General features: G+C 40.8%; 5 protein-coding genes and 1 gene segment (V, D, J or C); 5 read left to right on the top strand and 1 right to left on the bottom strand.

The window, feature by feature from the left end:
- The window catches only part of vegfaa (vascular endothelial growth factor Aa), a 10,368-nt gene extending 5,623 nt beyond the window's left edge, over window positions 1-4,745 (top strand). The window contains exons 6-7 of one of the 3 annotated variants that reach the window (XM_030784795.1): window positions 2,816-2,947; window positions 4,627-4,745. In XM_030784795.1, the coding sequence (XP_030640655.1) occupies window positions 2,816-2,947; window positions 4,627-4,648 (154 nt within the window). In that variant the 3' untranslated portion in view covers window positions 4,649-4,745. Of the gene's footprint in view, window positions 1-1,091; window positions 1,339-2,815; window positions 2,948-4,626 lie in introns of those variants that run through there. The other 2 variants (XM_030784796.1, XM_030784794.1) reach the window with 2 other exon arrangements.
- A 52,414-nt stretch (window positions 4,746-57,159) lies between these two features.
- On the bottom strand, window positions 57,160-60,324 carry LOC115821166 (alpha-N-acetylgalactosaminidase-like). Its single transcript, XM_030784929.1, has 8 exons — window positions 60,212-60,324; window positions 59,895-60,035; window positions 58,893-59,104; window positions 58,612-58,706; window positions 58,278-58,439; window positions 57,885-58,082; window positions 57,467-57,607; window positions 57,160-57,282 (listed from the first exon to the last, which is right to left on the bottom strand). The coding sequence occupies exons 1-8, from the start codon at window positions 60,295-60,297 to the stop codon at window positions 57,160-57,162; spliced, it is 1,158 nt and encodes a 385-aa protein (XP_030640789.1). The 5' UTR covers window positions 60,298-60,324.
- A 2,393-nt stretch (window positions 60,325-62,717) lies between these two features.
- LOC115821507 (immunoglobulin lambda-1 light chain-like) lies at window positions 62,718-73,555 on the top strand. The gene is made up of 3 exons (XM_030785327.1): window positions 62,718-62,883; window positions 64,979-65,140; window positions 73,224-73,555. The coding sequence occupies exons 1-3, from the start codon at window positions 62,718-62,720 to the stop codon at window positions 73,553-73,555; spliced, it is 660 nt and encodes a 219-aa protein (XP_030641187.1).
- Window positions 73,556-82,816: 9,261 nt separating this feature from the next.
- On the top strand, window positions 82,817-89,686 carry LOC115821506 (Ig lambda chain C region-like). The segment is given in 2 exon segments: window positions 82,817-82,919; window positions 89,352-89,686. Coding segments are annotated over 2 exon segments (438 nt in total).
- Window positions 89,687-107,559: 17,873 nt separating this feature from the next.
- On the top strand, window positions 107,560-110,808 carry rrp15 (ribosomal RNA processing 15 homolog). The gene is made up of 5 exons (XM_030784548.1): window positions 107,560-107,617; window positions 108,594-108,907; window positions 109,000-109,097; window positions 109,987-110,176; window positions 110,691-110,808. The coding sequence occupies exons 1-5, from the start codon at window positions 107,569-107,571 to the stop codon at window positions 110,796-110,798; spliced, it is 759 nt and encodes a 252-aa protein (XP_030640408.1). The 5' UTR covers window positions 107,560-107,568; the 3' UTR covers window positions 110,799-110,808.
- Window positions 110,809-114,571: 3,763 nt separating this feature from the next.
- tgfb2 (transforming growth factor, beta 2) lies at window positions 114,572-135,611 on the top strand. The gene is made up of 7 exons (XM_030784564.1): window positions 114,572-114,917; window positions 129,109-129,272; window positions 131,313-131,445; window positions 132,532-132,642; window positions 132,929-133,094; window positions 133,198-133,351; window positions 135,453-135,611. The coding sequence occupies exons 1-7, from the start codon at window positions 114,572-114,574 to the stop codon at window positions 135,609-135,611; spliced, it is 1,233 nt and encodes a 410-aa protein (XP_030640424.1).
- Window positions 135,612-144,179: the final 8,568 nt, after the last annotated feature.

The following is a 144,179-nucleotide window of genomic DNA, read 5'->3' as shown; positions in this document are numbered from 1 at the left end:
ACCCTGCTTGCAGGAAAACGACCGGGCACTTGCATTTATCTTTACTATACTGCTGATAACACCACTCTTTATAGGATCTGTTTTCAGTTTTTTTTTTTTTTCCATAGAAGGGGGCTTTGTTCTTTTATGGCTGACAGTTTAGCGCTTTACTGCAGCGGCAACAGGAGAGCTGAGGGAGACTTGGACCACCCGCTGTCTCCCGCACTCCAGTTGCTCAAGAACGACCCTCAGCCCTCTGCTACTTCCAGATTCTAATCATAGCAACAGGTGTCATGCATTTAACCCATTTTTATATTTAGAATTGTAAATACTAGATTGGCCAGAGACAGCACGACTGGGTGCCTCGGGTTTAGTGCTTGTACGGATTCTTTTATTGTTTTATGGTGGAATCGTGTGTGCGTGCGCGTGTGAGCGTATGAGTGTGTGTGTGTGTGCGTGCGTGCGTGCACGGATGTCTTAGTGCGTGCCAGCATGTTTGTGCGTGCGTGCACGTGTGTGTGTGTGTGCGTGCGTGCGTGTGCGGCCGGGCTGGTTATACTCGGTGTGGGTAGGTCATAGAACGTACTTTGTTTAATTGGATGAGTGGCGGACGTGTGTGCAAGTCGGCGGCTTTCTGGGTTAATACGCCCAGGGATGGGCCCGGGGAGAGTTGGATCAGGTTAGCTGAGAGGGCTAAATCAAATCCGTTTGTCATGGACTTGAGCACACTCTCCTTTCCCATCTCTGCTCCCCTGCCTGTCTCACAGCACGTAGGCAAACCCCCCCCCCCCCCCCCCCCGTCCTAGGGGCAGGCCAGGCTAGCTACTCAGATCATTCACAAGCTCATGTTCAGTTCTCGCTCCTTTCACACAGTACTTCCTTCTAAGCCCCTGTATACAAGCAAACACAGTCACACAATTCAATACGTTTTGCCCATGACGAGGTACGGGAAAGGATTATCATAGCTACGTTTTTCTTCTCTTTGGTTTAGTTCTTACTGATTGATGTCTCTGCATGAGTGTTTCTACTTTTTATTTAGACATGCTTTTTGTTTTTGTTTTTTTTTTTTTGTTTTTTTTTTTTTTCTTTTGCGTTGTTTGTCTATTTTCCAGAAAATCCATGAAGGGCAGAGGCAAAGGCCCTAAGCGAAAGAGACAGAGACAGAGACACACAGAGGCTGTTGTCAGCGCCTCGTCACACCTGTGCTTGAGCAGTGTTTGTCTCCTGTTCGCTGCTCATTTGATTTCGGGGGAGCTTATTCGCTATTTGTAAAACTCAACTCTTCTTCGTAGCTGGTTTAAAAGTTCCAGTTTTTTTGTTGTTTTTTTTTTGTTGTTTTTCTGTTTTGTTTTTTTTTTTTTTTTACATTTAGTCTCAATAACAAAACGGACGTTTGATCCGAGACTAGGACTAGGCCGCAGAGGTGGTTTTGAAAATAATCAGAAAGGTAATAGAGGATCTTTAAACATGCATGGCTATGTGCACTAATTTGTTGTAGCTGGGATGTTACCATGTTTAGTCTCTGTCGCTGCTGGGATCTTCAGCTCTGTTTTTTTTTTTTTTTTTTTTTCCCCTCTGTTACCTCAACTTTCTCTGTGAGCATTTGTTTCATCATACAAGTTAATGTTACTGGTGTCGTTAAAAAGTCTGGCCGGGGTTTTTTTTTTTTTTGTTTTCATTTGTAAAATATCTATAAATATTTATGTATTTGGCTTGGTAAAATAGCCGAGCTTTTTTTTTTTGCGTGGCTTTTTGGGTGAAGGAGATAGAACAGAAAGTAAAGACATTCCTCGGCACACGCCACAGAGTTTTGGCTTTTCAGATGGAACTGGGGGGAAAACAGTCGTTCGAGGCAACAGCGCTCGTCTGTGTGCTCCTGCAATGCAGCAAATGTATGTCTTTTACCGCCCTCTTAAATGTGCTACACATTCACTGACAAAAAAAAACAAAAAACAACAACAACAAAAAAAAGCAAAGATACTGCATCTTTCAGCACTAGAATTGGTGTGTAAATGTCATTTGTTTTGCAGTACTTTCAGTTGACTGGATACCAGAGCAATTTACGGCTGTGCCCGGTCTTTGATCTTTAAAACTGTACTTAAGAATAGATGTCATTTTGAAGTATTACTTATGCTCTTTGGTGCATGTTTGCAAGTGTGCCTTGTGGGAATATCTTATTGTGACATAAAGATGTTTAAGATGATGTAACTTGAGATTGACATTTCATAATGTCATTTATTAAGAAAGATACATAAGTGTTTCAAATTGTACGTTTTGTCATGTGTACTTGTGTGTGAGTTATTTGTGTGTGTGTGTGTGTGTGTGTTTAGGTCGCATGCAAATCATGTGTAGATACATGTTTGTCTGTGTTGCTTCTAATGACCATATCACACATGAGCCCATCACGAATGTGTGTGTGTGTGTGTGTGAGGGTGTGTGAGGGTGTGTGTGCGCACGCGTGTATGACATAGGAACATGTGTGTATTAGTGTCATATGTTATGTCCTCACACGTGTCCTCTGCTCTCCAAACACTACCCCGACCATATTCCACACAAGCTCTTAGGCATTTATTTCTGTACTGCTGTGTACAGAGCAGAGTTGACTCCAGCACAGAGGATATGTGTGAGGTGCAGGTGCAGGAGCCCATTTGCACAGTGTAAATGTGAGCTTTGTGAACAATGTGGGCTTGTGGAGGAGAGATGTAATAGGCTACGTGTCTGGGATGGTGCATGAGTGTCTTTGTTCCACCTTTCTTGGCCCAAAACGCTCTAGCTTAGATTTCTCTCTCTCTCTCTCTCCCTCTCTCTCTCTCTCCCTTTTTTGCTTTCATTGCAGCCACTGTGAGCCTTGCTCAGAGAGAAGAAAGCGCTTGTATGTTCAGGACCCTGACACCTGTAAATGTTCCTGCAAATTCACACAATTACATTGCAAGTCCAGACAACTTGAGTTAAACGAAAGAACTTGCAGGTTTGTCTCTGAACCGTTATGATAAACAACATGCTTTTGGTCAGCTCTCTCTTTGTCTGGTCTTATGACGTGCTTAATTATTTTCCTCTCCTGATGAATTGCATGCGTCTCACTCCCTTGTAGAAATCTGTCCGTCCGTGTGCATGTGCGTGTGCTCGTGCGTGTTTATGTGTGCGGGTGTTTGTTAGAGTAATAGATTACATATTGTATGTAGTTCTGTATGTTTCTGTGGCTTGTACTACTCGAATATTCTTTGGCATCTTTGCTTGATGTCAGAATCACAGCCTCTCTGCCATGTAAAGTATACTGCTACTTAAACACTCTATATTATATACATTACCGCCTTTAATACAAGGGGTGTGTGTATACACATACACACAAATACACACACACCCTGGATTCTGACATTAGGCAATACTGTTGAGAGAGGTAATGTATGCGTGAGTGTACGTGTGAGGTGTGAGTGTGCATGTGCACACACGCATGTGTATGAGGAGGTGGGGGTGATTGGGATGGGTTGGATTTAGAGGAATGTATAGCCAGTGTGTGTGTGTGTGTGTGTGTGTGTGTGTGTGTGTGTGTGTGTGTGTTTACAGCAGTATGTGAGCATTACGGTGGGAATTTGGGATGGGACTGATGTAATGCTGTTGTTTGCATACTTTTTGTGTCAATGCTCACAAGCCCTGCTCTAATTCCTACACTGCTTCCCATCATCCATACGTGCATTAAACATGCAGCATGGGAAAAAAAAAAAAGTCTCATCATTTTTGACCGATTTTAACATCTGTTAGGTCTATACACATTTTTCCCCTCTAATACGACAAAAAGAGGAATGTGAGATGTTGATGCATTGGTAATCAGTAAAGCAAAACTTGGTATTACTAACTTTATCACATACGGACAGAAATCCCATAAGTATATTTTTTTGTTTCGGTTTAATTCAGTTTTAGGCATTTTATCACTATCACAAATTACTGGAGCATCCCCATCCTATTCGCTTAATGGAGCACCAGAGGAATGACTCGCCTTTGCTGTCTGTTGGCATCACTTGCAGATTTTTTCCCTCACAATAATCAGCCAATGGTTGCTTCATTTATATATAATTCATAATAGCTGCAGTACATCCTTAAGCAATCACTGGTTAAATTGGTTTAACAGTCCAATCCCTACTAATATCATATATCATGCTTATTTCACACTTATGATTAGCAGCTGTTTTGTTCAAATGAAAAGTGTCCATGCTGCTTGCTTCTCATAGTTCTGTTAATTTAGCATTTGATCACTCTAATGATTAAATGATCATTTTGTTTGGTGTTTTGTGATTTAAAACTACCGAGAACGTTGGAAACATAAAATTGCAACCGTTTTTTTTTTTTTTTCTGGCGGGTTGGGGAATCCTACCATTATCTGATCTGGTGACCACACCACCGACCGAAAGCCGACCTCATCTTTGCCCCTAACCTTTGAACTCTAGGGCTCTCCATGAGTGTGCTACATTTAGAAAACAAGACAAACATGGAGAGCAGGTGATATGTTTCTGATTGGTTGTAGCAAAAGAAAGGCGGGAGGGGGGCGGATCACCTGATTAGAGGTGGGATTTCTCCTGGATCTGGGAGATGTAACAGGCTCAGTGCTTATGCCAATCAGTCTAACCTATTCTTTGAAATGTTTTCTTGCAGATGTGACAAACCTAGAAGATGATAAGAGGAGAAGTGGAATGGACACTGAATGAAGGAAAATTTTCTAGGCACAGCACTTTTAACTCCCCGAGGATGCATTCCCTTGACAGACTGAAAAAAACTACAATGAGAAAACAGTAAAAAAAAAAAAAAGTTAATTAAAGAGTTATGGAGAGATATCACCCCAACATATATTTTTAAGATATTAATATATGAATACATACATATATATATATATATATTATATATTATTAAAAGGTAATGACAATGTGTATCGCTGCTATAAATGGAAACACTACATACAAGTGAACGAATGCGCCATCGGCGCGTGAATCTTTCAGTGCCAGTGAATGGGAATCACCTGAACATGGACAGGACTAAGGTCTTTTCTTCAAAACCGTTTGATTTTCTTCGTAACGCTTCACTGGACATGGCTGCTGTGGATTTATATTTAAAACAAAACAAAACGAAACAAAATGATAAAAAAAAGCAAACAAAAAGAAAGAAAAGAAACTCTGAACTGTGACCACGACTTCACCAAAAGGCGAGCAGAACTCCCTACCGACCGCTACACGGATGATTGTGGTGTGATCGAGAGGATGAAGGAAAGGAATGTTTAGCAGATTCAAACACTTTCTGGTTGGACAGAATGGCAGGTCCAGGACTCAAAGAGAGCAGAGAGAGAGAATGCGGAACTAATCTAATTTCTGTGATGTCATCCTTTTTGAGGGGTGAAGTCTTAGCCCACAAGACAACTGTACTGACTAACATTCAATAGGACTTGGTGTGAAAATACTTTGAAAGGGATATTAAATGTACGTATATATGGAGGCAAGAGTTGGGGGGGGGGAAAATTTTGCCAAGAAAACAGTGGCATTCAGCTTACCACTGTAATTATGGATAACTCCATTTGCTTATTTAACATTCGTCTGTTTTCCAAAGAGATAATTGCACACGCCTTTAGGAACAGTCCATCACAAGACAATAACTACCTGTATATACCTACCTAATATCCCTTTTTGTAGAACACTACATCTAATTTATAATGCTAGAATATGTTCAGTATTCAGTGTATTTGATTGAATCTATTTATATACAGTGTTATGATTGTTGTTGTTGTTTTTTTTGCTTTGTTTCCTGTCAACATTGTCACCAATCTGCCTGGCCATGAAAACTGTAGACGGCTTTTTTTTTTTTTTTAAGGAAAAAAAAAAGTACAGAGAGAAAAAAATACTTCAACATTCCTGAAAGCGCCTTTTTTTTTTTTTTTTTTTTAATTTTTATTTTGGGTGAGTGGTGTTTAGCATATTGCTAGACTCAGTAGCATCTGTGTTTGTTAAGTAGCCAAAAGACACAGTGGCTGTTTATGTTTTTGTTTTTGTTTTTGTTTTTCTCCGGGGACGAGAGCATGGACTATTTTCTGCTTTACCAGGACAGACACGGAGTGATGCGCTGGATGGGACTGAGTGGGTCCTAATTGAGCCGCAGATTATGTAACTGATGGTTTTGGAAGCACCTCAAGATGGGCTCAGTCGGGGGACCCAACCCATGGAATTTGCAGAAGCTGGGATTAACAGGTTTTAAGATACAAATGCGTTTCTGTTAACTTGACAGAAATGCTCTTGTTTGTCATGTACAGCAACATTTTTAGTATATTTTCACAGTAATATATTTATTGGTGCTGTAAATTTTAAATATTAACATTTTTGTTGTTTTTAGTTTAAGTATTAAACGTATTTATTTTCAAATAATATTGTTTTTTATTAAATGAAAAATATGGATTTCTGTTTGGATGCCTGTCATTTAAAAGTGTCATGAAATTTCTGTCTGCTTGTACAAAGTCTGATTACTGCTACAGTGATAATGGCTAAATTGAATACACACTATTTTTTATATTAGACTTAATGTGTCACATATTGAGAAATCACAGTAGCAGTACCCATATTAGTATGTTGAATACAAGCAATCTCTTCCTCTTTCACAGAGGTCTTATGTTTTATGTAGTGGGCAGCAAAGAATAAAGGACCTTTCTCAAACTCAGTTACACTGAGGTCTGTAAAGGTTATAAAGTTTTGAACAACTTTTAGGAATCTTTTCATACTTGTATGATAGTGAAGTACAGGTGTCATGGAAATGGCTGAACAAGCAAAGAACAACCCCCCCCCCCAAAAAAACAAAGAGACAAACAAACAAACAAAAATATATATTTAAATATGAGACTCCGCCATTATGGGTGAGCATCAGAATAGCATCCGTGAGGCTAGTAATACCACAGAGTGTAAGGACCATCTGACTGTCATGTTGATTTTAATACTCCTTTTTAAAAGCCAACATCACCACGTTTTCCCGTAAATAAATTATAGCACACTAACCTCCACATAATGACAATCTACAAAATAAGGATATGAATTATGGTGAGTTCTACCCTTCAGACTAACCCATGCTCAGAAGAGCATGCAGTGCAGAGATGTTTAGCACGTGAAACCTCACAAAGCTGTTAGATGAAGCCCAATTTGCTACAACGGAAATATGAACAAGAAAACGCTGATACAGGGCCCATGATGTCACCAGGCCTCTGTTGGGATGTTTCTGCAAACCTGTTGAAAAGATGTGAACCCTAGCTCATGTGGGCTACAGTAATAGGCCCTCCTATCCAGAAAGACAGGAAGTGTGGTGGTGACGGGCTTCCCAGTATGAGATTTTGCCAGTGACACCAAAAACGAATCAATGAATCATGTATTAATCCCGTGAAGGACGGGAAAGGCTTTAATTGGAGAGGCATGATACACTCCCTTCATAAAACATATAATGGTTCTTTGGTCCAAAGAACCCATGTGTACATGCTGAGATTGCATCAAAATACATCTAAATGCTAGAGAGGCTGTACCATAATCCATCAACTCCTGTGAGAATGACAGCTACCCAGAACGGAATATTGAAAAGACACTGCTTTTCCGCATTCCTCAAACACGCAGCAAGTACTGTTCTAGAAGTATCTCGTTGGTGGGTCTCTGACATTGCAAAAAGCTGCTATGACGTTATGGGGAAACCCAGAGGCGCCAAACTGAACCTCTCACAGGCCAGGATCCAAGTGCCAGGTGTTCCATATGCTGAGGAAAAATCATGAATCTGGGACAGTAGGGTGATGTGTACACACCCCAGTGTAGTTAAGTAATCTTTGGTGTCCAATGTTTCTCTAGCCAAAGGTGGGTAAGAAGATGCCTCTGCCATACTTGGGCAGAAAAGGCAAAAGTAGGAAAAAGAATCAGGACAATTAGGGGACCAGCTGGCTGTGGCTGAACAGTGGCTGAAATTCACACAACCCCTCACATATCAGAGCATTGATTCCTATGGATGTGTCCTGGTCATTCATAGGACAGAGTGCCAAAACCTGGATCTGGTTCTCATTCACCAATTCTGGATGGGATTGCATAGTGGCTTCCCTGGCTAGGATCCTACACTTGGTCAGAAACATCAGTTACTTCCAATGGCACGGTACCAGAACAGTCTACCAATACCACAACTTGCAAATGATTATGATGGATGTGGTCAAAGGAAGCTTCCCGCTATTAAAAGCTCACATATATACTGAGACACATAAGTTCACATAACTTCATGTGACAATAACCAAAAAACCCCATTCTCACTACAAAACTTGGCCAGAGAAGCCTAGAGGGCTTTTATCCCTTAAGCCTGTATAAGACTGCATTAAAGAACGTTTTTGAAAAAGAGGGTAGGGTTAAGAAAACCACAAAGTGTTTACGAAATGCCAGAATATCCAGACACTGCATGAGCATTCTGCACTTGATTCCCTGCAACAGCCCTCTGAACTTGCATTTTCCAAGTTGTCTGTTCAGAGCAGATAAATCCAATGCTGGCCACATCCTGCTTCCCTTTTTTGGAGCTAATAAATGCCTTGAGGAGAAACCTGAGAGGCTCTCCATGGGAGGTACTACTCCTATCAGCCTTCTATCCATTAGCAGTAAGGAAATTTGCCCCCTGAAGAATATGATCCACATCTCCCTGAGCATGCTAGTACCTTGAATTGAGATGGGGTGATAACAAACCTGAGTCTGTAGCCCTTATCTATCGCTCATCGTAGAATCCAACTGGACACATTCCTTGCCTGCCAACGTTATAGGGTACACCTTTCCACAAATGGCAGCATGATCCAGTACTGTAAAGGTGTGTGGCACCTGGGGACACTCTGTGCATGGATGGACAACTGGTGTGCAATTTTAAGTACTTATGTCTCTTGTCACTCAAAACAAGAGTAGTTCTCAGAGATCGAGTTATGGTGGGAATGCACAGTATTTTTCCTCATTACCTTCTCTCTCTCTAAATTGCACACTGTTTTTTAATGTTGTACGTGCTCCATGTGAGACTGTCCTTGGACACAAGGATACAAGTAGGGCCCCAACGCAATATTGACCTGAAGACCTGTTTCTTCATTTCTTTATAAGTCAGTGGTCCATGAGCACCAACTTAAGCCCTGCATGCAAAATAGGAGCTGAATATATTACACAGAAGCATAATCCAATGTTTCAGTGGTCTGGTCTTCTTAATAAGGAAACATTTTCAGGGGCCTCATCCTCTTTTCCTCTCCTTGTGTCACTGTTGCGTGGTTGTCACAGAGTGAGGAAGGAGACTGTTTGGATAAATGTAATTATCCAGGAGTTGTATTTCCTCCTTGCAGGACAAGCTGAGCAGGTTATCTCAGTGTATATATGTGGCACCCATAACTCGCTCTGCTCTCCAGACAGCACATGTGTAACAGCAGTAACAACACAAATTTGTTCCCATAGGCTAGAATGTCCTCTTCCCGCTCTGTAAATTATGTCCTTAAGTCAGAGGTCCTGTGAGCCCTCACACACATGGCAACTTAACTGTAGCACTTTTTGAAGCTGTCAGCCTTCTGGGTTGAGATGGATGTGGTTGAAACCATGAATGCCTTCTGGCTGGCATTCAGGTGGGACACCATCAGCAGCTTGATAGGAAGTGCATGAAACAGTTTGCTTTCCTCCTTACCAACACAGTCCAATGCCAACCGTCCCCAGACAGGGTTTTTGGCAGTTTGCTCCAGCAGTGGCTGATCTCCTGGCACTCCAAGAAGACAGTTAGAAGATGTCTGGCTTGGCCTCTTTCCTGCCAAGTCAGAGCTAGTGGCCTCCATAAGCATACTGGTTGGCTCAGATAAATGCTGAACTCCACAGTATAGATCCTCACTGTGCTCAATTACACAAGTCTTGCTGGCAGCATTGGTTGAGGGCATAAAGGAATCATCACCATCCTCTTTTTCCCTAGGGAGCCCCTCTGTCACACATATCCTCTGTCGCCAGTCTGCGATGGCAGCTCTTCAGCAAGAGATGGACAGTTTTTATAAAAACCAGGTGAAGCTAGCACTTCTGTAAAGCTAGATACACCCATACTTAACATTTTGTTACTGCAGGAAGACATCAATAAGGGATACTCCAAGTAGGTCAGCACCCAGCTACTCTGTTATTACTGGAATATGTGGAGTCCTTACAGAAACATTAATATAATGGATAAAATGGCTTATTTTTTCAGTTGGTGATGTAAATCTTGTGTGGAAATGGAGAAATCATGGTGCAAATGCTGGATTTAAAAAAGGATCGGTAATCATGTCAGTTGCTGTTTTGAAACTTGCCTTTAGACTCATGAAACATACTATAATATAAACACTGGGTTAATTTGTTTAAAAGTCCCAAAGGTCTTCTTAAGAACAATGTTGAACTGATCATCACAACTTCCCAGACTAGTTTTCAAATTAAAGATGGACTGACCACTATGCAAGACCTTGTATGGGACTCATCTAGGGAGCACAACTGTTTTTTTTTTTGTCTGTTTGTTTGTTTTTTGCCTAGTTATTCTTGGTTTCCTTTTTATGAACTCTTTCCACAGCTAAAAATATTTAATCAATCAAGATCTTCCATTAAATAACCATCTCCTTAGTTCTTTAAAATCTATGTGCACGCTGTTCAAACAAAACATAATGCCTGTTAATTTGCAGAGTAAAACTGGAATATCCATTTGATACAGGCTATTATCTGTGCTTTGCTTGGTCGCCCATTTTGTGTGCAAGCAATGCTTCAGTCACCTCCACTGACCAGTCAACAGAGGTTAAGTAAGACAATAATGAACTCCTTCATACCCTTCCACTGTTTTTATCCTCCAGTAGTTACGGAGATGAGAAAATAAGTACTATATACAATGGCATGTTGTTAGAATTAAACATGGACTCTGTGTCACATTTGAAATTATTCACCCAAACTGTTCTCAAAGCTCTTAATGGTTTTGGGTTTCTTGGCAGGAAAACACTGTGATTTGAAAACAGGACCTCTCTAATTAAGAGTCCAAAAGTACCTAATGGTTATGTACTTATGTAATTTCATGCATTCCACCTCCAGCCACAGAGCATGGGGAGATTAGCTACATGTCTCTCAGGATACAATCCAGAATTGAAGAATGCTATTGTTAGCATTGGCACTGCACCTCACCCTATCCTTTCTCTCGTTTTATTATTTATTTCAGCGTAACAGAACTTTACCATCCGGTTTAATAAATGTGTTCTACCTGAAGATATCTGCCGTGTTAACATGATACTTTAGCTCTAATATGTAAACTGTGACAGTGACTGACAGCTACTGCATGGCCCTGTTAAAGCCCCAGTTCTGTGTTCCAAATATTAGGAGAAAAAAAAAAGAATTCCTTGAAAATTGAAGTGATAAAATTGAGGCATCTTGATAAGCACACTTCACAGACCTGGATCTAGGTTTCCATGTATTTTTTTTTTTATTATTATTATCCTAACATTACGAGTGAACTGTGTACTCTTACATGCAATGCTTGTAAAAATTAGTTTTATGTCTTAAAAAGTGTCAGCCAGGGAAACAAATGTATACTCCTCTTTGAGAACACAGGTTGTTAATACGAGCTCCTTCAACCATGCTCACATGCCTTAAGACATCCCATGACTGAGCATGTAGCTCTGTGTTCAAATGAATCTCTGGACTTTCATTCTGTCCAGGAACATCAAGGTACTAGGGTTAAATGGTTTCTAACATTGTTGCTCTCAGACTCCAACATGGACAACAAAAATGTTTTGTTCTTTCTGAATGCGGTAAATTACACGAACAGTTAAATTAAAAGAGCGGTACTTTCGTGTACCTTTTAACAATCTTTAATACTTTTTGTGCACTTTTAAAACTGTTTTACAATGAAATTTTGGCCGAGTTCTTACTAGAACTTTTTAATTGACTCAAGTGAGTCAGTGCTGTGGTAGCAAATAACATTGCGTAACTTTGCTCCTGATAGGAGCTAAGTTTGTCTTCGGTCTTATATTAATAGATGATTACAGGAATGTCCCACCTATACAAGTACATGTTCCTGTTAAACTTTCCCTCATAAAACATTACGTTAGAGGCATCACTGGATCACTTAAACTTTCCGTGTTTGTTCTGAGAGAAGTGCACTTGGTCTTAAAGGTGACCACATTACATAGGATTATGGTCTGCTCTTAATGTCACACAAAAGGGGTTAAATCACTTCAACATGGCAGGTTTATGCCACACATAAACATAAACATAATCATAATCTTCCACAAAAACCTGGCCCCTTGTGACGCTTAATCCGCTAAAGAATGCCGCGAACGATTTGATCTCTGATTAGAGGGGAATTTGAAGAATCAACCAACTTTCATTCTGTGAAAATGGTCAGAACCGGTGTTGCACTGGACTTTAAACCACAGATTTAGCAACAACAGCCAGCTGTGGCTTTTAAATGTTTTCCTTGTAAGTTAACACATAACCCCTGATGTCTAACAAGGAGTCTCACCATCTCTTCATGCTGCTGTCCATCATGCTTTCTCTCTCTCTCTCTCTCTCTCTCTCTCTCTCTCTCTCTCTCTCTCTCTCTCTCTTTCTCTGCATGGTGCACTAAATGTGGCAACTGACTCAGCATATTACACAGTGAAACCCAGAGGAATTGCTCCCAACAAACAGCCTGAGCCTTGCTCTTTTGTCAAAGTAGTTGGAGAGACTACTACCCCGTACTGTGACTGAATTAATCTCTCCCTAGGCTCCTCTGTAGCCTTCTCTCCTTGTGTTAACCTGATCTGTTACGACCAAGAGCTGTCGGCTACTTCTAATTCCTAGACAAGGGCTAGTTACTAATGACAATCTATCCAGTAAAGTGCCTTTCAGACGAACACTTGAGAAAACATGTATTTTGTCATTGCAATAAAGGGAAACAAAAAGATGTATTAATATCGCATAGTCTCTAAATGTATGAAAAGAAAACAGACAGTAAAGAATAAGAAAACCAACTATGAGACCAAAGAACAAGATGCAGTCAGGGAGAACAGAAAAGAGATGGATAAAAAGTACTGTAGCTTTAAGAATCTCGGAGTGTTCGTGCAGTGTCACCACGGCGACGTGCCTTCGATCAGGTAATCTGCAGTGGAAACTGCCCTCGCGACCAGATTCAGACAACGTCATCGAGTCACCTGGCACTGTGCAAACCAGGCCCATACTCAAGTGCTAGCTTAGCATTCCACAATGAGACTGTGTGACTGTGTGCAAAGGGTAAAGGGGGGAGGGGCTCTGTGTGTGTGTGTGTGTGTGTGTGTGTCTGTGTGTGTGTGTGTGCGTGTGTGTGTATGTGTGTGTGTGTGTGTGTGTGTGCGTGTGTGTGCGTGTGTGTGTGTGTGTACTTCAGAGAGAGAGTAAGAAAGAGAGAGAGAGAGGGAGAGAGAGAGAGATCTGCAGTCCACGCAGGTTGGCAAAGGAGACTGACCTATATTTACCCCAAATCACTATCACCAGTATATTACCAGTATCACCAGTATAGTATCACTATGACAAACGTATTGGGCAGTCAGAGCCCAAGATTGAGAGACAGTGAGATAAAAGAATTAAGGACACTACCACAATAGTTTTTTGCTGGTTTGCGTATACAGGGTAATATGAAGACACCTTAGAGATAAGTAACATCAGTAACACAATCATCTGTGGCCAACTGTATCATTGTGATTGTCATTTTGAATGAGTGTTGTTGGAGTAGTACACTCCCTCCTGCCTACATCTTGTAGCCTACATCTTATCGTTTATCATTTGGATAATTAAACAACTGTAGGAGTGAATGTGAATGACAGGCCTTTGTATGATAGAAGCTGAATGGGCAACACGTGTGTATGTCCATGTGTGTGTGTGTGTGTGTGTGTGTTTGTGTGCGTGTGTGTGTGTGTGTGTGCGTGTGTGTGAGAGAGAGAGAGAGAGAGAGAGAGAGAGAGAAAGGGGGGTAGAGAGAGGATTTGTGTGTGTGTGTGTGTGTGTGTGTCTGAGAGAGAGAGAGAGAGAGGAAAGAGAGGATTGCGTGACATTTTAAGTGTCTACCACAGCTTGGTCTGGTTTGTGAAACTCTAGCACTTGATATGTATGCTTGAGTAATTATCTAAGTGGAAAGTCAGTGCTTAAGCAAACATGCACGGTGTTGCGTTTTCCTGTCTGGAGCAGTTTAGTCCAGTGCTGTGTGGGAACTGACACACCCCCTCCAAATTACTCAGTATAACGTGGTATGGCAACTTTGTGTATAGTCACACATGAAAATTTTCCTCTGCAAAGTAGGCCTTCCTTCCTTAATAGCTAACCCTGTGATCTCAAACCAACTTCTCTCAGACGACATGTTTTTACCTTTGAATTCAAAAATCCTCTTTATCTCGACAGAAAGTGAACACGCGTTTTCAGAGACCTCAGCTTGTAACAGCCCTGTGTTCACTTCAGGAGGTTACACAACTAGGTTACAAGGACATCATTTCAAAGACTCTGGACATGCTCTAATCTTTTTTTTTTTTTTTTTTCTGACTGAAAACACAAGGCACAACAAACGTTGAGTATGATATGGCATGACTGAAAAAGCTATTGTTAAAGTGTGAGGGTACAATAAGCGAACAGGGTAGCGGGAACGATGTGATGCTTTGCTGTTCGTTTGAAGTGCCGACGTGTTCCCTTGTGATAAACAACTGTCAATTTGTGCTCCAGAAAGATAACAGAAAGCTAATACAAACCAGGATACCAATGTGAACATGTGTGCATGGGAGACGCGGACACACCCACGCGCACACATCAGACATGGCCAACATACATAGGGCCTGCCTCCATGTGTGAGATTTTGTTTATTCAATGAATTTGTTGAGATGATGGCAAAGGGAATTCATTTGAACCATTAATCTTTCATCTGGCACCAAAACAGCGAACACGTATCAAGGGGAATGAAAAGGAATTGGGAGATGTGGGAGGAATGTGGTGCAGTTAATAGGATCCTGGGCTAAACCTGTCTGTGTCCCAGCAGATAAGGCTAACTCATCAAGAACTCACTCTCTCTCTGTCTCTTTCTCTCTATCTCTCTCTCAGTCTCTGTCTCTTTCTCTCTCTCTCTGTCTCTCTCAGTCTCTGTCTCTGTCTCTCTCAGTCTCTGTCTCTGTCTCTGTCTCTCTCTCTCTGTCTCTCTCTCTCTCTCTCTTTCTGTCTCTCTCTCTCTCTCTCTCTCTCTCTCTCTCTCTCTGGCTGTCCTGCCCCCACTCCTCTATCTTTCTCACACGCACACATACAACAGTCATGTCCCAAGATTTGCTCTCTGTCAAACCTCCTCCTGACAGTTATTTTCTTACAACACACACACACACACACACACACACACACATATTACAGCGTTATAGGTCAAGGGGTTCACAATTTCTGGCTTTTGTTTTCCTTTAACTTTTTGCTGTCCCTCTCCCTCTACCTTTCCTGAGTGTTTTGTGAAAAGTTGAAAGTGGCCCCCATGCTGAGATGGAGAGCTGAGAATTATAGACCCCTCAGCCACTTCATCTCCTTTCCCAGCATGCCCTTGAGGCCCTTAGAAAAATGTCCAGTAGTAGGAGCAATAAAAGCGGCTGTGCTACAGTAGAGTGACTTCATCCCACAGTAAAGCACACTATGATATATGGCCCGGGGTGAGAGCAGCAGGACTCCGTGGGAGAGTTGGGGCACCGGCAATCCTGTTTTTCCCTCCGCCATATCCATCAGTGTCCGCTTCTCCATCACGCACAGCGCAGGCAAAAACCGACACCCTGACGTATTCACGAACGCATGCGAGCGTACTTTAGCTGGCGAGCGTGGTAAAATAAAACCGAGATGGATAATTAGAGCTACCTGTGTATTCCCGCTGGGGTCATTGCTCAAACACTGTGCGAGGGAGAGATAACAGGAATGGGGACCCCCCCCCCCAGCAGCCACTGACATGAATGCAGAGGCTTTTTCATGTGAACGGCCTCAAGACTCTGTATTTGATCTAGGTATTATACACCCCCCCCCCCCCCCCCAACACCCTTAGATATTACTCTCACACGCCTACAGCTGAGTGCCTTCAAATAACAAACATTCGAGCAAATGAAGGATACAAGGTATACTGAACACAGGAGCACTGATTCAGGCATGGTTCCTGAGATAATTAAGCGATTAACCTCACATTATGCCTTGGGTAGCATAAAAATTCGGAGTAGGCATCATTCCTCCCTTTATTCTGTCTACCGTGACGAGGGGAGGAAATATCAGTGACTTTGAAAGAGGAGAAGGTGATTGTTGGGGCACGTTTGACGAGAGCTTAATGAGGACGGCTGAACTTGCTGATGTTTAAAAAAAAAAAACGTGTGGCTAAGGTGATATTGGTCGGGAAGTCTCAGAAAAAAGCGTGCATGGTCGGCTGTGGTCAAAAATGAATACCTCTCTACCCTTCAAGTCCAGGGGAATTTTCATAAAGAACAGTGCCATTAAACATTTTACAAGGAGGGGTGCTATAGTCACGTTAAGCCCTCGCCACATTTATGTGGTGAAAAGAATACAGACAGGATTACAACGCGTAGCGGAGAAACGCCACATGAGATATTGAGTCATTCACCTTGTTCTCAGAAAGCAGAGGAGTGTGTCACATGCTACTAGAAAGATTCCAGGGGTTTTTCTTCCATGATCCAAAAAGTTGGAAAATGGGAAATTTATTTGGTTGTGAGGCGTATTTTCTTTCCACAGTTCAGAACCACTCAGTACCTTACATGGCAAGGTAAAACACTTACTAATACAAAGCCATTCTGAGTAACCACCGACCTATTATGGTGAAGCATTTCTGTCATACTAGAAGGAGTTTCCATGACAATGGATGACAATGCTCCCATCCACAGGGCCCAAGCAACCACTGAATGGTTTGGTGAGTTTCAAAGTAAAGCAAACCACATGCCATTGGCTGTCTCTGTCATTAGTTCTCAGCTAAACCCAACGCTTATGGCAGATTCCAGAAAAGTGCATGACGCGGCATTTTCCAGTATCATCAACAAAACATGAAATAATGGAATTTCTCGCAGAAGAATGCTGTGGCATCCCGACAGAGTTCCGAACACTTGCCAAATCTATGCCAAGTCTCTCTTAAGTTGTCCTGGGGGGTTCATGGTCGTCCAGTGCCCTGTCAAGACATTTACTGTTGGCATTTCCTATATTTTAGGAGTTACCTGACAGCACAATGACCGTATTGATTAAGCATCACATCAAATATTATTGTTTATCATTTTGACCTTGAAAGATGACACCACTATGTTTAGTTAGGATTAGAGCCAGCTTGAACTCTGTGTGTGTGTGTGTGTGTGTGTGTGTGTGTGTATGTGTGTGTGTGTGTGTGTGTGTGTGTGTGGGTTAAATGTGTGTAAACAGAACCAAGAGTAAATTCTTGAGAGAGATTCAGATGACAGAGGTGCAAGTCGTAACTTGTAAAGCACATTCTTGCCCCCCACCCTCCCGGCTTCAGGAAACAATCTCTTCTGCGAAACGTTGGGTATTTCCAGAGTAATAAAGGAGGAAGGAACAAAAGTGCCCTGATGCTATAGGCTTCGCTACTGAAACTGGCTGGAAGAGGTCATTTTTATCTATACGTTCAGTAATTTCCCACACCCACACAAACCCCAATGCTTTTCCTGAGAGCATTGTTATCGAAAAAAGACACACCAGACTAACCAGTGTAAAACTGTGTCAACAGACTTAACTAGTAAAAACACTACACAACCCAAGCTCAGCTAGCTGTGTCTAACCTGACTGTGGGCCTGCCCAAACACACCCCTCCAAAAAAAAAAAAAAAAAAAAAGTAAGAATGTAAATAAGCCTGGTGCATTGTTTTGACAGCAAGTTTTCACTCACACCATAACGCAATCAGGCCTGCCCAGCTGATGGGAGGGTGTGTGGAAAAGTTTGAGTTTGACTCACGCCTATCAGACGTTGGCTTTTAATTCGTGCCTCATAGAACTGGCTGAGTGGCGTGTCGATGACTTAAGAATCACACCACAGGGGCCAGTGACCAAGGTGTCACTGCCGCCCTACAGTCATGTAATAAAAACTTCAGTCAGGAACACAAGTCTACAGAACAACTGCGTGGCGTCTGAATTTAAGCACCTCACGTCAGGACTGATGAAGCTTAGTGAACACATGTAGTTCTATATCTGATCTGGGAACAGCTCAATTTCCCACTTCTTTAATCTTTCAAATCTCACTTCCTGCGCAGATTCCATTCATGTACGAGGAGATTTCGAAACAGGCTCTGAGAGAGACTTAGGCTGAAAAAAGCGAAGGAGGTTGAGCAGTCCAAAATAAGTAACAGATTAATTAAGACGTTATTTAATGCTGGATTGTTACTCACATTATATTGGTCTTTTCTGTATTAATCACTGGAAGTGAGCCATATCAGAGACCAGCGATAGAGAATGTCACATCGATCAAGATAGTCACGTCAAGTCAACCAATCCATCATGTATGCCACTGGTCTGGCATTTCTTGCCCTCATCCGTAACCTGGCATGTAGTGTAGCCTGTGATTTGGTCAGCTCATGGTAAAGGGGGCATAAAAGGGGGGAATAAAAGCCCAAGTTGGGGCATGCGCTATTGTTGCTGGTTTCCAGCAGTCCGGCCGCTGCAGAGCTATAATACGAGTAACCTATCGTATAGAGAGAAATGACAAAAATTGACCTGAGCCACATTAAAAGATTTCATCGCCCTCAGGAAACCGAGAGACTTGGAATCAAATTTAGTAGCTTGTACAAGTGTGCTTTAAACTGGAACTGAAAAGATATATCTCTGTGTGGAGGTTTTTTTTTTTTTTTTTCATACTATCCTTAAAACATCACGTGTATCACATTGCGAGAAGGTCTGAACTAGGTCAGTTTCAGCAGTGGTGTGAAAGCAAATTAAAGACTGACAGAAACGAATGAGGCCTGTGAGTTACACAGCAAGGCACACAGTCGCTATTAACAACAGTTCCTGATTGCTTTCCTATAAGATAACGGTGTCTTAGATCTGAGCTTACTAAGTGTAAGGTACACACTTTGGAATGTAGATACAGTGCGTACACACACATACACACGCACACACACACAGAGCTGGGAGTGAACAGAGCTTGACAAATGATTAGTTTGTTGCTCAGATAAATAACACATAAGGCAGGTTACTCCTAAATTATCTCTGACTTTTCAAAAGTGAAGCATTCTAATTATGAGTGACACACTCACTTAACTACAGTTCAATTTTTCCATTTTAAAGTTTTTTTTTTGTAATAAGGTGATAATGTTTTATGAATAACCTCTGAACTGCAGTCTCTAAACTCAAAGAAATCTGGAATATGTCCTTTTGTCCTGTACAAGTCCTCTTTGACCTGTCTAAGAGGGGAAAAGCCATTAGGTTTTGGTCTCTGTGTTATGAAGATTGAACCTAATATGTTATACTACCAATAGCTGCTTAAATGTACTGAGTTGCTCAGTTCAGTTAACAATAGACTTATTTTATTCTGATAAAAGTGTTAGCGATTGTTGGGTTATCACCAGTCAGAGGATTTATGATTTGAAGCTTTCCAGTAAGTGTAAAATCAATACACATCTTGATTGCTCACATCAAGTTGTCGATAATCTATACAGACATAATCTGTTTGGAATATGACACAACTGGAAGGGATGTTATCTCGTGTGTTCTTGATGACCGAGGCGATACCGAAAAGCTGTTCAAAAGCAACTGGAGCAGAAATGAAAAGAGGTGAGTGAGCGAATCGAAGTCTGCGTGTAGCGTGGCATGGGAACCTTGTCTCTGACTCATGCTTCACTCTGTGGGCGTGGTTGCTGACTCATAGAGCACGGGTGGAGGAGGTGGGGGTGGGGGGGTGGGGGGGGGAGACTCTGGTGATGTCCGTCTGTGCCTGCCTGTGCCAGCACACACACACAGTAAACATGTCAGACAGCTCTGTCCAGCTCTGGCGCCAGTCTCTCTGGAGCTACTCATTTTCCTCCTTCGCCCCATTTCAGCTGGACCAGCACAGCCATGGCGCTCTCTCTCTCTCTCTCTCTCTGTCTCTCTCTCGTAATCCTGTGTTTTCTTTTCGTCCTATTGTTTCTGTTGTCTCCTCATTGACCAGCAACCAAGACAAAAGTAAAAATGTCTGAGGGTTAACAAATGGAGTGTGGCCCTGTATGCTGACACTGTAATGCGTTGCAGAGATGAATGACGAGACACAGTAGCCAATAACAGAGTATGTTGATACTATAATGCATTATTGGGATGAATAATGGGAAACCGTAGCCAATAGGACTTTGTGTTGATAATGTAATACATTGTACAGACATGAATAATGAGAAATTGTAGCCAATAGGAGCAAAAAAAAAAAAAGGGCTATAAGTTTAAAATGACAAATTAGAAGTACTCCGATGCCAACTAACCCTGTGGTCCCACCGATGCCGCCATCTTTGAGGAATTTAGATCTGCTATGCCTATCCCGAGGAGCTGTGAAGGATGTTGGCTTTATAAAGATTATTGAAGACCCTGGAGATTTGCCCTGGCTCAGTTCTAAAGTGTAATGACTACTTTCATGAGGTATTCACATATATTTTAGACATCCACAGGGGGAAAAAAAGGAAACCAACAGGACTGTCTCTCCCGATCAGATCTGTATATGATACAATCTTAAACACGAAGCCAGGTAGAAAGAGCTTCCTTAATTAATGACGGGTATTATGCAATTGGCTTAAAGTCAGAGAGAGAGAGAGAGAGAGAGAGAGAGAGAAAGAGAAACTGGGAGTGGTGGTTTATGTAAGTGAGAGCTGGTGATGAGGATAGATAGGGGAGGTGGAAGTTGAGATGCAGACTGATAACTCAACTCACACTGTCTCTTTCATCATCCAGACTAAAACAAGTCTCCTCCCCCTCACCAGACCGCCTTGTTGTCAATGAACTGAGTGACACATCACATCTAAGCTTTTGTTCGTGGTATAATAAGGATAACAGCTCTTTCCCTGCTCAGCAGCACTTGCCAACAATGTGGTGCATGACCATTTTTCAGGGTTTTTTTTTTTTTTTCCTGCCAGATGATGAAAGATTAGACTTAAGGCCCTTTTGAGTAAGGATTAAACATTCCAAATGTGTTTAGCTCCAATGAGTACTTGTGGCTGTTCAAATCATTTACATATGATTTATTTCTACATGAATGAGCACACCAATCTTAGAGTTAACTTAAGCAGTGAAGCAGCGCAAAGCTGAGGGCCAAGTCCGAACCCTCGTGCTTTCTCTCTCCTTTTTTTTCTTTTCTTTTTCTCATTATGAAAAAGTGACATAAAAGAATGCATCACAATTAACGAGGCGATAGATCACGTTAAGTCAAATTCCTCTCACCGCACGAGACGTTTCCGCATTATGGAGAGACAGGATGAGGAAACTGATGCCAAGTGTATTAGAGCGTGCTCTTCCAGTGAGTGCTCTCACCAGCTCATTCACCAAATAATTTGATGGATTCTTTCTGGATGCACTTACCACTGTATTGCAGTACTTGTTTAGGATGCATTTACCACTGCATTGCAGCAGTTTTTTAGGATGCATTTACCACTGTATAACAATAATCTTTTAGGATGCATTTACCACTGTATTACAATACTTTTTAAGGATGCATTTACCACTGTATCGCAATAATTTTTTAGGATGCATTTACCACTGTATCGCAATAATTTTTTAGGATGCATTTACCACTGTATTGCAATAATTTTTTAGGATGCATTTACCACTGTATTGCAATAATTTTTTAGGATGCATTTACCACTGTATTGCAATCATTTTTTAGGATGCATTTACCACTGTATCGCAATAATTTTTTAGGATGCATTTAACTTTGTGTCACAGTCATTTGTTTCAGATGCATTTAACCCCATACCACAGTAATTTTTTAGGATACTTTAAACCTTGTATCACAGTGAAAAAATTAGGATGCATTTAACCCTGTATCAAAGTAAAAAAAAAAAAAAAAAGGATGTATTTAACCCTGTGTAACAGTATTTTTTTTTAGGAAGCAGTTAACACTGTTTCACAGTAAATTTTTTTAGGATGGGTAAACGCTGTACAAAAAAATGGACAGTCATTTAGATGGAAGTGACTAGAATTTCCATTTTAGTGTGTAATGCAAATATCTTACCATTCCATAGTTTGCTCCCTATGTTCACAGAGCTTTTCTACAAAAAAAAAAAAAAAAAAGTGGTAGCTCAAAAGAGTAGTAGCACGCAGTGATATAATCTAGCGTATGATAACGAGTGTTCAGCTCCGAGGAAGCACCTATCTGATAGCAAGAGCACAACCTACAGCAGTCCAACCCAGTCCAGACTGCTCTATCTCACTTCCAAACAGATTCCATCTGTCCCGCTGACAAACACGCAGCAGTAGACTTTCCGTCGCAGTATCTCCAGGGCACCCCATGGGTCGAAGTAACTTCATCTTATACGATTCCTGATAACGAGCCAGAGGAGACAGAGAAAGAGAGCGAGACACAAACAGAGAAAAGAGTACTTTACTTTTTTTTTTTTTTAAATTTTAACTCCCACAGTACCTGGGTATTAAATGGGTGTTTTCATAACACGAACTGTTATGTGTTTGTGTCAATTTCTCAGAATAGCCAACATGATAAGCCACTGTTGACAGAGTGGGGGGTGGGGGGTGGGGGTGGGGGGTGGGGGGTATACATTTTTCTGTTTGCTTTGGCTTACTGTCCAGATAAACTAGGCACTCTGTGATGGTCTTTTCTCGGCTATGGAAATTCAGTGCAGCGTCAAAACAATTTAAGAACAGCCCTTCCTTCAGAGAAATGACAGATTTTACTCAATAAACTGTATGGCAGGAGAGGGCTTATGTTATTACAGTTCAGTCACTCTGATTCCACCCTTTTTCTGATCAATCATTTATTCTGATCAATTCTGTTATCATCATTTTGCTAATGAGCTTTTCACCTTGTCTTCTTTTCCCTCATGATCTGTAATTTGATTGGTAGAATTTTAAAGATTGATACATATTGATGCGGTTTGTCAACTGAAAAATTACTCCACAAACAAGGCTAAACACACACACACACACACACACACACACACAAGAGTTTATGATGACAGTGGAGCAGGCAGAGAGATAAAATGAAAAAAAAAAATTATCAGTCTCTATGACACTAAGTAGATTAATTGTAAGCTTCTTATATAGGGCTTTAATGTACATGAATGGATTAACCTAATCGCTTCAGTAAATGACAAACTATTGGCTACTGTGTCTTGCACAGCATGCTGCTATGTGAAAAAAAAGAAGGGAAAAAAAAAGTTTGCAGCAGTTTGGGGTTATTCATAAATAAACAATGGAGAGTTTGTGCATGGATGAGAATTACAACCAAGAGGCAGGGGTCACTTGTCCTCCAGATATCCGGAATGAGAGTACGTGTTTTAAAACTTTTACTCTTGACTAGGTCACTTCTGAGCATTTTATAAAACTGAGCCAAGCTTTTATTTTATCATATTATTGGTATGATATTAAAAACTTCCTTAAAAAAAAATTTAAAAAGCCCAGTTTTTGCCATCGCAATTTGGGAATACACAACTAATATTCATATCTGTCATCCACTCCTCATAGGTTCTCCCTGTTGTAAACAGTCAAATACTAAACGCAGTGTTATCACCACTGAATCGTAGCGAACATCTTGCTGTAATGTGTGTGGCCTGTGCATATGAAAATAAACGTTCTTAGACAGTGATTTCAGTTGTCGAGGTGGTATGATGGTTTGAGATTTTTGATAGGGGCAAGGCTGTTTATGAAAACCAAGCTTACTGAAAACAGGCATGATCATTTATAACAATAAATGAATGCTTTCTTGTTCTGTGTAGGAGGACGTTAATTCTTGATTAATCAGTGTTGTTTGACGGAAAATATCTGTAGCTTCTGTAATTGATTTTCACCATTACTTATAGAGTTAAATCAGAGGACATACGTGTAAAAGGTTAGTACTGTCAGAAGAACATACGGTTTCCATATTCTGTATGGAGGTCATTTCATATCCCCTTTTTCTCACAGTACTCCCTGCACTGGATTATTCCTGAGGTTCTGATCTCCGCTTTTCACAGAAGCGAGACTTCATTTTAGAAATTCAAAAAACAGTTCCAACAGAAAGACTCTTAGTTGAGCCACATAAAATGGAACCTGCTCAGTCTGCCAAATAGGACGTTATTAAGTACTGACAAAGTGGCCAAACTTTACAAACACATGATAACTATGCGCTGATATTTTCAGAGAGACCTCATGTTGCTCCAACGCTGGGGGTTTGCCTCAGAATCTGTTCACGCAGAGTTTCACTGAATCATGCGCTTTAACCAAAGGGCACCCAACGGTATACACTGCTGTGTGCCAAGGGCTTAGGTTTGGGCTTGGCTTGTTTATCTGACTAGACATGTGGCAGTGGTCAGTGATACACCACAGAGCCAGACACTATGTGGTATATGTGTACATTTCTATAATTCTCCAGCAGTGGTATCATTGCCTGGCTGACAGTGAGCCCATAAATGCAAGACATGCTCGTGCCTGGATAAAAGTCAGAGGGAGAGAAAAAAAAGAAAAAAAAGGCATGATGAACCTGTGTACCTGGTTAAACATTTAAGACTGATACAACTATCTAAACTCAGGTCATCTAAACTCTAAACTCACTGTAAAACATAACCGTACGATGCGTGGCACGGCGTCAAGAAATCATAACTGTTACATAAAAAGGTGAATTCAGGATAAGAGCAAACAAGTCAATTCAATTCAGATATAAAGAAACTTTGCAAAACGGTACTGGAAGCCAAAAGGCATAATGCCATGACGTTTTGGCCAAGAACACAGTGTGTGTATGTGTGTGTGTGTGTGTGTGTGTGTGTGTGTGTGTTACTGCACTGTCGGAGACACTGTGTTTAATTGAGAGACAAATCAAATGCTTTTGCTTGATTTCATGAATATAATACTGATGTCATCCATCAGTCTATCAATGGGTTAGAAATACACAGCTTATGGGCATCCTCTAAAATCACCACCAACGACACTTCACACAACAGAAAACAAAGAGACCCAGATATCTGAAAGGTCAAATGGAGGCGCCCTTTAGTCCTAGGGCTGCCAGGTATAATGCTGGCAAAGCCGCAAGTGTACGACAGAGAGTCAAAGCCTAACCTCATGTAGTTTTCGACTAAAAAGGCTCCCTGATGCATGTGTAAAACAAACTTTCATTAATGAACCTTTTTGTTTCAGAAGTTCCTCTGCATTGTTGTCTCTAATAATTATCTAATCTCCAGTAGATGCAAGTATGAGTTTAGGCAAGTTACCACTTGTGAAAAAAACGCAAATGTATGTGAACCTCAGGTGATAACATCAAAGGCCAAAGAATGCGAATGAGTCACACAAAATTTAACAAGATCCTGATTTTCATATTAATTTTAAGAACATTTGCTTTGAACACTATGCCAAAAAGGCCATGAATCTTGCTGAAAATATGCCAAAAGTCAAATTGGATAGATTTAGTTTTCATGAATCATCATGGTAACTCCCAAAAGGTCTGTTTCACTTAAGAAACTCAATCTTTTGTTTGTATTTTGGGTTGTCTGTGTGTGTGAGTGTGTGTGTGTGTGTATATGTGTGTGTGTGTTCAAGAGAGAGAGAGAGAGAGAGAGAGAGAGAGAGAGAGAGAGAGAGAGTAAATTTGTAGGAATGAGGCCAAATTCCAAAGTTTTGTCCATTTCACTCATGTTTATGTTGCATGGAAATAAATTCCACTTAGTTCAATCATTAATAAAGGCCTGCTAGTAAAATATCGAGCTTTATATTTACTCAGTAGTCAGTTGTAGTGTGTTACTAGTGTGTTCATCTTAACAATGTAAAGATATGAGACAAGGCTGAAATGAAAGCCAGTCTTGTTGTAAGTGGGTCATTTCCATTGTAACAGGTTGCTATGCTCACTTTAAAGATCTGCCGAACCCACACTAAAAGCTCCACGCTGATCTCCTTAGAGGAAGGGCTGAGAAAACACACATGTATGACCAGTGGTGCTTTTGGGATCCAAGTCCAAGTCGAATAGTCCTAGTGCCGACTGAGAACAAGGACAGACTGTACTATTCTCCTGTTAATGGTTATCAGTGTTGAGTCTGCTCTACCTCACTGTCTTAAGTGGACTTTATTGTTCCTCCAGGTTCACCATTAATAGTTTCTATAAATATTCATGTCAGGGAAAAAGCCAGCATGTGCTTTTTCACTGTTAATACAGCACTGTACAGGAACGAGCCACTCTGTAGCACTGTATGTCTCTAATCATATTTTAAGACAGCACAGTGGGTCTCACTGCCAGCAAGTCATAGCATCATTAAAAAAGCTACAATGTAGACATGTTGTAATGCTTTAAAACCCTATAGGCTATACACTGCAAATAAAATCTGTCAAAACAGAAAAGAAATTGCAAAAAATAAAGTACTAGAAGATAACGCCAGGGTAATTCAGGATAATTCAACATTTTAGCCTGTTTTTATCCACAGGTGTGAGGAAGCTGCAGCACTCCTGGGATGATGCATGATTAAGTGCATGGCTTAAGGGTACACTAGCTGTGTCAGCAGTTTCCCATATATGTACATATTATCACATATATGGTTAGTTTTCTCATGAAGTCCAGTGCACAGCTGTATGACTCCCTGAGTGCTGGCCCTGTTCCCTTAACACTACGACACTGCCACCTGGGTGGGACAAAGATTGTGATCATCACTGTGTTAAAATTCTTTGTGCCACTGGTACCGTGTGCCTAACAACCTCTCCTCCCCTCGCTTGTTCCACCATTCAGCGTTCTGTGTCATCAGTCTACTAATCAGCGGCCTGATCAGCTATCTAGTTAATGATCTGTTTCACCTGTTTTCTGTTCTCATTTAGTCCTGATTTTGCTCTGTATGTATACCCCTGATGCCCTGTCTGTTCTTTGCGGGAGTCTTGTCTTAACACGGTGCAACTCTGAGAATTACTCCTGTGAATTTAAACCAGTCCTTCAGTCAGACAACTCACATCTGTTTGTGAGTCTGTGAGTAATCCAGTCTAGAACCCTGTCCTCCTGTACCCGTTCTTGTATTCTTAGCCGGTTTTCGCCTGAGTCTACCTTTCCTGAACGTCTGCCTTTGACCAACACTAAAAGAACCCTTGACACAGTTTGATTGAACTTAAAAATTCAAAGGCAACATTCAAAGGCTATTTATCCTTTGTTCTCTTTGTTGGCCTAAGCCATGCTATTATTCATTTTTAAAATATGACCTGTTACAGAAAAAAAGAGCAACAAACACCTTCATTATTTCAATCAAGTTGTTTGGTTGGCCAGTTATTCAATTAAGCAATAAATGATTGATTAACTGAGTTCTTTTTTTTTTTCAGCAGTTACTTTAGTTAGACTTGTTATATTTGTTGTTAATCTCAGAAAAGATTTCCAAGACTTGTGCCACTGATCCACTTTCTGCTGGCACACACATTCACACTGGCATTATACAATACATCATAACATATTAGATTCATGGCTTCTACATGAAATCCATCACGTTTGGAAACAAAACATGCAGACGATACTGAAGACACCATAGGTGAAAATTCCAGCAACAGATTCCAAAGGCAACCTAGCCATCCCTACCAGTTGCTTTTCTTCTCCAAGTTGTTTCCTAAACATGCCACTGAATACCGGGCTTCAAGTGGAAATGTTATTTTTACAAGACTGTGATCTTCGGATGAGTCAAAGCATTAAACTTTGCGTCAACCCGTGGCAAGTCACTGAGGAGGAATTGCTTTGAGACAGCCATACATCACTCTGTGTCGAAGGTTTTAGTAAACTGTTAAACCACAACAGTTGCAATTTTAAAATGTCAGACTGAGATTTTTACTCTGTAATAAATATTTAGATGAGTTGAATGCTTAGGAGAGGATGGCTTGAAGACGCAGCATCCAAAACATAAATATATGGGTGATTCTTATGAATGCAAAGTGTACATGTCATCTTTGGATTAAGAAAGAGGAGATTCACCAAAAATCTCTGTTGAAACAGAAAGACAAAGCTCTAAAACTACCTCACTGGTTAATTTATACTTTGATCTATGCACTGTACACAACAACCCTTTACAAATTCTCATTACTGCAACATCACTAAACATGGAGAGAGGAATCTCTTTTTTAGTAGATTTAAAAGTTTTCTTTAAGTCATTCTTTCTGTATTGTGTAATGTTTGAACCCTGATTACTCTTGATGGTTTAAATGCCTCTGAACGATAGGCTGAAAGTAAAATGGTTTTGAATGACTGAGTACACAAAAAATGAATTTAACGGCTAAACTGATAGGCAACAAATTGCAGTAAAGAGGGCCTACCGAAAGAACACAGTAGGGTGTAGTGCAGGGCGCTAGTATTGAAAGAACACTAGCGGTAAGGTATAGTGCAGGGCTTAATTTGTGCCGGATCCTGCCGGAACAGGATCTGGGACTTCCCAGATTGGGACTGGCAGCTACTTGATTGGATCCAGCACCTCCTTTGTCACTATGAAAATATGTAAACAAATTTTGTGCAATATTTAATGTTATCTGTTCTGTCATTCTTTTATTTCCCATTGAAGTTACTCGTAAATCGCTTGTTTGCTTATTTTGGATGTGTCACGCCGGGTAAGAGAAACTGGATGCATATGCAGATCAGCTTTCATTTTATTTGAAGCAAACATAACAAAAGACTTCAGGAACTTACAGAATGCAGAGTCAGGATTTCAGGCAGGCAGAGAAACCAACATAACATGTGGGCAAACATCAACAATTCAACACAAGGAATGAAGGGAAAAGCAGTATTAATATTAGTATTAATACAACGCTACAAAGCCACCCCCCCCCCACCCCCACCCCCGCACACACACGCACACACACACACACACACACACACACACAAAGCGTAGCCCCTGTTGTGGAAGGTACCCTTTTGGGGAAACAGGGGAACTAGGAGGAATAGGAGACTCGGGGAGGACGCTGACAAAAGCAGGGAGTAAAGCAAGACAATGGGCAGGGTGGTCCGGAGGCTCTGGTGGCGGACCGGGGAGACTGAGGAGGAGCCGTCAAGGTGACAGGAACAGGAGCCAAGGGAACAGCCTCTGAGTTGATTTGACCAGGAGCTGAGGGAGGGGCCACCCAGACAATGGGAGCAGAAGTCAAAGGAGGGACCTCTGAGGCGACTGGAGTGGGAACAGAGGCTGAGAGAGGCGCCTTCACAGCAACGAGACCAGGAACAGGAGCTGAGAGAGGGGCTTATGAGGCAACTGAAGCGGGAACAGGAGCCAAGTCAGGAGCCTTCGTGGTGACCGGACCAGGAGCAGGAGCTGAGGAAGGGGCCTCCGAGGCGACTGGAGAGAGAACAGGAGCCGAAGGCGGGGCCTCCGAGGCGACCAGAGTGGGAACTGGAGCTGAGGGAGCTGCCTCCAAAGCAGCGTGAGCAGGAACTTGAGCGGAGGGAGGAGCCTGTGAGTCGGCGCCCAGGGTCAGGACCAGGGACTGGAGACCCAGAGGGAGCATGGCCTCTGTGGTGACAGGAACAGGGACCGGACAAGGAACAGGACCAGGGACAAGAACAGGACCAAGGACTGGAGACCCAGAGGGGAGCACGGCCTCTGCAGCGACAGGAGCAGTAACAGGACCAGAGACTGGACCAGAAGCAGGAACAGGATCAGGAACCAGAACAGGAACAGGAACCACAACAAGACCAGGAACAGCACCAGGAACCACAACAGGACAGGAGCAGGACTAGGGACAAGAACAGGAACTGGGACTGGAGACCCAGAGGCACGCACAGCCTCTGCATTGGCTGGATCCAGCACCACTGTCCCTGTGGTGACTAGATCAAGAGCTGTGGGATTAGGCACAGCCTCTGCAGTGGCTGGATCCAATCACCACTGTCCCGGTGGTGACTTGATCGAGAGCTAGGGGCCCCTCCGCAAGAAATTTCCCCTCCATGTTCAGGTCTGGAGTCCTAGCCATGAGAGAGGGCCCTGCTGCATCCGGATCCAGAGCAGGTGTCCCTGCTGCTGTTGGCACCCTCAGCCGGACAGGAGCAGGAGCTGGGTCTGGTTCTGGAGCTGCTGGGTTGAGGGAAAGTGCCCGGTAGCATTGAGGTGGCAGGCAGAACACTCCCTGACCACTTTGACTTCCCCACTGTCGCCTCTAGCAGGGGGTCAAAGGTGGCACAGAACCGGGTGATGAGCTCTTCATAGGAGGCCTTAGGGTCTCCCTCTTTCAGCCACCAGTTCATTGTCCACTTCAGCTGGGAGCATGCTAGTTTATTTATCAAATGTAAATAAACAATGCTTTGTTCGTGATGACAGTTTTGCTTAGTTTTGTTTAGTTTTAACAGCTAGCACCTAGGCGTTGTCCAATTTGCACCAGGCGCTGTGGATTTTTTGATGAATCCCAGATTCTTCTCTCCCCTGACCCACCAGAACAGCACCCTCTCTGTGTTCTAGGACCCCACGATTTACAAATTAAGCACTGGTGTGGTGTAGCTATTCGGGATACACTACAGCTATAAGCTATTTGTCATCCAAAATAGCTAATAGCTGTAGGGCGGGTAAAATATGAATTTAAAAATCTCTCTGCTTTGCAGACACAAAAAGATATTGGAGAGATATGAAATGTGAGATGGGACACCATTTTTCCCCCTTGTATTTCCTTGTATTATTGCATTTGGACTGTATTATTAATCTGCTATTATCTATTTTTGAAATTATCTCTTATTTATGAAATATTTGGATGGGACATGCACCAAGTACGTTAAAAACTCACACTGGGATATCCAAATAGCTTGCCCAGCATGAAAAAAAAAAAATTTCATACAAGTAGAGACTGTTTCTATAACAATAAAACATACAGTATAATGATTTTGGCACTCAAATCATCAGCTCCAGAGCACAAGTCTGCTTTCGTGAGAATCATCCACACAATTCTTATTTGAGACTGTGTGTGTGTGTGTCTGTGGCTTAGTAACAGAGACAGAGAAATCTAATGATCACATCTATCTCTGTGTCAAACATCAAAGCCCTCTTCTCTCTCCCTCTCTCTCTCTCTCTCTCTCTCTCTCTCTCTTTCCCACACAGATACACACATTTTCTCCAGGACTCACTGCTTCTCTCATGCCTGTAACCTGAGAAACTGCATGGGGAGAACTGTGCCCTCGTTGACACTCTATCACAGTTCTCCTGAGTATCTAATTTAAGCCCTGCAGAGCAGGGGGATGTCCTATTATAGCTGCTAGTATGTCTTCACCTGGCAAAGGAAAAGAGCAGCAGTCACAAGACCTCCTGCCCCCTTGAGCTAGTATCATCCCATCAGTGACAACCAACAAGATTCAGGATTATCTGCATAGGATAGTCATCAAGTGTTCTCTGCGATGGCTGGCTACAGAATTAATCTGGAGAATTCCGTGGCAGCTGCCCGGATGTGAACAGGCTCGTCCAATCCAGTTGCCACCGACACCCTCTCCAAGCAAAGGGGTGTTGTTATTTTGTGTGATGATAGAGGATTCCCTCCATTTACATGGCCAATATTGCTGATCCTTCTCACGTCAGACGGGCTTTCACCTGTCACTGCCCTTTTTAAAGTATCCCATCTTAATTAGGGAAAACTCGACATCTCCCAGACCTTCAGAGCAGAATACTGCCCTGTGGATTCATTGGACCACTTTACTCCCCATCCTAAGCTAGAGGGGATGGGCTGTTCATTGAACGTTCATTCCTGCCACCTCAGTGTAATGCTAATTATCATTCTGTTCTCTACAGAATGACACTCTGACACTCTGACACTCACTGTAGCAAAATGCGGTCAAACAAGGTGGTTCTGTTAATGTTTTGGCCGAGCCACCTGCAGAGATAAACTGGGCGAATCACTGTGGTCCAAAAGGGGTGGTGTCAGAGATCATGGAACGGTACAGTTCTAAAAACGGAAAGTGCCGTGATGCCCCTGGACGTCACGACCGCTGGACGGGAGACAGGAATGTCAAAGGAATCCCCAGGAGTCACCTTTGCTGTCAAATGTAAGAAGACTATCACTATAGTCATCATGTCACATTGACACTACCCTATTCCGTGTGCACTGTTGTGCTGTGTTGTGATGCAACCAGATGTGTTGTTTTTGGTCAAATGGTATGTTTAAATCAGGTCATCATGAGCTGTAGTACAGGTGACTCTGTATGCGTCATGCGGTTCATGACCTACACTACATTGTGAGGCAAAACATCCGTGGTTTAACGAGCTCTTGTTTATCCTCTCAAACCAAGGGCGCTGCCTAAAACATGTGAGCAGAATTTGGACCTATACAACCAGAGGACTGTGTGGGCAACTGCCAGTTGCAGTCAGACACGGGAAGACCATGTTCTTGTACACCTTGTTCAACGGTTCATAGCGGCTCAACACCTTTGCCTCAGACCCCTAACTCGGGTATCCTGCCCTATTCACAACACTCTGAATATACACTTATCCCACGCTGAGGAGTGAAAGGCACCCTAACTAAAAGGCACTTATTTAAGAACCGGTCAGGAGTCTGGCGTAACAGAACACTTACATAACTCCACCCTCTTCACTTATTTGAGTGAGACTGCGTTTTATCCAAAGATGAAGATTTAAGAGCTGTCTAAAGTAATACTGTCTGGGGTTAAAGTGTTCCTGCTATTTTTGGTTTGTCCAAAACAATGAAAAGAGGTAAATGGAACAAGGGGGAAAGTAAGCGTTGTTTCTAAATCAGCTTTAGGTTATTTCTGTTGCCTCTATTGCTATTTTTGCTTTGAATATTGCAGTACCGCAAATAACCTGACAAACAGAATAGAAGTAGAATGTTTTAACAATGATGCAGCATTATATAACAGCAAAGTGAGAACAGGAGGAAGATGTTCTTAGGCAAATGTGCACAGTGAGGAGAACTGTGAGGATCTGTGCTGATATTTGGTTGTTCTGTGTGAATATGTTTGAGGTTGTGAAGACTCTCTGCTGTACAATGCAGCTGGGCAAGACAGAGCAGGAGCACAATCAGGAAGGCATCATCGGTGTGGTCTGACTGCTGGATGACCTCCAAGATATGTTTATAGGCAATGAGGGCAAGGTCACCTTCTCAGTGCAGTGTGGGACTCACACGCCCCATGAGGTCACCAGTCAGCTGACCACAGAAAACATCTCTGACGTGGGCAAATAAACATAGGGAAGCCACGTTGCATCCTCGGCGACAGAGAGGCATGTTCTCACACAAAAAAACCCTCTCGCACACATAGAAGCAAATACCTATTTTAAGATGACAAACGCAGACCCACACACACACCCACAGCAATCTTTAGAATAAACTGTGATCCCAGGGATCTCACTTTCCCCCTTGTATGTCCCTAACTAGAAAGCATGACAATGATACACCCCCCTGTCTGTACAAATCCCTACTCTTATTGATTCTCAGGGGGTCATCCCTCAGGCGGCTGCCTATGGTAAACCTAATTAAGTTAAATCAAAAAGAGCATCGTCACCACTAAAAATGAGGCCAAATAGGGGCAGGGAACATAGCACCAACTCAAAATGAATGCTGAACTATTATTAGTAATTGTTGGAGGAAAAAAAGGGGGGAAAATATAATTAAGATGCAAAGCGAAGTCTGCCGCAAAGTCAGGTGGCCACTATGCACTAGAGCGGGTAAATCTGTGTATGACATAGCTGAGCAAAAAAGGACTTTCCATTTATAGCTAGCAACTACACTGATGACTTAGGAGATATGCTGCAGTGAGTATCTAATATGGTAGTGATATTTGTCACTTGGCAAGGAGACAGACTAATGTGTGGAAGGCAAGGGGAACTGTAGTGGGAACTCTCGGCCCACGACCCCCAATAATAAATGAGTAGGAAGAACTGTTGTGCCTTTCCCTCCCCCTCTTTTCAGACATCCATTTAATCAAATCGATTTTGTTTTGCTTTGTTTTGTTTTTTTTTTGTCTCTTAGCCTCTTAGCTTATTATGTTTATGTAGCATAGATGTTAACACTTACTAATGCTGAGACCTGTTGGCACTGTTTGCTGAACACAGTGTCTCAGTCCCTGATCAGTGACACGTATCTCTGCAGCTCTATTGCCTCCAGCTGTTTCCGTAGTTACAGGAATCACCGCGGCCGCCTTGTGACCAAGGGTTACTGCCCTGCTGCTAACCCTCACACCCTCTCATGCACAAAAAAAACCCCACTCTCAACCACGTCGCAAATGACTGTGACCCGCTTTGACAATGTAGAAACCATTAAAAAGTCTGCAGTTACATTTAGTTTTTATGTACAACACTAAGCACGCACGCACACACATGCGCGCCCACACACACACACACACACACACATACACACACACACACACACAAACGCAAGCACATTCACGAAATCAAATTTGTCAGTGAGTACTTTAAAACTTTGATGATGTAGCATGATAATGGAACAGGCACTCAGCCAGGAAGTCAGTATGGGAGTGCAAATGTCATCATTTGGAGAAGGGCTCATGTTTTCTCGGCCTGTATGATGTCAGAGCTATAATATGTCACCATGATCGCCCTATCTGTGCAGCGCTGTCCTCAACATGCACTCCAAGAAAAGACTGGATTGACGTCTTATGTCACGATCAGAGTGTCTCCAGGGCTGCGCGTCTCTCACGTAAGAAAACTGGGTAACTCTGCAAGGGATCTGAAGCAAGCCCATGTAATCAGGATGATGGGGTGAACAGTTCACTGATATATACACAAGAGCTCTGCCTAATCTAACCTCCACTAAGGGTTGTAGTGTACATTCAATTAGTCTTATGTTCAAGAGTCAACGTTGAGCAATTCAGACTGAGAAACATTCTGTTTTGTTTGGCATAGGTAGGACAGCCTAATAGGCAACTTAGCAAGAGTATATTAATGACTTTTTGAGGAGGCCTTCGTCCCATGGCTCACGTTGACCGTGTTTGCAGCACACCACCTTTTTAGCAAACGTTAGCAAACACTCTCCCTTTTGTATGTTGACCGCTGTGATATGAAAGGTTTGTGCTTACGACTCCCACCAAACTTAAGGTAAATGTTGCACCACTAGATAAAACAGAATTATATTACATGTAAGATATAAACTTTAGGATATAAAATTTCTTTCTTTTTTTTTTTTTTTTACTTTTGTTGTTGAACTAGAATATTGATGTAGCAATGATCCATCTGTATGTTCTACATTACACAATTTAAAAAAAAGGACTCCCACAGAGCACGTGAAAAATGAATGGTCTTTTCCGCCTAAAGTCATCCATATCGTCATTAATGGAATAAATGCGTGCCTCTGTATCTCGGCATGGTTCATTTCCTTCATGGATTACTGACAGTGGCTGACCTGAGTCTAGTGAGGCGGAACATGTTGCCTGGTAGGATGTAAGAGAACTGAGCCGTTTTCTGTTGACCCAAGATGAATGGCTTCCATTAGTGATGAGCTTTGTTTGCACTTCCGAACATGTATTGCTGACTTGAACATAGTGGAGACTGTTACTGCAGGAACAAACTGACTTTTTTTTAAAGAACACAATCTGCTTTCTACCATCTGCGAAGAAATACTTGGCTGGTTCCAGTAGGAAAATGGAATATGGAATAAAAAGATGTTGAAATGATTTCTTCATCCCTCAATCTACTGCAGAATAGCAAAAGTAATGATAGTGTTTATGACAGACGTAAAAATAGTCTATACAAACATGAGAGGATGCAAGCAATCATAGGCCACACTGTAAACTGGTCCGTTAAAAGCAGCAAAGAGCTTACATTTCATCGAGGAAGAAATGCTACTGTGAGAGTTTCAGAGAAGTGGAGACAAGAAATACCTGCTACACAAGTGATTCATGTTTATTTGGATCAACTGGTTTGCACATACTCTCAGACATTAACACAGAAATTATTGATATTCTCCAATATGCATAAGAAATCTGTAACAGACACAAGTCTGTGTCTATAAGACAAAAAGACACCAAACACCCCCTGGTTTTTAGGAGCAAAAGGAGAGGTGGGCGAGTCAGTGAATGACAGTTGTCATAGCAAGTGCACCTGTTCGACAGGTGCCGAACTGAACTGTATGTTAACTGATGTCTTCACATTAATCTTCACGTTAGCCATATGAACTGCACAGCTGGTTAGTTAGTCCAAAACATTTTGTGTCTGAAACTGTCGCACCCTCCACACCTCTGTATCCTTCAGTCGCACTCACCCTCCCTTACGCTCACACTGCCCTGCATAGCCCTTAAGGAGCTCTTGTAAACCTTTCTCCTGTCATAAACCTTTTGAGGTTTTAAAAGGTTACAGGAATAGCTCATCAGTTCCCCTTTTCTTTTTCTTTTATATTTCCAGCGTTGCAGTGTTACCTTCAATAAAGATTTGATGCATTCTGCTCATCCATTGTATCAACATTCATAGCTAGAAACACTGAGAGAATATGAAGCCACTATTGGGCTTTTTCAGATCTTGCCCGTGTGACTCTTTGTTTCCGCGTACGAGAACACTGTTACCGTCTTGAGGCTCAGCTATCATAGCCAGTAAAATGTGTCGCGTCTCGAGTGATACAGTTTTTTTTTGTTTTTGTTTTTTTTTTTTTAAGAACACAATGGCACGGGCTGTGCCTTTAACCATTTTGTGGGATTATTTTTGCTTGCACATGTTTACAGTTCAGTTTTTGAAAACACATTTATTTCCATTAGCATTCTACTGGAACTGCTAAGGGAGTGGTGGGAAAAGACACTGGCTAAGTTTAAGATGAAGAACAAATAAGAGAGAATGACCAGACTTGAAGAAATATCATATTTACACTGGCAGGGGCCATCTCAGTGGCTCGTGCAATAAGGCACGACAATGGTAAAACTGTTATATTTAACTTATAACCATGTAAACATTACGCAGTGATCTCTTGGGTCATATGACAATATGGTTTCTTTGATAATTCCAACGTCACATATACATGTCGTGCAAGTTTTCTGGCAATGTTACAGACATGCAGTTTCACTGTGGCTGGGACCTGTGGTTGCACTGCATTTTACAAAGCCAAAGAAATTCAGAGGGAAAAAAAATCATTTGCAACCCTGAGGTTTCCCTGTTTTTGCTACAAAAGCCACACAGCTATTTGCTCATCAAACAATATGTACAGTACACACACTGCAAAGAAAAAAAAAATTGAGACGAACAGAAAACAATTGCTCTTCTGTGACTTGACGCTGCATAATTTTGAGTGCTCGGAACAAACCTTGACCACCCCTCGTAGTTTTTTTCCTCTTTTTTTGTTTATTATTTTCCATCCCAGTGTCTTCAGCGGTTTGACAGCCTAAATTTAAAAGAGCAGTACACTTATTGCTGTTATATATCACTGAATGATGTAAAAAAAAAATTCACAAATAAAAAACACAATAAATGTGCCTTGCAGTTAGGTTCCATCTAAGACTTAGACTTGCATTAGCTTTGAAAAACTTTCTTTTACCCTTCTACACAGCTTCCTTCAATAGTTTTCTATATTCCCAGTGACTCAGTTTAAAACTAAGGTCTGATGTAATTAGTGTCTGGGGTGGGGTTGTGTCGTACATTCTCCTCATTCATTTACATGACCAGAATCTTATGCGGTGAGGTGTAAATATGTGCATCTGTCTATCAATTCGAGGATCATGAAGATTAATAGTGTCAAAATATTCCTCTTTGGTACAAAAGGCTTGGCAGCATTATTTTATTTCTTTCACAAAAAATTCTGGTCTGGCATAAATAGATGGGTCTGTAAACATAATAAATCCTTTAAATATTTTGAGGAAACATTTTCAGCTGATCCCAGCCCTTCAGTATTTCTCGGCAAAAGCTTTCCATTTTGGTGTATTCGGTGACTGTTGTCTCTGCTCTGTCCCTAACAACATTGCAGGTCCTCAGTCTAGATCTAAAATAGCTTGCACTATAAATGCAACCATGTAGTTATGTCTAAATTGGTCCATGTATATTTGCGTGGGCGGACCTTTTTATAATATAAAGGAAAGCGAAAGCATGAAATTGGGAAAATTCCTGTTATGCAGAGAGAGTTAATGACAGACCAAGTGTATGAAAGAGAGAGGAACCATCATCTACAATGCACGCCAACACACAAATCTTCTCACTTTTTTTTTTTAATGCCCTGTAAGCTTCTTTTTCATGGCATTCCACATTGGTCAGCAATTACAGAAAACTGCACCAGACTACTAATGGTTATCTGCAGAGAAACATGAAAAGCACTACATTGGGTCTCTGCAAGTCCCATGGCAATCATTGCATCTGTGCCCTGGATGTCATAAGATTGCAAGTGACTGTTACATCAACAATTTTATGTAACAAGTTTAAGCAACCAAGCATCTGATAGCACTTGTCTCCAAACTGGAGATACTATTTCCTTTGGTATTTGAACGTACAACTGGAGTCGTTTTCAGTATCATCTAGTTAAAATGTCATCTTACAGTTTCCAGAATGTGTACTCAGCCCTCCGAGACTGAGGCACAAGCGTTTACAAAAGGAGGAGAATGTCATATGATTCATAGCATAAAAGACAAAGAGGACGAAACAATCTTCCAATCATCTCTTTGTCTATTTTAGGGTTATAACTGTCTTTTTTTTTTTTTTTTTATGATGACTATTCGCCCTATAAATTTGTATTGTTTCATTTTCATAAAGTCAACTGAAGGACCGTGTATATAAAATGATCTCTGGTAAACATATTTGTTATGTACCCAACATAAATCATATTGTTTTTTTTGTTTTTTTCCGTGAGCCTGTAAATATGTCACATGTGCAGTTGACATTGGTAAATCAGCCTGTTATGGTTATGCCCCTAACACCAGTGAAAATTGTATGAGCTATAGACCCTGCTAGAACAAGAAATAATTTTTAAAAGACTTACAACTTGAGGATTTTTGAAAACCACATTGGGACACGCTTCCATCACACCATCACTGCTACATATATTTAGTTCATGTGACCATGTAAAGCCAGTTAGCTAACCAGTGTATTAGCCTATTGCTAATCTCTAGCCTATCACTAAGTATTGCGTAGTGGCACAAAGTTTCTCAGAAACTGCTTCGATCAAACATAGGTTCCTGGAATACTCTTAATCTTTAATATTGACCAACTATAGTCCACAGTAAAACGCATATGTTCTATCATGATACAAGAGGTGGAAATGATAGAGGTATTAAGTCTTTTTTTCTCTCTCTCTGGCAGTGTTTGTTGTATGCTTGGTGCTTTTTATGTGTCTGTTGTGTTTTTGATGTGTCTGTTATGTATTAGGTACAGTTTCTTTCTTTATTGCAATTTCACAACGTCCTTGATCTGACTTATGACGGACCCAGAACTGTTTAGAAGTCAATTCTATTTCATAGCCATTTACATCTAAAAAAGCAATACAGAAACTTTCATTTTGATCATTTTAACAGTGTATATATTAACATGCATACTAGAAAGGAGGAAACTAGAAAGGAAACTTTGTAAACAAAGCCGGTTTGAAAAAGCCTTGACTGTTGTGCAAGCAACAATAGTATTTGAAGATTTCGTAATAACACTGTTCATATTCCTATGAGAGGCACAGCTGTGGAAAGTAATTGCAGTACACCGCAGACTTCTGTATATGGTACCTACTGTCAGAAAAAGACACAATGTATAATTTCCAGCTGATGGTGAGGCATGCTCCTTCTGTTTTTTTCTTTTTTCTTTTCTTTTCTTTTTTCCTTACATGGATATTTGGGCTGAGAATACTTGGCCTTGAGGCACAGGTGTCAAGAGCTACTCTCCACCACACTATAATCACCTTAGGAGTTTCTCTATGTACCAAAAAGTGCTCAGTCTTAGGGCAGACTACAAAAGGGTCTGTGAGAAAAGGGAGCAGCTTTATCAAGCCAGGGCCTGTTTACACCCCTAGTCTTTTTTTTCCCTTGGCTGACAGTTTGTTAATGCTGAAACAGTGTATACTTCGCATTACTTCATTTTAGCAATCACTACCACACAAAGATTGCTCCTGTGATTGTGCAAAACAGTGTTACATTTGATCTGGGTAATAGAGAACATGGAAAGTGAGAAATCTAGAACAGCCTGTCAATCAATCCTCTAACATGGACCAGAAGCTCCTCATGTCCTCAGGTAACCCCATGACCTCAGTCAAGCACTTAATCACACCATGTAAAATCCAACTCACTTCAAAATGTACATATGTACACACACACACACACACACAAGTGCACAGACACATACGCACACACCCACACAAACACACGCAGTCAGAGGACCTCACACCGTGTCATGAGAGACCTCACACACCCACCTCTGGAACTGTCACATTGAAACACTGACCCTACCAGTTGTCCACGTCAGTCCTGTTGGAGTCATGTGCGATACAAATCAAGCTCTGTCCGAGTCTGAAACCACGTAGCTACAGGACGGACAATAACCTTAACCGCGCGGATTTTGGGAGTTTCGTTCCTTTTTATGAGTTAAGCTATATGCAGACACATAACCAATAAAAAATGTGAATGGGATTTTGAGCTGTAATGACTCGTACCATCATTCCAAGAGCACAATAGCACTCAGGTCATTTTCCTTCAAGACTCTGCATTGAACGGCAGCCTGTCTTTACCACGTCTACATGTTGGCAAAGTCTGGGAGATCTGAAGTTTTACCACAATTCTTCAAAATCTATCCAAAACAAGACTGAAAATATTGTCCATTGTTGAGTCGATTTATTGCAGTATGCCCTTATTAAGTGAGCGGCTTTTTGCAAGAGAAGACACAATAGAGTCTACCTGAAAGTTCTGCAAAGTGATGTCCAGACCCCACAAGGGTCTTCATCTGAATACCACTGTGAAAGTTTGACAGTAAGGATACAGTGCCCCCATGTGGTAGTGACTCTAGATTTTTATTGTATACAAATAAAAGAGGATAAAATTTTACATTTATTTGTCTTGACTGACCAAAATGTCTAGATTAAGAAACAGCATGGTGAAGGGCTTAGAACAGTCTATATCTTAAATGTTTCTGATTATCTGAAAGACAATCTACGGTAGCTATTCTGTGATCTGTAAACCTGTGAATGAACCTTTCCTCCCTGAAAACCTCTTTAACTTTGGGTACAAATATGAAATAAGACATTGTTGACTGAGTTTGAGAAATGATAAAACAGAAACAAGGGTAACTTACCCGACCATTGCATCATTAATGATGCTGTTCCTATGTATACAATAATCTGAATGAGAGCAAAATGGTACCCAAAACCACCATGTTTGAGGAGTATTAGCAAACTTGATACACTAACAAAATTTTTTAAATTGTTTAGGAATTGTTTAGGTTTCTTGATGGCTCTTGGCCACACTGGCCAACATCAAACAAAAGTAGCCTCTGGCCACAAAGAGGGTAGTCATCAGGTATGGCAGAGCGCTGTAATGAAAAGAGAGAAACAAGGCTTTTCGTCTGGACCACAACAGAAACATAGATGAAAATCACCAACCCATTACTAGGTATTACTGTTGTCTGAGTATTATGTTGAGTAGAATTAAACCAAAAAATAATGAAAAACATAAGAGCATACTTCTGAAGCAGCTCAACAAGGAAAGAGTGGCAACAGACAGAAATGGTTCAGGAACTTGTTTCAGTCATGGAGATCACAGGCCTGGATAATGGTCTTGCATTGTGTGGATATCAAAGGCATTAGGTGGTCATTTGTGGGATTAGGGCAGATTCAAACACTTTCATCAAACTTTAATCCACCAAAAGGACACAGTTTCCCTTAACAAAAGCCCTGCAAGGTTCCAACCTCTGAGGATAATCACCACCACCAATTTCCAAAAACCGAGACGGAAAGGGGAAATTGCGTTAAAAGAAATGGAGACCTAGAGGTGCTTCACATGTATAACTCATCTGAAAAAAACTGTTGGTTTTATAACCACCAGTAAGATGTAACTTGGAAACATACCTAAGTCAAGCCCCATTCCCGCTCATTTCAGAATGGCTGAACATTACATCCACCACCATGCAGACTCTTATCTCATCTCACCAAACTGAAACTTCACACTTGTGGTATGGTAGGATAACAAACGGAGACATCTCAAATGAAGGAGACCTAAGCATTACCACATTTTTTTTTTTTTCACGGTTGAGTCTGAAATCTAATAATAAAACAAATGGATGCAGGTAACTTGTCAGAATATAACTCAGAAAAGGTCATTTCAAGCCTTGATCATATCCTATGGGTGACACTGAAGTGATCTGACCATGAATCTGCTTGTATTGCATCAAGTTCCTCATAATCAGTTCAAAGTCTTTCTCGGTTCAAGGTAACCTCCCACAGACTCAACATATCCTAGGTATAGATTGCCGTCATAATATGATTGATTGTGTTTAGCCAATAACCTCCTTCAAGGACACACTTCATATATTTGATTCCGTATAGGATACAGAATCAAATAATGGAAGGGCAAACATTATTCACAGAACAATGTAATGTTCTTATCTCCGTGTTTATGTTTAAGGTAGGGAAAGTTAGCCGGCTCATTTAAGATATTCTAACCTTAAGGTGGGACAGAAAGTGATCACTGTTTTGCCTCAGCCTGTTGTCTTGCATCAGTTGAAGGCTGTGGGTTGAATCCAGAAAGCTACTGCGCGGACAACCTTGAATTTTGTCCTCTGTACACTTCCTCTCCCATTCTCTAAACTTAGCCTACCTATATCTTTCAGTCAATGTTTCAACAGCGTACAAACCAAAGTAAACAAATGGAAAAATTTCTGGAAATACCTTAAACGCATTTCTTTTCCATCCGAAATCTCTTTCGAGTGGAAATGAAAATTATCAGATGATGTCAATCACCTCAGTCTTGAGAGTGAGCCTCGGGCATACCTCTCAGGCTATTTCAGGATTATTTTCAGGTTATGAAACGAGATATTCCCCAGTCTCGCTTCCTTGATATTTGGCTCTCGCTCAAAAACAAAAGTGAAATGAGAGCAGGGTGATGTGACATGCATACTCTTCATTCTCATTCTTCAACAGGAAGGGGGGGGGGGTTGCAAAGGGGAGGTGGGGAGTGTTGTGCAGATGACAAAGCAGAAAGTTCCAGCTCTGGCAAGCAAACTGTATCAACAGATAATGTCAGCTGCCACCAAATAGGTTATTTTTAACATCGTTTATCTAGGTTGGCTATTTATGCTTCACACTCATCTCTATGTACTGTAGCCCTTTTATGTATGTCTGTGCACAACAGCGGTTGACTGGGAATAAATGAGGAGATTTGATTTGACCCAAACTTCCGCTGGATGTGGCATGCTGCTAGCGGCCTGCTGTGGTCTACTGTTTTAGAGTTCATGTTGAGCTTTTAAAAAAACCTAATACCCCTTGGCAAAAATGCTGCATCTTTGCTGGACTGACCAGCTAAGCTAAGTAAAAAAAACCAAAATAGTTCAACAATTAGTAGAAGTAGCACTTCCTGAGGCGTCCCAACAAATTACATCATTGACTCCAAGTTAAAAACATAACAATGCATCCTTGTATCACAGAAAATCTACATAACCTTTGAAGAAATGAAGAACTGAAACATAATAGCAAGTAAAAAGCATGTTGATGGCATAGGCTGTAAAAAGTGAATTTGTTTTCTGTTTGTTTGTTGTTGTTGTTGTTGTTTTCCCCTTTTTCTCCCCATTTTTTTTTTTTTTTTAACATGCGGTGACAATTACGACAATTGTTGATTCAGAGCTAGAATTATTCTTGCCCGAGAGGCCAAAGACCAAAGGAGTATCTAAAGAAAATCTCAGAAACATGCAATCAAGACTGAAATTTGTGTTAATACCAACAAGCACCCCATTTTGAGGGGCCTTTGGGTAAAGATTTAATGACTAGCTAGTGGTGATGATTGGATCTTGATTTGGGGTTAATTTGGTCCAGATGGGTAGAAAAGCACCAGGTCTTTACAAGCTGAATGGAGAAAGAAACATTATCCTAATTCCCAATACCCAGAAGCCTTGTCAAAATAAAGCAAACTGCAAAGTCGCTTAATTGGCACATTTTTCATTGTTCTGAAGGGACCATGCCTAGCCTATGCGTGTTAAATGCAAATAAACAAATAAATAAATGTAATTTAACAAAAAAGTAGGTTATAGCCTATTTCCCTGCATTTACACCTATGCTGCACAACCACTGAAGCAGAGCACATGATTAAATATCAGTTAAGATAAGCTTTTTCAGTCTGTTAAGTGTTTAATCTGCCAGTGCGAACTAACATTAATACCACATACTCACTGAATTTTACAGTTTAGGCTGAATCAGTTCAAATGAGCTAATCGGTTAATCAGTTCATTTTAGCTGTAAACTCGGCTGGCGGGCCAGCCAATGAAATCATGTGGTCACCTTTTAGATGGTACGTTTAAGCTCTTTAATGTTGGAAGCTACCAATAGTGAAGCAACATCAGCCACACAACAACACATACGCTAATTCTTCACAAACAGTAAACAAAAATCATCCAAAATATGACACACTGATAAAAGTTTCCATGGAAAACATCTAAATTTGTTGGAGATGTTCTGTCCCACCAAAACACTTAACACAGTACCCCAAGTGGGTTTATCTTGGGACAAAAAAAAAGTCTTGTATTGACTCGCTGGCTGATCAAAAGATTGCCAGTGTTTGATCTTTTTTTTCCCCGAGACAAAGTCAATGGGCTTGCATAACATGCCTAAGAATATCTAACTGGAATAGGCTACTGTAGGTCAACAATTAAAACATTCTTTTACGTAGGAGAGGAATGATAAAACCTAATGGAATAAACAGAGTAGTGTTGATTTAGACTAGTTGTTCTACAAAGGACCATGGGTTCAAGGTCAATTACAAATGTGCAGAGGGCTCTCATTATGTCTGGCAAACCAAGTCAGAAAATAGCATGATTAAATTGAATTATAGTAAAGACATCATGAGGCATTAGATATCTAAAAGAGTAAGATTAAAGAAACCCACGACAATCCATTTCTGAAGCCATGTGGAGTTCATGGAAAGGCGGAAGGCTTCAATGGATTACTAAATATCGGACTTGCACACACACACATATTAAAGTTTACCCAACAAAACTTGCAGTCCTCACCACTCATGACTGGTCAGGGTCACCTCATCTACAGCAGGGTCGGGCTGAACTCAACACACCCCTGTTAGGCATACCATACAGTGGCTATATGTATTATATGTGCAATTGCATAGGTGGCAAATATCGGAGGTGCTAATGTGCACCTTTAACAGACTCTCTGCAACAGTGGCTTTACATTCTCTACCTATCGGCAGTGGTTCTGACTGTCAACACCACACTAAGCATACATGATGTGTAGCTTGAGACACAGGTTGTGACTGCATTAATGCAGGCGTCTCGCTGCATCCGTTACTGGTCACGCCTGCCCTTGCCGCTGAGATATCTAATGACTGCATTTTTCCATTCTATCATTTCAGTCATTTGGAGATTGCTATGTGTTTATTTGAAGTTTGTTTAGTCAGCCCAAACACCCATTAAGGTTTTCAGCTGTGTTTATGCACAAGACTGTTGTATTTGCCTGTTTGTACGTGCCTGTTTGTGCGTGCCTGTTTGCAGGCATATACCTGTGCGTCTGTGGAACCACTTCGACAAGGTCACGGAGCTAGACGACAGAGGGATGTCAGCCTGGCTCTTAGTGTCACAGAGGCCACAGAGGGCAAAGGTGCTCCAAACCCTCCACAGCCATAACATTCATATCAGACTCTCAGCTGATATCCTTTGACTTTAAACATTAACCAAGCCGCCGCAGCAGCTGCCTTTATCTCAGGGCCCAACAAGGAATGTGTGAGAAAGAGGGGGTGTTGATAGAGCTTTGATTCAGTGTCAGCACACCGTCCAGGCACTATTCTCAGCACTATTTGGCACTGGAGGCCATTCAGAGTGGCTGAACAGTTACAACAGTTCGTCGTCATTCCCTGTGTGTCACAGAGTCGCCAAATATCACTCACTGGCCAAATCCCTTCGCCGTCTCCTCCCTGTCGACCAATGACTGACCTTTTCAAGTGTCATACTGTGGAATGGCAAACCAAGTAGAATGAGACATCTGACAAAACTCATGGCCTTCTTGTGTCCTTTATGAAATTCTCAAAATGCCTGTTGCCCTTTACAGAAAAAAATAAACAAGATGGAGACGCCACAGTCACATATTCACATGACCAATTTAAAATACATCAGCAGTTAACCAGTTTTGGTCTGTTGATTATGGCAGTTTCTTACATCCAATGCAATTTCCAAGAGTAAACATTACTGAAGATATCACAGACCATTAGCCATTACAGTGAATTGTAAATTAAACTGATTAGCTAATTAGTAGATTTGGCAATGACTGTTAACATTAGGTGGCATCCAAAAACATACTAATTCCTACCATTCCTACCAATCAGTGAGATGGTACAATGTCATCAGAAGGGGCAACCATTAACTGTTATGATTCTGCTTCTTGGTTGCACTGTAACTTTTTAAAGTACCGAAACACTGACGTTAGAAATAAGAATGTCCAGGATCAAAGTTTAGAACGTGGTAAATGATACTGAAAATTTGCACCTGATTCAAATTTAAGGAAAACAAAGTTTCCTGCCCTTCCCCTTCTGCCCTTCTTTTCGGTGAACACAATGCTTGGAGTTAGATGAATTTATGGCAAAACTGTAGAGTGCTGCATGTCAGATCAGAAAGAATACCTGAAGTTGGTTGCAGTGCTGTCTCCGATTTCATCCATAATCGGTAACAATAATCAGTTTGTCACTGCCCCAGTTTCCACCTCCCCAACACCACCACCACTTTGTGTTAAAAAAGAAAAGAAATGAAATTTGAAATGTCTAAATTGAAATCGCAGATGAATTTTGGTGCAGAATAAATGAAAACAATACAAGTCCAAAAAATAATTCTCCTGCTAGGGTAGAAGCAGGTGGTGGTGGAATGGGTTTAAGGTTGTTGTTTTTTTTTTGTTTGTTTTTTTTTTAATGTAGTTTTAATTTTAGTTGTAGAGATGCAGCGGTGGAGTGGGTTGGGTTTTGCTGCAGTTATGTAATTAGTAACCAGACGATCTGACTTCAATCCACTGATTTTATATGCAGTTAAGCATTCCGTGTGGTGAATGAGAAAGGCAACAGTTTATGTAATGATAAACCATAAATGAAATTGTAACGACCTCGTCTCCTCCCGCACCGACTCCAGCCATTCAGCGATCAGCGTCGCCGGTTTACTAATCATCGGCCTGTCCCTTCATCATCCACACCTGTGTTCACTTTTGTTTTCCCTGATTTTTCCCACTTTATTAACTTCACTGTTTCACTCCTTCGTTGTGAAGTCTACACCTTCCCTACGTGTATTCTGAGCGCTCTAAACGTGTTTGGCTATTTCTAGTTTTATTCCGTGTTACTTTCCTGTTTGTTTTCCAACCTGTGTTGGTATTTGTGTTCATTTGTATTTGCCTAGCTGTCATTAAAAATACCAACATCACTGCACTTGCGTCCAGCCTCCTGGTGATTTCCTGACAGAAATACCTTCTATATAAGATTTTGTCTGCTGTCAATGCTTTACCCCTCAAGCCCACTGAGACGTTTCTGGCTCTGATGGTTCGGCTCATCAGCTTTAGTTACATCAGGTCTCTTCCTTCTCTTGATGTCCGCTGAATCAAGCAAGTCAGAGATGAAATTCCTGAGCAGTGGTACTTTGCCTTGACACTTTTTGGACTTGAATCAAATGCTACATTTTTTCAAGGGATTTGACTTAAGGCTGAGACAATGTGCATGCCCACAAATCAGTCTCTTCCAGTTTAGCCGATGACCGGGTTATAATAATAATCACTGCATTCCATTTCAACCCTCTGTTCAGTAGCATTTCTGTTACTCTTGCTTTTATTTTGTCTGAATGGGTTTTTTTTTTCACACAGTAACTTACTGCACCTCTCTGGATTTAAGCCAAAAACTGTTAATATATTGTAAATTCTACCTCCAAATACCAGTTTGTACTGGGAATATCCTATGATATTATTCCAAGTGTAGTTAGTTACAGCCCTAAAAAAGAGCAAAACGCCCAGCACCTCATCCTCCACCTTAAGGATCCTCAACATGTCCTGAAGGTTCTGGCAGGACTCTTCTACTTGATTATCCCCTGGAGTGGTCAGATGTTACCCTTTGATTCTAAATTCAAAGTAGCGGGTTTAGATCTATGATAACTGAAAACTCAAAAACACAGCTATGGTCACATTCTAGTATTCTATACTGGACAAATAAACTCCTTAACAAGGGTTCTGCAATGGTCTTCTCTCAAAATATGCACTGAGAAATGCTACAGTGAACTTAGAAAAATGGTCTGCTTTTGGAATGATCTGTTTTACTTGGTTCCTAAGCAATGTTGTTCCAAACAGAGATGGTCCAGGCTAAGCAGTTCTGATAACTGCTTATGATGTTGACAAGGATCTTGCATTCTCCCTGGATCTTGCATTCATTGGTTCTGATGACAGGGACATAGCTGCGATATCCTAGACCCACACTCTTACCACAGTAGGGCTTGAAATCCACTTCCAAACCTTTCATAAATGCCATTTTCCATGGTAAGCACAAAACAATTATGGTGACCCCTGACAATGAACAAAAGTTCAGAACTTGGGTGCTGAGTTTCACTTCTGCTCAAACAAAGAAACAGAAACCAACAATGAAACCAAGACTGTAGTCAGCCACACATCACAGGTATTATAAGGTATTATACAGCTATCACATGCAGAGACAAAGAAAGCTTGTCTCTTAGCCTCTTTCCAGTCTTAGAACAAATGTTGCAAAATTATTTGCATTTTCATCAGCCAGGGAAACACAATTATTCCACAGCTTAGGTACTGTGTCCTAACAGCTTAACTCAAGACAGAAAAAAGAAATACAGTTTAAGTTATGGCACTGAAACAGGCTTCATGTGCTTCCAATGATATTTAGCTTCTCAATTAAATCTGTCAAGATGATATAAGACCATTCTTTGACCTTAATTCATTACACGTTAACGGGTGAGCGTTCATTCTGTTTAAAGTAACTGAATATGTGCCATAATCTTGATGTACTTTTTGACAGTCTTAGCTCATGGATGGTTCCCAGATGGACTGCACATTCAAAACATATCAGTGTCTGACAAATTTATCTTCTGTCCAGTAGAAATGTCAGCCAATAAATGTCCTAAAAGAAATTGATGCTAATTCAAACAATGAGCCAACAGCACTATTGCCTTGATAGTGATACGTGGCTTTATTTTCTGATTTAATAGGCTAATTGTAGAAGAGGGACTGGCAGTATTTCACCAACTTGTTTTCTGTTGAGTGATTGCGACTATGTGTGTAGTATCTATTATATCTTATTGGGCACAGAAACCTGTTTCATTCTCATATCAGAGTTCATCCCCCAAAAAACGAATCATTGTAAATAAAGCTGGAGACCTAACTGCTGAACCATACTGAAAATCCCAGTGGTCTCAACAGTTTACCAAAATCAGACAAATTTCTGAGGACTGTATAGATATTCTAACACTGTAGGCAGGAGACGGCACTACAAGAATCTTTTGTGATAGCTGCATAAAAGAGTGCTTACCTCCAGAATAACAATCATGTGACACGTCACAGGACTATCCAATACATCAAAATTATATCATCAAATTATTTTCTGTCTCCTTGATTCCTGGACGAGAGTAACTTCTAACCTTATACTTAACAACCCCGATAGCAGCCAGATGAGAACGTGCTTTCCCTTTTGAGCCTTGGCTCCTGTTTCTGTCATCTAAAGTTTGCGTACTGGGTGTCCATGTGCAGTATCTTTGTGAATATATATTGTAAGAATGAACCTCATCGTGTTGAATGTAACTGTATGACACGCATTATGAGTGCCCTTCATTCTTGTTACAGAAACCAGACTCTTCACACATTACTCTTCGTTGTGCGCTGCACTTATGACAGCATTTCGTATTCTAAACAATACTTTAGACCTCTCTAGCCGTTCCAGCGAGTGTAAAATCAAAGTCCGACCTTCAATCTTTAAACATCTAATGTCACCAGTTCATCACTGTAAAGTACATGCCTGAGCCATGAAATTCACACACAGTCTTTACTTTCTTTTCTGTGTCTATGATATCATGTTCAAATTCCAGCTCTTGGCAAAAGCACTTTGACTTCCAGGCGGCCAATATCAGTAGTGCACTCTGGACCTGATGTGAACGTGTATGCAGTCCAAGAACCATGCTCAGTGTTGCTTTGTGAGAATTCTTTTCTGAGCTTACAAAGTGCCCTCAGTGTGGATTTGTGAGTGCGCTCTTGGCAGGTGGCGTTGACTTTGACCTACTCACTCTTGCCAACAGGCAGCTGACAGCTTGGCTCTCTGCCACCCAAGAACTGAAGCCACTGCAACGTGCAGCTGACCATGTAGGCTAAGCGTCGGAGTGCAGATAAACTGAGAGAGACGGACCGAAAACTGGGAGTGAGGCAGGACTTTACACATTGTTGGGCAATCCAGAAAATCCGGAACAGTGGGAAACCGCCATTGGGCAATCCAGAAAAATCCATTCATAAATCAGAAATGCGTTTTCGAAGCATTTCACTGCTTTCCTAATCGTCAACAAGATACTAATATCACAAAGCAATTTTCCCCTTATTCAAAGCCTTTACTATTTGGATTGCATTTCATCATGTGTTAGTCTGTATCAGAAGTATGTTTGTGAAACTGTATTATTTGAGGGATTTGGTTATATAATGGCTCATTTGATTCAGTTAATTGGTTAGGTTGTACGTGCAACTAGTCATGTCTGTGTTGATCTGCGACAGTGGGTCTATTGAGGGTTGTCTAGTGGCAGAACGCGGTGGCCACCAAGCGCCGAGCGGAAAAGGAAAAGCTCAAAAATCTTGGCAAAAGCAATGATCCCAGAATGCTGCCACTCTGAAAAGGACCAGGACGTGCAAAAATCTTTAGACCATGCATGATGTATCCATGACCTATCAAACTCAAAACACATTCACGGGTGATAGGAACATTCACAATGTGAGCCCCTCTTTTCTCATGGGCCTGACCCCATTTGGGGTTAGTCCCATTGTTGGTCTACCAGAACACTTTCAACAAAGTTCTTTTGGGTCTGCTTAGGGTTGGGCAGTAAAGTGGATCACACCAGGAGAGATCCATGCAACAGCAGGCATGGACTAATCCATCTCGCTGCCTAATACAATAGTGCTTACATTTGCACAAGAAGAAAACCAGATGCCTGACAACTTGTCGCTTTTAATAATCAAAAGATTTTGTGGTTTGAAAAAATAACAGTTAACCTAGTCCACAGATTTAAAAAGAAAACAAAAGAAAAATATGATAAACCTTTATATACACAAATACTGACTTAATATGACTTCTATAATGCAAAGTGTAGAGAAGAAGGTGGCAAGAGCAATGTGAGCAAATTAGTATTTTACCTCTTAAATTATCTCTTAAAAATAAACAAACAAACAAAAAAGAACACTTTCTTTGATGAATAGCCTAACATTAACATCTTTAAAGTATATGTGTTTTTGGCTTTGACCCAGGCATAGGTCTTTTTCAAAAAGTTCACTTATTTATTGAGGCTACCAAAACTTTCCAAATAAGCAAAGAACAAAAAAAATCTTCTGTTCACTGAAGAAACCATTCACGAGAATGTAATAATTTGCCCTGAGCCAAAGAGGCATCACTGATAACGATTAATCTGGTAAAATATATCTTAATTTGGATATGTGTGGGTTTGTTGTTATGGGAAACTACATGATTTCACAGCAACTGTTCTAACTGTGCAATTAATCAACAGACTTTCAAGTGGTCTCTAAAAAAAAAAAAAAAGAAAGAGAGAAAAAAGAATTGCAGGCCAAGCCATTCCCATAATATTCAATTTTTTTTTAATAAGCAACGCCAGGCCATAATTCTAGATGAGCAACAGAAACTATATTACGAATAATCTCTCCTTTTAAACAGGAATGTTGAAAGTCAGCCCTTTCCAGTTAGCTGAACAAATATTACAGACATAATTTAGATACGAGGTTTTATTTGTCTGTCTGTCAGATGGGTAGAAAGCAAAAGGTCCCCTCAGCCTACTGCTTTCCTTTCTCATGGACAGAATGACCCTTGGCCCTATAGCCTGACCCTTCCTGCTCCGTTCTGCTTTCAGACAGTGGGTCAGCAGGGTGGGAGAACAGGGGGTATTAAGGGCAGTTTATCACAATGATGGTGCGGATTACAGAACTCAACAAGGTCACATCAGTTAATCTCTTGGGAGGAAGTTTTGGATCAGAACGGAGATGCTGTATTCTACTCAGAGCACAGACAGCACAACAAAGAGAAGCCTTAGTGAGACACAAAAAGAGCACGCATCAATGCAATTATCTGTGGAGACTGGCTCAAATAAAATGCACCTGACACTGGGCCTTCTGTCGATTGTTATCATTCAGTTCATCACCCGAAAACCGCCCCTTTTCCTCTCAGAACTTTTCTAACACTGCCATCTGTGGTAAGCACAGAGTCACAGCACTTCAGGTGTTCCAAATTTCAAACATTCCAGTGATGGTTTTTCGAATGGTTTTATATATATATATATATGTTTGGGTTTTTTTTATCTTGTGCGCACAATTTAATTATCTTGTGGGAACAAGTTATTATCCTGTGCGAACAAGATAATTATCTTGTTGGAACAAGTTAATATCTGCCTAGTAAAGGCATGATAGGCCTATACTTTGAAGAGCACAGAGGTAAGTTGCGTTTATAGATTTTAAGAGTTTGTCTCAAGTATGTCTGAAACATGGTGGTGTTCATTGCTTTATTTGAACAGTCAAGATAATAACTTGTGTGCACAAGAAAAATATATCACTGTAGGGTCTCCGCAGAGAAAATTTCTTCAAATGCCATATGCACAGCAAATCACCGTTATCTTCTAAGAACATGAGGAACTGCAGGTGCACTTTTGAAAGAATGTGTCAATGACGCGGTTGTCGTGTTCAAGTTTTTGTTTGTTTGTTTTGTTTTTTGTTTTTGTTTTCAACAAGTCTAGAGATATTTTCCCTCTAATACTCAATGAATAATTGTGAATGTTGTAAAGTACTACCAAAAGAGGCTTTCGCAATTTTTTTGTTTTGTTTTCATGTGGCTTCTCCTATGCCTCAGTGAATCCATGACTTTTGCAAGGGACTGGCTATTTATAATGCCATAAGGAGGAAGTATGTAATGACCGTTTCTTGGGGAAGTATAGCAGAATAAATGATGGCGAGGGATATATGATTACTGCATGTAGCATTTGAATGAGTATCCCCTATTGACTACAGCAGTCCAGATACAACAAATTACATACACGCTTTCTCTTTGGGAGTGTTGGTAAAGTTCAGTTTTTGTAAGAAAGCAACAGTAACGGGAATAGAAGCGATCAGAAATGCACTGGAAATACTCTCTAAATTAATCCTTGTTGCCATAGTTACTGTTGTACATTATTTCCCTATTACTGCACTGCAAAACAAGACATGGTGTAGTCCTGGGAGATACAGAGAAGAGAGGACATGTGTGTGTACACAGGGATTAATTGCTACCAGTTCAGTAGCAGTCAGTCTTGCTTACTTAAAGCCCCCCACCTCCCTCGACAACTATGATTCCCACCAGGCAATGTCCCGATAGGACTCTTGATGTAATGTGCAACACCTGTGTGTGTGTGTGCGCATGCTATATTTTCTGTATTCATTCACAGTGCAACATAGAGAATTTCTATGTGACTATGACGGTCAGTGGTACAAGTGATGGAAAATATGTTTTTAAATGCAGTTCAGAAATGGAGTCAAAGGCATTCAAAGAGTTAGCTGGGCGAGAAGCATTTGCCAAGATCCAGTGGGCTATGTGCAATGACAATTGGTCCCTTCATCTCTCAGATGTCATCAATGGGTCATAGAAAATCAGTCCCCATTTACTAACACAAAGGGTTTCACATGGTCTTTTCTGGCAAGATATGCCCTAAATCTTTTGTCTGACAACAGGACTGGCATTTGTATTGATCATCGGGCAAAATGCATTACATTTTTTCAACCGTAATGCCTGTGAAATCTATGATCAACACCATCTTTTGAATTTAAAACAAATTACTGTGACAGCTGAAAATATATACTCTGAAAACATATACTGGTAAATTCAATAAATTCATATTTGCGAAATTCCAGATATTGTACACAAAGAATGGAATTCATTGACAGTGATAACTGTGGGTTGTATTTACAAAAAGCCTTTTTTTTCTCATGATTGCATTTATTTCTGTATATAAATCCAGGCTCTGTTCTAAAAGTTAAAGTGCTACTGGCGTACAGAAATACTCAGAGGAGGTTTGCTTCATGGCACATCTCCAGAATATTTGGATATTTGTGTATCACGGTATAATCTGTGATATATTGCTTAGTGACAACCAGTACAGGGCTAGCTGTTCTGTACTGAGCTGTTTAAATTTTACGCAGCAAATTTTCATCTTAAACAAACGTTCAAATGCTTCTCACCCACTTTTACAATGCACCCTGTCTCAAATTTCACTGATCAAAGTTTTTTGACCTTTAAGTAAATGAGGCTCCCATTAAAGATGTCTATTAGAATCCCGTAAAATACCCACAGATTGGCTTCTAGCTGAGAATGGAGAGATTCGTCATTGTGGAACTAACTGCACCTTTCCCTACATGGCAAAAAAAGGTATTATGTGATCTCCAGTTGAGGAAGAAGCAATGACCTCTGAACCCGACACTTCCCAGCGCGCTGGTCGTATTGGGCTCTAATGGGAGCTGGAAACACCTGCACTCTATCGTCCGTGCAACCCGAGAGCCGGACCCCGCATGCCTTCCGCTTTACGACGCGGTAAAAAAAGTGGCCCTGCGCTCGGCGGGACAGGGTGGCCGGGGGAATGGGCAGCATTTCATGTCATGTGTTGCACTGTGGAGTGTCCACACAGGGGAGGATGTCTTACTGTGCAGCATCTGTTGCGTGACCTTACTTTCTCCCGTCATGCGGGGCTCAGGAAAGACCTCTGTGATACTGTACAGTGAAAAAACCAAACAGCGAACCGTGCACAGGACAAGAAAACCTAGTCTCTCCAGATGGTATACTTATGTATACCACACATGCTCGCGCCACAATGACTAAAACCATCTCAGATATGCAACATGATATACATATAAAAAACTTGTTGATTTATAGATCTGTACACCATCTATGTGTAAAATCAACAGCCCTTTAGACCACAGACACATTAATGTCACAGTCAGCACAGCCATAAAATCACACACACGCACACACACACACACACACACACACACACACACACACACACAAACAAATGCAGGGTGTTGCTGGGTGAACATTGACATTCTGTAAAAGTGGATGATTCTGAGCATGCTCAGTGCACCAGTGCCAAGTCCCCTCCCAGTCAAACTGCTCCCTCTTCACACGTAGTCAAGGGCAGAAGAAGAGGAGCTGTAGAGAGAGAGAGAGAGAGAGACAGACTAGGGAAAAAGAAACAGAGAGAAAGACTTAAAGGAAATTAGCACAGAACATAAAAATGTATTGTGTATGTTTGAAAAAAGAAAAAAACATAGCCTACTTGAGAGAGGAGCAAATTGACAAATGTGAAAATAGTAACAAATGCAGTTTAAACAAGCATAACCCCAATATCCTGGGATTTTTTTTCAGCTGACTAGTTCAGTCTGTGTGCACTACACCAAAGTACCCAAGGGCATATGCGAGTGTTTTATATATAAGAATACGTGTCTTCGTCCCAGCGTGTCCAGTACTTCACCGGTGGACTCATCCGTGATTGATCCCAGCTGGCAGACATGAGTTAACCTCTGTCGCTCTAACGGTGACCCCTGCCTGGACCGTGGGAAAGATGTGGGTGGACACAGTCCATTTTCCCTTGGGGCTCAACAGGGCTGAGGGCCGGGATAGAGGCCTCTGCTCACAAGCTTGTAAGCCAGTCCACATAGAGGACTGGCTTACAAGAACCCCCAGCACCTGAGAACAATCCCTGCTGCATTTCTCTCTCTCTCTCTCTCTCTCTCTCTCTCTCTCTCTCTCTTTCTCTCTCTCAGTTTATTTTTGACATCAGAACTGTGTCTCTAAAGATATAACATTGTAAGCTTTGTCATCTGTGACTAACAAGTAGTTTATTAAGCTTGTGCTGAATAGAGACTGGTAGTCTCATGTTGGAAATGAGTAAACTGTACCTGTACAAAAGAATTACAAAATATTTCCAATCTGATCTCTTGAAGTCAGACTACAACACTTTGAACTGGGGAATGAGTAATCCCTCTATGAATGTCCAGCAGATAATGGGTCGGCCGCTCAGGGATTCTGAGTCAGATTTGACAGGCACCTACAGGCAGATTGATGTCAGTGGCTCTCACTAACTGTGATGATCAGGAGAGAGCTTTTGAGAGGTGCAGAGTGGTCTTTGCATTTTTAACGGACTATACTGCCACCTAGTGGCCACTGTAAACAGGAAATCGCTCACCACCACAAGGAATAAACCATCCGAACGTAGCGGATTGCCCCTCATAACACGTAAAACACAGTGTGACATTATTCTTTTAGCACGTTATAACTGTTTACAAAAGATTCCGCTATGGCTTATTTTATCACAGCTATCATATCACAAGGGAGTTTATTGGTTTCCTTTATGGTGAAGAAATATTTACAACTGATTCATCCATAATTATAGCAGTGTACAAATCTTGACCTCAGTGCCTCAGTGTCATTAAATGGTAATAGAGGTAAAAAAGAAAAATTCCTACAGCCATTGGGCTGTAAATGGTTTTAAAAATAGAACACCTCTTGTTTTGGAAAGCGATTAAGCAATTGCCTGGGAAAAAAAAACAATCACACCTTTTGCTACACAGCCCAAAAAAAAGCACAGCTATTTTGTTGTTGTTGCACTGGTTGTTTCTGTTGTTTTTGTTGTTGTTGTTGTTGTTGTCTGCCCAGTTCATCGGAGATTGGGGGGGGCGCCACATGCTGTCCATGGTGCTGGAGAGAGGAGACTGTATTTCCACTGAAAGTCAGGGTATGTCCCCGTCACTTTCGGCTAGTCCCAGTATGTGGTGGGATACACATACCACATGACAACTCCAGAGGGGTTGACAGAAACCGTGAACTGAGTGGTGTGTGTCGGCAAAGACACAGTTTCTCCAGTGAACACGTCGAAGGCCTGAAAAACATCACGTATTAAGAAAATATCTTTGTCCAGTAAAATCATAAACTTCACATCAGCTTCCTTGATAGGACACTCTTCTATTCTTTTACAAAAAGGAAACTGTAAAGTGTGTTTTTCAGTGCCATGGAATTTGATGAGTGTCAGGTGAGGTTCTGTGATAAACAAGGAAGAATCACACCTTGTAGCTGCCTGCTGTGTATTTCAGCTTGGAGAGAGAAGTGTGATAGAGATAAGGAACGTCTGTGCGACGGCTGAGGAACACCAGGGCACTGGCTGAGTTAGACAGTGGCCTCCAGAACACATCTATATGACCCTTTTCCTGGAGAAAAAGGAGCTATAATGACCATCTGATAAATGAGGATCTTTCATTCTGTTCTGGGGGGTATTCGAGAAAGCAGGTTTAGTGAAAACTCAAGGGTTAGTTAACTCAGAACAAGTGGTAAACCTCCTAATAGAAGTGCCCCATGGCTTCATTCTGCTAGCAAAACAAAGCCATAGGGCTCTTCTAGTAGGAGGTTTACCACTTGTTCTGAGTTTACTGTTGTTTTCACCAAACCTGCTTTCTGGAATACCCTCTGGTCATTTACAAAACTTACTTGTAAAAGGCGTTTGCCCTGAACACCCATTGGGTCCTGGTTAATGGAGATCAAAACTTTGTTCTGCAGAATGTTCCGGGCTTGGCTGCTCAGAGTGCGAAGGTCATTGGACATGATGAGCGGAGCAGCCATGATTGCCCACAGTGCCATCTGAGAACGTGATTGGTCAAGACTGAGGCCAAAATTTCCAATGATGAGCTGTGAGAGATTAGATGGATATAAAAGCTAAGAACTGAGCCAAAGCCCTTGCAAACTGAAATGTAGCAGCTTTGATGGTGTTAACCAATTACCTAAGTAACTAATTAGAAAATGATGTTTAATAATGAACATGGATGACTGTCCAAGAGCCTAATGTGTGAGAGAACAAGAATGGAGAAAATCAGAGAAACAGACCATATCTGGGTCATTCCAGTGTCCTGGGCCTGCAAAAGGTTGCAGCTGATCCTGATTGGCTGAGAACCAGTTGGTGATTTCAAGCACACTATTCCATGAATCCTCAATGTCATTATAGTTACGCCAGGAGTTGCAGATGTCTCTGATAAGTGTATAATTAACCTGTGGTGACATTAACAGTTAAGACAGATCATTTCCATCCCAGCAGCCTAGGTAGCCAAAACAAACCTGAGAAACCAAATTTCACAAATGACGATAAGTGTATTATTAGACATCCTTATTTAGGACTAAGAGTAATTGACTCAATAAAGTTATGCTCTCCTGTGATTCTTACCCTCGGAGGGAGCCCTCCACGATAAGCAGGCCAACCACAAGAATAGCCAATTGGACGCCCCGTTGCATTCAAAGCTTGTGACATCAGAGGATAGCCTACAAACAATAAACGATATACAAACAATGCAATAATTAGGATCAAATTCAGTCTGTTTGTTGCAGTTTATTGCCTTCTGTTGGATACTGCATCTCTTCAATTCATTCATCATGTTGTTCCTATTTCATTCTGTTATGAATTCATATTTCTTTCTTTCTTTCTTTCTTTCTTTCTATTTCTCTTACCCTCTGCTTGCTCATAAGCATCTGAGTAGCATCCATCAAATTTCAGCAGGTCAACACCCCAGCTAGCAAAGGTTTGTGCATCAGTTTCTATCTTGTCCAGCGTGGTGCCTGGGTAACCCATGCAGGTGTGAGTGCCAAAATCTGCATAGATGCCCAGTTTTAGGCCAAGACCATGGACATAGTCCGCCAGCTGTGCAATACCGCCAGGGAATCTGCAGTAAGGAAGAGTGACCAAATCGTCTGAGTAAAACTGACTGAATCAAAGTGAAAACACAGATTTTCCAATCATTAATAATGTTAATCTTGTCATCATTTAGAGACTTATACCCTACATCTTTTTTTTGGTTGATATAAGTACATATTGCTCAATCATAAAGGGAAAAAAACTAAAAAATAATTTGGTTTTAATTTGGTTTTTAGTTTGCTGGGTGAAGAGTGGAGGCTATAAATTTCTTCACGTGTTGCTTAGTTCTTTGAAAAACAACATTTCTTTAAACTTTCAAAAGTCACGAAATGTAAACTGTAATGTTAAAAGGCTGACCTTACCTATGTTTACAAACATGTACAAAAGCACATTCAATATCTGTGTTTTTCATTGTCTGGAGTGTATGAGAAGAAAACATTTGAAATAAGGCATATCTTAGTTTATCATATGCACTTTGAGCTGTGTCTTTTATTTGAGTAACCGGGTCATTATCATATAATGTTTAATGAGTAACGTGACATTAAATACCGTCTATTGTATTCGGAAACCATTAGTTATGGACAATAATGCCTGACATACATACATAATTTCAGTAAGGCAGAAATGACAGTTTATTTTGATAAAGAGGGACTGGCGATTGTGACCCTCAGATTTGCAGTCAGATTTCAAGACGCTGGCACTCCTTTTGATGTAATTACAAAAAAAAACAGAAGAAACTGATAACATTAAGTTACAGCAATAAAGATAAGGTAGAAATAGACTTTGTGCCGTTATAGACAGTTTAATGATAACTTTACCTGTGTGGGTCAGGCTGTAGTCGCCCATATTCGTCCCGTAGCATGGAAGACCAGCAATCATCAATCATTATATAATTATATCCCAGTTCCTTCCACCCATCTTCAGCCAGTCTGTCTGCCATCTCTTTAAAGAACGATTCACTGAATGGAAAAAAGATGTTGAGGTTTTATACTTCCTCAACTGATGAAAGAATTTCAGGTTTCGATGAAAAGAAAAGGGCGAGGGGGGATTTGGAGCTAAAAATATTTTGGTCTGAACTTCGACATTAACGATACTGCATGTGAATCGAGTCATTAGACCCTAAAACATTCGGTACCTGATGCAGTTTTTGGGATCACTCATACAATCAACGTTACAGCGAAAACATTCCCAAGATGACCAACCCATGGGAGGGGTCTTCATCAGTCCGTTGTCTAAAGCCAAAGTGGGCACAAAGTGTACCAGTGAAAACAAAACTGCGGACAGCTTCATCTCTGCAAGTGAACATGATATCATTAAAAAGAAAGTTAAGTCACTAAATTAAGCTAACACATTAATTAAGCTAAGCTAACACAGGGAGGCCATTCTGACTATAGGCATTACGACCTGCTTTATCCTGAGAGTATCAAGCAAGTACTTATCATATTAAAGACAGTTTAGAACTAGGTTATTTCAGAGAGGATGTGGGATATATCTGTGTGTATGTTAATCGACCAATCTGAGATTCGTGCAACAAAGGTACGTCATAAAGTCATTCAATTTTTGTCGAATGAATCCCCTATCAATATGTGTGTGAATCAACACAGAGATTGTTTAGACTATTGAAGGCGAGTGCTGACAACTAAAAACACAATTTACCTGAACCTTGTCTTTGTCCTGGAGAATCACCTTATGTTGTTCACCATAACTTCCTGTTGTAAACAGGGAAACAGTATCAGTCATGTGACACAGAGCCCATATCAACTAGTGAAGAGGAGGTACATAAGGGGGCAAATTAGGACAGCAATATAAATCTTATCTCTCACGGTTGCACTTCTTACTGGGAGCAAATCTCAGACATACAGTTCCATCTGTAGGCCACGTGGTGGCACTGTTGAGAATCAAAGTTACTGAGAATTTTATTCTTTCAGTATGTGGCCAATTAGTTTTAATGTTTCCATGATTAATCCAGAACCTGTGGTACTTGTTTCCTCTGTTTTTAATTAATGTTTCATTTTTTTTCCACCGCACAAACCTCTTATTTGCAGCAGGGCTGTCTCATATAGATGCACCCAAGAAACAAAATTTGCAAAAAAAAAAAAAAAAAAATCCAAGGATCAACCAATTTTATCAAGTGTTGTTGAAGCTGGATACATAGCAGAAACTATATCTTATACAGTTACTGAATGTCTGAAATATTTTGATGAATTTTCAGAAGAGGAGATTAAACCAGAAATTGAATCGGAGTCTCTTGTGTTAATGTAGATTACCATGTTAACCACAGCCTGACTGACTGAATACACAGCAGCACACACTCACTGTCACAGTGAGCTGTCTGTGAACACCTGCCCCAGCACTCCCATGAGGAGAGATTATGAAAATAACCATGGGGCAATTCTGGGAGATTTACAATGGTAGAAATAGCTCAGAGGTACTGAACCGTGGTACCTCAAACAACTGACATGCAAAATATACTGAAACTGACAGTTAAGTCCATATAAGAGACAGAGAGCCAAAGACACACTATTGCTAAAATGATCCACTGATATTTTATGATGGCACAACCAATATTTTCCTAAACATACACTTGATCTAAATCAGGAAACGAGTTATCAAAAATTGGAATATGTTCCTCTTTACAGTGCTGTTTATTTCAATGTATATGCAAAATATAGATTTGCATTTAATGTGAATGATAGTAACTATCATAGTATAGTGTAACATGTTATCCTCAATTAGTTACACTGCAGAAAGATAAAGTCATTTGAACATCATGGGACAACTATATGCAGTTCACTTTCAGCCAAGGGAAACTGGACGTCTGAACAGTCTGGTCCCATAAGCCACTGGTTTGTGGCTGTTACAGTGATCATGTGACCTCCAGCATCTCCCACAGGTTCCCCAGTAACTGAGTGTAATTCTCACCACCTCTACCATTATGAGGGCCTGGACATTAGATGTAGTGGAAAAGAGAAATATTTACTTTACTTACCATCATTATCAGATACCAGTCATACCAGTCACATGGTGTTATATATGTCTATACATGTTCTTCAAAATGAGTGAATACACAGAATCAGGCCAGAGCATATATGTTCATTCTATAAGTTAAAATTTGCATTTACACTTAAAGCCAAGCAATGTTTTGATGCTTTCACTTTCCTCCATTGAATGTGATGCTGAATGAAGAAATTTAAATATCAAGAGTGGAGAGACATAGAGACATCATTTGCATTCTGTTTCATGTCTCCAGCCCTTAAAGACTGTCCTCAAAGCTCCTCAAAGCATCTGTGGACACATAACTCAAAACCAGCCAGAGCTCCTCTACATCAACCTGTACAGAATGATTTCATTTTTTCATACTTGGGCTCTTATGGCCATTTGGACAAAATGTGAGCAGAGTTTGATTTGTGAATTCTTCATTACAGATCCACTTCTCTTAATTCAGTTCTTTCTTTGAACTGTTCCTTTTTTCCTCAGGGTAAAAATGTACCACAGTGGTAAAACACTGTATGTGTGGTCTTCTTCTCTTCTCAGGTTCACTGGCGATCATCACAGTGGATCAGTCTCCTCATGTCATATCTGTTAACCCTGGGGACACAGTGACAATTCTCTGTCGAGCCTCACAAGTTATACATAGTGATATGGAGCTGTACCAGCAGAAACCAGGACAACCTCCAAAACTCCTTATATACGATGGTAACAAGCGATTCTCTGGGACCCCGAGTCGTTTCAGCGGCTCATGGACAGGAGCTGATCACACTTTCACCATCAGTGGAGTCCAGATAGAGGATGAAGCTGAGTATCACTGTGGGCACAGTGAAGAGCTTCCACTCACACAGTGAAACATCACCGTACAAAAACCTCTCTGCTTTTCTCTGTGTCAGCTTGACTGATCGCTGTAGTTTGTTTGTGTGAAGACAATGCTGCTGCAGTTCTGTAGTTCAGCTTCCTGTGATAGACTCACATTTGCTCTACATCTCCACCACAATGTCACAAATCACAGTGACTTTACAGTAACACCATAATATTCATACATTATTCATACATAATATTCACACAACATATTCTACCCCAACAGTGGTTGAAATTTCAGTCATGTGTCTTGTATAGCAATGATGCCAAACACCTTTAACCTCATCAGTAGTGTCAAGCTTCTATAACCGTAGCAATATTCTCAAACATCTGTAACCAAAGCAGTAGTTTGAGAAGCCACTTAGGCCAAAATTGAATACTTCACGTGCACATATACACACTTCACTTGCACGTACATATATACCTATACTACAACTTTATTCTCCTAATATTACAACCTTATTCTCGAAATCTCAGAATGGTTTTTTTTTCCCCTCATTGTGGCCCTAGCACTCCATCGTAGTTCACCTCCACTGACTGACCAAATTAGAAAACCTGTCAGATTACCATCACAGCACAGAATGACGTGCTAAATCAATCCGAGATGTGTTTGCTAGATAACCATGCAAGCAAATGTACCATTGAGAGGTGGGGGTTACACACTCATGTTTTCCTTAACAAATGGAAATAAATTGAAAGTAAATAGGAAATAAGAAGAGACATAATTCCTGGCAGGGTTCATTAAAGGAGTCTACTGTATATTGGGAGGGACAGATTGGTATTTTCTCAGTATTGGCGGAGGGTCACGACCCCCCCCCAAAGAATGTGCGGTTACACCCATGTGTCCTCTGGTATGCATATTCAAGCACTAGGGCTTCAGCGGTGAGCACTGTTGCCTCCCAGAGAGAACGCCCTGGGTTCAAATCCCGGCCTGAATGTGTAATGCATACCTCAAATCCTGGCCGTCCAAGGTCCTTTCTGTGGGGAGTTTGCACGTGTGGGTTTCCTCCGGGTGCTCCAGTTTCCTCCCACCACAAAGGACATGTGTGCTAGTACTCCTGTCAGTGACCTTGACCAAGGCACTGGCAAAAAGACCTGTCCACTGCCCACTGCTCCTAGCTCATAGAGTGTGTGTGTGTGTGTGCTCACTGCTCTAGAGTGTGTGTGTTCACTGGTGGAAGGATGGGTTAAATGCAGAGGCTGCATTTCAATACTCACTGCTCAGAGTGTGACCAATAAAGTACGTGTTTTTTTCTTCTTCTTAAATAGTGTCAAACGTTTATAACAGCAAGCAAAAAACTCACATCAAACAAACATGATGATTTACGTGAAAAATTATTTGCAGTTTGTGAAGTTTTGTGTGATCTTGTCATGAAAAATGCAATTACAGGATGAAAAGAAGTTTACCGCTTAAGAAAAAATACAGAAATTCATTACCTCATTAATCTGATTTATCTAATTTGTATGTCATCATATATTGCATGTAATGAACATGACCACATGGTTGAAGACTGAGCCTAACAAACATTGCAGACTATAGCTTACTAATGGCTTAAATGTTACAATCAGGAAAGACCATAACTTTAGTCATTGCAGAGTGCAAAGATAAATGTAAATAAATGTTTAATTTGTTTTTGCGGAATACTGGTGATGAAAGTACAATCATAACCGGCTAGCATTTTTCTAACAGTCCATTAAAACAGTTGTTGTAGAATAGAGATGTATAGAGATGAGCAGCATTAAAAAGAAAATAATGGTTATTGGTGTGGAAAGGGGGAAAAAAAGAAAGTCATTTACATACAGTTTCATTTCCACTCCTCTTAAAGCTCTACTCAGCACAGTCCACAACACACATCTCACCTGCTGCCTTCACACTCTACCAGGACAACAACATGTTCCCAACATTTCACATCTTTGTCTTTTTCTTCACTCTCTGGAGTAAAGGTGAGTTTATGTTTCAATAAGGTTCTTCTCTATGCAGTTGTGTCCTCAACTTAATGCCACATTCATACTGTATCTGCTCTTTCTCTCTCTGTCTCTCTCTCCTCAGCATCACTGGGGATCATCAAAGTGGATCAGTCTCCTCCTGTCATCTCTGTTCAGCCTGGGAACACTGTACAGATTCTCTGTCGAGCCTCACGGGATATTGGGGATGATATGGAGCTTTTCCAGTTTAAACCTGGACAGGCACCAAAACTAATCATTCGAGATAGTATGTATAGAGCATCAGGTGTTCCTGGGAGATTCAGTGGTTCATTGAGTGGTGCACTGACCACTTTCACCATCAGTGGAGTCCAGATAGAGGATGAAGCTGAGTATCATTGTGCTCAGAGTGAAGAGCGTCCATTCACACAGTGAAATATCTCTGTACAAAAACCTCTCTGCTTTTCTGAGCCTCTGATATGCTTGAGCAGTTCAGCTGTCAGTAACACACAGATGTCTGAATCTAAAATATGGATCACAAGCTGTTTCTCTAAACTCTCACAACACTTGATGCCTGCAATATCTTTAAAAAGATATATTTCATTCCCCTTGAGAATCAGCTATATCACAGTGTTCTCTTCAATTGATAAAATAACATTATGAGCCACAAAGTTTCCATTTATTCATATCCCTTTGTTGTTTGTAGCCCTATGTCATCAGTCACCGTTGATACATTTTTCTTTAGTCCCTGTTTCAGAACAGTGCTTTAAGTGAAGACTGTGTGGTATTACAGCCTTAAGCACAACAAAATGAAAGAAAATTTTCCCTGTCTACAGTGACCATATACACAAATCTCTTAAGGTTGTTGAACAGTAACATCCTGCTGTCCTGGTTTGTCTCTGTCACCCAACTGTGTGGATTTGACGTGAAACAATGAGACTGAAGCTGTTAAAATGCTGCCCCTTGGCTTTAATGTGATGATACTTTCATCCATATCAGATGGTCCATTTAGGAATTACTGCACAGTGTCTGCATGCTTCTCCCCATGTTAGAGGACTTCAAGTACTATTTCAATTGAATATAAACCTGTGTGTTATTCAGAAAGTGTGTGTGTGTGTGTGTGTGTGTGTTTGTACATGCATTAGAAAGTTGAAGAGTCTTGAATCTAATCTTGGTGTTCACCTTTTGATGCTACTGTCAGGTTTGGAAAATATGTGGATCAAAAAGTGACAAAAAGTGAATTTTGGCAGGAAAAAGAAATCACACTGACGAGCTAAAACTATAAAGAAATGATGGAAATACTCAACATTATATTTTACCAATCATGTGCTTTACTGCTGTGATGTACACAGATTTAAAAATGTAAAAGAAAGGAAATGATGCTCCAAATATGAACATGATCAGGGCTGTGCCAATGCGCTTCGGTGCTGAGAGAGAGAGCAGAGATAACAATTTACATACAGTTTCATTTCCACTCCTCTTAAAGCTCTACTCAGCACAGTCCACAACACACATCTCACCTGCTGCCTTCACACTCCACCAGGACAACAACATGTTCCCAACATTTCACATCTTTGTCTTTTTCTTCACTCTCTGGAGTAAAGGTGAGTTTATGTTTCAATGGGATTCTTTATTATGCAGTTGTGTCCTCAACTTAATGCCACTTTCATACTGTATCTGCTCTCTCTCTCTCTCTCTCTCTCTTTCTCTCCTCAGCATCACTGGGGATCATCACAGTGGATCAGTCTCCTCCTGTTATCACTGTTCAGCCTGGGAACACCGTACAGATTCTCTGTCGAGCCTCACAGGATATTTGGAATGATATGGAGCTTTACCAGTTTAAACCAGGACAAGCACCAAAACATCTAATTCATGATAGTACTTCTCGGATGTCAGGTGTTCCTGAGAGATTCAGTGGTTCATACAGTGGTGCACTGACCACTTTCACCATCAGTGGAGTCCAGATAGAGGATGAAGCTGAGTATCATTGTGCTCACAGTGAAGAGTATCCAGTCACACAGTGAAATATCGCCGTACAAAAACATCTCTGTTTTTCTGAGCTTCAGTAATCAGTTGAGTTTATTCATGTGGAAATGTTACTGCTTGGCAGAAGTTCAACTTCCTGAAATACACAGATGCGTGAAAGCTAAATTTATAGCCAGTAACACCAGTAATACACTGCTCCGTAAAAACTATACTGTGTGTGTGTGTGTGTGTGTGTGTGTGTGTGTGCGTGCGTGTGTGTGTGTGTGTGTGTGTGTGTGTGTGTGTTTGTACATGCATTAGAAATTTGAAGAGTCTTGAATCTAATCTTGGTGTTCACCTTTTGATGCTACTGTCAGGTTTGGAAAATATGTGGATCAAAAAGTAACAAAAAGTGAATTTTGGCAGGAAAAAGAAATCACACTGACGAGCTAAAACTATAAAGAAATGATGGAAATACGTTCAACTCAACATTATATTTTACCAATCATGTGCTTTACTGCTGTGATGTACACAGATTTAAAAATATAAAAGAAAGGAAATGATGCTCCAAATATGAACATGATTGTGGCTGTGCCAATGCGCTTCGGTGCTGAGAGAGAGCAGAGATAACAATTTACATACAGTTTCATTTCCACTCCTCTTAAAGCTCTACTCAGCACAGTCCACAACACACATCTCACCTGCTGCCTTCACACTCCACCAGTACAACAACATGTAAAGGTGAGTTTATGTTTCAATGAGATTCTTCTCTATGCAGTTGTGTCCTCAACTTAATGACACTTTCATACTGTATCCTGTTTCTCTCTCTCTCTCTCTCTCTCTCTCTCTCTGTCTCCTTAGCATCACTGGGGATCATCACAGTGGATCAGTCTCCTCCTGTCATCTCTGTTCAGCCTGGGAACAACATACAGATTCTCTGTCGAGCCTCACAGGATATTGGGGATGATATGGGCTTGTATCAGTTTAAACCAGGACAAACCCCCAAAAGGATTATTTATTATAGCACAAGCAGAGCATCAGGTGTTCCTGAGAGATTCAGTGGTTCATACAGTGGTGCACTGACCACTTTCACCATCAGTGGAGTCCAGATAGAGGATGAAGCTGAGTATCATTGTGCTCACAGTGAAGAGCGTCCATTCACACAGTGAAATATCACCGTACAAAAACCTCTCTGTTTTTCTTTGTGGTTCAGTGACCTCTAAAGGCTGCTCATGTGGAATTGTTGATACACTTGAGCAGTCCAACGTTCTGCAAAACACAGACGTAAGCATCTGAAAATTGGGTCACAAACTACTTTTTTAACAGGGGGGATGGCGCAATGGCCAACAGGGGGTATGGCCTAACAGTGACTGACCTGATGGCCCGATGGTCACTGACACTATTCTTTAGAGTATATAGGGGGATGGCAGGTTAATGAGAGGGATGCATTTTGGTCATTTTCGCAAACAAGGGGGATGAGGAATGAGACATGAGGTTGATCACACTTCAGCTTTTAGCCCTAGCAGCAAAATCCCATGGATCCCGTCTCTTGATTCAAAGCCATATGGAAACTTTCCCTCAAACCTCAGTGTTGTTGTAGATGGCCCATTAGTGATGCCACGTTTGGCATAAACATTACAGAGGAATTCACCTGCAAAGTGTCTGCAGGTTACCTCCACCGGCAGGCACCTGATCCCTCAGTCTTGTCTGTGGAAGTGACTAAACAGGCTTTCATACTTTTCCTTCTTCCTCCTAGAGCAGGGGTGGGCAAATCCAGTCCTGGAGGGCCGGTGTCCTGCCGGTTTTTGTTTTCACCGCTTAGCTACCTGTTGATTTTCACTTTGAAAACAGGTGTGCATGCTCTTCAGCCAATCAGAGACTGTATTTAGTTGGTCGACAAGAAAAACAGCAGGACCATGGCCCTCCAGGACCGGATTTGCCCACTGCTGTCCAAGAGGCTTCCTCTGTATCTTCTTCCCATGGCACTGTCACGCCCTGGTCCCTCTGTTCTCCCTCTAGTGTTGGGTCTGGGTTCTGTTTTCTCTTGCCCCCCCCCCCCCTGTCAGTTTTTGGTTCAGTCCTGTTTAGTCTTTCAATCATTGCTCTCACCTGTGTTTAGTGAGTTATATCTCGTTTAGTTTGATATAAGTACTCCTTGGTTTCCTCTGTTTCTTTGTGTTGGCATGGTTTGGATATTTCCTCCAGGTCACGTTCATTTTCTTGTTTCTGCCAAGGTTCTGTTCTCGAGTCTGTAAGTGAAATTCTTGTTTACTTTAAATAAAGAGAGAAATTTATCTGCGTGTGCATCCAGCCTCTTTTGAAAGTCGTGACAGGCACAGTCAGCTCTAGCATGATAATAACATGGTGATTTTGTCTGAAGGTGGTCTTGGCAATACGTTAGGGTTATCTTGAGTTGTGTGCCCAAATCTGTCATCAGCTGCCAGAAAACTCACCACTGCACTAGGTGTGGTATTTGGCCTCTCGCTTACTGACAAAGCTGATTAATGGAGGACATCCCAGACAACACGAACTATTAGAACATGTAGTGTGGCTCTGTCTACCATAGGTCAGTCCACGTGATCTTCCTTTCTGATACACTGGTCCATTTTTCCAGGCGTCTTGCTCCCTCATTCGCACTGCTCTACTGGACCTCTCATTCCTCTCCACCTCAATGGCTGCTCTCATGTTATTCTGGACTGGCTGCCTCAGCTCACTTCCTTGGGCTGTGTTGTAAAAGGAGGAAGCTGAGTTTCCCATGCCCACCCTTCCTTTGGTCAACATTCTTCACCAGGGTCCATGGCAAAGCCATGACTCCGCCTGCTAAACTACATCCTTTGCTCTCCATTATATACCTGTTTCCACTGCTACTATTACCCCAGAGACATTTGTGTAGCTTCACTCTCTGATTTACAGCACCTCTTAACAATTTCAACTCTTCTCTGATGGCTTTAAAGGAGAGTCTCAGATTATGGGTGTTTCCACAGGGGGCAATAATGCTCAAGCCCCTTGGAAGACCCAGACATCTCCTTAGGTAAAGATAGGAAACTCAGCAGTGGCCACAGGATCCTTAGCAGAGTGCCATGCTTGTAGATCCAGGCCTTGAATTTACCAAGGAGGCCCATCTCCTCAACATCTCTCAATCACCCCTCCAGCTACTCACAGGTGCTGCTGATCCATATTACGTCTCTGACGTTGCCATCAAAAATTTTCCCCAGGATTTTCACAAGCTTCTCACAGATGGTAGGGATGAGTGCACTTTAGATGGAGAAGTGGAACTTCTCCATCTTGGTGGTTCCTCGACTTAGACCTGGGGCTTTAGCACCCTGGTTCAGCAGATTTTATTTGCATGTTGATTGTCAAAGTAAATAAGGTCGTGGAAATGGAACAGCCAGTCATGATTCCTACTCTGATGTAGCTGACCTTGTCGAGACTCTCAGGCTGAAATCACTTTGGTAATCTAAGGTGAGCCATCTCTCCTTGGTTGGAACACAGAGCTTCACCTCAGAACACTTTACAGATTCTCTGATGAACCTGAAAGGATACTGGTTCTGAGAGACGCAGTGGCTCATACAATGAGGCACTGACCACTTTCACTTTCAGAAGAGTTCAAATAGAGGATGAAGTTGAGTTTGTCCTAATAGCATAGTCTTTCAGTAACATGTTGTTCTGCTCGCCCCCAGAAACATGTTGCATTGGTATTCAAAGCTATGCAATTTATGCTGCATTCCATTTGAACTCGGAAGTCGGAATTTCCGAGTTCCCAGTCGTAAATTTCAACGGGAACGCCCCCTGAAGGCAGATTTCCAACTCAGAAAGTCGGAGGAACCTCACCAACGAAGTAGTGAAAGCTGTTGTAGTTTACTGTTTATTGGCACTTCTGTCTTAGTTGTCTCATTAAATCAGTTGTACAAACAGTACAACTGTGGACATGTTGCTAAAGCATTTGTATGCGCAAAATACCGCTTAATGTGTTGTTATCAACTGGTATTGCTAACAATGGCTAACAACAGCTAACCTGGCTAAAACGGTTTTCCCACTTGTTTTTTGGGAATGCAGTGAACTCGGGTGTGACGTCATTCCCAGCTCTGTGTTCCGACGTCCGAGGCAAATGGAATTCAGCATTAAATTCAAGAAAGTAATTACATTTCAGGCTGCCCCAGAATGTATTGACAAGTTAACAATATAATTAGTGTAACTAACCTTTTCAGTATAATACATACATTTCATACTTACACTCATCCATGTAAATCCATGTAAAATGATATTTCTACACAGTTATGTTTACTATCTTGTCATTGTTAACTAGACATTTTTAACATTAAACCATTTGCATACCATTTCAGTTTCCTTTTTCCTGTTTATAGCACTTTCTGTTATTTTTGACAAAGGGGTTCATCTGCTGTGCTTTAACTAATGTATCTCACTGTTAAAATAGCTCAAAACGAACAACATGGCAACACTGCTGCTACTCATCATGGATTTTGTATTTAATTTAATTCAAGGTCAGTTTTGATTACGCTTTTTGCAGTATCAGTATCATTGATTTTCTAAACATTTAATTCCATTCTTAATGGATTGGAAGATGTCTTCTTTAAATTTTTTCTCTACCACTTTTTTTAAAACGACTTTAACAAGAACTTACATTATCATCCGTCCCTCAGATTCTACCCGGGTGATCATCAAGCAATCACATCCTTTTCTGTCCTGGATGCCTTAACTATACAGGACTGTGTCGGACTATTTTGTTAGACCTGGGTCAGCACCATGGCTAATTCTGTATGAGTTACATGCTGCCAGCTTCCCTGGAAAACAATGCTGTGGATCCTGGACTCAGTGCACCAAAGATTTTGCCTATATTGTGAGAAATGTGGAATTAAAGGATATGGGGACTTACTTTTATGGAATATACTTCTGTGTCTGCTGGAATGATCTGGAGATGTTGAGAAACACTGGCTAAGTTTTGCTGCCTTTGGATCCACACTACAACTGCCAGGATCCAGTACGGTAGGCACAATGGTTATCACCTGATTCTTTGATATTTTTTGTATCTTATTCATAATCAGTTTTATGTAGATAACTTAGGGTCTTAAATTTACAACACTACCAGTAGATGGCAGGTGTTTTAAGACTTTTTACATTTCAATTAAAATTTAAAACTCAAAATCTGCAAGTTGTGGCATACATTCTGTAACAGAGTTTTTAAATGATTCTCTTATCTCTCTAGGTATGATAAATATGAAGTTTTAGATACTTAAAAATACTTTAATTCAGTCAGACAGTTCCTTTAAGTTCAGAGGAGAGGTTTTTGTACAGCGACTGTGCTTGTTTCAATCACTGTGGTACATGTTTGGGCAAGGTACCAAACTCACCGTGAAACGTAAGTCAACATTCTCAGTTTATTAGTTGATTTCCAGGACAGTTAAATGTCTGCAAGCTCATTTCCTTTATTTTAAGGAATACAAGTCAGTGAGTAATGCAGCAGCAAAGTATTAAGTGTATGTGAAAACTGTTCTAAGAGGAAAACTAAACCGACCATGTATAAACATATTTCTTTTCTTTTCATTCCTTTTGTTGGGGTTAAATTTTGTTTAAAATAATTATTAGCTATATTAATAATTGCAAGCAATAAGTAAGTGTTATTTATTTAACATTTTTCTCAGCACAAATATCTTTACCAATACAATCTGTTACGCATGTTAGTAACTATGGACACACATTGCAAACAGAAAAATAGTTTTTGCTGTAATCCGACTCTGGAGAATTTCCTCATTTCTTTAGAATTTATAATTAGAGTAGGAGATATGTATTTTATATTCAGTAAAAGAAACTGTAAAGTATGAGTATGTGCAGTACATCATTGAAAATAAAATCCTTCCAAGTTTAGTTGGACTGGGGCATTACCATTATGTTAATGTTAGGATTTCCTAAAAATGCGTCAAGCACAAATAACATGTTCATAGTCAACAAAAATCTGAGCATGCCAACTGAATCTTCTTTCCTCCTTTTTTGGTCCAGTTGTTGGTTGTGTAATTTGAATGGCACAGGTCTCATATTGCAAATTTAAATTGTTTATACACTCGCAATTGTTACTTCATATTGTTACACTTACAAATTGTTACTTCCCTGTACATAAATTATATTATTATTTTATGCTGATTCTCTGTTACTTCCCTCTAAGTAGCGTTATATTTCTTTTTTTCTTTATTTAATTTTATTATAGCTTTACGTTTGCACAGTTGTCGGTGTTGGAGTTGGTCCAGTTCATTTCATTGCTGTTGTACTTGTACAGTTAAGCATGTGATAAATAAATTCTTGAATCTCGAATCAAATATCTCATTTTAGCAGACTATGCAATTTATTGCAGGTCCACAATGCACATTTCAGAAGTTTGTTGTTGTTTCTTTTAGGCCCCCCATCCTCCCCAAAGCTGAAACTGCTAAGCCCACTCCCACAAGAAATCACCAGGTCTAAACAAGCCACCGTGGTCTGTCTAGTCAGAGAATTTTACCCTGACCACGTCACAGTGAGCTGGACGGTTGACGGACGGGAGGTGTCGGCAAACAAGCAGGACAGCCAGCCGGTCAAACAGTCGGATGGGAAGTACAGCATGAGTAGCAGTCTCACTCTGTCCGAGTCCGACTGGAACGCCGCTGAAGTCTTCACATGCAAAGTTCAACACGAAAGCCAGGGGACGCCTGTCACTGGAAGCCTGAACAAGAGTCAGTGTGAAACGGAGTAGAACAGATGTGTAAGCAGCTTATGCTAATGAATGTGTTACAGTTGCCTGCGTTCAACGTTTCACTTCTCTTTTTCTATACGTTTTTCCGTTTCTCGCTTTCGTAGCACGTGATAGTTTACTTCAGATGATTTTTTTCTTAGATGCGGATACCATCTCAGCTTAAATTAAAATGCTATCATCTTTAACGGAAATGATAGATTTCAATCTTTTAATAAAAAATAAGACTATTGTAGAAAGTAGCCATTCAAATAAATTGTTGGGGAAAAAAAACTACAACTGTGATTAATATAAAGCAACTGCTTAACTCAAAGCTGTATCTGATTTTCAAAAAATGTGCTCTCATAACATTTGTTGACAGCTTAAAAATAAAGGATGCTACCTGCTTTGCCAGTGTGATATGATATTTTTATTATTGCAATCAACATTACGTTTAAATAATTCCATTTTTAACATAATTTTCTGGTTCAAATGTTCTTGTGTCTCCCAAAACAAAGCTAAAAGCAAAACACAAGGATAAAAATGAATCACATTGAAATATGAAAATAAACAAATAAACTTTCTTTATTGCTAGAACTCAAAAGATGATGCATGTACTGAACTTCAGGAAAAAGTATGAATATGAAAGTCAAAGAAATATTGATTATATTGAGGCTGTGAGTCAGTAAATATCTTTTCCACATAAAAAAAGAAGAAAAAAGTTCCTTAAGGTTCTGTACAGATAAAATTATTCAACATTTCTTTGTGAAATAAAAAGACAGTTGCACTTGATAAGTTTAGAGTTCCAAAACATCGGGCTCTGTGTCTGTGCTGCTCCTCATGTTAACACAGGAAGTCTTGTTACAGGAAAAGAAAACTGAATCCAAATGCAGAGATCAGCATTCAGCTCAGCTTACATAAAACACGTTCATATAAAAAACACCAAGGACCCTCCACTGATTGTTATCCTTCACTTCACCACTGAGAGCCGACCCTTTTCCTCACGTCACCCCTTTTCCAACACTGCCGCCTGTGGTATGTGTACAGCAGGTGTTGCATACTCTCAGCATCCCAATGTGAATAGCCTGTATTAAATCAGAAGAAATACATAGACTTACAGATGATATTCAAACCTTATGTTCTAAAAATTGTCACAAGTAACCAACTGATTAGGACTATTTTCTACATTTACGTGATGATTAAACACCCAAGCTAAAAAGAGTAGTCTGTGGCAATACACAGGGTATCCATGTCTAAGGTCATACAGTCTACACTATGTCAGTATGAGCACCTTGCTGCAACTATACAGCATATAATGCAAAAGCAATCAGCCAGCTCATACCACAGAAATAATGCCCAATCCCACCATTCTCAAAAATCACAACCACAAAGTTAACTACCACAGAGCCCCAACTCTGGTAGGCTTCAAATCACAACTCAAGGCCCCACTAAATGCTGTGTAGTTGGATGATCTTCAGCAAAGACACAAATGGACAAAGATGAAGATGACTTTTTGAGGCCTGTGCAGAAATAAGTGATCCACAATACATATAGAATGTGTTTATAACATGGTATTCCAATCATTGTATTTTTCATCAATCCTGTGAATTTTTGTTACTAACTGTATTTTTGTGTACTTGATGCATATTCAGCTTCTCTCGATATTTGTCCTGTGATACTTATTGAATGATTATGAAAGCTGTGAAAAGTTGGAACTTCACCACTGCCCCTCAATATCCTCCTCTTTAGTTGTGGTGGCCAACGGACTAGCAATCAATGGGCAAAGACTGAAAACAAACATAGTTCCTAGACTCTGGGCTACACGATGGGGTGGCCATGTGCTGTCCATGGTGCTGGAGAAAGAGGAAAACCTGTATTTTCACCAGAAGTCAGAGTACGTCCCTGATGGCTTATACCAGTGTATGATGGGATACTTGTACCACACGACAACTCCAGAGAGGTTGACAGAAACCGTGAACTGGGTGCTGTGTGTCTACAAAGATACAGTTTCCATATGTGGGAGAAAACCAGAAAAGTAAATCCCCCACGCAAAGAGGAGCCGCGAACAGGACTCAAAGCCCCAGCCTGTTTCTTGTGAGGTGTCAGTGTTAACTGCTACACTACTGTGCTGCAGTGACAGAGTGAACAGGGCAGCAGTAGCAGTCATGTTCCACAGAGGTCGTATCAACAAGTGAAGGGGAAGTGCGTGAGGTGGCAGCTTAAAGCAGCAGAATAAACGCTGTCTTTCAGGCCTGGACAGTGAGTGAATCTCAGACTTACAGTTCCCCCTACAGGTCATGCAATAGTAAAACTGTCCATAGGTTTTGAATCACAGCTACTCAGAAGTTTTTTTCTTCAGTTATTTACTGGGTACACAAACCTTGAATTTGCAGCAGGGCTGTCTCATGCAAATGGAACCAAGAAACAAATAAACAAACAAAAAATCAGCTGATTTTATCCATTCATTGTCATTGTCGGATACATAGCAGAAAGGGCACCTTACAGGTTCCTAAAAGTCCGAAATATTTAGATCAATTTTATGAACAGGAAATTAAACCAGGAATGGAGTCTCTTGTGTTAATGTAGATTACCATGTTAACCACAGCCTGACTTCCTGAATACACAGCACCACACAGTCACGGTCACAGTGAGCTGTCTGTGAACACCTGCCCCCAGCACTCCCATGAGTGAAAATAACCATGGGGCAATTCTGGGAGATTTGCATTGGTAAAAATAGCTCAGGGGTACTGAACCATGGAACCTCAAACAACTAACATACTGAAACTGACAGTTAAATCGGTATAAGAGACAGACAGCTAAAGACACACTCTTGCCAAAATGATCCACTGATATTTTATGATTACACAACCAATATCTCCCTAAATAAATGCTGGATCTAAATCAGGAAACAAGTCATCAAAATTGGAATATGTTCCTCTTTACAGTGCTGTTTATTTCAATGTATATGCAAAACATGGATATGCATTTAATGTGAATGATAGTAACTATCATAGTATAGTGTAACATGTCATCCTCAATTAGGGACACTGCAGAAAGATAAAGTCATTTGAACATCATGGGACAACTATATGCAGTTCACTTTCAGCCAAGGGAAACTGGACGTCTGAACAGTCTGGTCCCATAAGCCACTGGTTTGTGGCTGTTACAGCGATCATGTGACCTCCAGCATCTCCCACAGGTTCCCAAGTAACTGAGTGTAATTCTCACCACCTCTACCATTATGAGGGTCTGGACATAAGATGTAGTGGAACAGAGAAATGTTTACTTTAGTTACCATCATTATCAGATACCAGTCATACCAGTCACATGGTGTTATATATGTCTATACATGTTCTTCAAAATATTTAAAAGAGTGTTTGAATACACAGAATCAGGCAAAAGTGTGCCTAATCATTGAATATGTTGAAATTTGTATTTAAGATTACAGCCAAGCAACAATCGCACAGTTAATATCAATTACATTTTGAAATCTTCTGGAGTTGAGCTTTTTGTTTTAAATATTAACTCTAAGTGTGGATTTTGGCAAACATAATAGCACACTTTGATATAATTGGTGCATACCATTTAAATATATTTTTATTACTCTATTGAGTGTGATGCTAACTGACATTTAAATGTCAGTTTGTCTGAGAGTAGAGAGAAAAAGAGACATCATTTGCATGCTGTTTCATGTCTCCAGCCCTTAAAGACTGTCCTCAAAGCATCTGTGGACACATAACTCAAAACCAGCCAGAGCTCCTCTACATCAACCTGTACAGAATGATTTCATTTTTTCATATTTGGGCTCTTATGGCCATTTGGACAAAATGTGAGCAGAGTTTGATTTGTGAATTCTTCATTATAGATCCACTTTTCTTAATTCAGTTCTTTCTTTGAACTGTTCCCTTTTTTCCTCAGGGTAAAAATGTACCACAGTGGTAAAACACTGTATGTGTGGTCTTCTTCTCTTCTCAGGTTCACTGGGGATCATCACAGTGGATCAGTCTCCTCGTGTCATATCTGTTAACCCTGGGGACACAGTGACAATTCTCTGTCGAGCCTCACAAGTTATAAATGATGATATGGAGCTGTACCAGCAGAAACCAGGACAACCTCCAAAACTCCTTATATACAATGGTAAAACACGATTCTCTGGGACCCCGAGTCGTTTCAGCGGCTCATGGACAGGAGCTGATCACACCTTCACCATCAGTGGAGTCCAGATAGAGGATGAAGCTGAGTATCACTGTGGGCACAGTGAAGAGCTTCCACTCACACAGTGAAATATCACCATACAAAAACCTCTCTGTTTTTCTCTCAACTTCAGTGATCACTTAGACTGTTGAATCACTGATACGCTAGAGCAGTTCAAGCACAGATGTCTAAATCTAAACCATGTATCAGAAGCTGTTTCTCAGAATTCCCACAACACTGGATGACTATAATATTTTGGGGGGAAAAAAAAATTCACCCCCCTTGAAAAACAGTTACATTGACTATTATTATTCTTGTCAATTGCTAAAATAACATTATCAGCCACAACATCACAAAGTTTCTATTTATTCATATTCCATTGTTGCTTGCACCCCTGAGTTACCAGTGACTGTCATTCCATTTTTCTTTAGTTCCTGATCCACAACAGTACTTAAAGTGAAGGCTGTGTGTTATTACAGCCTTAAGCAGAACAAATGAAAGAAAATTTTCCCTGTCTACATTGACCATATGTACAAAGCTCCTAAGGTTTTTGAACAGTAACATCTTGTTTTCCTGGTTTGTCTCTGTTACCCTTTTGTGAGAATTTGATGTGGAATGGTGAGATTGAAAGTGCTGGCTCTTGGTGTGATGTTGTGATATATTCATATCAGATGGTCCATTGAGGAACTAAGGCACAGTGTTTACATGCCACTCCTTGTGTTAGGACTCTTCAAGACCTATTTGAATTGAGCGCAAACCTGTGTGGTTTTTTGGAAGGGGTGTGTGTGTGTGTGTGTTTGAACGTGTGTTCGTACATGCATTAGGAAGCTGAAGACTCTTGAATCTTATCATGATGCCACTGTTGGATAATATTAGGATCAAAAAAGTATCAGTACAAGTGAAACTTGCCATCATGTAAAAAAACAACAATATTTGCATTCAAATTATAGAAACATTCAACATAAATGATGGAAACAACAAAAACATGTCACTGTACAACAATTTTTTGGAGCATAGCGTCATGCGGAGCCACGATTGATAACCACAAAGAAATAATGGAATAATCACTGTCATATGGATGTATTCATCCTCCATGAGAATGGGCAGACTGATGAAAGATAGATCAGTTGTCTGATTAATTATAGACAATTCATATAAGTTGCTACAGCTCAAGATGTTTCCTTCTAAACACCTCAACCACATTAGCCAATTTTAATATTTTGGTTTTGACTGATATTTGACAGTTTAAAACGGACTACAAAATAGTATTAAATGACGTTTCTTATGATGATGATAGAATAATATAGTGCACTGAATCTACGGCTGTATTTTATGGAGTTTAAACATAACTTTTAAAAAAAATGTAACAAAAAAGAACATGTTTCATCAGAGAAATGATCAAACATGAGCTGTTAAAAGCCATAGCAGAGCCACGGTCTAAAGATAGAGACCCGAGTCCAGCATTTACATACAGTTTCATTTCCACTCCTCTTAAAGCTCTACTCAGCACAGTCCACAACACACATCTCACCTGCTGCATTCACGATCCACCAGGACAACAACATGTTCCCAACATTTCACATCTTTGTCTTTTTCTTCACTCTCTGGAGTAAAGGTGAGTTTATGTTTCAATAAGGTTCTTCTCTATGCAGTTGTGCCCTCAACTTAATGAAACTTTGATACCGTATCCTCTTTCTCTCTCTCTCTCTCTCTCTCTCTCTCTCTCTCTCTCTCTCTCTCTCTCTCTCTCTCTCTCTTCTCAGCTTCACTGGGGATCATCACGGTGGATCAGTCTCCTCCTGTTATCTCTGTTCAGCCTGGGAACACTGTCCAGATTCTCTGTCAAGCCTCACGGGATATTGGGAATGATATGGGCTTGTATCAGTTTAAACCTGGACAAACCCCCAAAATGATTATTTATTATAGCACAAGCAGAGCATCAGGTGTTCCCGAAAGATTCAGTGGTTCACGCAGTGGTGCACTGACCACTTTCACCATAAGTGGAGTCCAGATAGAGGATGAAGCCGAGTATCATTGTGCTCACAGTGAAGAGACTCCATTCACACAGTGAAATATCACTGTACAAAAACCTCTCTGTTTTTCTTTGTGGTTCGGTGACCTCTAAAGGCTGCTCATGTGGAATCGTTGATACACTTGAGCAGTTCAGCGTTCTGCAAAACACAGATATAAGCAGATATATAAACAAATATAACCTGAAATCTGGGGCACAAACTGCCTCACTAAAACCTCCTGGGCCCTGGACAACTATAGTTTTTCTTAACCATATATTTAATCTCCTCTGAATGCTAATTTTTTTTATAATTTTTACCATTTCTGAATAAGACCCTAAATAAACTGTTGTCCATCATGGACAATGCCCATCACCCTCTGCACAGCATAATCACTGGGCAGAGGAGTATGTTCAGTGGTAGACTGTTGTCTCAGTCCGGCTGAACAGTCAGACCAAGGAAGTCTTTGGCCCCCAGGCCATACGGCTATTCAACTCCTCCCAGATGGCAGGGTGCAATTGCCTGTTAGGGGTGATGCTGCCTCTCCGTTGCTAACCATGCTCTACTGCATTCTATGATTGGCCTGTTGGACTGTCTGTTACTGGCTATGTTAGCCTTATGCACAGTTTTGTATTGTATTTGTTTATGTACTTATCTCTAATTTGCATTTTATGTTATTTACAGTAATTATATTATATTATATTATATTATATTATATTATATTATATTATATTATATTATATTATATTATATTATATTATTCTTGCACTGTTAATCTCATTGCATCTGCACTACCCCCACTGGAACATAATCTATCATAGTGACAGCTCTCTGTAGTAGTTCTGGTGGCTAGACTGTCACCTCACTGCTGTGTTTTTGTTATTCTTGTGTGTATTAGTGTTCTGTATGTGTCGTATAAGCTACTGGAGGCCTAAATTTCCCACAGAATCAACAAAGCATCTGTCTATATATATATATATATATATATATATATATATATATATATATATATATATATATATATATATATATATATATATTGGTACCACTTTACAGTAAGACTTCCCTTATAAGGGGTTTATGAATAGTTTATTATTAGTTTATTAATTATGTTGTGAACACTTTATGAATCATTAATAAGGTGTTATAACACATTAGATAAAAAGGACAACTGTGACCTGTACCTGTACTGTTCAGCCTCAGATCTCAGAGGTTACTTAGCTAACTTTCTCTTCTCCATCAGCCAGCATTTATACCTGTCAGCTTCATCACATATATGTTAATAAGTTACTAACATTTAACCACCATTAACATATCTTAATAGTCAAAAAGTTTCATTTGGCATATCAAATTATGGCATATCAAATTAACATATCAAATTACCAGATACCAAATCACTAAGGCTTTGGCAATATTGTTTAACATGACATTTTCAGCATGCTATCAGCAGCCCTCCTCATTACTAAGACACATTATCACATTATTATCATGTATTACTTTTCCGGTAAGCACAAACTTTAGATTTTAGACCTGATGGTGCACTGGAAACCGTGTCAGTGTTGTCGGACATCTTGTTCTTGTTTTTACCTCGTTACTCTCGTAAAAGACAGAAGGTCTTCACGACACGCTGTGCAGATTTATTAGCGAATGATAGGAGGTTATTATTATTTTGAAAGTAACATGACTTGTAATGTTAGATCAGTGAGTCTTCCACAGCAACTTAGTTTATTCTAAAGTAGAATTAGCAGCAAAGCTTCAGTCAAGCGATCCGTGACTTTAGAATCGGGCCATCAACTGGTTCATGGTACATTTAGATCGATCCAGGGGTCCGTGTATCGATGTAGCCACATCTTTAACGTTAAAACCGGTTTCCTATTCATATCGGTGAATCATTACACCCCTAGAAGTAACTCATTAATAAATGGTGATGTGTTTTACCCTTTACAATAAGGCTTCCTTTTGCCAGTTATACATGGTAGTAACTCATTAATAAATAAGTGTAACATGATGACTGATAAAGGGACAAGATAAAATAGGCTAAGTAACTAGCAAGATCTGAGATTTAACAGAATAGACAGATAAAAAGTACAACAGTAACTTGATCTTGCAAAAAAGTGAGCTCGCATCAAAGTTTAAAAACTGTGTTGCAATTTGTTTATAATTGTTAATTAATGATTTATACAGTGTTCAGAAACTAATTAATAACCTAATTATAAACCATTTATAAATCCCCTATAAGGGTAGCATTATTGTTAAGTGGTACTTAGCTGTCTATCTATCTATCTATCTATCTATCTATCTATCTATCTATCTATCTATCTATCTATCTATCTATCTATCTGTCTATATCCACAGTTATTGTTCTTTCCAGTTATCAGAATGACATTATAAGCCAGTAAAGCATACAGTTTCCCTTTATTTCCATCTCATTGATCTTTTTACCCCTGAATTATCAGTTATTGTAATTCCAGCCTTTTCTTTATTCTCTGATCCAATACAATAATTTCAACGATCTCTGTATGGCATTTCATTGTTTGAGAACTATTCCACAAACAACGACGTTTCAGTAAAGAGATGACCAAACATGAAGTGTTAAAATGAGTCATGGTCTAAAGATAGAGACCAGAGTCAATCATTTACATACAGTTTCATTTCCACTCCTCTTAAAGCTCTACTCAGCACAGTCCACAACACACATCTCACCTGCTGCATTCACGATCCACCAGGACAACAACATGTTCCCAACATTTCACATCTTTGTCTTTTTCTTCACTCTCTGGAGTAAAGGTGAGTTTATGTTTCAATAAGGTTCTTCTCTATGCAGTTGTGCCCTCAACTTAATGACATTTTGATACTGTATCTGCTCTCTCTCTCTCTCTCTCTCTCTCTCTCTCTCTTTCTCTCCTCAGCATCACTGGGGATCATCACAGTGGATCAGTCTCCTCCTGTTATCTCTGTTCAGCCCGGGAACACCGTACAGATTCTCTGTCGAGCCTCACGGGATATTGGGAATGATATGGAGCTTTACCAGTTTAAGCCAGGACAAGCACCAAAACATTTAATTCATGATAGTACTTCTCGGATGTCAGGTGTTCCTGAGAGATTCAGTGGTTCATACAGTGGTGCACTGACCACTTTCACCATCAGTGGAGTCCAGATAGAGGATGAAGCTGAGTATCATTGTGGTCACAGTGAAGAGACTCCAGTCACACAGTGAAATATCGCTGTACAAAAACCTCTCTGTTTTTCTGAGCTTCAGTAATCAGTTGAGTTTATTCATGTGGAAATGTTACTGCTTGGCAGAAGTTCAACTTCCTGAAATACACAGATGCATGAAAGCTAAATTTATAGGCAGTAACACCAGTAATACACTGCTCCTTAAAAACTATACTGTATATTTAAACTACATCACGATTACTATTTTGGACTTTGAGCACCATTCTTTTGTTTCTACGCCCACATAATCAGTTACTGAGTTTCCTTTTCTCTGTTTCCCCTGACCCAGAACTAGTTAAAATCATTGTATGACTTCATGACCTCTAACCTTTTTTAATGGTCATATACTGATGACCACACGCAAATATAAGGACTCTTATTGTTACGCATTTATTCTCCAGAGGAAAATGCATTTAGACTGGTTGTTTATCAGATCCAAAAAACAAAAAGACAACAACAACAACAAAAATCAAAATCATTCATTTGAAACACAAACACATAAACACTAACATTTCAGCAATTCTATTGTATATTCACCCTCCACTTTTTTTTTTGTTTTTACAAACACCTACTATGGACTGACACTCACAGGCCACTTTAAGAGGTATACCTACTTTATATATACACTATATAGGTGAACAACTACAGACTGCAGCCCATAGGTTGCCGCACTCAGTTTCTGAACTACCATCCATCCCATTCGTGAATGGTCAGTTTCAGATAACTCTTGACCTGATATTATGATGATGAAGATGATGCTTTTGAAGATGATGGACAGGTCAAACCATTTAAACAATTATTGTTCATACACAAATAGACCATCAAGCTGGTCCTGTCTACGTAAAAATACAAGTAAAGTCTAAGTACACAGTCTCAGTAAAAGATTCAGCTGAATATCAGGGTCTGGTGTCTTTTTTGTGTTTGTGTGGACGGGAGTATATATGGATGTATTGCAAGCCTGGTTCTCAGCTGGGTCGGACACTTGCTCGTGAAAGCTGAAGAGATTTATTGGTATGAGACAATAATGTATCAAGTGAAAGAGATTGTTGAAAATGTGACATAGGCAACAGGCTCATATAAGTGAGCATCAAGACCACACACACACACACACAGACACACGGAATGATCTCTCTCTCTTTCTCTCTCTCTCTCTCTTTATATATATGTATATATATATATATGTATATGTATATATATGGGTCATTCGGTGTCAAATCAGATAAGGTTTTTGCAGCTGTGTAAGATTTTGTTCAAACCTTGTAACCTTGTCCATATCACGAATGGGTCCCAAAACCAAGGCCTGTAAAATATTTTAAAATATTTTAAATTGTTCAAATTGTATGTTTTCATATTTCTTCAGCTCTTAATATTATTTCGTTTTTATAGCCTCGAAAACGCCTTATCTAGGAAGCCATGTCTGGGTAATAATATCTTGACAGTTATTGTTCTTAGCCTCACCAAACTTTGTAGGATGGAAGACTAACATGTTTTCTGCATGTCAGAACCATTAAAAGCCTGTACTGCATTCCATTTTATTTTTATGAGGCCATAGATTTGGAAAAAATTGCAAAATTCCTAAACGAGAGTGACATTGAGTGAACTACAAACCCACATTTTTACACCAGTATGATATTGTCACAGCCTGCACCTCCATTTTGTTTTGTTCGGTCTTTGTGCTCTTGTTCTGTCTGTCTCCACCCCTCACCTGTTCCTGTTTGTCTCATTATTAACCTCGTTAATTTCAACCAATCCTGTTTTGCCCTGTTTAGTTCTCCCTCTATTTAAGCCCTAGTGTTTGCCTTGTCCTTTGTCTATCGTTGTTTGTGTTAGTTTGCACACTGTTATGCTGCACCTTTTTGTTATCGGTTTTGTTCCAGTCTGCACTTGTATTTTGATCTTCAATTTGTTAGTAAAGTCCTCCGTTTTGTCACCTTCATCATCATGTTTTTGCACTTGGGTCCTGCACCACTCCACCAGCGTGACAGATATCAATCATTATTTTTTTCTGCAAATACAATTTTTCATTAATTTTGTGCCAATATTTGAGGTTTCTCCCACCAATGAACATGAAGATATAATGAATAAAACAAGGCGTGGTAGCATATTTTGGCCATTTTCATAGGACCAAAATGGTATGTGTGATAGCTAGTAGGAACATAAAAATGTACATGGAAATTGCTTGAACACGACGTACATTTGTGGATAAAATAGAATCATTTCATTTAAGTGCAATTCATTTGCCTTGCATTGAATCCAAATGTTTATCTTTAGTAGGCCTAAGTCAAGTCAAATGAACTAGTACATTGGTTGTCTGTCTTACGATTATCAGTCTTGTTGAATGACCTGATATGTCACTTGTTAGTTTTACTGTTGTAAGTCTTGTCACAATTAGATTTATCGTTGCTCGTAGCACTAGTAAGCATTTAATTAAATCACCAGTAGGTTACTGAAGGGTTAATTTCAATAAAAAGTATCAAAACATGTACAATGTAACACTTTATTGATTTTTATAGCTTTTCCATTTTACACACTTTCTCCAGTGTTGCAAGCTGGGTAAACTTTAAGAGTGATGAATACTTTTATTATTTTTGGCAACAGATTTTTATATATATATATATGTGTGTGTGTGTGTGTGGGGGGGGGGGGGGGGGGGGGGGGGGGCAAACAGGAAATACATAAATATAATTCCTGAATATATAAATGTAAATCTGAATATGTAAATGTAATTCTGAATATATAAACATGATCTACAATCAAAAGTTATGTATTTTAAATAATATTTTGGAACCACTTTTTGTCTACAACTATACACATTTTGTCTCAGGATAATTATAATTTACACAACAGGTGCATGGTTTTGTATTTTGTGCATGGATTATTTGAAATTTCATTGGTGGGACAGAAGATGTCCTCCAATTCTGGAATGCCCCAAATAATCTCTTAACCAGTTCTTGGCCAACAGTGTTCTTATGGCTCAATGGCAAGTTCCAGCGCACACCGAACTACAGAGGAAGAGGTCTGCACACTATATTGCTTAAGCTCTCAACCAGGTGACCGTTTTCCTGCTCCTGTTTACAAACTGACTCAGCACAATAGCATGCAAACCTCTTCCTCCATAGTTTGGTGCGCACTGGAACTTGCCATTGAGCCATAAGAACACGGTCTGTCGCATGCTGCAGCGAGGGTTTCCAAAAAACCCACACTGGTTAAGACATTATTTACTATTTCTCTACCTCTCTGGACAATCTGTTCACCTGTCAAATTTGGCCCCCCTACTTGGAAGGTCCTAATACCAAGAAAATAAGGACCCCTTAATAAAGTCCAAATTACTGCCTCATTTAAATTTAAATTATTAAACATTTTTACTTGATTATGTTTGATTGTCCTATAAAATTTATAGTATAAAAAATGCTAATGTTAAACTTGCTTTGCTTACTCAGTAGCCTATGAAGAAAAAAAGACAAAAGAAATTATTCAAAAAAGAAAAATGACTGTGATATTCCTGAGTATAAACTAACATTTATATATTCAGAGTTACCTTTATGTATTCAGAGTTACATTTATATATTCAGGAATTATATTTATATATTCAGCTTTATATTTATATATTTCCTGTTTGGCCACTCACAGTTTGCATATATATGTATACATCATTACATCATCATCTTCTTCTAGCCCCTCTGACATTTCTGATCAGTAATCCATTTGCATACAGTTTCATTTTCCTTGCTTTCTGTTCATATTGCTTCCTGTTGTTGAAATTGTGGCTTAGGGTTTTAATCTGCTGGGTTCTTACTGAAGGTTCTCACTGCTGACGTAATCCAACCTGAACAACATGGCAACACTGGTACCACTCGTTATGGTTTTTGCTTTTCATTTGATTCAAGGTAAGTTTTAATCACCCTGAGCAAAGCACCAATATCACTCTTTTTCCTGGTGTAGTCCTCCAGTCCTGCCTGTGAACTGCCTTCTCTTAACACCTTTTTTTCTTTTCTTTTTTGAGGTGATCTTACCATTAACTGTTATGATCATCTGTCTGTCAGATTCCACCCAGGTGGACATCAGACAGTCACCTCCGTATCTGTCCTTGAATTTGAATGAAACACTGACTATACAGTGTTCTGTGTCAACACACATCAACGGTGACTTGGGACTCCTCTTCTTTAGACCTGGATCAGCACCATGGCTAATCATGTACGAGATACATACCAAACAGCTTTCCAGGAACTCGATACAGTGGATCCTGGACTAAGGGTTGCAACGATTTCATCTTTACCATGAGAAATGTGGAATGAGAGGATGAGGGAACATATATCTGTGGAGAATACTATCGGCGGTCATCACAGTGATTTGGAAGTGTACAGAAACATTGACTGAGTTCTGCTGCATGTAGATCCACACAACTGCCAGTATCCAGTAAGGTAAACACTGTGGTTTTTACCTCATTTTTACATGTGCCCTTATGTTCTCATTTCTGTAATCAAATTTATGCAGTAAACTTACTGTTAGTGAGTGAAAACTAAAGTCTTCAGTCTTTAGCACAACCACTAGAGGGCGTATATATACATTATTTTTTAAGTTCTTAAAATTCATAGTATAAAAATTGCTTTATTTGGGGTCTGTAGTTTTGTAAGTAAGTCCTCAGATATTTTCTTAAATAATTAAGTGGTAGTCTATAAGTTTAGCTGTAGAATATCTCATAGTTCAGCGAGTAAAAACAAGGAGAGGTTTTTGTACAGCGACTATGCCTGTTTGAGTCACTGTGGTACATGTTTGGAGAAGGTACCAAACTCATTGTGAAAAGTAAGTCATCATTCTGAATTTATTAACAGTGTAGAGAAATGTTTGTGGTGTTTTACCAAACTAAGAACTTTATTTGAGAAGATGTACTTTTTTCATCTTTATAAGTGAGAGCCAGAGAATGAGACAGAAACAGTGTAGTAATCCCATTTAGAAATGCTGGAGTTTCTTACATCATTAGGGACACAAAATGAAAAATTGACTCAAAAAAAAAGATTTCATCATGTTGTGTGTGTGTTGTTTAGTTCGGCAATTACTTTATGTGTTCAGGGTTATGTATTAAGTCCTTGGCACAACAGAGTGGGGGAGGACAGTTTAGATTTTTTTTTTTTCACTTTTTTACTTTTTCAGACTGAAATTTCTCCTTTAATTTTCAATATAAAACTTGCTTTATTTTGGTCTGGATTTTTGTAGTCCTCAGATGTTTCCTTAAAAGATTAAAGTGTGAATTTATATCAGTTTACTTGCAAAATATCTCATAGTTCAGTGAGTGAAAACAAGGAGAGGTTTTTGTACAGCGACTATGCCTGTTTCAGTCAGTGTGGGTCATGTTTGGAGAAGGTACCAAACTCATTGTGAAAAGTAAGTCATTATTGTTGAATCCATTTACAGAAGAGTAAACTTTTTATCACGTTTCCTGCTAATGGAGAACTAAATATTGAACTTGCTCAAAAATGTTGTAATTTTTGGTCATATCCTGGACTGTATGCAGAGAATGTATCAGCCTTACATTTTAGCTTTGAGGTGCAAGCAGTAGAAACCATACATTTAACTTTTTTAAATGATATATTTTTAAAGGTTTCTTTTTTAATTGATTGGATAAAGCTTGCATAACTGTGATATGTGTTTTTCTATCTGAGTCCTCAAATGATTCCTCCTGTGATTAGATGTTTGTTCACATCAGTTCAATTAGACAGAAACTCAACATGTTTTTTCAAAGACAATGTTTAGAGAATTTTGTCTTATCTGTTGGAATGTTTTCTTTAGTCTTTAATCCCTTAATTTTACAATTAATATTCATTCAGTCATTAAAATGATTGACGTGAGTAATAATTATTATTCAGTCTCTCAACAATGTGACCAGTACAAATGCTTTGCCAATCTAGTCTATGACGAACATCACAAATAAAAGATTAGCATTGTAGTCATTCATTAATACCTGATTTTTGGATTTATGCTGAAAGTTTGGGTGAATTCAATAAATGTTACTGAAAGACTGCTAAATGTGATATCACTGAAAATTACATTTCTTCATGGTCTAACAGCACTTAGACATTTCTAGACTTCCTAGTTACCATACACTGTATGTGACCTGTCAGTTCTGTTAAAAAAAATTCCCCAAAATACTTTTTGTAAAACTAAAGTTACAAGTTTAGTCTTAGTTCAGTTTAGACCAAAATTTTCCATCAATTCATTTAATCAGTTCTCTCTAATGTCGTGTTCTTGGTTTTGTAGAGATAGAATAATGCTTTTCATTCAAAGACCTTTTTTAAATGTATGAATTCACTATAGGTGTGTTTCATTTATTATGCATTGCCTGTTGTTGTTGGAGGTTTTTTTTTTTTTAACACACATTAAAAGTTTATTCTCCATTCTCCCAGGTCGTGCCCTGTCCTCCCCAGTTATAAATCTACTGAGTCCCCCGCCAAAGGAGATCGTCAGCACTAACCAAGCCACAGTGATCTGCGTGGTCAACAAATTTTACCCTGACCACGTCACAGTGAGCTGGACAGTTGACGGACGGGAGGTGTCGGCAAACACGCAGGACAGCGCGTCGGTCAAACAGTCAGACGGGACGTATAGCATGAGTAGCAGTCTCACTCTGTCCGAGTCCGACTGGAACGCCGCTGAAGTCTTCACATGCAAAGTTCAACACGAAAGCCAGGGGACGCCTGTCACTGGAAGCCTGAACAAGAGTCAGTGTGAAACGGAGTAGAACAGATGTGTAAGCAGCTTATGCTAATGAATGTGTTACAGTTGCCTGTGTTCAACGTTTCACTTCTCTTTTTCTATACGTTTTTCCGTTTCTCGCTTTCGTAGCACGTGATAGTTTACTTCAGACTGTTGTCTGACTGTTGTTTATAGATGTTGACACCATCTGAATTTAAATTAAGTTGCCATTCTCTAATTAAGATGATAGATTTAAATATTTTAGTCAAAAAGTGTAGAAAGTTGCCATTCAAATAAACTGTTGTTGAAAAAACACAGCAATAACTGTTATTCATGTAACACAATTGCTTACCTCAAAACTGTATCTGATTTTCAAAAATGTCCTCTTATGACATTTATTGACAGCTTAAAAATAAAGTATGCTACTTGCCGTGCCAGTGTGATTTAATTTTTATTATTACAATCAACAATATATTTAAGGAATTCAAATTTTAACATAATATTACAGTGCAAATGTTCTTGTGTCCCCCAAAACAATGCTAAAAGTGAAACACAAAGCTACAAATTACCCACACTGAAATATGAAAATAAACTTTCTTTATCTAGGGAACTCAAAGGATGATGCATGTACTGAACAGATTTTTTATTGCAGGAAAAAGTATAGATATGAAAATCCAAGAAATATTAAGAAATATTAATTTAGAAAATATGAATTGAGGCTGTGAGTTAGTGAATTTCTTTTCCACATAAAAAAAGAAGAAAAAAGTTCCTTGAGGTTCTGTACAGATAAAATAATTCAGCATTCTTTTCTTTTTCTTTTCTTTTCTTTTCTTTCCTTTTTTTTTTTTTTTTTGGACAAGCTGTACCATTTTATATAAAGAGCACTGAACTTGTGCATTCTTTTATACACACACTCAGTGCATCAGATTTGGTCCTCTGGCATGGAGTTTGTTTGTTTTTTTAATCTCTTACTTGTCAAAAATGATCTGTTAAATTGTGGACCACGATTGTGAAATAAAAAAAAAGTTCCACTTCAAAATTTTAGAGTTCCAAAACATTTGGCTCTGTGGCTGTTAGGCCAGACATATGCTTGCTTTTAACTACGCGTTGATGTCTGCCTCGCGTATCCTGCGTCCGTTTGGTGCGTCGGTTGTGCACGTCTTCAGAAATTAACGCTACGCATCCGCAAGATGCCATACGAACAGGGGCAGTGTAGCCACGGGATGAGACGTGACAGGGCCAGCAGGCATGTCAGCAGCGTTCACGACTCAGCCTGTTGTCTGGACGAACATGTGGTTAAAAAGCAACTACATCTCTAGCCTCAGACTCTGTGCTGCTCCTCATGTCAACGCAGGAGGTCTTGTTACAGGAAAAGAAAACTGAATCCAAATGCAGAGATCAGCATTCAGCTCAGCTTCTATAAAACACGTTCATATAAAAAAACACCAAGGACCAGTGATTGTTCTCTGTCACCTCACCACTGAGAGCCGGCCCTTTTCCTCATGTAGCAGATTAATGTATCATTCCACTTGCCATTCATTCCACTTGCCATGCACTGTTTTTTCTCTTTGAGCCTGAGACCCCGCCCCCTTGTGCCCATGCAGACTTGGGAGGTAAAACCCCGCTCCCTTTTCCCAGTCTGCGATCGATCACTGGGGTAGGTTGAAAAGTGTAATCACTTGTAAATTTACACAATCTAATGTAGAAGTCAATCTAATGTAGAAGTCAGAAGTCAAATCTAAGTTATTTTTATCCTTCATAATAACTTATGTACTGCTAATGAACCCACTGATGAAGTGTAACGGTTTTTATTGAGTTTTCAGTTTTAATTCAGTGACGTATTGATATGTGAAGTGATTAACATATTCATATCAGCTGTTTGACAATCTGTCACTAGGCAACGCAGCAAGCCAATATTTTCTTTCTTTATAGCGTTTATGGTCTCTTAATGTTACGAGCCTGCGAAGGTCCTGAAAATGTTTTTGTTATTGTCAGGTACATTGTTTGTTTCATGTATAATTATTTTTATACATGTATAAGATTATATAGCATTACTGGTTATATATTTTGTACAGTGTGTATTATACCCCTGTCTCTGGTCGATGTCACGGGGTGTTTATGGTGTTTTAATGTCACTAGTCTGTGAAGGTCCTGAAAATGTTTTTGTTATTGTCAAAATACTGCAAATAAACAGCTGTTATCAACAATTTCAACGACTCGGTAAGATTAGTAAAAAAAATCTCAGTGCAGAAGGGTTAAGACTCTCACTCTCACCACCCTTATTCCAACACTGCCACCTGTGGTATGTGTAGAGTCATCGCAGATGTTGCATACTTTCAGCATCCCAATTGGAATAGCCTATATTACATCATAATAAATTTAGTATGTAGATTTACAGATGGTATTCAAACGCTCTGTTCTAAAAAAAAAAGTCACAAATAACCAATTTAGGAATGATTAGGACTAGGGATGCACTGATCCGATACTGATATCGGATATCGGATATCAGTCCAATAGTGACTCAAATAGCTGAATCGGTATCAGTAAGAATAGCGCCGATCTATGGGACCGATATAGCCTGTTCAGTTCAGTTATATTCTCCGTACACGCTATCATTTTTGTAACATTTTCTAAATGTTCTACGTCCACACCAAAATACTGAAAGCCCTAGTGTTTGCTGTCACGCCATTGCGAATTTGTCCCACCAGCTAGTTGTTTGGCCAGGTCGAGTCTAAAATCGTAGCTCCATTTAGGGTTTGAACCGCTTTTGTGGTTGTTTTCCATCTCTTACTGACAGCAAATATAGAGTTCGCCCTCTACGTTGGAGAAGTTCATGTGCATTGTACAGAATGATGATCTGTAATTGAAGACAAATTAGCAAATATATATATGCATTTATTTGTTACATTTTGTTTTACAAAGTCAGGAAAGTAATGTTTAAGACAAGCCTTATGTTGCCTTACGCATAAAAGAATGATCCCAGTCTCTTCCACACAGTGAGGAATACAGCTTATTAATTAAACACTGTTATCAGATCGGTACTCGGTATCGGTATCAGTATCGGTATTGGGACTGAAAACATCGGATCAGTACGTCCCTAATTAGGGCTTTTTTCTACATTTATGTGATGATTAAACACCCAAGCTAAATATAGTAGTCTGTGGCAATACACAGGGTGTCCATGTCTAAGGTCATACAGTCTACACTATGTCGGTATGAGCACCTTGCTACAACTACACAGCATTTAATGCAAAAGTAATCATCCAACTCATACCACAGAAATAATGCCCAATCCTATCATTCTCAAAAATCACAACCACAAAGTCAACTACCACAGAGCCCCAACTCTGGTAGGCTTCAGATCACAATTATCACAAATATCAAGGTCCCACTAAATGCTGTGTACTTGGATGATCTTCAGCAAAGACACAAATGGACAAAGATGAAGATGACTTTTTGAGGCCTGTGCAGAAATGAGTGATCCACAACACATATAGAATGTATTTATGACATGGTATTCCAATCATTTTATTTTTCATCAATCCTGTGCATTTTTGTTACTAACTGTATTTTTGTGTACTTGATGCATATTCAGCTTCTCTCGATATTTGTCCTGTGATACTTATTGAATGATTACGAAAGTTGTGAAAAGTTGGAATGTCACCACTGCCCCTCAATATCCTCCTCTTTAGTTGTGGTGGCCAACGGACTAAAGCAATCAATGGGCAAAGACTGAAAACAAACATAGTTCCTAGACTCTGGGCTACACGATGGGGTGGCCATGTGCTGTCCATGGTGCTGGAGAAAGAGGAAAACCTGTATTTTCACCAGAAGTCAGAGTACGTCCCTGATGGCTTGTACCAGTGTATGATGGGATACTTGTACCACACGACAACTCCAGAGAGGTTGACAGAAACCGTGAACTGGGTGCTGTGTGTCTACAAAGATACAGTTTCCATATGTGGGAGAAAACCAGAAAAGTAAATCCCCCACGCAAAGAGGAGCCGCGAGCAGGACTCAAAGCCTGAGCCTGTTTCTTGTGAGGTGTCAGTGTTAACTGCTACACTACTGTGCTGCAGTGAAAGAGTGAACAGGGCAGCAGTAGCAGTCATGTTCCACAGAGGTCGTATCAACAAGTGAAGGGGAAGTGCGTGAGGTGGCAGCTTAAAGCAGCAGAATAAACGTTGTCTTTCAGGCCTGGACAGTGAGTGAATCTCAGACTTACAGTTCCCCCTACAGGTCATGCAATAGTACAACTGCCCATAGGTTTTGAATCACAGCTACTGAGAAGTTTTTTACTTTCAAAATGCAACCAGTGGTTTATTGAGCACAAACCTCTTATTTGCAGCAGGGCTGTCTGATGTAAATGGAACCAAAAAACAAACAAGCAAACAAAAAAAAATAATCAACTGATTTTATCCATCCATTGTCATTGTCAGATACATAGCAGAAATGACACCTTATTGGTGCCTAGAAGTCTGAAATATTCAGTTAATTTTAGCAACAGGAAATTAAACCAGGAATGGAGTCTCTTGTGTTAATGTAGATTACCATGTTAACCACAGCCTGACTGACTGAATACACAGCACCACACAGTCACGGTCACAGTGAGCTGTCTGTGAACACCTGCCCTGAGCACTCCCATGAGGAGAGATTATGAAAATAACCCTGAGGGAATTCTGAGAGATTTACATTGATAAAAATAGCTCAGGGGTACTGAACCGTGGTACCTCAAACAACTGACGTACTGAAACTGACAGTCAAATCAGTATAAGAGACAGAAAGCCAAAGACACACTCTTGCCTGATATTTTATGATTGCGCAACCAATATTTCCCTAAACAAATGCTGGATCTAAATCAGGAAACAAGTCATCAAAAATTGGAATATGTTCCTCTTTTCAGTTCTGTTTATTTTAATGCATATACAAAATTTGGATTTGTATTTAATTTGGATGATAGTAACTATCATAGTATAATAACATGTTATACTTGGAATATTGCAGAAAGATAAACTCATTTAAACATGTGATCACTATATCAGTTTGTTTTTAGCCAAGGGAAACTGGAGGTCCGAACAGTCTGGTCCCATAAGCCACTGGTTGCTATAGGGATCATGTGACCTCCAGCATCTCCCACAGGTTCCCCAGTAACTGAGTGTAATTCTCACCACCTCTACCATCATGAGGGTCTGGACATAAGATGTAGTGGAACAGAGAAATGTTTACTTTAGTTACCATCATTATCAAATACCAGTCATACCAGTCACATGGTGTTATATATGTCTATACATGTTCTTCAAAATGAGTGTTTGAATACACAGAATCAGGCTAAAGCATATCTATTAATTCCATAAGTTAAAATTTCCATTTAAGATTACAGCCAAGTAATAATATCTCAGTTAATGTTGGTTATAGTTCGAAACATTCTAGAGCAAGTTTTAGTTTGAAACACCAACTCTACATCTGGATTTTTGCAAACATGATAGCATAGTTTGATCTCATTTGTGCATGCAGTTTAAATATGTTTTTGCTGCCCTCACTTTACTCTGCTGAGTGTGAGGCTAATTGTAAGATATTTAAATGTCAGTTTGTCTTAGAGTAGAGAGACATAACTTGCATACTGTTTCATGTCTCCAGCCCTTAAAGACTGTCCTCAAAGAATCTGTGGACACATAACTCAAAACCAGCCAGAGCTCCTCTACATCAACCTGTACAGAATGATATCATTTTTTCATATTTGGGCTCTTATGGCCATTTGGACAAAATGTGAGCAGAGTTTGATTTGTGAATTCTTCATTACAGATCCACTTTTCTTAATTCAGTTCTTTCTTTGAACTGTTCCTTTTTTTTGCCCCAGGGTAAAAATGTACCACGGTGGTAAAACACTGTATGTGTGGTCTTCTTCTCTTCTGGGGATTCACTGGGGATCATCACAGTGGATCAGTCTCCTCGTGTCATATCTGTTAACCCTGGGGACACAGTGACAATTCTCTGTCGAGCCTCACAAGTTATAAATGATGATATGGAGCGGTACCAGCAGAAACCAGGACAACCTCCAAAACTCCTTATATACGACAGTAACACACGATTCTCTGGGACCCCGAGTCGTTTCAGCGGCTCATGGACAGGAGCTGATCACACCTTCACCATCAGTGGAGTCCAGATAGAGGATGAAGCTGAGTATCACTGTGGGCACAGTGAAGAGCTTCCACTCACACAGTAGAATATCGCCCTTCAAAAACCTCTCTGTTTCTGCTATGTCGGCTTGACTGATTGCTGTAGTTTGTTTGTGAGAAGACTTCAGCTTCAGCTCAGTTCAGCCTCCTGTGATAGACTCACATTTGCTCTACATCTCCACCACAATGTCACAAATCACAGTGACTTTACAGTAACTCCATAATATTCATACACTAGTCATGGATTATACAGGGAACTGGTTTTCACACAACATATTCTACCCCAACATTGGTTAAAATTCCAGTCATGTGTGTTCAACAGCAACAGTGTCAAACATCTGTAACCAAAGCAATAGTGTCAAATAAATAACCATAGCAATAGTCAAACATCTGTATCCATGGCAATAGTGTCACACATCTATAACCATAGCAATATGGTCAAACTTCTATAACAGTAACAAAAAAGACACTCAGATCCCCATATCAGACAAATGTGATGGTTTACATGAAAAATACTTGCAGTTTGTAAAAACTGAATGTGAACAGACAAATGGTTAAAGTTAGAGGTGAGAGTCTGAGTTTGAGATAGTATCTGTAACCTTATGCGGCCTTGTTAGCACCATTTCATATGAATTATTCACATTTTTCTGTGATTTCATACAAATATTTATGAGACCAGAGGGCATCATCATGAAAGATGTGATCAGTGGATGGGAATAGGTTTACCTCTTATCAAGAAAAACATAGAGAATTTCATTAACTCGTTAATCTGATTTATCTCATTCGTATGTAATCACATATTGCATGTAATTAACATGACCACATGGTTGAAAACTGAGTCCAATAAACATTGCAGATTATAGCTTACTAATGGCTTAAACCTCACAGTCAGGACAGATCATAACTTTAGTCATTGCAGGGTGCACAGATACATGTAATTAAATGTTTAATATGTTTTGAACAAAATATTAGTCATGAGAGTACAGTAGTAACCAGCCACCACTTTTCTGACTTGCAGTCCCTCAGAGCAATTATTTCTGTATAAAGATGAGCAGCATTAGACAGGTGAAAATGATTATTGGTGTGGAGAGAAGGCAGAGAGATAAGCGTTTACATATGATATCATTTCCGTTCCTCTTAATGCTCTGCTCAGCACATGGAGCTTTACCAGTTTAAACCTGGACATGATAGTACCTATACAGCATCAGGTGTTCCTGAGAGCTTCAGTGGTTCATTGAGTGGTGTGCTGACCACTTTCACCATCAGTGGAGTCCAGATAGAGGATAAAGGTGAATATTACTGCCAACAGAGTGAAGAGTATCCAATCACACAGTGAAATATCGCCGTACAAAAACCTCTGTGGTTTTCTAAGGTCCAGTAATCAGTTGAGTTTGTTCATGAGAAAATGTTGCTGCTTGTCAGTGGTTCAAATTCCTCATATACACAGATGTGTGACTGTTAAATGTATACCACTATGTGAAATTAAGATCACTTTATAGCATCAGTTATACGCTGTTGCTTGAAAAACTACACTGTGTATTTAATCTGTATCACAGTTACTATCTTCAACTTTAAAATCAACACAAAAAAAAAAAAAACTGTCCGTCACACATGGGTAATTTCTATTCATTTCTATGCTGTGAGTGTCCTTACACCCACATCATCAGTAACTGAGATTCCATCTGTTTTTATACCCTCATCCGCAGCAGTAGTAAGAACCTTTATTGTATGAATTAATAACCTAAAACATTCCTATTCTGTGTGTTTTCTCACAACAATGTCCAATCATTATGAGATACATGATAAGGTGATGACAGTTGTTATACGTGGATACACTAGAGCTTAAGATTGCAGTGTAACTGACCCTGCTTCATTGTTCTTACAGAATTACAGTTGCTTTCATAGCATCCCAACTAGTAACACTGGTTCATCCCCTGCTTTGGGCCGTAGCTTCTTCTCTCACGCGTTGGTAAGCCCTGTTAGTTAGCTGACTCTGTCTGTAGTTCACTATTTTACTTCTTCCACTTATATCTGGTCTATTACTGAACTTAGTCATGGCGCTTATAGCAAAGCCGGCTCTTCGGTGGCAACATGCTTGGACTTTGTTTTTACCTCCCTGGAGAGACTCTGGCTAATAATGTGTCTTAAATGAATAAATGTTAAAAAAAACAATTAATTAATTAAATGTGGACAATAATACTTCAGAGGAAAATGCAGGGAGACACAAATCATATCTCTAATCCTAGAACAGAGAACAAATAAAATCATTCAGATGATTCTGAAAAAAAAAATTTTACTTTATGTTTAATGTTCCATTCACCATTATGTTTTACCAATTCTGTACTTAATGTCTTGAACAACATAGATTTAAAAACAGAAAGGAAAACCTACCAAAACCAAACTAACAAATGAACATGACTGGGGCTGTACCAGTGGGTCCCAGTTCAGATAGAGACCAGAGTCAACGATTTACATACAGTTTCGTTTCCAGTCCTCTTAAAGCTCTACTCAGCACAGTCCACAACACACATCTCACCTGCTGCATTCACACTCCACCAGGACAACAACATGTTCCCAACATTTCACATCTTTGTCTTTTTCTTCACTCTCTGGAGTAAAGGTGAGTTTACGTTTCAATAAGGCTCTTCTCTATGCAGTTGTGTCCTCAACCTGATGAAGCTTTTATCCTCTCTCTCTCTCTGTCTCTCTCTCTCTCTCCTCAGCTTCACTGGGGATCATCACAGTGGATCAGTCTCCTCCTGTCATCTCTGTTCAGCCTGGGAACACCGTACAGATTCTCTGTCGAGCCTCACGGGATATTGGGAATGATATGGAGCTTTTCCAGTTTAAACCTGGACAGGCACCAAAACTAATCATTCATGATAGTACAGATAGACCATCAAGTGTTCCTGAGCGATTCAGTGGTTCACTGAGTGGTGCACTGACCACTTTCACCATCAGTGGAGTCCAGATAGAGGATGAAGCTGAGTATCATTGTGCTCAGAGTGAAGAGCGTCCAGTCACACAGTGAAATATTGGCATACAAAAACTTCCATGTTTTTCTGAGCTTCAGTAATCAGTTGAGTTTATTCATGTGGAAATGTTACTGCTTGTCAGAAGTTCAACTTCCTGTAACCTACTGTTGCTTGGAAACTGTACTGTATATTTAAGTTATATCACAACTGCTGTTTTAAACTTTGAATACCCCCCCCCCCCCCAAAAAAAAACAAAATAAAACAGGGCATCACTCAACACTAATTTCCTTTCATTTTGATTCAGTGAGTGTCTCTACACCAACATCATCAGTGACTGAGATTCCTTTTCTCTTCATCCCCTGACCCAGAACAAGTTACAATCTTCACTGTACCGCTTCATGACCTCAAACATTCTTTAATGGCCATGTACTCGTGACCACACGCTGTGGCGGATTTAGGTATGGGTGACACGGGCAACAACAACAACGCAAGTCAAAATCATTCATGTGAAACAAATACACATAAACACTGACATTTCAGCAACTCTGTTGTACACTCATCCTCCACTTTTTTATTTTTACAAACACCTACTTTGGATCGATACTCAGAGGCCATGTTATGAGGTATACCTATTTTATATGTACACTACATAGGTGAACAACTACAGACTGCAGCCCAGAGGTTGGTACACACCACCACCTATCCCACTCATCAATGGTCCAGACAACTGTTGACCTGATATTATGATGATGAAGGTGATGCTTTTAAAGATGATAAACAACCCTTTAAATAATTATTGTTCATATCATAAAGTCTAGATGAACAGTTATTAATTAACAAACAACAAAAATTTGGTTGGTCCTGAACAATTCAGTGGGTCACTAATTAGAGCACTGCCTAAGTAAAAGTCTAAATGAACAGTAAAAGATTCAGTTAAATATCAGGGTGTGGTATCTTTTTTGTGTTTGTGTGTACATGTGTACATGTGAATGTATTACAAGCCTGGTTCTTAGCTGGGTCGGACACTCACTTGTGAAAGCTGAGGAGATTTATTGGTATGAGATAAAGATGCACTGTGAAGTGAAAGAGACTGTTGAAAAGGTGAGATAGGGAACGGGCTCTTTTAAGTGAGCATCCAGAGAGCACACACATACCTACATCTACATGTGTTTGTGTGTGTGTGTGTGTGTGTGTGTGTGTATATATACACACCCACACCCACACACTCACTCACTCACACACAAACATACATACATCTATATGCGTGTGTGTGTGTGTGTATATAAAAATTGGCCTTTTTTTTTCTTCTTTGAAGTGATCTTACCATTAACTGTTATGATCATCTGTCCGTCAGATTCCACCCAGGTGGACATCAGACAGTCACCTCCGTATCTGTCCTTGAATTTGAATGAAACACTGACCATACAGTGCTCTGTGTCAACACACATCAACGATGACTTGGGACTCCTCTTCTTTAGACCTGGATCAGCACCGCGGCTAATCATGTACGAGATACATACCAAACAGCTTTCCAGGAACTCGATACAGTGGATCCTGGACTAAGGGTTGCAACGATTTCATCTTTACCATGAGAAATGTGGAATGAGAGGATGAGGGAACATATATCTGTGGAGAATACCATCGGCGGTCATCACAGTGATTTGGAAGTGTACAAAAACATTGACTGAGTTCTGCTGCATTTAGATCCACACAACTGCCAGTATCCAGTGAGGTAAACACTGTGGTTTTTACCTAATTTTTACATGTGCCCTTATGTTCTCATTTCTGTAATCAAATTTATACAGTAAACTTACTGTTAGTGAGTGAAAACTAAAGTCTTCAGTCTTTAGCACAACCACTAGAGGGCGTATATTTAAATTATTTTTTAAGTTCTTAAAATTTATAGTATAAAAATTGCTTTATTTGGGGTCTGTAGTTTTGTAAGTAAGTCCTCAGATATTTTCTTAAATAATTAAGTGGTAGTCTATAAGTTTAGCTGTAGAATATCTCATAGTTCAGCGAGTAAAAACAAGGAGAGGTTTTTGTACAGCGACTATGCCTGTTTGAGTCACTGTGGTACATGTTTGGAGAAGGTACCAAACTCATTGTGAAAAGTAAGTCATCATTCTGAATTTATTAACAGTGTTGGGCTATGTTCCTGATGTGGCACCAAACTAAGAACTGTATTTGAGAACATATATTTTTTTTTCATCTTTATAAGCGAGAGCTAGAGAATGAGACAGAAACAGTGTAGTAATCCCATTTAGAAATGCTGAAGTTTCTTTTGTTGTTTGATCATGTTGTGTGTGTGTTGTTTAGTTAATCAATTAGTTTATGTGTTCAGGGTTATGTATTAAGTCCTTGGCACAACAGAGTGGGGGAGGACAGTTTAGATTTTTTTTTTCTTTGTTTGTTTGTTTTTTTAGTTTTTTACTTCTTACAGACTGAAATTTTTCCTTTAATTTTCAATATAAAACTTTATATAACTTGCTTTATTTTGGTGTGGATTTTTGTAGTCTTCAGATGTTTCCTTAAATGATTACAGTGTGAATTTATATCAGTTTACTTGCAAAATATCTCATAGTTCAGTGAGTGAAAACAAGGAGAGGTTTTTGTACAGTGACCGTGACTGTTTCAGTCAGTGCAGGTCATGTTTGGAGAAGGTACCAAACTCATTGTGAAAAGTAAGTCATTATTGTTGAATCCATTTACAGAAGAGTAAACTTTTTATCATGTTTCCCGCTAATGAAGAACTAAATATTAAACCTTTTCAAAAATGTTGCAATTTTTGGTCATATCCTGGACTGTATGCAGAGAATGTATCAGCCTTACATTTTAGCTTTGAGGTGCAACCAGTAGACACAATGCATTTAACTTTTTTAAATGTTATATCTTTAAAGTTTTTAAAAATTTCATTGGATAAAGCTTGTGTAACTGTGAGATGTATTTTTCTATTTGAGTCCTAAAATGATTCATACAATGATTAGGTGTTTGTTCACATCAGTTCAATTAGACAGAAACTCAACATGTTTTTTCAAAGACAATGATTAGAGAATTTTGTCATATCTGTTGGAATGTTTTCTTTAGTCTTTAATCCCTTAATTTTACACTTAATATTCATTTAGTCATTGAAATGATTGACATGATTAATAAATGTTATTAATAATTGTTATTCCGTCCCTTCAGATTCTGGGCACTACAAATGCTTTCCCAAGATGTTTGGATTTACACTGTATGTTTGGGTGAATTCAATAGATGTAACTGAAAACAGTTCAGGTTTTGATCACGTGATCATTCTGTGAACCTAAATTGTCATTTTTAATTAAACTTATATCATTTTATTGATGTATCAAAATGTCTCCCCTGTTTGGAGTAATGTAAAGTTTGGTTTAGAAGTAACAAAGACTCATATCAGCTTTCCAAACCTGTGCGCTACTGTAACATTTATTGACTGAACTGCTCATTAGACACTGTAAAAACAAAGTTTGCCACATGCTCTGGTGGTGTGATTTAATAATGCATTGATTGTAAAAATCAACAGATTTTAGCTATTCTAGTTTTAAATATATTTTACGGTGCAGTTTCATTTTGTGTGTGCGTGCGCGCGCGTGTGTGTGTACCTGAAAACAGTACAAAATCCATCACACTGAATCATTCAAATAAACTTTATTCTGACCATTTATTCAGTTATAGAACCTGTCATATGACGTTTATTTTCAAATTGTGAAAAAGGGTGTTTAAGTTGCCAGTATAAATACAGAAGTCCAAGAAATATTGCTTGTGATGACAAATTTAAAAACACCCTTCATTTAAAAAAAGAACTCGGTATAGATCTGTGCTGTCAAGATCATGCAACATTTGATTTTCATAGCACCGCTCTACAAAAAGAACATATAACCAATGCACCCTTTCATGCATACCAGTACATTCAGTCTGTCAGATTTTGCTAGCGCTCTCACCTGAGGATATTTCTTTAATTACTTAGCTGTTTAATATTACTCATGATATTGCAGACCAACTTCGTAAAATGTTTTTTTTAAAAAAAAACAAAAACAAAAGCTGCACATCAGAATTATAGAGTTCCAAAACATGGGGTATTGTGACTGTGTCATTCTGTGCTGCTCCTCACTCACCTCAGTCAATACAGTGAGTCTCAAAACAAAACAACAAAAACAAACAAACCAACAAAAAAAACGATCTCACTCTGACTCTGATCGTCACTGCTAGCGTCGTTCGTAAGGAGAGAAATCTATTGGCTGTTGTATTAGTAAGGGTTAGTCATGGCAAATACGTAAGCCACTGGTACCTGAAGTCCTATGTTCATAACATCCCATTTGCCGATGGCTAAAGCACCTAGCACCATTCCAGCTGTGGTCCCTATCGTCCCTAACCACGATGACCATCCAACCGCTACCGACGCGGCCGCCCCCAAAGACACCCCTGCCGCCCCCAGAGCTCCCAGCAGGGCCCCGGCCGTGGCACCGACCCCCACCGCCGAAGACGCAACCTCCACCACAGACAGTATGACCACCGTTACAGCCGCTGACCCCAAAATAACCTTACCCTCTATCTCCCGCCCCAACGGACCACCCACCGTGGCGCCTAACCCCACCTGACACATTTTGGCCACGAAAAATCCGGCGCCCAACGCCTCCAGGGACGACCTGTGGGTCATTCGCACGCTTACGTCCTCTTTGGAGATATTGTGACCTGCCATTCTCATTCGCACCGACATTCCGGCCACTTCCTGTCCCGCGTGCACCGTAAGCACAGCTATGGCGAACGTGGCGAACATGCCCATGATTCCCGTGAAGATCCAAAAATTCAACCGCGCCGACCTCATCAACGTGAAGGAAATAAACAGGACCAGGGCTAACAGGACGACGAAAACAAACCGGTAGTCCCCGAATCCGAACACCCCAAAGCCCGCGGTCACGGTCGCGGTCGCGGTCATTGGGATGCCAGCAAACGCCAAAAATTCCACGTATTTGACAACCACTTTGTTAATGCGCTCTGAGATAGCTCTTTGGTCCATGTCAGCTTGCAGCTTCTCTCTCTGCTGTCTCTCGATCTCCTCTCTTTCTCTCCGCCGGGCCTCCCAGACGGCTCTGCGCTCAGGTCCTTCCCCCTCACCGTTCTTTTTCTCCGTTTCGAGTTCATTAATCCTATGTTCAATCTCTACAGTAACTCTTTCTCTCTGTTCTGTTTCCATAGCCTCTAGTTTCCTGTTTTCTTCCTCTCTGGCTTGGGCGGTTGCTCCCAGAATACCACAGCATTCTTGTTCTCTCTGCATATGTTGTAACATGACGTGCATCAGAGGTTTCAGAGCAGTGAATATCGCCAGAGCCCAAAGAATCCCCACCATTCCGAAGCCGGCGGCGATTTTCTCCATGACGAACCCTAGCGCTGCTCCGGCGGACGTCGCGCTCACGGCTGCGGCCAGTCCGGCCGCTATCGACACCAGTCCCCCGTGGGCTATGGGACCGCCATCACCTTTCCTCATTCCCAGAAAGAGCAGAGCCACTGTGGCCGCGACGGTCACCCCCATTACAGTCACCGTCATGGCTGTGGTCAGCGCTGCTGCCCCCAGTAGTGTTCCCAGGCCTAGTGCACCAACCGTCTTCACTCCCTGTTTGACCGGATTTAGGAGGGTTCCGGAGATCATCTCAGACATGACCTTCTTCAGTGGTCCCTCTGTGGCTCCCAGTGCACACCCTCCCAGTGTTCCCAGTACAAACCCAATAGCAGCCTCCTGCTTAGGGCTCTTGGCCTCTGACATTGACCAAAAAGACAGACAGCACAGAGAGAGAGAGAGAGAGAGAACATTTTAAGTGTGTGCAATGGTTTTCTTTAAACTGCAGGTTTCAGCATTTAGATTTTATTTCCTCTTGTTCTTCATGCATCTCTTTATATTTTAATATTTTTTTCATAATTTTTGTTGTTTGTTAATTAATAACTGGTGTGATTCCATGTCAGTTTAGGCCCAAATTTACAAAAAAAAGGCCAATAAAAGAAACTAATTCAGAGATTTCCATTTGTGGGTGATGAACAAAAGGATGATATAAAGATCAATAACATGCACCAACAATTCTGAACTATAAAACTCAATTCCAATACTCACCGCCTATCCATACCAAAAACTCACTTAAGTGACGGGTTTAAAATTGGCCAAACTCTTAATGAATCACCATTTTAGTTAATAAGCTCATATCTTTTTTTTCCCACTTTCACTAACACTGAAAATTAGCCTAAGAGAACCTTTAGCAAATCCATCTCTAACTCTTCATATGTATCATGTATTATGTTATTTAGGAATTTTGTCAAGAATAAACACGCTACCTTGCCCAAATATAGTCACAAGCTCTTTCAGGATACAACTCTAAAACACTACTGCACATCACCCTTGGAGGCTTTTTCCAGTTAAGGACATTTATCCCATATTTACCATTTAAACATTTTTAAAAAATGGTATTTAGATATGTGTCTTCAAGGCTGGACTCAGCACTGACGGCACTCAGTACAACTGCATGAAACCACCATAACCAGTTTCTGTCTTACACAGATAGGCCTGTGGCAAGTGATTTCAGGAAAACATGGCCATCCGGTTTAACCAGTTGTAGTGATAAGTATCAGTAGCATTCATACAGGTTGTAGCAATGGCTATGAAGAGTGTCCACATGACTCCACGAATCTAACAGTGATACAGGACACAAAAGCTCCATGTGACATCCATCAATATTCACGAAATCCTCAACCTTGCTTCCAAGTGGTTTATAAACCAAACGTACTCAAATGGCATTTTATTTCATGTCATTATGTGCCCATGCTACAATGTTTTCTCAATAAATAACAAACTGAACAAACACTCGTCATTCTGCGATGCATTAAATACGTAAGTATAAAACAGACCCCATTCAACCCGTTTCGCATACAGATTCTCAAACCGTTTTACAGATGTTTGGCAAATCATCCAACGAAACATATTCAACAGCTCGATGTATCTTACTTAGCGATAATGGTGCCATGATAGCTCAAGGTAGGACCGTGTGTTCCAGAGACTCCTTCCTCCTCCTCCTCCTATCTCTCTCTCCCTCCTCAGCAGGCTGAGGCAGCAGCTTTCCCTCTGAGACACCTGTAAGCGTGCGTCTCGTTATGAACGGGAGGACCTGCACACACACACCTCACCTGTTTCTCGACTCTCACTCCCACTCCACACATGGCTTTTTTATCACTGAGATCTCAACGTTACTTAGACGTAGACGTTAAAGTTCCTCGTCTCCATAGGATCTAGCCTACTGTAATTCCTCCAAATGACTGATAGGTCTGGATAACGAATGCACATATTCTGTTCGCCGTGTGTCCCTTTACACAAACGCAAAGACAGTGAACAAAGGTTTAAAAAAAAGTACAGCGTGGTCGTTGAAGATACTGACTTGGTCTTTTCTCCACTGCTACTTTATTTTTGTAGATTTTAAAATGAATGTAGACTGCATCCTTACACGTATCTGGCTTTACATGGCCTAATAAAAATGCAAACTGTACACATCGTGCACTGCAACAAAGACGCAGCGGAGCATAAACGAACACAATAGCTTAAAATAAACAAGAGCTACCAAACATTCTAGTAATGTTAAAATAATAATAAAATAAAACGGATTTGTTGTAGGTAACGGCTAGCTGATTTAACTGGTCGGCTATATTTGAGTCTGAGTCATGTCCTCGAATTCTTTCAACTTAAACCTCTATTGAAATCCCAGTCTCTCTTTGTGGTTATTTCTCTTTGTTCAGTCTGTTTTATGTGATGTGTCTAAGTGTACCTTTATTGTTCGGTGACTGATATGTTTTTGATGGAACAGTTTGATGTCCTGTCGTCCCTTTATGTGGCTACTCTTGGACAGGTCTCCAATAGGACTCGGTGATAAATAATTCTGTTCACCCCATATACTGGCTACTGTCCATTAAGTAACTACACTTGCATTTGATGGGCATTATGTACTTTACGACTCAAAACCAAAGGCTCTCCCATCACAGATGGGTTAGGGCCAAGGAGGGGAGTTTTCCAACCCAATGTGTTCAAAATTCCATACAAAAGATTTTCACCCTGCGTATTCCATGAGAATACAACAGCATTTTGCATATTTGGCGACATACATGACTTTATGTTTTAAAAGAATTCAGTTAAACGTAATGCTATTGCTCAGTCTGGTAAATTCCGTAAAGCAAAGAGTGGGTAGTCCTGTACTGGCAGTCTGAAAAGATTTGAACATCAGTGATTTAGAATACGGGAATGTTCGCACTGTGCGCATAATCATGTGAATGTCATGCGGGACGATGCACCTCACGCGGACATGTTGCCATTCCTGTTGCACGAGACAGAAACTATGGAGATCATATCATATGTTTTATATTTTTAAAGTTTTGTTTCTTGAAAGAGACCACTTAACTTATATATACTCATTCAGTCTGTTTGTCAATGCCTGCTCGTCGTGATCCAAACTCAGGAAATATTAATTATATGACTCATTTTTCTGTAGTTTTTTGTTTTGACCATGGTAGTTGCACGGACATGTTCTTAGGTGCATTAAAAAAATGCAGTGACCTTGCGATATCTGGGCTGCCATTAGTGATTCGTCTAATTTATCTTTACCATGCATTAACAGCCTGCAGTAATAAAGTTCATTCTATCGATTTACTCAATATGGGTATCACGGAACGCTGTATCTGAAAGTAGTTTTGCTACGGATTGTTTTCGAGGTTGCACACGCATTTCCAGAAAGATGGCGGCCTCCGTTGAAGAACCACATGTTACTGTGGAGGCTCAAACTGGTAAATCTCCCATAATAGTGCTTGAATTAAGTGTACCTGTTTTTCTAGAAAGACTCTTCTGCTTATAAAGCGACAGTATTATGGTGTGAATTGTCTCGGCTAAAAGATTTTTATGTTATCATGTAATCTGTTTCGGAGCGTGTAGACTGAGATAGCGTTGTTCAGATTCACATCATTTCGTTTGCTACATTTTTCAGAAATATGGACAATAATATTGAAAATGTCTGAATTGTCATTTAATGTGTCTTTATTGTTTGAACGCACTGAAGTCCAGTGTAAACAATTTAGATCAAAGAAATTGTTGTTTTACATAGCTCTGCAGGAACAAACGGTAGATTCCTTGACTCGCAGCTTCTGTTGTCTGAAACGGGGAGATTCATTTATAATGATGTATTTGTCTCTGTGGAACAGTCCGTTAGATGTTAAAATAGGTTTTTAAATGTCAATGAATGACTGCATAGAAATGACGAGTGGTCACGCATTGATGTAATGCTTTTGGGTATGTAGTGGAAATATTGCTAGTAGACAGTAGCCTTCTTTACCCGAGAAGTTTTAACGTGTACTCACGAGAGATGTAATATTCGCGCAAAATTAATGTAATGATTTCACATTATGTCATCTCAATGACTGTTTATATAAATGTTGTGGATGTAGTGATACTGACTCGTTAGAATGCGTTCCACTGTTCATAGCTGTGGCCGCTATGCTCCCGTCAGTAACGTCGGTGAAAAGCGACTTGTACACCGCTCTGAATTTGTAAAGTGTGCAACAAAACAAGATGTTTGTCATAGTCTGAAATATCCTCGGTGATGTTAAACCTTACATCAGACACATTAACATTCTGGTAGAAGTCTCTTATGAGTGTTAGCAGTATGAAACGACATTGTTTATGCCTGTGTCGAACGTAGCTCTACGGCTCGATATTACTGCATGCAATCGTGTTGTTTATTATCGATCGGTACTGGTGTTATTTTAGATGAAGACGATGGAAGTTCTCACGCGGACAGTGACGTAGCTGAAGCAACGGGTGATGAAGAAAGCGAAGGAGAGCAGGAGGACAGCGGAGTGAGTGATGGAGAAGAAGCAGGGGATGCAGAGGATGAAGAGGAGCAGAATGAAGAAGAAGAGGAAGAAGAGGCGGCCAGTTCCAACGCCGGTTGGGCAGACGCCATGGCCAAAATTCTGCAGAAAAAAACTCCCGACAGTAAACCCAGCATCCTGCTGAAAAACAAAGAGCTGGACAAAATAAGAGAGAAAGAAAGAAAAGAGCAAATGGAGAAGCAGAAACAGGTATTTGTGACTTAGTCTGTTTTGCACTGAAGGAAGCGCAGCTTAAGCGTGCTCGAGCGCCTGTTTCTGATTCTGTGTGTTTTGATTGACAGCTGGATAAAAAGCGGGCTTGGGAGATGATGTGTAGAGTAAAACCAGATGTGGCAAGAGACAGAGAGTATGAGAGGAATTTACAGAGAATAGCTACCAGGTAAGACCGGATTCACACCCATTATTCATTCCATTATTCAGCACTGTTACTGTTATTAAATACTGTGAATATTGTAAATATAGTAATGTAATTTACACTCATTGTTGCCTCTCTTATGGTCCTTATGTATGTATATCATATTAGTTTTGCAATAATACACTTCTGTGCAGGGCAGTGCAACAAAATAACTACACAAAAAAAAGATGACAACAGCCAGTAGCGTAAAACAAATACAGTGGAAGTTGTTGCAGCTTCAAAAGAACTGAGATTCAGCAGATATACAAGTCATATCTCTTAGATGCCACAGGCCAAGATGAATGTCTCTTGTGTAATTTGGACTTTGAGATCGCTCATGAAGAGTAAAGAGAATGATTTCATTTTAAATAATCAAATAAGTTTAAATAAATAATGATGGCGTTTTAGCATTTTTGTTAGCCTCTAGAAAGAAGTGCACTCATTACCTTGCACACTTCCTGGAATAAATTTTTTTTTGTTTGTTTGATCTGTTCACTTTATTTTCAGTTTTGAGTTTTTTGAGCTGTCTTCCTTTATCTTTTTTTTTTTTTTACTGAAGCATGCAATTAAATATTTTCCAATTCCAATCATTTTCTAGCATATTCTCATAGTAAAATTCCCTTTTTTTAATCATTCAGCTTTTGATAAAGAGAAAAGAGTGGGACTATCCATTAGCAGTACTGAGGTATTTTGAAAGAGGATCATGATGTGAGACTTTTGTAAATAATACACTGTCCCTTCATTCTGTAATCATAACTTCACTTTACCTTTGATTTGCCCAAAAATTTCATCAATTTAAACAGTGCCTGTGTGTTATCATAACAAGTCCTTGATCTTACAGACAACTTTTATTAAACCCCTGTTCTTTTTCCAGAGGGGTGGTACAGCTCTTTAACGCCGTGAAGAAACACCAGAAGAACGTGGGTGACATGGTGAAGGAGGCAGGAGGTTCGGAGAGAAAAAAGGCCAAGATCCTCTCCTCCATTTCCAAGAAAGACTTTATCAGCGTTCTGCGCGGAACGGAGAGCGGAGGAGAGGCTGTCGCTAAGGTCGACAAGCCGAAGGTGACCGTCCTCCCCTGCAAACCTCTCCACACCATTCTTTTTCCCGCTCACTGACAACTGTCTGCCTCCCTCATAAGCTCCTCCTACACCGTGTGCTTTAGACAATGTCTTTACAGGAGGTTAGGCAGTGTTTACTAGTACTAAAGGCTAAGGCAACATGAGGACTGGTAACACAGCCTATGTAGAGATTTCCAGGGCATGTGTAATATCAGTGCAAATATTAGTATTGTTCCTCTCCAGCTAAAGCAAGCAATACACTTAGAAGATTCTCTGTGTATGTTTACTTCCATTGGTATTTTAAGGTTTTGGGGGGGGGGGGGGGGGGGGCTTTTTTGGTCTCTTGAAGCTCAATGAAACCTGGAGTATTGATACAAACACATACACGTATATAATGACCATTATAACATAGGGACACATATGAACTGTGTCATTGAGTCTGCATTAACTGTGTCTATTAATGTAAATTTCTATTTTTGTCAGTCTAACTTTTTAACCATGTTTTCCAAATTGACAGACCCTGAAACAAGAAGACGAGAAGCCTGCCTGGAGTGTCCTGAGGGATGACTTTATGATGGGCGCGTCTATGAAAGACTGGGACAAAGAGAGCGACGGAGAGCAGTGAGGAAGGCAAAAGGGCAATGCTGAAAACTACAACAGTGAATCGGACTTTCTCTGTGGAGTGTTTATTTATGAAAGACGCGTGTGAGAATGATCACGTTTTAACAATGCCTTGTACATTATCAGTGTACGTTCCTCTCTTGAAAGAAGAAGACCCTCTTCTGGTAGGGATCTGTGCAAAGACTCCACACTTATTGGTGGAGACTACGTTTCCCTGGGTCCTTTGCGGTAACCTCAGACAGCTGAGACGAAAGGACGTGGAGAAGAGCTATTGTTGCTTAGATTTGAGCTGTTGCCACTCTGTTTATGGAACAATGTTTGTCTTGGATGAACACCGCAAAGTGTTGCTGAATCTCCCTCATAATATTTCTGTAAATAGACTTTTTTCTAACATTAAAATCCATTTAAATAATCCATTAAAAACTCTCTCTGTCTCTTTTTGAATGCCAGCGGTTGAAAAGCATTGAAATACATTTTTAATGAGGTCATCTAGCTGGCTTGGTCGGATTCACAGCTCTGAGGCATTTGATAATTTGATAATTGCTCTGATTTGCTTTAACATGTATTGGCTGGTTACAGGAGCCTCTGTGTCAGGTTTACGGTCACGAACGTGGAACATTACAGAGGACATTATGTGAGGACTGACATAAACGGTTCTCAAACACAAATACCCGAAATCCAAACTGCATCTGATTCTGATATCATTAGAAAAATTCATTGAGGAACCCAGGAAAGATAGGACAAAAGGTATTTGTGAGTGTGTGTATTTTATCCCTATGTGAAAGAAGTTGTTCCACCATGTCCTTGTTACTACATCTCTCCGTTTAACAAATAACCACTAGGTGGCAGTGTTGTCAAGCAACAAAACTCTTAATGCAGCCGTTAGTCCCCAGAGAGTCGTCAAGCTGCAGTTATGGCCTCGTGACCTCTCAAGAAACTGGCCAAGTACATCGTACAGCACCTTAATAATGGTCGTACTCTGTGTATGTGACACACAGGTGAAACATATTAACTATGGAACACTTGTTGACCATAAACAAAGCTGAGTCAATACGATGAATAGGATGTAAGTGGGATTATACGCTGTTCAGAGACCCACTTTATGTTCCTCTACATGCCTCAGTTGCAGGGTTGCCAGGAGGCCTGGAAGTGCTCTGAAAACGACCTTTTGATGGTAGTGGCCATTCTGGACTGGCAGGTTTGCTGACATCTCTCTTTCGTTATCTTTTCCCTTTTCTTATTCACTTTCTCATCTTCTGTCTGGCCCTCCCCTCCAGAGCACACAGTAAATATTTGCCTAGCACCTTACTACCACGAAGAGGAACGTCACTGCGTTTCGGACAAACCTGTCCCAACCACGTAAAACACCCATTCGTCATGGCAACAGCGTGACCTGCCAGTGAGGAATGCCATCCCTGCTCCTGGTCTTTATTGACACATGGCTTTTAGAATGCATCCTCTCTTCAAGAGCCCCCCTCTCTCTCTCTCTCTCTCTCTCTCTTTCCTTCATTGTTCTCTAGCATTCATTCATCCATCCATCTATCCATCCCCTGTGCAGGGGCAAAGAGGTGTTCATTCACACGGGCTCATGCGCTGGGGTCATGATCAAGTGATTGTAAGGAGGGGGGGGGCTGTTTTAAGAGAGAACAGGTGGGAGAGAGTCACACTTTTAAGTGTGTCTCCTCCTCACTAACACTGAAACATTCGGGGGATTTTTTTTGTTGTTTTTATTTTTTTCCTTAGCACCCTTATACCACCACCACCACCACAATCTAACATCTGTCTATGTGGGTACTGATTTAGTGACAACATCTGGTTTACACCAGTGGACCAGGCGGTCAGCAAGTTTCTGTGCATCTGTCACGACTGATAGATGGCGGGTTGGTGGGGGGGGGCTATTTGAAGAGGATGGGGGAGTTGGGGAGGGGCGGCTTTGGCAAATGATGAAAAAAAAGGGGGATTTTCTTGGGAGTGCAAGTGTAAATCACAAGAGCACAGGGTACGAGATGGGATTGTGGGAAGGAGAGAGAGAGAGAGAAAGAAACCTGGAACAGCCAAAGCTTCACCGCATTTCTGATCCAGAGAGAGGTGTGGGGTGAGAAATACCTCAGTGGCACAAACCTCACACACACAGAGGAGAGCTGAGGCAGGTTTGGAACTCGCATACGGTTGAATTTTCCTGAACTCAGCTTTTGGTCTTAAAGTCCTAAATCATTAGCTTTCCTCAGGCTGTGCCATAAAGATGTTAATTCTGTCATTCAGATCAATCACCTGATATTACTGCGTCAGGCTACTGCCTCTCTGTTTCTGCCAAAATCACAAATCTCTTGTCTGAGCAAGCAGTTTTACTTTTTTTTTTTTTTTTTTAATAAAACGTTTCATAAAACTCCATTAACTGATTCTTTTTACATACAGGCTCACCCTGTAGTGAGGTTCATTATCTGGCTTTGTCCAAATCCCTTCCCACAATCTGTATTTGGCAGAAAACACACTGTGAATTGGTGCGTTCTTAGACACTGTAAAATACGCTATTCTGCGCACGTGAAAACCATCCAGCCGGCGTTAGGACCCCGTTGTAATGCGTCGAGCAGTTACCCGTTGCACTGTCCCGATGGGCACGCTGTAATATTTACAATAAATCGCCCACTAACTGTAGGTTGAAGGAGTACCCCAGTCTGAAAAGTGATGACCACAGCCTCATTTTGAAAAAGGAAGAGCACGTGGTGGATTTAGTCCTTTATAAATCTCTCACTACAACCGGCCGCCTGGAGATGTTATGTACTGGCACGCGTGAGCTTAGAGGGACTGCGAATCTCACATTTGTTTTTCCACAAGAGGGGATGGAGCAGCGCGTTAACGGTCTTCCGTTGCACTGAGAGGAAAAGAACATTTCCGTGAACCTGTATTAGTTTTTTCTTCTCTATCATTCCACTCTGTCTATTTGTTAATCAGTTTTCATACTATTAAGACTTAAAACGTGCGTGCGTTAACAGCTTTATTAAGTATTCCCTTCGACACCGAAGGAGTGCCAAGACGGGCTACTTCAAAACTGTCCCCGCGGTGGCTCTGGGAGTTCAGCGATGCTCGTTTTCATATGAGTACACTTTCGGAGATATCCTCAGATTCGCTAAGTCAAAGAAAAACTTTGTGCTGAGTGCGGAACTCGCCACAGTTGGAAAGGCTCGCGGCGCTCTGATGCGGTGGAGGTGTGCGCTAACCCGCAGGCTACACGTCTGTGCTCAACAAGTGGAGATTGCGGCTTAGTTGGTGGTAGTTTTGTTTTGCCTGAAGATTTATTTAGAGTTTGCTGGGCATTATATGGCCACTTCGCGAGCTATTTCATTACCACAATATTTGTAATTTTGTTAGGAATACATGTGCTCTTACTATGAAGTGATTGGGTGTGTGGAATGAAGATCAGATTTCTTCTGCCAGATATTCATCTCCCGCATAACGGATTTTACAGATCATTTAACGACTTTCAAGTTGGCAAGTTCAGGTACAATTTGAATTTAATCAGTGTTGTGGTCATTTTAGTGATTAAAAAAAACAAGTTAAATGTGTCAGGTGTTAGATGTAGATAAAAACTGAAGTTGTTAGGGGGTGAACTTAGTTTAACTGTTATATTTTAGAATCAGCCAACATCCGAAAAATAATAATAAAAAAAAAACTCACTGAAATGAATATATTCCGTTTTACTTAATCATATCATCCACTAAAACTATCTTTGAAAAGAACGCGGCTGTAGGCTACCGGACATTTTTTTTACCATTAAAGATGAACTTCCACATTTTGAGTCTTCTCTTGACCTTGGATTTAGCCACTGTGGCCGTCAGTTTGTCTACATGTAGCACGTTGGACATGGATCAGTTTATGAAAAAGCGAATCGAAGCCATTCGCGGTCAGATCCTTAGTAAACTCAAACTGACAAGCCCACCGGACAGTTACCCAGAGCCCGAAGAGGTATCTCGGGATATCATAGCCATCTATAACAGCACACGGGACCTGTTGCAAGAGAAAGCCAACGAGCGGGCGGCGACCTGCGAACGGCAGCGCAGCGAGGAGGAGTATTATGCTAAGGAAGTGCACAAAATCGACATGCATCCCTTCTACCCTGCCGAAAGTAAGTATTTTCCATAGCAAAACACTGGCTAGTGTTTCTGGTCCAACTCACTCCCTATCAGAATAGTTTTGCTTACGCGCGCCAGCCCATGCGCACTCGTCTCCCTGGACTTATTAAGACATTTATTTGCCAGCATGTCTTTATATCTCATTTTGTCTCTTTTATTATTCCCGAATAACTTACGTCTCAACTATATTTTCACGTAAATATTTTTCTCACACGTGCAAAGAGTGTCCCGAAACTGTATCCTTGATGTTGATGAGCCTGCATACTCGAAAGCCCGGAGCGCACGAGCTACAAACGTAAAGTTGGCTGATGTATAACTCAGCGTGAGATGCAGAGGTGCAGTGATTACCCTTTCAGCTATTGTTGCTACATTACTGATTTGTACAGACAGCAACACGATTAAGTGCTGTACAAAAAGGACTCTCTTATTAGGTATGAATAAGGGTGTAGCTGTTCGCGTCTCACACCTTCCCTTCTCTTGAATGTTATTTTGAGGACATGCGTGCCCGTGCTTGTTGCCCGACTTTGTGTTGTGAGGACGGACCTAATCTAATATGCCAAAGAGCCCTTTGATTGGGTAAGAGGAGGAGAAAGCGCATTGATTCAGTGGCGCAGGGCACCAACCACTCTCTCATAGTGTTATGTTAGTACTGGCAGATACAAAAACTGAATTCATTTATAGAAAGGCTCTCAGCAACATAACGTTAATGTCGATTCATCTCTGAGACGATACGCTTGGCGTCACACGTGGCTGTTTTCTGTTTACTGTATGCTTTAAAATCAACCAGTAGAGCCGAATTACCATTGCAAATAGTCCGTGACATTGTTCAGAACGAGGAAGTTGTAGGGAGAGAGGAGAAAATGGATGAGGGACTATGCGAGGGACCACTTCCACAGAGCTCCAGTGAGGAGGGACACTTCGACCTGGCACGAAATAAAACAAACGGGACTATTTCCAAAACGTTGTTACAGTAATTACCTAATGCAATATTTTACGATAAACTCTCCTCCACCCAGACTTCTCGAATAGTAAGCCACTGTTTATCTGCATAATGCCTTCATATTTTCAAAGTCATGGCTATGTGAGCGAAATAATAACATTAAATGCTGTTTGCTGTGCCATTAATTTTGAAATAGTTTCCCCTCTCACAGATCAAATGTGAGTATACAGCATGGAAGAAAAATAAATTAGGAGATATTTTATATGCCCCAAGGTATATTTTGCATTAAATATTATCCTTGGCCCTGCCTGTTGTATAAATACCCTAAAAAAATGAATAGAGTTGGCTCTGTGCCAAAGTTGGCCTGAACGGGATTTACTAAGTGTACCTATAGAATGCAATGTCAACATAGAGAGAAAAGGGCCAGATTATTTTTGAATTCATCCTTGTTAATTTCTGTTTCTGACACTGCTGTGTATGTCAGATTGGGACAAAAAAATTGCCTGGAGTGAAAAAGGGGAAAAACGAGACTGGATTGAAAGAGAGAAAAAATCACCACTGGAGACTATTGTCATGGTTAATGTTATAGTTGTTCTTTCTGCCCAGTGGTGACTTATGCGTCAATTATCCTGTGTCAAGTGGTGTTTGCCAACACACACACACACACAACATCACACTCTGGGCCTTATTTGGTTGGACGCCAGGAAGTCCTCTCACAAGCAGCACTGCAGGGCACAACGTCATTGGATGCCACACAAAAATGTAGGAGGGGGAGAGATGGGCATAGACAGAGAGAGAGAGAGAGAGAGAGAGAGGGACACTGGCAGGGCCCACACAGCACTATTTAAACTAGACAGCAAGCAGCAGGACACCGTACGTATATACTGCACTGTGCCTCCACTATGCCACACGCTCCATGGAAAATTCCAGCCCTGGAGACCCACTGTTGCTGGGGTGTGGAGTGCTAGTCACCAGAGAGCCTCCCTCTCTCTTTCCCTCCTCTCCCTCTGCACACCCCCCTCCCCTCCCCTCCCGCCCCGCACCCCCCCCCCTCGCCCCCTCCATCTGAGCACTTCTCTCTACTTTCCCACTCCCCTTTGCCCCTCTCTACCCGACAGACTTCCCCTCTCAGTCCTGTCATAGCTTTCCATAGGCCTCCCATCCCTTATGTTGAAAGAGAAAGAGAGAGAGAGACAGAGAGAGAATCTCTGAATGAGTGTCCATGTTTATGACCAGTCAAGGCATTTAGTTTGTCTCATGTCCGTTCACCATTAAATGTCACCCACTCTGCAGAATTTTATAGTGCTAAATTACAGGTATAAAAACTCAAAACGTTTTCCAGATAGATAAAACAAAAAAAAAAGATTAAAATACAGCCATAAGCTATAAAGATTGCTTCATCGTTTATTTCCCACAGAGAATAAAACAGAGCCCAGAACATCATATAGACACGGTCTACACGCAGTAGCTTACTCCTCCAGGAGCATCTATTACTTTCAATGTAGCATAGACACGTCTGTAAGTTTTTCCAAAGGGTAGGCAATTCCATCAAATGTCCACGCGTGCATAAACGCTAACACAGCGTATCCTCATCCGAATGTTTGTAATGTTATGTTTCAAGAAGCCATGCATAGAGCTCCCCTGTGACCGTAGGCAGAGGAACCGAATACAAGGCCCTTAGTGTGTGTGTGTGTGTGTGTGTGTGTGAGTATGTTCAGTGGCAGTCGTTTTATAGGGTATATGTACTTGCTGCTGTTTGAGAGTGTGTGATGACTGTGAACAGAGTGGATGTACTGAAGCTGGAAAGCCTGTCCCCCCTTGCGGCGTATTCGTTTCCTGGAAATGAGGCCTTTGTCCTTATCTTTGCCTTACGAAGATAAGGCCAAAAACAATCAAATTTATCCACGGACGCTGAAAACCCCAAGCCCGACCTGCTGAAAGCAACAAAATTGATCTGAATACAGGATTTCCACGGTAACAATGAGGTTAAGGCATCATCACCGTCCAGTTTGTTTTGAGGGAAAAAAAAATGTTTGAAATTGGTGTAAAAAAACTGATGATATAATATTGTTTTTCAGCACGAGCATTTAAAAGTATCTGTCATTTTTTTTCCTCTTCATTGGGCCCAATATTGTGCAATGGTGATTGAAAAAAAGAAAGAGAGAAAACTATCAAAGAGTTTGGATGAAGTTTTTATAAGGTCAACAGTTAACCAAATAAGAGTGTTAGCCTAAAGACTCTAATTGCACATAGGTAAATAGAAACCACATGAGGTGTTGAAGTTTTATTGCTGGTTTCATTTCAAATTCTAATTGTTTTTTTGGGTTTTTTTGGTTGTTGTTGTTGTTTGTTTGTTTTTTTCATGGGAAAACTTCACTTGATTATTTGACTTCACTTAAACTTTTGAGTGTTTTTTGAGCCTCAGTAATTTCAAATGTAAAATTAGCGAAACCATTTCACCCTGTTAAACACTTTTTTTCACCCCTCCACATAATGGGTGTAATTTATCCATCTATACCCCCATAAATAAATAACCTTTAAAAATAATCCAATTTGGATTGTTGTTAAAATAATTGAAACCATGAGACCGAGTTCTCGAAATGCTGTCCAAAGGGAAAACAAACGAAACCATACATGAACTTTCAGAACATGACACCCAACCATGTCGCGCTCGAATCTCATAAAATGCATTGAGCCCCATCTGCATTCAGTCATATTCTAATAACATTACGAATATGAGCAATATTCTAATGATATTTTAATAATTAGACTTCTTATACTGATCTTTTGCTGAGTTTGCTGAAGCTTGTTACTGGTTTTATTGTTTCTACAATGGCCTGACTATCTACTACTGTAGATATAACATAGTTAGATACCGAGGAACCCAATCAGTGGTAAATCAGAACGTAAAAGTGACCAGATCATGGCTTCATTGTTCTGAGTGTTAATGGTCTTATGTGTCGCTCTGGGGGTTGCAGCTCCATTAATGGCCTTTACAAGCCCTACTGTGTTCAGGTGAGACTTAACCAGGAGGAGACCTCCCTTAGCTGGAGCCAGGCTGTCCGAAGTAGTTTCCCCCCTGTGGGCTAGAATCTCTCCCCTTTCTCCCTCTACTCCTGATTAGAGCTCACAGGAGGAACCTGAAAAAAAAAAAACACAAAAAAAAGTGCCTTGTTTGCCAAGCTTCAGCTGTTGAATACATTTTAATTGGGCTTTTAAACAGTGTTGCGGGATTCGTCTCGTTTACAAAAAAAAAAAAAACTTTCGAGAGAATAGGGAAGGCATTTGTGTCCATGGTTACGGCCTCCCTGATCCAGTTCTCCAACCCAGGGTTTGACAAGCTGCGCTTTTAACTCAGGATGCTTTGAGGTTTTGAGATATCGCTGTCCAGATCTGTATGTAACACATTCCAGCAGAGTGTTATTGTCCCCTGAATAGCATTTGATGTTGAAAAGGGAAGCTGGTTTTGGTATGAGAGGTTACTGTGACAGCCAGACTTACCAAAATCAATACTTTGCTCCTTTCCTTGCCTCTACCCTAAAACTTTATAGCATAAATTGTAACAAAAATCTTTTCTGTGTATTTGTTCCTGTGTTCAGGACAAATACTGCCCTTAGAGAAACTTTACCAACATTCAGCACCAATTAGTCTGTACTTCAGTGAATGGGTGTGTTTCAGTGTGTCTGAGTGTGTGTGTGTGTATGTGAGTGTGTGTGTCAAGTCTGTGTTCAAATTTGTACAGATGTGTTTGTGTTTACATACTTTAGAGGGGAAAGCCTAATGCATAATCATGATTGATTGCATTTAAGAGACTCCGTGAGAACGCTTGAACTTCTGCCTTCGGCAAATAAGCAGAGACGAAGACCTTAAAAAAAAAGAAAGAAAAGAAAAGAAAAGAAAAGAAAAAAAAAGAAACACCCAAAAAGACAAATGCGAGTGCTCATAGCAAGCACACACCAGCAGCATCACCACAAACCCCCAAACAGCCACCGACTAGTGGCAACAAACTCCCTTGTGCTCCTATGCGAAGCTTGGCACTGTTAACTATGTTTTGGCTATAGGAGGATTTTGCTGGCAGGAGTTGGGAGACAGTCAAAATAAATCTGTAACGGTAAGGGTGGAAACAAATGGAGTTTGATCTCGAACATCCTGCGAGGAGTGGATGCGCATGTGATAACATTTTAAGTTACACGGGTCTGCGGAGGATCACATCCCGAAACCGCCGCCAACGCCGGCATTTGATCTCCGTCTGTGTTCTGTTAGTATCAGCGTATGCACTGTCTTTCTCTGTGAGTAATGAGGAGCACGGATTGCTCAATTAGTTAGTCTGTGAAGTGTATTGCATAGTTGTATGGTCTGTCTATATGGTGCTGCAGAATGGGCTTGATCAAAACAGTGTTGTTCTCTTGAAGTCCATTTGCCAAGCTGCTGCAGAAGAACTTATTTTATAAGCAGTAGATCAATAGGTCACTGTGGTAAAAGATAATTGTCCGTTGATATTCTCTCTCTCTCTCTCTCTCTCTCTCTCTCTCACACACACACACACACACACACACACACACACACACAGTTTCTCCCTCTCACATACTGTCCCTCTCTGCTCCCTTCTCCCTCTCTCTCTCTCTCTCTCTCTCTCTATATATATATATATATATATATATTAGTTTTGCGTGAGCGAGGCCTGGGCTTCAGGGGGTAGGCTCAGCAGCGTGGGGTTGTTGTTGAAAAATGGGGATCTGTAAACTTACGCAAGACTCTGGATTCCCTGCCATTTCTACTGGGGAGCAGTCTTAGCTTCGGGCCCAGCCAAACCCTATTGCGTAACAGAGTGAGAGTAAAGAGAGAGAGAGAGAGAAAAAGAAAGAGAGAGAGAGAGAGAGAGAGAGAGAGAGTGCAAAAGAATAACAACTGTTCCCCCAACGCTTTTATACTGTTTACAGCAGATTGCAGGTCCCGTGTAATGTGATATTCTAACACGAGCAACTTTTAACACAAGCTGTTCAGGAGAGAAACAGAGCGAGAGAGCAGAGACTGAATCAGAGCATATACTGATGACCTTCTGCTGACAGGAGCTGTGTTTGTCCAGGGAAGACTGTGCAGTTCTGCTGTGTAAGGCAGAACTGTGTCTGTCAGGGGTCAACTGTGCAGAGTTCTGCAGTGCAGGGCAGAAGACCGAAGGCCACAGTTGCAGGGAGAATACAGTGTGTATGTTGCCGTATGTGGAGCTGAAGAGTGACACATCTGATATCTGTTTGTGTGTGTGTGTGTGTGATGTCAGGACTTGACGTTTTGCGTTGCTATTGAATATGGTCTTAAAGAGATGAATTTTGTACACTATGGTGTGCAATGTGTCTGAAAGGATTTGGTGCCATAATATACCATTCTAAGGTAGAAGGTAGTTGTGCATATATGTATGTGTGTGTAGGTGTATATACCTATGTATTGCATATCTATTTATTTCTATGCATCTATACATATATATGTATGTGTGTGTGTGTGTGTTTGTGTGTGTGTGTGTGTGTGCGTATATATATATATATATATACACACGCACACACACACACATATATATACACATACAAACATGAGAGAGTTCCATTTGCTTACAACAAAACCTACTCTAACTTACTCATTAAAACTTGAACGTTTTTTCTATCTCTCTTTCTCTGTGTGTGTGTCCCTTTTTCTCCCTCAGCTCATTTCTGTTTCTCTCTGTTGCAGCTTTGCTTGTTTTCTGGTTGCCATACAACCAGTTGAGAGTGGCCATCAGTTTAGTGCCAGGAGGACAAAAGCCTCTCTTCCCTCTCCTGTCTCCTCTCTCATCTCATCTCATCTCATCTCTCTCTCTCTCTCTCTCTCTCTCTCTCTCTCTGTTCTCCCAGTTGTTGTTGTTATTATGTGTGTTTTCTTGGGGACGAGCGTGTGTGTGTGTGTGTGTGTGTGTGTTGCTCTGTTGCTGGGAAGGAGAGTCCTGTAGAGACGGACGGACCCTTTGTGGAAAGGCCTTCAAAGCTTCGGGTATTTTTAGTTCCCAGGGATTATGCGCAGAGTTGTTTTCAATTTGCTATTGGCAGGTGAGTGACTGGGCGGAGGTGTCTGCAGGGAACGAGACAGGCGGGAGCTCTCTTCCGTCTCACATTCCCTCTCTCTCTCTCTCTCTCTCTCTCTCTCTCACTGTGTCTCTCACTGTGTCTCTCGCTTGCTCTCAAATTCACCATCTCTCTCTCTCTCTCAAAAATCCTTATTTTCTCTCCCCCTCTCTCCTCTTTTCTACTCTAACTTTTCTCTCAAATGTCCCGTCGGTTAATCTCGCTCTGCTGCGATTACTCCAGCTCTCTCTCCCTCTTTCTCTCCGTTACTGCCGTTTTGATTTCTGTTTTTTTTTTTTTGTTGTTGTTGTTGTTTTGGTTTGTTTTGGTTTGTTTGGGTTAAACACTTCCTCTTAATCCTACGCTCCCCCTTAGCCTCTCGGCCCTTAGGTGACTGCGACGACTCAGCGTACCTCCCTCCCTTTCCTTCAACCTAAACTTTCTTAATTTCTCCTCTTTTTTCTCCTCCTCCTCCTCCTCCTCCTCCCTCACCAATCTCCATTTCACTCATCTGTGCTCACCTCATCTCCTCTCCTCTCCTCTCCTCTCCTCTCCTCTCCTCTCCTCTCCCGCTCTCGGCTTTTTCGGCACAGGGGCTTTGGGAGAGAGAGAGAACAGTTTGTCCCTCTTTAGAGGAAGCCCAGTGAATCCAAGAGCATGTCTAACAGAAGTGAGAAATGCGCAAAAGTAGGTCAAATACCTTCCCCCTTGCTCTCCATCCCGGAGTTTTTAGCACTCTGAACCGATATTTGGTCTCTGTTTCCATTTTCAAATGGTAAAAATGACTCTGGGGTAGGAAAAACAGTTGCTTCCGGTGATTTTTACAAAAGTAATAAATCTGTGGAAAAGTTTTTTTTTTTTCTCTCTCTCTCTTTGAAAATCATTATTATTTGAACAAACTTTTGGATATTTACCCCATAATTCACTGCTTGTAACAACAAAGAAAATGAATTTCTTCTCGCAAATACACTCCTTAATGTCCTGTTTTATTAAAGCCACATGTCATGCCCACATGTCTCCACGGCAACTTTAACTTTCAAACTCTTAAAAGTATTAACCACGGCAGTCAGGCGTGTGTGCGTGTGTGTGTGTGTGTGTGTGTGTGTAGACTCACACACGTGCGTGTTGTTCACGTATGTCTGTTCGCGGACGTTAAGAACACACCGACGGGAGAAAATTCCCCAGTTTCATGCCCTCCCGGCTCAAATAAGGAAAAACCAGTGGGCATGTCAACAGGTTTCACTTAAAACACGTTATTATGCCATTAAGCCAAATATCAGTATGATTCTCTCAAATACGAAAGAGGGGTTTTCATCACAAAAGAAGACTCTCTCCTGGTATCAGCCGTGTGAGATAGCGAGAGAGAGAGAGAGAGAGAGAGAGAGAGAGAGAGAGAAGAGCAGAGTCTGGTTGGTTAGTGTCAGAGGCCAGTGCTCTGAAACCTGATACAGCAGATAAATCTCTCTCTCTTTCTCTCCAAAAAAGTACGTTTTTTTTTTTTTTTTGCCAGCATAATAGTTTTACTGATCTTAGCCCTGACGGACAGTTCTCCCTTTCTCCCTCTCAAAGCTCTTAGCCACACAATAAAATGTTTAGCATTCATTCTGAAGATTTTTCAGCACGATTGGGTGGTGTGTGTGTGTGTGTGTGTGTGTGAGAGAGAGAGAGAGAGAGATACAGTTGGCAAAAAGAAACTATTTTGCAGACTCAATGACAAGCCCAGAACGGAGTGAATAGGTTTGTAATAAAGGACGTGAGGCCACATAGGGTTGGGAGTGAATCCAGGGTACAGGAAACAGCTCTGGGGTCATAAGAGAAAGCAAAGAACGCTGGGAGGAAATTTACTGGCAGAAGGTTTCGAAAGAAAAAAAAAAAAAGGTGGAGATGTGGAGATACACATTGGAACGGTCTGGGAACCTGGCTCCAGTGTCCTGGAATGAACATGTGTTCGAAAAGTAATGCCTCCAAGATGTATGCACTGTACTTTCAATGATAAACAACTCACGCCTCAACTAGCTTATGATTCCTACAGATGAGGCAAACACTATCTCATATCCGCGTAGTGCTACAGCTGAGATGGATGGCCCTGGAGTAGCGAACATTTTACCTAAAGCTCCCATCCCATCTGCATTTAAAATGCGTTATTGCTGATTACAAGCAGATGTCATATACACACATGTTTATATAAATATATATTTATATCTATATGTGTGTGTGTGTGTGTGTGTGTGTGTGTGTGTGTGTAGGTTCCTCGATACGGTCTGTGTTGAAACTCACATGACCACTCTGAGGTGAAAAAATGCGGTCGTTAGGAATTTATATCTGTCCAGTCTGTCCAAAAGCTTTCTGAAGATACAGTATTACTGTGCTATATGGCACCGTAGACACTTTCTTAACGTCTGCTTTCTTAAGGATGCAGATGTGGATGACTGTTGTCTGGAGTTCAGATGTCCGAGGCTGAACTGCTGCATTTCACGGCTGTTCGCGCGGTCGTCACGGCCGAGTCAAAAGTGGAGGTGAAAGTCATTTTGGCGAGTCTTTTCATCGCAGGAAGGAAGCTCTCGTTCGATGGCACGAACCGCGTGTTTCCTCCGGTTCAACTGAAGTGCTGCTCTCTCAGGAAGACATTCAGGGTGCATATTGTCCAAATGTTTGCAGTGGACCAAGATGGACTGATTCACGAAGGAAAAAAGTGAAGTGAAGCTGTCTCCGTTTGCTTCTCGAAGCTTTGCCTGCACAGGTTTCAACGCTTATTTCCAAGAATGTTCGTGTAGCGCTGTGGTTCTCAACCCCAGTCCTGAGGACCCCCCCCCCCCCCCCCAATCTTGCACATCTTTGTTTTAACTCCTCAGGAGTTAACTGAGCTGAGGACCGACACACCTGATACCACTGATCCATTAATCATCGAGACCTCGATTAGCTCAATGAACTGTGATAATGAAGAGTTAAAACATAGACGTGTGGGAAAGGGGGTCGGTTTGGTGCGCGGCTTTGATGTCGCTCACACTTCCAGCAACACCTGGTTGAACTCATCAGCTAACTGTTTTTTTGCTTGAGGAGGTGATTCAAATGGAACACTGCGCTATCGTATCCTTATCGGGCAGTTCCCACGGTCATGCACAAAGTCCCAAGGTTCCTTTATCTAATTAGACTTACTTTACCTGATTTTGACCTTTTTAATCTTGTCATCACTATTCAACTGCTCTCCTCTGTGATGTGAGAAATGGTTAGAACTTGTTATTTTACGCGTCGCTTGACGTGGTGCTAACAAAATCCTTCTGCATGCTAGTTAGCTGCCAGTTTAGCATCGCGTAATATTTCATTAAGGCCTTAAAAGCCCATAAAAGAAAAGCACAAGCGAAATGTACCCCCCCCCCCACCCCCCGTGTGTGATCTGTAAGCAAATGCTTTACGTCGATCGCTTTGTTTTCCCGTACAAGGAACTCATAAATAGAGTTAGTAATATACTGGCAAGTCTTACGCATTTAGAAATACCTGATTAATAAGCCTTTTAAGTACAAGGTAAGCAGAGTCGTGGCTTTGTTCTTTGTGGGGTTTTTTTTTTTTTTTTTTTTTATTTGGCGTGGGAATAGGCCTGTTTTATCTGGAGTTTAATGCCACATGAGAACTTGGAGCTGTTTGTTGCCGAAATGTGTCTTAATGCTTTTTTTTTTTTTTTTTTTTAGAGGCAATAGATGCTCTCCCAGAGCTGGGTGGCGCCAGCTGTGGTTGTATCAACCTCATGTCCCATTCCAATTTATCAGTGGGTAATATGGTTTCGCTCCTGCTCTTTTGCTACCGAGCCTCAGTCACTGAGTGGGCTGCCAGTTTGCGTCAGCTCGTTTTCCCTCTGCGGGTTGGACCGTGACAGGAAAATCGGAGTCTATTAGGGATTCGAGAGTAGCATCATTTGTATGTGCGTGCATGCGCACGTGCGGTGAACTTTAGTGTAGCGTGTGTGCGTGTGTGTGTGTGTGTGTGCGTGAGTGTTCACCTCAGTAGTTTGTAGGCTTCGGTGATCGCTCTACTCCTACAGTCAAAGCCCTCAGTGTTGTGTTTAGCACAGCGGAGTCATTGAGAAAAGCAACGCTCTGCAGAAGTTTGTGTAAACACTCCCTCTTTAGCTGGCCCGCTGGACGTCTGAAGTGTGACTTTTTGTGCTGATGGATGGGAAGGAAACTAGCAAGAGGTTCGTTAGTCTTGGCTCATCTGCCTTGCTGGTCACACAGAGAAGAGTTAGTGTTGGCTCTTTCTCTCGTCACTATGAAAGAAAGAGGGCAAAAGAGAGAAACAGAAAGGTGAGAGACTGACAGAGGTGGAGACAGGAGTTGTTTTTTAATATATAATCCGGAAACATTCTCAATTTTTGATTTATTTAGTGTTTATGAAGTTAATAGGCCACACACTTAAAACTGGTGGGGAAAAAACGCATAGTTGCAAAAACGTATGTTTGATTGGTTTTGTTTTGGTTTTTTTCTTTCCCTTTCTGACACGTAGGCACCCACTTCATTTGGCTTACTCACTCACACACAAACGCTCGAACACTCCCACACACACACACACACTCCTATCACCAACATCCCTTACACATGCACTAAATAACCACAGTCCACGTTGTCCTGTATGACACGCATTCATTTTCCCTTTGAGGTGAGAGTACGCAAATGATTTTCACCAAGGCCTCTGCTTGCCCCCCCCCCCCCCCCCCCCCCCAAAAGCCCCCCCTCCCACCCCCACTGTTACGCTGGCTCCAGCAACAGCTGCTAAGTATTTCTCTCCCTCGCGCCGTTGCCGCTGGATGGACGGGCCGCTCCTGCTTGTGTACGCTCTTTAAACAAACCAACGCTGCTCCTTAATCCTGGGGCTTCGGCACAACTTTACAGCCATCAATTTAGGGCTTCGAGCCTCATAACGCACCACCGTTCTGGCTCCTCTTTAAGCCCTGCACTGCTCTGAATAAAAGAAAGAAAAAAGAAAAGAAAAAAAAAAACAAAAGACAAAAACACGTGCTCTCTCTCTCTCTCTCTCTCTGTGGTACCACACTGCAAAACTGCTTATGCTAAGTACACGCTACTGGTGGTCTTAAGTATGTTTTCATTGTGCTGCAGTAACGGCGAGCTGACACATCGCAAACCGCATTGGGTTTAGTACATGGTGTTAAAGAAATGTTTAGAAATCTCAAAATTGGTTACAACTGTGCGACAAAAAAAAAAACCCCACTGAACTGAAAAGAAATCTTTTCTAGATGCTTTTTAAAAGTGCCCAAGCACTGTCTGTGATAAACGTGTCTATATAATGTTACTCATACGAAAACTATTTTAAAACCTTTAGATCAAGATGATGCTGAAAGTTTGTTTCCAAACTCTAGTGTGTTCAGATACCATTTTGAATCTTAACTGCCTCTGTGTCTATTTTTTTAAAACTCTGTGTAAGTGAACTCCAAACTGCTCCTAACTTTGTATCAAAACGGTCTGACCCGTGTTTTTTTCTGGATGTTGTTTAAGTTATTGTGCTGTATCAGCCTTGAGGGTCGCCGTCTTGCCCCGCCTTCAAACATGTGACGACAGTACTCTTTACTGATTGGTCAAAACTCGGATTAGACTGATGCTAACACGCGGTACTCGGTTGTCGTCGCCCCGATTCCGCGCAAAGTTTTGTCAAGCGTGAACCGGTCAGTCACGTATGGTTTTAGGTATTACACGAGTGTTAGTATTAGTAACACCAGAGTACCACTGAACAACCCATACACAGAAATCATATGGACAAGTACACGGGAACCTTACCCTAGTTGACCCTTTGCGTGTATGTCGGGAGAAAGCACGAGATCTACGCTTTCCCCATCGTTTCAAAAAGCTTTCAACACGTTACGTCACCTCTCGTAGGCCACCCGCCAAAGAGAGATGGAATTCTGGTGTCTTTTTCGTCATCTGATTTTCTTAATAGAAACATAGGACACGCGAGACCTGATTAGACTTTATTAAAGAATCTTCAACCCATAACTGGATTCGTCATAACACAGGTGTACGGTATTAAGCTCCCCTGCCAAAAAATAAGGAGAAGATGTTATCCAAAGCTCAGAGCGTCTTATGGTCTTAGAGAACATCTTTAGGTAGTGCCTGAGTCCTCGGTATGTTTTGGTGAAAAGTTTTGGGGAGCCTGAATAGATTGTAGCGTTTTTATTCTCTTTCACATGAAATTAAGGCACCCCGCAAGACGTAATGAGGAACATGAATGAACGTTTCTAAGCGGAAATGAAAAATAAACAATGAACCAAGATAACTAGGGAAATTTTTTTCCAATTTTACTTGTGTATGAAAGATGCAGTGTTGCAGAGCGCCAAAGTAAAACTCTGGCTGTTTTTCAGATTGGGAGACTCCAGACGTCTTTCGTAGGATGTCGTAATAGCTGAGTGATTAATGTGTGGCATTGTTCATTTTTGATCTTTGTTGTATTTTGGCTATGCTGATTGATATTGGTGCTGTTTCAGTATGTATGACATCATGGTTTCTGCGGTTGATTCGTTTCCCTTTGGTTTGTAAGGTCTGGGCTCCATTAGTTAACCCTGTCTTTGGATTGTTAATCATGTTGCTGAAGGTGAGGGAATAGGCAAAAGGGTGGGGGTGTGGATCTACAGTTTTTAATATTAAAGAATAGGATTAAAAGAACAAAGTTTATTTTATTTGGCTTCTTTTCCAGTTGACTATTTGGAATAAACTATATGACGGCAGAATGACGGTGGAATGTCGTTGAAATTGCGTCAGAACCTTTTTATCCATCATAGAGTGGCTTAGGAAGTTTTTAAGATTGGCTCTACAGAAAAAAACAGCATTGATATATCCAAAGCCAAACCAGCATTTGCTTGTTAGATTCTGGAGGAAAAAAAAAACAGTAGGAGATTTCTATCTTTTAAAGTTTCTTTTTTCATTCTCGTTAAATGCAGTTTGGACATTTAGGCATGTCCACATTTGAAAGACACTTCGGCGACTTCAGAGAGCGTGAGAAGGTCTAAGGAGAGAAGGCATTTCAGTGTAACTTTCTGATATAGCTAATGTCAACGGGAGCTAGTTTTCAGACAGGGGGTGGGGGGGTCATACGGTCTGAATGGGCAGCACTTGGGACGGTCACTAACCAGCGTTATGTTGCTCTGCGTCACAGATGTCATCTCTCCGACAAAGTACAACGCGTACTTCAGGAGACTCAGGTTCGACGTGAGCTCCCTGGAGAAAAACGCTTCCAACTTGGTCAAGGCCGAACTGAGGATCTTCAGGCTACAGAACCCGAAGGCCCGTGTACCCGAACAGCGCATTGAACTTTACCAGGTAAACCTCTCTCTGTCTGTCTGGAGAACTGTGAGAACCCAGTTTATCTGTCGGCTGAATGAACTTATCCACCGCACTCCTGATGAACTTTACCTCAGTCTTCATAGATCATCTTTACACCTTTAGCATCTCCTAATCCAGGTGCTCTGTTGCTTGTATCACTGTCTGATCTCTTTAAGCTCTTGTTAAACACACACAGACACGTGCCCTTACACATGGACACACACACACACACACAATTTCTCTTTTTTTATACCTTCTTTTTTTTTTTTTATCCTGCATGAGGGCGTGCTGTGGAAGGCCGTCCGGACCATCGATCAGCTCTGTTTTCTTTGTGTATGGAGACATTGAGTGTGGAATGCTCTGCTTTACCGTGATTTAAAGCACAAAAGGTCTCAAGAGCTGCATTAACCCCCCTGTCCTGCACCCCCCCTCCCCAACCACCCCCCCCCCCCCACCATGTCCGACAGCTCCCAGCAGCCCCCGCAGGAGCCTGCTCCCCCACAGGGGTGCGTTTATACCCTAAGATTGAGATGACAGGTGCAGTAAACACAAGTCTAAACGCTGGACTTTCTCACACAAACACAGACATGGTAAATGTGTCAGGAGGTTGAAAGGCCATCGCCGTGGGAGGGAGAGAGAGAGAGATGAGCGTCTCTAGACTAGATGAATTCGTAACCCTTTTAGCCTTTTTTTTTTATATTCGAACATAAACGTACCTCGGTTTTTTGAGGGTTGTTTTTCTGTTTTGTTTTTTTTTTGTTGTTTTTCTCTCTGTTGTTCTTTGGAGGTTGTAAGTTTCTTTGATGAAGCTTTTGGCTAGCAAAGACAAAAAAAAAAAATCCAATGAAACTAATATCAAACAGACAGTGAACAGTTTATGAGCTCATATTCCACGCTGAATTCTTGCTTTGTAGATCCTCCCTTCAAAAAAAAAAAAACCTTTTAAGTTCAGAGAAAAAAAAAAACTTGACCAAGTACAGAATGTGGTATGTTAGCATTCAACGCACGCGCTATTGACAGGGATTGAAGTTATAAGTGATCTGTTGACACATGCAGTGACCTATTAAAATGGTTGTCTTGTCCTCAAGATAGATTCATAATGAAATATCATCTCTACACTGTGTCTCATTTACTTCTTTTTCACCGATAACTGACATTTTTCACTCCTTCTACTCATCAAGTATAAACTGCCTGATAGACTAAAGAACTTTGACAGAGATTTGCTTCTCGCTTGTTCAGTAAGAAAAAAACGTGAGCTTCATACAAAGTCTAGTACAATCTTAAAATTTTGCCCCCGGTGCTCTAGTTTTCTATGGACTCAATGTAAAATATCAGACCCTGAATATCTTCTTCTTCATTTTTTTATACCATATTACAGTTTGGCACACAGTTTTCCAAACCTCTTCTCTCCTCCATTCTACTCTCTGTCTCTCCCTGTATCTCTCTGTCTCTCTCTCTCTCCCTCTCTCACTGTGTCTCTCTCTCTCTCTCTCTCTCTGTCTGTTTCTGTGAGCTTTTGTCTCACGTTTTTGCCGTGGCGGCAGCATATCTCGGGCGGTGCGGCGGCTGCAGTGTTTTACACATTAAGGAAAGGGCCGGCCAAGGCAAACACACAGCCATGAAGGACAGAGGAAGAACAGTTCTCCATCCAGCATCTGTTTCCGCCGCCACAGCTCCCCGAAAACTTTTTCCCAGACCTGCATACTCGATCAGGGAGCCTCCAATGGGAAAAGTAGAGTTGTCGGCAGAGGAGGCGGTGGGAGGCGGGAGCGTGTGCGCGCGTGCGTGTATGTGTGTGTGTGTGTGTGTGTGTGTGTGTGTGTTGGGTGGGGAGGGCTCCCCACCAGACCCGCACAGCTGAACCGTGCGCGAATGCAGGGACGCTTGGCGGAATTCCACTCCCGACCGTCCGTGTGTTTAGACACGGCAGCGGTGGTGGGTGGGGGGTGGGGGGGTGTTCGGCCGGAGGCGGTAGTGGGGGGGGGGGCACGAGGTTACAGCGACGGCCGTCCTGACACGTTTCCTGTCACTCCTCAGATCCTGGGTCACAAGGACCTGACGTCGCCAACACAGCGCTACATCGACAGTAAGGTGGTGCGGACACGCACGGAAGGGGAGTGGCTTTCCTTCGACGTGACGGAGGCGGTGAGCGAGTGGCTGCTGCACAGAGGTAAACAACCAACCGACCAACCAACCAACCAAACAAACAAACAAACAAAAAATGAGCTCTAATTGCTCACGCTCCAGTAATCACATACAGAGAAAAAGCGTTGGAAAGAAAACAGTGTTTATGTAATGCACCCTAGACAAAGTCTTATGCGAAAAAATAGGGAGACGACAAGGGAAAAAAAAAATTACACTTACTCTCCAATGCTAAACATTGAAGCTTTGCTCAATGCTTTATGTGTGCTTAGTTTGAGAGAGTGAGCTACTTTGACAAGGAGGCTATTAGATTTGACACAGAGTTTTTGGGATTCTCTCTGTGTTTGGCTTTGGCATCCAAACAATAAACTGCAAATTGAGGCCAATGAGTACAGAGTGAGTTATTCAGTGTTGTTTTTTGTGTGTTTGTGGGTGTGTATATGGAGAGGTGGGTGTGTGTGCTTGATAAATGCTTCTGTTGTTTTGACTTGTCAGACGAGGTGTGTGTGTTTATCTATTTGTGTGTTTGTGTATGTAATGAATGCTTTGTGTGACTTTTCTGATGAGGTGTGTGTGTGTGTGTCTGCATTCGTGTGCATGTGAATGAGTGTGTGTGTATATGATCTGTGATCTGTTTGTGGTGTACTTTTTGTATTTTTGTATCTGATGAATACTTGTGTTGGACTTGTCCAATGGGGTGTGTGTATGTATGTGTCATTTGTTTGTGTGTCCACATATCTAATTAATCCTTGCGTTGGACTTGTCCGTTGATGATTGTGTGTGTGTGTGCGCGTGTGTGTGCATGTATGTGTGTGTGTGTGTGTGTGTGTGTGTGTGTGTGTGTGTGTGTGTGCGCGTGTGTGTGGTGATTATCTCCGTGTCTTCGGAGCCAGTGAGGGTGGGAATGGTGGACTGCGGGCCAGCTTATGTTTCTCACTCTGAGTCCAGAGCCAGTTCTGAACATGAGCTCACCGATCTGCTGGAGATTAGATGTCCTAACTTTTTTTGTTGTTTTCTTTCTCTCTCTCTCTCTCTCTCTCTCTCTCTTTCTCTCTCTCTCTCTCTCCCTCTCTCTCTCTCTCTCTCTCTCTCCCTCTCTCTCTCATCCTACCAGACAGAAACAATGGATTTAAGATCAGCCTGCATTGCCCCTGCTGCACGTTTGTGCCGTCCAATAATTACATCATACCAAACAAAAGTGAAGAGCTAGAGGCTCGCTTTGCAGGTCTGACACCACCCCACCCCCCCCCAAACACACACACACACACATACACACACACACACACACACACACACCCTGAATACATATGTCACAGGTTTTAATCTTGGCTTTTAATGTAACAAAAGAAAACAAGATGTAGCACTCAGCGTAAGAAGGCAACGTTATATTATTTCGTATATATTTTCTTGAATGTCGTTTTCATGTGCTTTTATCGGTGGTTCGTTTTTTCAGAGGTTGGGTGTTTGATTGACAGTTGCTTAAGGCGGGGTTTTCTGTGTTGGTTTGACAGGCATAGACGACAGCATAATCGGCGGAGACTTGAAAGTGTCGAAAAAGCGGCGACACAGCGGACAGTCTCCGCACCTCCTCCTCATGCTCCTCCCCTCGTACCGTCTGGAGTCGCAGCACAAAAGCCACCGGCAGAAACGAGCTCTGGATGCCGCGTTCTGCTCCAGGTGAGAGTCCGAGCTTCCCAAAACGATCCGTCTCGACCCGACACACGCGTTTCCACCCGACACACGACCTCATCCATCTCCCGTACTGTCCCCCTTTCTGCAGGAACGTCCAGGATAACTGTTGTCTACGATCTCTCTACATCGATTTCAAAAAGGACCTTGGTTGGAGGTGGATCCATGAACCCAAAGGTTATAACGCCAACTTCTGTGCAGGAGCTTGTCCTTATCTATGGAGCGCAGACACCCAGCACAGTAAGGTGAGGTTCCAAGATGTTAGAAGTCAAACAGTAATGATAAGAACAGAGTAGTGGTTATGTTAGTATAATGAGCAGACAACTTGTTCTGGGTTGGAAATGAGTTGTCATCAGAGTACTGAAGCAATGGGAGTCGGTCGGCAGATAAGTCCTATGAAAAGGCAGAGGCTGCAAGAAATGGAGTTAAACAGGGCAGAATTAAAGAGAAGAGATTAGAGTTACAGTCAGACAGATTGGAGTAGAGTTACATTATAACAGGTTGGAGTAGAGTTACAGTAGTACAGGTTAGAGTAGAGTTACATTATGACAGGTTGGAGTACAGTTACAGTAGTACAGGTTGGAGTACAGTTACATTATGACAGGTTGGAGTAGAGTTACAGTAGTACAGGTTAGAGTAGAGTTACATTATGACAGGTTGGAGTAGAGTTACATTATGACAGGTTGGAGTACAGTTACATTATAACAGGTTAGAGTAGAGTTACATTATGACAGGATGGAGTACAGTTACATTATGACAGGTTGGAGTAGAGTTACAGAAGTACAGGTTAGAGTAGAGTTACATTATGACAGGTTGGAGTAGAGTTACATTATGACAGGTTGGAGTACAGTTACATTATGACAGGTTGGAGTAGAGTTACATTATGATGGGTTGGAGTACAGTTACAGTAGTACAGGTTGGAGTAGAGTTACATTATGACAGGTTGGAGTTCAGTTACAGTTGTACAGGTTGGAGTAGAGTTACATTATGACAGGTTGGAGTACAGTTACAGTTGTACAGGTTGGAGTACAGTTACATTATGACAGGTTGGAGTACAGTTACATTATGAGTACAGGTTGGAGTACAGTTGCAGAAGTACAGGTTAGAGTAGAGTTACATTATGACAGTTTGGAGTACAGTTACAGTTGTACAGGTTGGAGTACAGTTACATTATGACAGTTTGGAGTAGAGTTACATTATGATGGGTTGGAGTTCAGTTACAGTTGTACAGGTTGGAGTAGAGTTACATTATGACAGGTTGGAGTACAGTTACAGTTGTACAGGTTGGAGTACAGTTACATTATGACAGGTTGGAGTACAGTTACATTATGAGTACAGGTTGGAGTACAGTTGCAGAAGTACAGGTTAGAGTAGAGTTACATTATGACAGTTTGGAGTACAGTTACAGTTGTACAGGTTGGAGTACAGTTACATTATGACAGTTTGGAGTAGAGTTACATTATGATGGGTTGGAGTACAGTTACAGTAGTACAGGTTGGAGTAGAGTTACATTATGACAGGTTGGAGTACAGTTACAGTTGTACAGGTTGGAGTAGAGTTACATTATGACAGGTTGGAGTACAGTTACAGTTGTACAGGTTGGAGTACAGTTACATTATGACAGGTTGGAGTACAGTTACATTATGAGTACAGGTTGGAGTACAGTTGCAGAAGTACAGGTTAGAGTAGAGTTACATTATGACAGTTTGGAGTACAGTTACAGTTGTACAGGTTGGAGTAGAGTTACATTATGACAGTTTGGAGTAGAGTTACATTATGATGGGTTGGAGTACAGTTACAGTAGTACAGGTTGGAGTAGAGTTACATTATGATGGGTTGGAGTACAGTTACAGTAGTACAGGTTGGAGTAGAGTTACATTATGACAGTTTGGAGTAGAGTACCAGTTGGGCAGATTAGAGTTACATTATAACAGGTAGAATAGACTTAAATTGTACCTTGTATAGCACAGTAATTACATTAGAGTATTATTGGTATAGAACAGTAATTACATTAGTACAGTGGACATTAATTACATTCCAGTATCATTGGTGTAGAACAGTTATTACATTAGTACTGTGGGCAGTAATTACATTAGAGGAGTAAGCAGTCATTACAACATTAAAACATAGGTAGACTAAAAGAGCATGGTGATTTAAAGAATGTAGTCATTTAATCAAAACACAATGGAATTGGAATTGGACTGTTCAGAGTGGGGAACAGAGAAATGTTCAACAGAGTGGTAATTAGAACAGAAACAGATCTGGTAGATTTGTAATTGAAACAATACAATTGTAAGGCTGTGATGTCATGACAAGTGAAGTTCAGCTCCTGTGCTGTCCCCTCAGGTCCTGGGCTTGTACAACACCATTAATCCAGAAGCTTCAGCCTCTCCGTGCTGTGTCTCCCAGGACCTGGAGCCCCTGACCATCCTCTACTTTATCGGCAAGACCCCCAAAATCGAGCAGCTCTCCAACATGATTGTCAAGTCCTGCAAGTGCAGCTAGGGAACATACGAAGGCACAACTACACACACACACACACACACAAATACACACATTAGTGCACACACATATGCACACACACAGTAGTTCAGATTTAAAAGAGTGTGTGTATTTGTGTGTGTTTGTGCTGGGGGAAAGGCCCTTTTTGACACCTCACACACTCAACAGACTCGTCACAAGAAAAAAGGTCAAGAGTAAAAAGGCAAACACTGGAAGCTTCTCATTAGTTTTCATATGTGAAGTAAGTAGGAGAGAGATTCCATTGTTTCAAAAATTCAAACTCGAACAAACACATCTGTCTTTCTTTTTCCTCTTATTTTGCATCCTTTCAAGATTATAGTTTTTTTTTTTAATTGTTTTGTTTTGTTTTGTTTTGTTTTTGATCATTGCAATGATATTTAAAACCCAGAATTGTTAGGTTAATATTGACCTCTACAGCGAGCTGAAACCGCTGGACGTTTTTAAACTACATCCTTCCAGTTAATTGCATGGAGAGAAGAACTGAATAGAGAGAGAAAGACAGAGAGAGAAACAGAGAGACAGAGGAGAGATAGTCTGAGGTTTTGAAGGCACCGTGAGAGAACAGAGAATAAAAAAGAGAGTTGGCCGACCTGCAGAGGTTCCAGTAATGTAAGTGTTTCAGTAAATGACCATTCCGTGACCACCGCCACACACACCCTCAATCACCATTCATCTGATCTCAGAAGTCAGTGTAACGTTTTGGTTCAGTTCGTTAACTCCGCTGATGAAAACATGGTTTACTTCTAAGAAGGACTGTTGAAAGTGCTAAAAGCGTATCTAACATGCTAGTCTTACTCTCAGCTGAAAACAGGTATACATATAGTTCCATACATTCATCTGTCACAAAGCACAAACACATTTCTGCAGCTTGTTTGGTTATAGTCAGCCTGTTACAGTAACTACAGCTTCCCTCTCATTTTGCTACTCACCTCCTCAAGCATTGCAACTGGTTAGACTGACCAGTCAAACACTTCAGCTGTTAAAACCAACCAATCAAATGCTTCAGCTGTTCAGACCAACCAATCAGCAGGGTCGGGACACTCCAATTTATGAATGAACCCAATAGCTCCATAAAAGGACTGAGACTTTCATTGTCACCCTCAAGGAACAGGTACAGGCAGTGATGTCATCACAGCCACTGCACAAAGGAATGGGATGACCTCATAATCAACAGTTACAGAGTATGATGTCATAGTAGGTGACTGGGCTTTGAGAGAGCTGGGGGGGGGGGGGGGGGGTTGTCATCAAAAGCATTGTGTTGCGGAATGTTGGGTAAAGACACAGGCAGGTTATGATGGCAGGAAAGGGATTATAGGAATGTGTTTTGAGACAGCAGGCATGTGAAGAATGATCTCTGATGAAAGGAGTTGGTGGTTGGGGAAGGAAGGGCGTGTCTAGCTGAGCCTGTATAAAGGAAAGTCAATGAACCAGGGTTGGGCTTTGCTGGCAGTACCACAGTGGTCATGGGTAGGATTATCTGTCATGATGTACACCTCCGTATTAACGTGCACAGCCCTCTGTATTGGTGATTTTTTTTTTTTTTTATCATTTTCTCTCTAAGGAATAGAAATCCTTTGATACAAAGAATTGCACTGATGCTATTTTAATTCTACCTTTTATTTGTATCTTTTGTTTGTTTGTTTGTTGGTTGGTTGGTTGGTTTATTCATAGGTATTGTCCCCGCCCCCCCCATTTCTCTATTACACGAGTGTTGAGTCATAGGACAGGATGTAGGTAATATTAGACCCCCACCCCCACCCCCAGCCCAACCCAACCCAACCCCCCCATAACATAAAGGCAGCAGCACCAGTGGACTTCCTGAGGAGACAGGGAGTGGAAGGAGGCACCAGCATTGTCACATTAGAGCTGTTATTGTTGTTATTTTTGTTTATGATGATGATGATGATGTTGATGATGATGATGATGATGATGATGATGTTTATGTTGTTGTTGTTGACCCACTATGATGTATTATAACATATTATTGTTGTGGTGCTCTAGTGGTAAAATAAATTATTTAAGTTACAAGGAATAGTGTTCCTTCTCTATTTGTGTGTGTGTGTGTGTGTGTGGTGGTGGTTGGGGGGGGGGGTGATGTTTTTTTTGGTGAGAAGATATTCGAATCCTAACTATTCATATTTGAATCATACGTTTCAAGAAACATGTATTGAGGTTTACGATAATTTCACAATTTTGATTGATCTCACTTTGATGTGAATTTTAGGATAAAAATAGTAACATATCTGAAAGTGGCGACAGTGAAAATGAAATCATGAAATCAGGCAAAAAGTCATGAACATTAGCAACTAGAGAACAGAACAGCTCTAATTCAAAAAGGCTGTAGACCTGTGTTTTGAGGCTTGTCTTTAAACCGTAGATTCTTTCTGACCCCTATGACATAGCTAAACAGACTATTCCATAAAGCTGAAGCTCTGAGCGAGAAGAACTTGCTGCCCAATGACTATCAAACTTGCTGCCCAATGATAGTCACACCAGTTACGAATCCACCCTCATTAGACCAAGGAGCAGGATAGTCACACCGGTCAGGAGTCCAGTCTCATTAGACCAAGGAGCAGGATAGTCACACCGGTCAGGAGTCCAGTCTCATTAGACCAAGGAGCAGGATAGTCACACCGGTCAGGAGTCCAGTCTCATTAGACCAAGGAGCAGGATAGTCACACCGGTCAGGAGTCCAGCCTTGTTAGACCAAGGAGCAGGATAGTCACACCGGTCAGGAGTCCACCCTCATTAGACCAAGGAGCAGGATAGTCACACCGGTCAGGAGTCCAGCCTCGTTAGACCAATGAGCAGGATAGTCACACCGGTCAGGAGTCCAGCCTTGTTAGACCAAGGAGCAGGATAGTCACACCGGTCAGGAGTCCAGCCTTGTTAGACCAATGAGCAGGATAGTCACACCGGTCAGGAGTCCAGCCTTGTTAGACCAAGGAGCAGGATAGTCACACCGGTCAGGAGTCCAGTCTCATTAGACCAAGGAGCAGGATAGTCACACCGGTCAGGAGTCCAGTCTCATTAGACCAAGGAGCAGGATAGTCACACCGGTCAGGAGTCCAGTCTCGTTAGACCAAGGAGCAGGATAGTCACACCGGTCAGGAGTCCACCCTCATTAGACCAAGGAGCAGGATAGTCACACCGGTCAGGAGTCCAGTCTCGTTAGACCAAGGAGCAGGATAGTCACACCGGTCAGGAGTCCAGCCTCATTAGACCAAGGAGCAGGATAGTCACACCGGTCAGGAGTCCACCCTCGTTAGACCAAGGAGCAGGATAGTCACACCGGTCAGGAGTCCACCCTCATTAGACCAAGGAGCAGGATAGTCACACCGGTCAGGAGTCCACCCTCATTAGACCAAGGAGCAGGATAGCCACACCGGTCAGGAGTCCAGCCTTGTTAGACCAAGGAGCAGGATAGTCACACCAGTCAGGAGTCCACCCTCATTAGACAAAGGAGCAGGATAGTCACACCGGTCAGGAGTCCAGCCTCATTAGACCAAGGAGCAGGGTCAGCTCTGGAGAGGGTGACAACATCCAACGGTTCATACGTGAGTAGAGAGACTTTGTCAGTTTAATATTTTACCAAATAAGTGGTAATATGTTACAGGCCCGGATGTAGAGTTTTGAATGAGTTGAGTAGGTTGTTGAGGGTGGTATTCATGCATCTAGCTAAAACAGCCCAACAGCAATCTAACTCAGATTAATGTTTCACTGTTCTGTTAGGAGAAGGCGGCTCCTGACTGTGTTCATACTGCAGGAGTGTGAAAGGCTGCCAGGGACTGAGGAAACATTCAACGGACGCAGTGGATTTCACAATTAAACACATTAGTGATACTTTATAAGACTGAGGGTTAAGAGAACGAAAAAGAAAAAGAAAGAGTCGATACAGCACAGTCTATCTGGCAATTATAACTCACATGAGAGAGAGGGAGAGAGAGGGGGGGGGGGGGAATTGTGTGGATAAAAAATAGAAAGTGCTGAAAGAGAAAACAGCGTGAGCACACATATATCCGTTAGTACGTTGGACTGATCCCCCCCCCTCCCCCTTTCACACTAAGAAAGAGAAGGAGCCTGTGAAAGTAAGATGTGGTAGATTTCTGGGCAACCGTTCACATAAATAAAGACAGTGTGGTCCATGCGCTGTGTGGTAGGCAAGGAGACTCAAGAACTTAATATAGTAGCTGGCTTAGCAACAAAAGTTCTCTGCAAAAACAAATTGTACTCATTGTTACTCTACTTGTTGTTATTATTATTATTATTATTATTATTATTATTATTATTATTATTATTATTATTATTACAGGACTAAAGAAGTAAGGGGTCTTCAAAATTTTTCTAAGCGTACTCTTTGAACCAAAAAAAAAAAAAAACCCATACAGAAAACAAAACAGAGATGTTGGAGAGATTTCAAAATATCCTTATATGCTTTTTGTCCTCACAGCCAAACAGATGCCCCTCTCTCCAGAGGAACACACACATAGATACAAATACAAACACACACACACACACACACACACACACACACAACTATTTCTGAGCTCTTTGAAAATATCCTCTAGTGCCCCCTGAAAGTCTGGACTCATTCCAAACTCATTAGCTGAAGTTTGTGGTTCTTTATTTAGGACACAAGTTGAATCGAATCTGCCCTGGAGACTGTCACTCTGTAAAGAGAAGTGCATTTGCTTTGATTAAGGCCTGAACTTACATACTAGAGATAAATGTACCTCGAGCAGATGATGTCACGTGTGCACACTCTCTGTGGGAATTGCTAGCGTTTTTCTTTTTTTTGTTTTTTTTTTGTTTGTTTTGTTTTGCTTTGTTTTGTTTTGTTTTGTTTTTTCACTAAATTCCTGGAACTACTTTTACCCTTGTCATTTTCAAGTCAGAGGATGCTATAACTAGAGTCATTCGTTTTTAAATAAAGCACAGATGGCTTGAAGACATGCAGAGGAAGCAAAAAAAAAAAAATCACATTTCTGTTTCAAAATAGATTAGCACTCGATTGAATGTTTATATAAACTTTTTGCCTAATGTAAAAATTCCTAAATGTCAACGTGAAGAAGTATAGAAGAGGACAACAGAAGAGTGCTTAAAAAGAGAATGTTTGTCATTATGAGGTCAACCTGTTGCCAAGTTACTCTTGATAAGGCCATTGTGACTTCACACTGACTCCAGCTGTGTTCTAGAAGGCTGGGAGTCATCAGTGAACTTAACTGAATTGTCGTTTTATGTTTGTTTAGACATCTCGCATGTGTCTCTCTGGGGCCAGGTGTGGTCACCATCTCCCACAAAGATTTTTATTTGTAGAAACGTTCGTTTCTCATCTTTCCTTCAGCATTCTTCTTTCTCTCTCATGGACTCACAGGCATGGACGCACAAATACACGTGAACAATTTCAGATATGCACGATCTTTCTCTCTCTCTCTCTCTCTCTCTCTCTCTCTCTCTCTCTCTCTCTCTCTCTCCCTGCTTCCCCCCTTTCTCTCGTTCTCTGTCAGGGGTGAAAGGGCTGGCAATCCTCAGAGAGTGGAGCGATTGGGGGATTTGGTGATTCAGGCCCAGCTGGGTTTAGACAATAATATGAAATCAGTGAGAGGCATTTTGAACAGTGATGTCAGCATTCAGCAATGCAGAGACCCGATTAGCACACAGAAAAATTTAGAGACTACTTGTCAAAGAGTGTGTGTGTGTGTGTGTGTGTGTCTGTGCGCGTGTGTGTGTGTGCGCGTGTGTGTGTGTGTGTGCGCGCGCAAGACAGAGCAATGGAAAGTTTGTTTGAGTGTTTGTGTGTAAATGCAAAGAATTCTTTTCATGGCTTTTGACATTGCTTACTCCCTCTCTCATTTCTCTCTCTCTCTCTCTCTCATTTCTCTCTCTCTCTCTCTCTCTCTCTTTCGCTCTCCCTCCAGTCGCCCTGTCAGCCTGTCTCTCATGTGACATCTGTAATAGTCTGGCAGTCAGGGTGTTGTGTTGCATCTGTAATTACACAGGAAAGCCTGCCTTTCTAAGCTGTTGGATTACTGATTCTCTTTGTGTGAGCACAAAAAGCAGGCAGAAAATACAGGCAGACTGAAAGATCACAGAATCCAAGCACAAAGTCTCTCTCCTTCTGTCTCTCTCTCTCTCTCTCTCTCTCTCTCTCTCTCTCCCCCTCCACCCCCACCCCTCCTTGCTCTCAAATTTGACAGGCATCTTGGACATGTCACGAAAGAGAGAGGCAGGAAGAGAACTGTGAAACCCTGGCCAGTCAGTCTCTCCAATGCCTGCCTGTTGGCCTGCTTGCTGCATACAGGGCCAAACACAAACCCCTCCAATGAACAACCAAGCCCCTTTAACCTTCACACACACACACACACACACACGGTATAGGTTTACATTCATTCACACTAAAGTACACAAATATAAAAACACACAGAGGGGCTCATTCAAAATACCATATCGTCATATTGAAATGTATATGTGCATTGAATGTGTTCCCACTTCGTTCACACATACAGTAAACGTACATTCATATATGCAGAAAGTGAAATTTAGTCTCGGACTCAGAAAAGCAGGCATAAAATTGCTCAGAACTCTTATTGTACAAGAATAATCAAAGAACATTTCAACAGAGCTGTGGCAGTGATTATAAAACAATTCAGTCATGAAGACTGTGAATATTGTTCATAACTTAGACTGTGATTTTTTTATTTGTTTGTTTCTTTCTTTTATCTTTTACCGTTTTGTACTTGGAGTCACATGAAAGGCATTTCTGAAGTTGTTTCTTAAAGAAGCTGAAGGTTTTTCTCTTTTTTATGTGTGGGAATGAAACACGTTCTTTCATTCGGATTTGAAAGAAAAGTCTTTATAGTGTAACGCAGGTGGGCAGCGGTGACCACAGCAAAGCGAGAGAACGTTCCGGAACATTACAACGCTCCTTATAAAACAGCATTCGTAGTAACACTGAATAACAATTAAAAGTCAACAGCCCCTGAGTGAGAGCTGGCTTCCCATTGGTGGCTGAGAGGGGAGAAGAGTATGAGGAGGAGGAATGCTAGCCAATCATATTACCTCTGATAATAGCAATCTGGTATTGTCATTACGGGGAGACGGCCAAGCAGCCAGTGTGTAAGGTTTAACTCTTCCCTAGCACTGTTTGAGTCACTACACCTCTCTGGTTCTCACTCCAGCTCTACTCAGTGAGACATTCCACAGTCCAGTGTTACTTACTGCAAACTCACTCACCTCACAACCAATGGTGAACTGTCCCCCGCTACAGCATAGCTCTACTGAGTACAACTGAAAGGTGATCAGGTAAGAAGTACTCTGTGTGTGTGTGTGTGTGTGTGTGTGTGTGTGTGTGTGTGTGTGTGTGTGAGAGAGAGAGCGAGAGAGAGAGAGACAGGGAGTTAGGGGTTACATTAGAGGTCAAACTGCCTGCCTTCATTGTAATCTCCTTTGTTGCAGACATATGTGTCCAATCTACCTTGTGCAAGAGGTCGGTCTAAATGAGTAAGGTTAACCTGCACCTCCCGCAGACTAAAGGAAAGGGGTAGGGGGCACTACCTGGCCCCTCTCTCCCTTCCCAACCCCCAGCTAATAATAAGACTGCATCTCAGAAAGGGATAGAGAGAGAGACACTGAGAGAGAGAGAGAGAGAGAGAGGGTAAAAAGAAGGGAATGAGAGAGAGCGAGAGAAAGGATATGGAAGAGAGAATGGAAACTATGCACAGCTCCTCTTCCACTCTCTACTTTAACCACAGCAGTTCCCGCAACAGAACCCCCCCCCCCCCCACTTCTACCCCCACTCCCCCTGCCTTTTTCTCCTTTTTTTTTTGTAAAACAAATTACCTATCCAGCGCTTTTCGGCTCCTAAATAAAACATCTGTGGCTGTAATGCAGGGAGGGAGCAGTGAGCTCCTGCAGACAGTATAATGTTTTATACCAAAGCCAGGAGCCCATTTTCCCATGGTTATATGGGCTGCAGGAAGCTAAGAGAGGTCCTCTGTGTTTCTAGCTTTCTAGTTCCCTGAAAGAATTTTATTTCTGTTCGGGTAGGAAAGCCAGAAAGTGGCTTATCTAAATTGTAATAGCCTGATCAAACATGGCACAGGTGCAGCTATTGTTATTCTGAGAATTTTACAAAAAAAAAAATTAATTTAAAAAACATTTTCTTTTTTTTTTCTTTTTTTTTTAAGGGGTGGTGGATTCTTCCAGCCCTGGTGTTGGCAAAGCTCAGAACACCACAGAAGTAATAAATTTGATTTTACTATTTAAAAAGTTCTTGATTAGTGTTCGTGCTGAGCTTGAACAAGAGTATAAAGTATTTTTCCGTTGCCAAGAAAAGTTAAATCGTTTAAGTCATGCCCCAGAGAACGTAATCAGCATGAGACAACAAGTAAATTAAGTTGAAGTCAGTATCTTGGTCACGCAATAATGATTGACACGCTGGTTCAATAACTTTAGGAACGGCAACAAGTTTCTTTTTATGATAGTTCAATTGGATTTTATGGGTATATCACTAATGGTAGTAATTTCATGGTAAAATATAATGTAGTCCTT

Source organism: Chanos chanos, chromosome 9 (genome assembly GCF_902362185.1).
Source record: "Chanos chanos chromosome 9, fChaCha1.1, whole genome shotgun sequence".
Lineage (NCBI taxonomy): Eukaryota > Metazoa > Chordata > Actinopteri > Gonorynchiformes > Chanidae > Chanos > Chanos chanos.
This window is presented reverse-complemented; position numbering and strand designations above follow the sequence as displayed.

Bases quoted from the DNA above. Each gene is read 5' to 3' on its own strand.
- rrp15 (XM_030784548.1), top strand. From the start codon at position 107,569: ATGGCGGCCTCCGTTGAAGAACCACATGTTACTGTGGAGGCTCAAACT. The intron at 108,908-108,999 runs GTATTTGTGACT...TTTGATTGACAG, and splicing joins AAATGGAGAAGCAGAAACAG to CTGGATAAAAAGCGGGCTTG. The intron at 110,177-110,690 runs GTGACCGTCCTC...CCAAATTGACAG, and splicing joins CTAAGGTCGACAAGCCGAAG to ACCCTGAAACAAGAAGACGA.
- tgfb2 (XM_030784564.1), top strand. From the start codon at position 114,572: ATGAACTTCCACATTTTGAGTCTTCTCTTGACCTTGGATTTAGCCACT. The intron at 129,273-131,312 runs GTAAACCTCTCT...GTCACTCCTCAG, and splicing joins AGCGCATTGAACTTTACCAG to ATCCTGGGTCACAAGGACCT. The intron at 133,352-135,452 runs GTGAGGTTCCAA...CTGTCCCCTCAG, and splicing joins CAGACACCCAGCACAGTAAG to GTCCTGGGCTTGTACAACAC.
- LOC115821507 (XM_030785327.1), top strand. From the start codon at position 62,718: ATGGAGCTGTACCAGCAGAAACCAGGACAACCTCCAAAACTCCTTATA. The intron at 62,884-64,978 runs GTGGGCACAGTG...CTCTCTCCTCAG, and splicing joins GGATGAAGCTGAGTATCACT to CATCACTGGGGATCATCAAA. The intron at 65,141-73,223 runs GTATGTATAGAG...TGTTTCTTTTAG, and splicing joins AAAACTAATCATTCGAGATA to GCCCCCCATCCTCCCCAAAG.
- LOC115821166 (XM_030784929.1), bottom strand. From the start codon at position 60,297: ATGAAGACCCCTCCCATGGGTTGGTCATCTTGGGAATGTTTTCGCTGT. The intron at 60,036-60,211 runs GTACCGAATGTT...TTTTCCATTCAG, and splicing joins GATCCCAAAAACTGCATCAG to TGAATCGTTCTTTAAAGAGA. The intron at 58,083-58,277 runs GTCTGTTTCTCT...AATCTCTCACAG, and splicing joins ACTGGAATGACCCAGATATG to CTCATCATTGGAAATTTTGG.